General features: G+C 40.7%; 1 protein-coding gene and 1 long non-coding RNA gene across 2 annotated transcripts; both read left to right on the top strand.

Annotated features, from left to right (window-relative positions):
* Window positions 1-421: 421 nt before the first annotated feature.
* On the top strand, window positions 422-77,926 carry LOC147355045 (FRAS1-related extracellular matrix protein 3-like). Its single transcript, XM_086349360.1, is given in 7 exon segments — window positions 422-442; window positions 58,941-59,141; window positions 59,513-62,607; window positions 62,609-63,556; window positions 63,558-64,654; window positions 66,250-66,339; window positions 77,901-77,926. Coding segments are annotated over 7 exon segments (5,478 nt in total).
* A 2,795-nt stretch (window positions 77,927-80,721) lies between these two features.
* Window positions 80,722-109,404, top strand: LOC147355044 (uncharacterized). Its single transcript, XR_015144174.1, has 6 exons — window positions 80,722-81,360; window positions 85,247-85,312; window positions 101,890-101,928; window positions 102,931-103,016; window positions 104,487-104,541; window positions 109,209-109,404. It is a non-coding gene; the product is annotated as an uncharacterized LOC147355044 (long non-coding RNA).
* Window positions 109,405-121,896: the final 12,492 nt, after the last annotated feature.

Raw genomic sequence — 121,896 nt, 5'->3', positions numbered from 1 at the left:
TCATGATGCTCATGGCCTTGGAGGAGATGCCGATGTCGGGGTGCACCTGCTTCAGCACCTTATAGATGTACATGGAGTAGGTTTCTTTGCGCCGGCTGCGCCTTCTGGACTTCTTGTCCCCAGGACTCCGGCCGCGCCGGCCCCCAGACTGCTGCAGCTGTCCGTGCTCAGCGCTCATCCTCCTGGTCCTCCCGGCGGCCAAGCATGCACTTTTGAAGGGGAGGAAGAGAGCAGCTTTCAACCGTGACTTAAAACCCAGAAGTCATCCACAACAATAAGATCTCAAAAGGAAAGTTGATAAAGAAAGACTTTAGAAACCAAGATGATATTAGAAGGATCACGTGAGATTCTAAATTCCAAATAAGGTGATTGTTTCTCTTCATCTGGTCAATTTTGTCACATAGATATTACAGATACCAGAATGAATCGGAATGTTGATAAGGTTTGGGAAAACTGCATCCTAAATGTTATTTTGATGTGAAAGGATGTCAAACACTAAGTGCTCATAGTAACCTTAAATGTCTTTCAGAATCTCCATGTCTGCTTTTACATGCCCTTCAGATTGGATAGAGAAAGCTGCATTTCTCTAGGATTTTGTTTCTCTGACAGGAAAAAAGTATCAAACTGAGATACTTTATGATGTGAAACTCATCCAGGTGAGTAAGGGTGGCAATAGTCAACTAAATGCTTAGCTTTTTTGCTCTCTACTAAAATGGGTATCAGTGAGGTTATTGCAGGAAAGAAGCAAGTTCACTGCTGTGTGTTACAGGAATTCTTAAAAATGTATTGTGAACACATATATTTAACAGTATTCCTGGCAGGATAGTGATAAAACAGTGCAGTTCCTTTGACTTTGCTCTAATGAGGATCTACATCCAAGGATTATAGGAAATGATATACTTGGAATTTGGGTCATCTCCACAGTCAATTAATTATATTTTCATGATAGGAAGCCAGATATAAAATAGAGTGACTTTGAGTCTTTGCATACTTTATTTTTTCTGGTGATGGTGTTTGATTTTTATTTCTGTAGCACAGAGATTTAAATACTCTATGACATCAACCATTTGATCTTCCTTTATCATTACAATTTATTATTTTTTATGTCATAAGATAGTCAATGGACTTTTCAAAGGGATAAATGCAAACTTTCAGTATTTGGGGTTATTTTTAAATTTTAAGTCTATGTTCATTGTCAATTCAAAACCATGGTTTGACTAAAAAGACAGATGACTAGTCAAAGCTTTTTTTTTTTTTCTGATCTTGTTCATTCAGCTAATCAAGGTGTGCAATCTGTACCTACAGATCTTCCTTTTCCTTACAGGTGTCTGTGTCCTAATCCCTGGGATGCATGAATATGTTATGTGACATGGCAAAGGAAAACAGCATTATGGATGGAATTAAGGATGCTAGTGAGCTGACCCTGAGATGGGGAGACTATCCTGGACTAGCGGGTGAGCCTAATATAATCCCAAGGGTCCTTAAAGGTGAAAGAAGGAGGCAGATGAGGGAGAATAAGAGAGATGGCAGCATGGAAAGGACTTGGTCTGACATCGCTGGCTATTAAATGGGGCCACAAGCCAAGGAATGTGAGTGACCTCTAGAAGCTGGAAAAGACAAGGGAATTAATCACCCCTACAGCCTCCAAGAGGAGCCCAGTCCTGCCAGCACCTTGATCTCATCACCCATTTTGGGCCTCTGGCCTCCAGAAATGTAGGATAATAAATTCTTGTTGTTTTAAACCATGAAGTGTGTGTTACTTTGTTAGGAAATCAACAAATATTTATTATCTACTCTGGACCCAAGGAGGTAGAGGTGGTCCCTAGGGGTCTCAGCAAAAACAGTAGGGGCAGCTTTCAGAGTAGAATCTCTAAGAAAGGACTGTGAGGCTGAGAGGAAATGCGAGGAGTCTCTGGGAGACACCATTTAGGTCTGGGACCTCATGTCTTTGAAGATCTTTTCATTTCTTCATCTTCTTCATGCTTTGGGTATTTTGTTTCCTCTCCCAGGAAACTGGCGTTTTCTGCAGAAGAATTTTGTTTCATGGAAATACTTGTCTTTCCAAAAGTAAATGAAGCCAACAATATGAGATTCAGGCATCCAAGTAATTAGACATGGTCTTCTGTTGTTTAGCATCTTTTAAATTAATGGAAAATTAATTTTGTGCACTTCAATAGCATTTTTACTTTTAAGGATCAAAGAAAATATGTTCTACAGACTTGTATTCAGGATGCTTTCCTTCAGTTTGCTCCCTGGGAATATGAGCTGTACCCTGCTGAATGTCCACAGGTCCCCCAGCAAATAAGAAATGCTCTGATGCTTAGCCAAGGAAAATGTTGGCAGAAACTGCAGGAAAGACTAGACTTATAGGAAGCTCCCTGAAGCAGGATCTTAAGAAACATTAAATGGAGGACATGAGAAAGCTGAAACCACCCTCTACTCATTATCCAACATAGTCACATTTTCCCATAAGCCTTATTTTTATGTCCAACTATAAACCTGGCTTCATTATGATTATACTTGTCCGAAACTTGTCAAGTTTTTTGTTGACTTGTTTTTCTCTTTCTGTCCTTTTTTTGGTGGCTTCCCTGGTGGCTCCAAAGGTAAAGAATCTGCCTGCAAAGTAGGAGACCCGGATTTGATCCCCGGGATGGGACGATCCCCTGGAGGAGTGCATGGCTACCCTCTCCAGTATTCTTGCCTGGAGAATTCCACGGGCAGATGAGCCAGGCAGGCTACAGTCCATGGGGTCACAAAGAGTCAGATATGACTGAGCAACTAACACTTTCACTTTTAAAGGACAGAGTTCTTTTATGAAACGTGTTCAGGCAGAATGCTGAGATAGGAAGAGCAGCTACTTTGGCATCAGAAATCCTCCGTGACAATATGGCATTGCCACTTCCTAAAGACAAGCTCCCCATGTGACTTCTATCTTGATTTCCTCCTCTGTAAAGTGGGAATGGTGACGAAACCACACCTTGTGGGGCTGTTGTAATAATTACATGAAACACAACATACAAAGCCTCACAACATGGATGAAGTATTGAATTAATGTCAGGTGAATGAATGAATGCTAGCTCCCAGGATAGTGAGCGGTCATTGCATCCAGGTACCCCAGAACTGCCCTAGTAGTCTTGTGACCCTCAACCACTCAACTTCCTTGGAAGGAAACTCAGCTTCCTCTATCTCCAAAAGAGAAATAATCTTAATACCCACCTCATAAGCTTACTGTGGGACTTTCCAGGTGGCTCAGTGGGTAAAGAATCTGCAATGCAGGGAAGGCGCCAAGATGGCGGAGAAGTAGGACGGGGAAAACACTTTCTCCCCCACAAATTCATCAAAAGAGCATTTAAACGTCGAGTAAATTCCACAAAACAACTTCTGAATGCCGGCAGAGGACATCAGGCACCCAGAAAAGCAACCCAACTCCTCGAAAGGAGGTAGGAAAAAATATTAAAGACAATAAAAGAGACAAAAGAGGGAGGGACGGAGTTCCGTCCCGGGAAGGGAGTCTTAAAAAGAGAGAAGTTTCCAAACACCAGGAAACCTTCTCACTGCCGAATCCGTGCCGAGCTTTGGAAGCACAGAGGACAACATAACAGGGAGAAAAAATAAATAAACAATTAAAACTCGCAGATTGCGAGCCCTACGGTAACTCCTCCAGCGGAGAAGCAGCGCAGACGCCTGCATCCGCCATTAGCAAGCAGGGGCTGGGCAGGGAGGCACGGCGCGGGCTGCATCACTGAGAGTAAGAATCTGGCCTGAATACCCTGAGCACTATCTGAGCGAAATAATTTGGGCTAGCAAACCAGACTGTGGGATATCTACCATGCGAAAAGCCAGCCCTAACCTAAGACACCGCCAACCCGCGCACGGAACAAAGGACTAAACAGAGGTAGCCGGCGGCAGACCTTCCCCCTCCGGTGACAGGCAGCCAGAGCCGGAAGGGGGCAATCGCAGCCCCAGAGAGACATTATCTATAAAACTGGCTTCTTTGCTAACTAAAACTTATTGGGGGTCTGGACGGTCAACATCTGCCTGAGAAGGTGTGCCGGTTTTACACCCAGATAACCAAGTGGCGGGGAGGCGATAAGTCGCAGCATTGGCGCTCGCCAAACACCTCATCACCTGAGCTGCTTGGACCTGGGAGGAGCACAAAACGCAGCCCCAACTGAGTCTGCGCCTCTGAGGACTACCTGAGTGCCTGAACCTGAGCGGCTTGGACCTGGGAGGTGCATGCAACCCAGGCCCAGCCTCGGATTGTTCCCGGCAGAACAACCTAGAGCCTGAGCAGTGTGGGCAGGGAGGCTACAAGCGCCGTGAGCGGGGCAGACCCAGTGTGGCTGAAGCACTGCGAGCGCACGCCAGTGTTATTTGTTTGCAGCATCCCTCCCTCCCTCCCCATAGCGCGACTGAACAAAGAGAAGAAATACAGCTCCACCCACCAGAACACCGACACAAGCTTCCCTAACCAGGAAACCTTGACAAGCCACCTCTACATACCCACACACAGTGAGGAAACGCCACAATATAAGAGAACTCCACAAACTGCCAGAATACAGAAAGGACTCCCAAACTCAGCAATTTAAACAAGATGAAGAGACAGAGGAATACCCAGCAGATAAAGGAACAGGATAAATACCCACCAAACCAAACAAAAGAGGAAGAGATAGGGAATCTACCTGATAAAGAATTCCAAATAATGATAGTGAAATTGATCCAAAATCTTGAAATTAAAATGGAATCACAGATAAATAGCCTGGAGACAAGGATTGAGAAGATGCAAGAAAGGTTTAACAAGGACCTAGAAGAAATAAAAAAGAGTCAATATATAATGAATAATGCAATAAATGAAATTAAAAACACTCTGGAGCCAACAAATAGTAGAATAACAGAGGCAGAAGATAGGATTAGTGAATTAGAAGATAGAATGGTAGAAATAAATGAATCAGAGAGGATAAAAGAAAAACGAATTAAAAGAAATGAGGACAATCTCAGAGACCTCCAGGACAATATTAAACGCTACAACATTCGAATCATAGGGGTTCCAGAAGAAGAAGACAAAAAGAAAGACCATGAGAAAATACTTGAGGAGATAATAGTTGAAAACTTCCCTAAAATGGGGAAGGAAATAATCACCCAAGTCCAAGAAACCCAGAGAGTCCCAAACAGGATAAACCCAAGGAGAAACACCCCAAGACACATATTAATCAAATTAACAAAGATCAAACACAAAGAACAAATATTAAAAGCAGCAAGGGAAAAACAACAAATAACACACAAGAGAATTCCCATAAGGATAACAGCTGATCTTTCAATAGAAACTCTTCAAGCCAGGAGGGAATGGCAAGACATACTTAAAATGATGAAAGAAAATAACCTACAGCCCAGATTATTGTACCCAGCAAGGATCTCATTCAAGTACAAATAATAAAGAAATGGGGTGAAATGATAACAAGTGAAAAATCTGGGCAGAGGTTATATGGATATTATTTGTATTATTTTTGGAACTTTTCTTTAAGCTTGACATTAAAAATTAAAAATGTGCAAAAAAAAAAAAAAAAGAAAGCACAGCAGAGACAAAAAAAAAAAAATCAGCATACACAAAAGTAGAGAGATAGTATAATGAACCCCCATATATCATTACCAAGTTTCAGTGATTGTAAACATTTTGTCCATCTTATTTCATGCACCCTCCTTGCCTAAATCTGGAAAATCTTAAACCAAAATCCAAGACATCATATCATTCACCTGTAAATACTCCAGAATACATCTCTAATAGATAATGACTGTTAAAAATGCCAGTCACAACACACAAAAAAATAAAAATAAAAATAAAAGCTAACCAAAAATTCTGTATCCAGCAAAAATATTCAGAAATGATAATAAAGTAAAAATATATTCAGATAAAGGAAAACTAAAATATTTTTTTCAAGTCCTATTAACAAATGTTAAAGACAGATTTTCAGGCAAAAGAAAAATGATTTCAAAAGAAAACTTAAAAATGGGAAATAAGAGAAAATAAAAGAAATGGTAAATATATACATAAAAATCATAAGCCATTTTTCTCCTCTTAAGTTATTTAAAAAAAAAAAAAAAAAAGAATCTGCAATGCAGGAGACAAAAGAGACAGAGGTTCGATCCCTGGGTTGGGGAGATCCCCTGGAGGAGGAAATGACAACCCACTCCAGTATTCCAGCCCAAAGAATCCTGTGGATAGAGGAGCCTGGTGGGCTACAGTCCATGGGGTCATAGAGAGGCTTTCTGGGAGGCTTTTCAGGCCACGTATGTGAAAGCCTGGTGGTTTGTCTAATTTTAGCTGAATAAGAATCTGACTGTATGGTGAATGATTATAATTATTTGGCTGGCTCACAGACACACACATACACGTCCCTACACAGGCAGATAAATAGAGTCTTTTTATTCAAAGCTAAAATTTTCCAGAAGTTTTACATCTATTGTCAATATCACTTACCTGATTAGGGCCCAGAGTTCCAAGTCATAGCTTGGTAATGCCTTATAAATGCAGAGATATGCCTTATAAATGCAGAGATATGCCTTGATGTGCTCAAGAGTTTTTAATCTTTCATTAATGTTTATGGAACAATCTTATGTACAATGTGAAAAGACATCTATCTCTCCCTCCTCAGTAGGGTACTAGTTTTGCTTGTGCATGTATTTGTTTTTCCCCATTAATCTTCCTTTATCTTCTGTTGAATTCTGAAATAAATGTGTCTTCCAATTTGTGGTGAGAGCATAAACCCAGATTTGATCTCTGGGGGTTCAGAGGAGGAATTAGATTTTGCTTTTATGCTTAGTGCAAAAGTCAACCTCATGTATTGAGCAATAATTCTTTGTTTTTCTCATCTTTCTCCTGAGAAAATAGGAAATTAAGTGTATCCCAGTAGAGTGACTTGGTATTGATGAAGTGGCACTTTGTCTCATTAACAGGTAGTTTGGGGCTCCCTTGATTTTATTCGGGGACTGTGGCTGAGGACAAGAAGGTAAATGTTGCATTTCCACCGGCTACTGGTTGGTTCACGTGACCCAGACACCTCGCTGCTTCTCAGATGCCTCAAGGAGATGAACCACAGGACTGCAATGCACTTCATCATTTATAAAAATGTGTCAAGTACTGTCTGCAACTGCCAGCCTGTTTTCTGGTTTTCAGTCAAGCACTTAGCCTTGGGAAAAACATTCAGCCTTGAAATACCTGGCCTGAAGGATTGTCACTTCCATTTTATAGCCTGATCACTGTTCATTGAATGTATCTAGGAAGACTGAGTCTATGTGTATTCTCTACGTCGTCGGCTTTTTTTTTTTTTTTTTTTTGCATTTATTTATTTTTTATTTTTTAACTTTACAATATTGTATTGGTTAAGGGGGCCTCTTAGGGATAAATAAACATAGTGCAATCGGGTCACCATGTTGTTTTAGAAACAGCTGCCCTTGGCACACAATTCCGCAAAACTGCCCAAAACAATGCCATTTCTCCCCAGATAGGAAGCACTTCCTGCTTATCCACCACATGCAAACCTGTAGATCTAGAAATTCATCTCAGCTTCAGACTTGCACATAAAACCTGCCTGTGGTTTCTCTACATAGCTGCTTCAGCTATCAGCCTGAGAGCAGAGGTCAGCAATGGAACACAGTAATATTTTTAAAGGAAGTCTGCAATTTGAGAGAAACAATAGGAAACAGAAGCAGAAAGACAAAGTCAGGCGCTGGGAGAAAATCTGCGATGTTTACTGAACTGGACATGAGCCCTCTGTCCCCTTCAAGTTCCAGCCTCTTCCTGAAACCAATGCTTACAGTATAATTAAATATTTATTCAGTTGGTTTCAACTCCAATTGCACCACCCACAGAACCTGCCGTGTTAATCTGTGAACTTTGGCTTAACTAGAGCAAGGTTTCTGAGCTCTGCCCAGTTCCCACCTTTTTAACTCCTCCCCTTTGTCCATCTTTAATCCCCTTATTCCACAGAAGAGGTCCTGCCCATGAATTGCATGTAGGGCCAAGTGGGTGGACATGGAACAGTAGCTGACAGAAGCTCTAAACAAATGAGATTCCTAGGGAGGGGTCCTCAAGGTCTTTTGGAAGAAGATGACAGTATGCCCAGCAACCCTCTGAAATACTAAGGAAGGTGTTGGTTTATGTCTGGTAGCATAGGCGGAAGCCACATGATTTACTTTGACCACTAAAGGAAATAATGACTTCAACAGGGTGGGAGATGTGTGGAGCAACCTCCAGTCCACTGCTTCTCCATGAGGTATGGGCTTCTTGGGCAAGAATTCTATCCCTATCTTTATACTTCCATAGTGCTTATCATATAGAGTACATACATAGAATTTTATCCCCATCTCTATATTTCTGCTGCTGCTGCTGCTAAGTCGCTTCAGTCGTGTCCAACTCTGTGCAACCCCAGAGACGGCAGCCCACCAGGCTCCCCCGTCCCTGGGATTCTCCAGGCAAGAACACTGGAGAGGGTTGCCATTTCCTTCTCCTAACATCGTTTCAATGGCTTACTTCCTAAGCCATGTCTAGCTCTTTGTGAACCCATTAACTTTAGCCCTCCAGGCTTCTTTGTCCATGGGATTTTTCCAGGCAAGAGTCCCTATCTCTGTATTTCTGACACAGTGTTTATCAAATACAGTAAGTCCCCTATATGCAAACCTTTAAGCTGCAAACTTTCCAAAGTTTGCAAAGATGTGAGCACGTGTACCAGCCCCTGTATGCCAGCTGTTTGTCCTGCACTACTATACTTTTCAAGGTACTGTACTGTAAGATTTTAAATGTTCTCTTTATTTCTTGTGTTTGTTTTTTATCTATGTATTTTTTTGGTGGAAAGCATCAAATCCTATTACAGAATAGTACTATTTAGCTGATTGTGTTAGTTAGGTACCTAGGCTAACTTTTGGACTTACAAACAAATCAGACTTACAAACATGGTCTCCAAATGGAACTGATTCATATATATATAGGGGACTTACTGTAATAAGTGACTAGTAATGGTGGTTGTTTGAATAAATGATCAGTTTCTTCATTCTATTTCACCTCTGAGACCATATTTTTAAAAAAAAAATTAATAGGTGACCAGGGTCTTCTTACTATGATTACCAGGGGGATTGCCTAAGAACCAACACTGGCTTGAACAGTACTTCTCAAACTAGGCATCTTTTTAATACAAAGATTCTGGTTTAGGTGGTCTATGAAGAGATCTGAGATCTGCATTTTTCACATGATCCCAAATGATGCTGGTTTTGCTGGTTCACAGAACACAAAAGGTTAGAAGACACCTGATCATCCAACAATATCATAATGATTACTAGTCCAGAGTGATACTAGGCTGAAAATGACATGAGGATGAAGAGAGAGATTACAGAAAACTCACAGAGAATAGGTGAGCCATAGTACAGAATGCACTGATTTTTGTGAGCCAAATAAGCTTTTAGCCTACTATGGTTCGACTGTTGCAGAATATATAGTATTTGTTGATTCCTCTGTTCTTTTAAATGAGGTGTTCATTTGAAATGTAGCCAGCTGTCAGCAAGCTTGGAACAGGTTGAAAGTTTTGGGGTTGATGCCAATTTCCTGACCTTTCCACCCAGAAGAGAAATGTCTCCAGATTTTTTACAAAGCTTAGACTCTAGGACATAGCATTCTGTATAAACATGCCAGAGGAATCAATCTATTGAATATGAAGTTAAGGAAAATAATATCAGCTACTTAGAGTTAAAAATGAATTGTCAATAAACTTGTATAACTTTCTAGACACTACCCAATAATCTCTTACAGATACAAAATCTTGAGCCCAGAATTTCTACTAGCCATTCTGCATCATTCTACTTTAACATACTTCACATGTATTTCACACATACCTTGCTGTTTTCCTTCTCACATCCATGAAAGTTGATTCCTCTTAAACTTTTGGGAAATCAGGGCAAAACAGCTTCACACATTTATCCACAGCACAAAGAAACATGTTAAATCGCAGAGAACATCTTAAGAAATGTTCTATACACATGGATCCCTCTTTCTTAAGTCCAGTGATCTTTCTGATTCTATGATAATCAAGATTTTGATCCTTTAGAACACATTTCTGTTAAGGTATTCATTTTTAAATGTTTTTCCTCCAAAACTGCTCTGCTTCTCAAAAATCTCTCAATTTAACCTCATGAAATCTTATTCATTTCTCTTATTCATGTATTTTCTATTTTCTTGATTGTCACTGTGGCATAAACATCAAACAAATTTCATCTGGCCTGAAAGTTAAAGTCACTCAGTTGTGTCCGACTCTTTGTGACCCCATGGATTATACAGTCCACAGAATTCTCCAGGCCAGAATACTGGAGTGGGTAGCCTCTCCCTTTTCCAGGGGATCTTCCCAACCCAGGGCATGAACCCAGGTCTCCTGCATTGCAGGCGGCTTCTTTACCAGCTGAGCCACAAGGGAGGCCCAGGAATACTGGAGTGGGTTGCCTATCCCTTCTCCAGCAAGTCTTCCTGGCCCAGGAATCAAACCAGGGTCTCCTGCATTGCAGGTGGATATTTTACCAACTGAGCGATCAGGGAAGCCCAACCAGATGTCAGTATTTCCAGATTTTACTCAATTATATATCTCACCAAACTCCAGGAATCTCACCCCAAGGTATATCACATTGATTGTGAGAAATGATACCAACATGCAAATAACAAAATACAGTGTATGATAAATTATTTTGTTGCATATTCTCTGAGCCTACTTTTTAAAAAGATGGCAATAAATAAAAACAAGGTGATTCTACCAAGCTGACTTATTATTTAACGAACTATTGTGGAACTTCAGCTTAAATACTAAGTATAAAAGGACTGAAATAGTAGATTTTTCAAGCCAGAGCTTATGATTGTAAGATAAGCAAGCAATATAAGGAAATTTGCTAATGAAGTACCCAGGCCTCACTCAGAATAGCTATCATTGAAACTATGGGAGGAACCCAGCTCACCATGCAACCTGCTGATTCCTCTGTTCCAGGTTATGTATCTCCCTTCCAGAATGGACTGTTTTCATTATTCCTTGTATGGTTCCCAGATGCTTCACATCTGAGTGGGTACTATTCGCAAATAGCCAGCTCACAATACGATATTCTAATGGTGAAATTAAAAGTGTTAGTCGCTCAGTCGTGTCCGACTCTTTGAGACCCCATGGACTTAGCCCTCCAGGCTCCTCTGTCCATGGAATTCTCCAGGCAAGAATACTGGAGTGGGTCGCCATTCCCTTCTCCAGAGGATCTTCCTGATCCAGGGATCAAACCCAGGTCTCCTGCATTGTAGGCAGATTCTTTACCGCCTAAGCTACCAGGGAAGCCCAATCCTAATGGTACTAAGCCTTGTTTCTAAGTTTGTCTAAGGTACCATTTGTATTGTGGTAGCAGCCATGACACACAGTTGGCTTGAGTTGATATGTTTTAAGGGTTTATTAATATATGTTGCTTCTAAAATACATGTAAAGCAGCTCATCAGTCTTATTCAGTATCATCCTTCAGGTTTCTCTGATTATCTCATTTTTAAGTTTAAATATATCCTCTTAGATGTTATTTTTTACATATTTTATTCATAATTCTTTCTCAATGGTAATGCGAATACCTTGAGGACAGAGAGTGTCATATAAACCCATGTAATGTTTTCTATGGGTGGTTTAGCATGTAAGAAGTTCTCAAAAACAAACAAAAATGTTACTTAAATTGCTATTTTACTAAATTTAACTTCTTTTTCAAATAAATATCCTTTATATACATTTGTGTGTAAATGTATTTGAGACATAAAGACTTAACACATGAAACTAATGTGGTTAAAAGAAACTAAATTATCCTCAATATGATATGGATAAATAAATTGTGGCATAGCTGTATAATAGAGCATTATTCTTTCAATAACTCTATGCTTTGGAAAATATTTAACTTTAAATGTTCAGAATATAATGTTAGACTTTTAAAAATCAAGATAAAAAGTAAATCTTTCCACCAGTTGCTAATAATGATCTCTAGGAGTAGTAAATATATTTGTCAGAACTCTTGGATGATTCAGCAAAAAAAGAGGAATTTATTAATATAATACCAGTTTATATCATGTGACTTCTTAAGGATGGCAGTGCACTGAGCCTCAGGAAAAACTAAAATGAGGAGTTCGGATGCTGTCAGGACTCTCTCTTTGGAAAAAAAAGAAAAAATAACAATAATAACTCAATCATATCAATAATTATATTAAATGTCAACACTTTAAATAAATCTTAGGGTGTGTCAGACTTGGTTTGAAAACACAAATGATAACACAGAGCCATGTATATACTGGATAGGTAGATAAGTTAAAAAGACACACTTTAAAAATAAGGACACAGATTGAAAATAAAAGGATATAAAAAGATATTTTATGTAAACACTAATCATGGGAAGATTGGTATGATTATATTGATATCAGAGATGAAATTTAAGTATTAACCAGGGCTGGATGAAGCACAAGCTGGAATCAAGATTGCCAGGAGAAATATCAATAACCTCAGATACGCAGATGACACCAGCCTCACGACAGAAAGTGAAGAAATAAAAAGCCTCCTGATGAAAGTGAAAGAGGAGAGTGAAAAAGTTGGCTTAAAGCTCAACATTTAGAAAACTAAGATCATGGCATCCGGTCCCATCACTTCATGGCAGATAGATGGGGAAACAGTGGAAACAGTGGCTGACTTTATATTTTTGGGCTCCAAAATCACTGCAGATGGTGATTGCAGCCATGAAATTAAAAGACGCTTACTTCTTGGAGGGAAAGTTATGACCAACCTAGACAGCATATTGAAAAGCAGAGACATTACTTTGTCAACAAAGGTCCATCTAGTCAAGGCTATGGTTTTTCGAGTGGTCATATATGGATGTGAGAGTTGGACTATAAAGAAAGCTGAGTGCCAAAGAATTGATGCTTTTGAACTGTGGTGTTGGAGAAGACTCTTGAGAGTCCCTTGGACTGCAAGGAGATCAAATCAGTCAATTCTAAAGGAAATCAGTCCTGAATATTCATTGAAATGACTGATGCTGAAGCTGAAACTCCAATACTTTGGCCACCTGATGCGAAGAACTGACTCACTGGAGAAGACCCTGATGCTGGGAAAGATTGAAGGCGGGAGGAGAAGGGGACAACAGAGGATGGCATGGTTGGATGGCATCACTGACTCAATGAACATGGGTTTGGGTAGACTCCAGGAGTTGTTGATGGACAGGGAGGCCTGGTATGCTGCGGTCCATGGCATCACAAAGAGTCAGACATGACAGAGCAACTGAACTAAACTGAAAGGAAATTTTTTGAATGCAAAACATAGATGGAAAATATAGAACTCTTGTCTCAGGAATTAATAGAAAACTCATACAAAAACTAGTGAAGACAGAATATTTCAACAAAACTATTAATCTGCTCTGACTGATGTTTAGAAAATACTAGACAGTGGTTGGGCTTCCCAGGTGGCTCACTGGTAAAAGAATTTCCCGGCCAATGCAGGAGATGCAGGAGATGTGGGTTTTGTCCCTCAGTGGGGAAGATCCCCTGGAGAAGGAAATGGCAACCTACTCCAGTATTCTTGCCTGGGAAATCCTATGGACAGAGGAGCCTGGTGGACTACAGTCCACGGGGTCACAAGGAGTAGGACACCACTGAGCAAACACGCCCGAGACAGTGATTGCAGAAAATATTCAAGTGTGCATTGAAAATTTGCCAAAATGTAGTATATACTAAGCCATATTATAAATCTTAATAAATTATTGAAAAACTAATATCATTTAAAGAGAACTCTAAGAAAGTTAAAAGGCAAACCACAAAAATACGGAAATAAATACCATTTGGCATAGCTAAAGGAGTACAACAGAGAAGGCAATGGCACCCCACTCCAGTACTCTTGCCTGGAAAATCCCATGGATGGAGGAGCCTGGTAGGCTGCAGTCCATGGGGTGGCGAAGAGTCAGACACAACTGAACGACTTCACTTTCACTTTTCACTTTCATGCATTGGAGAAGGAAATGGCAACCCACTCCAGTGTTCTTGCCTGGAGAATCCCAGGGATGGGGGAGCCTGGTGGGCTGCCGTCTCTGGGGTCGCACAGAGTTGGACACGACTGAAGCGACTTAGCAGCAGCAGCAAAGGAGTACAAAGTGGATACCTCAAAGGAAGAGAACTCAGAGAGGGAAAGAGATGTGGTAGGAGACATATATATAAATACACTTATGTATAATATTGGGGCTTCCCTGGTGGCTCACACAGTAAAGAAATGACCTGCGATGCAGGAGACCTCAGTTTGATTTCTTGGTTGGGAAGATTCCCCTGGAGAAGGGAATAGCAACACACTCCTTTGCCTGGAGAATTCCATGGACAAAGGAGCCTTGGTAGGTCACAAAGAGTTGGAAACAACTGAGCGATTAACTCTTTTTTATATAAAATATGTTACTTTATGTGTATTATTTTGATAAAGTTAAATATAAATTATATCAACAATGTGTGTGTATTAGTCGCTCAGTCGTGTCCAGCTCTTTGTGACACCATGGGTTGTAGCCCGCCAGGTTCCTCTGTCCATGGAATTCTCCAGCAAGAGTAACTGGTGTGGGTTGCCATTCCCTTCTCCAAGGGATCTTCATTTAATAAAGCACAAAAAATATACTTAATCTTAATAAGTACTAATATCTTCTGCTTCAAAATTAATCTTAATAAATTAGAGAAGAAAAGACACCAACTTGTTAAAGAACCTTTATATTACTTCAAATATTGATATTGTGCTTAAAGGTAAAATGTGAGAAGCAATATTATTAAAGCAAGATACAGTATGCATTATCATCCTTAATATTTAACAATGTTCTACAAATTCTAACTGATGTACAATGGAAATAAAAAGATAAAAGAAACATACATAGTTCTCAGTATCTAATTGGTATAATCATCTGTGTGCCTGAGTGTATGATGTCACTTCAGTCATGTTCGGCTCTTTGCAATCCTATGGATTGGAGCCGGATAGGCTTCTCTGTCCATGGGATTCTCCAGAATACTAGAGTCGGTTGCCATGCCCTCCTCCAGGGGATCTTCCCAACCCAGAGACTGAACTGCATCTCTTATGTCTCTTGCATTGGCCAGGCAGTTTCTTTACCACTATGCCATCTGGGGAGCATGTAAAATTAAAAATCTTAAATAAAAATGCCAGTTTTAAGTTTTCTCTGAAGGTACAATTACAGATTTTTTTAAACTTTTGCTTATCTCTATTCTTAATATTTATAATTTCAAAATTATAAATATTAAATGTTCACTTGAAGTGCAAATGTGAGAACAATTCTGTTTATATTCACAATTCAAATTTTTCATATTTTACTCAAGTGTAAATTCTAAGAATCAAAAAAGTTAAAGAAGTATTTACTGGAAGCATGTGTTTCATCAGTTTTCTGAGACAAAACAAGTTTTATGTACAAACATATAAAATTCCACCCATATGTTGAAATTTATTGTAATTTTAGAAAATTTCCCCAAGATTGCAAAACAGTACAACATAAATTGTTCATAGATGAATGAGGTTAATCATCTTACATTTTAAAGATACAATCAATTTAAAAGGATTTTAGGGGCAAGATGCACCAAATATATCCTAAGTTCAGCAAGTTTTCCCTCTGTAGTTCAACAGGTTATTCTACATTCCTTCAGAATTCCTCCTCATTTAGATGTCTGAATTAATGTGAGTAAAAGAGACATTTGTTATTCTGATTCCTCCTCTTTCCTCCCTTTAGACTCAGGAAAATAATATAGCCATTTTTCATTTCCTCAGACAAAGCAGTTTAATAAGTTAATGATGTGTCCTCCGTGACATCAAATTTAAAGTAGCTGGCAGTACCTAAAGATGTAACTTCAACCCGCTGTGACAAGGCTAATGGGTGATGCCTTGCTGGAGTTCAATAACATCTATATCTGTGATGATTAGTTGGCCAGGGTATACCATGACTTTTATAATTCTGCCCTTTGAAAGCAAATTGTTCAACTTAGAAAGTCTACAAAAAATGTATCTTGCCACTGTAATAGTGATCTCTACAATAGTGATCAATTGCATCTTTGTAATAATTTTATTTATTTATTTCTGGCTGTGCTGGGTCTTCCTTGCTGCTAGGGCTTTCTCTCTCATCTCAGTGAACGGGGGCTTCTCTCCAGTAGCGATGCGCAGGCTTCTCATTGTGGTAGCTTCTCTTATTGCCCAGCTCAGGCACCAGGGCACTCAGGCTTCAGTAGCTGTGGCACGTGGACTCAATAGTTGCAGCTCCTGGGCGCTAGAGCACAGGCTCAATAGTTGTGGTGCATGGACTTAGATGCTCCGAGGCATCTGGGATTTTTCCAGATCAAGGATCAAACCCATGTCTCCTGCATTGACATGCAGATTCTTTACCACCGAGCCACCTGGGAAGCCATGATCAACTGTATTTTAAAAACAATATTCAACAAACAAATGAAATGACCAACTTAAGCATTATTACTCTAAAAACTGGAGATCAGGTTTCAAGGCATGGGTATGCATGTCTCTGCATCAATTTTTTTTTAATATTTAAAATCTTCCATGAAAAAGTCCTTAATGGAATTTTTTTTTCCTATTCATTCATTTCAAATCCTCTCTATAATTCACATGATTACCATTTAGATAATTGCTGCTGCTGCTAAGTCGCTTCAGTCGTGTCCGACTCTGTGCGAACCCATAGACGGCAGCCCACCAGGCTCTCCCGTCCCTGGGATTCTCCAGGCAAGTTAGATAATTGAGCTATATGCTAACTTCTAATGCAGGACTACCTTCTTTCAGAAACAAATACAGATTTATACAAGATTTGGATATATTTTAATTAAAGTCTTTTCATATGTTTATGATTTATTTAAAATTTTGAAACACTAATGATAGTAAAGCTAACCTTTAAGAAAGAAAAGCTTACATATGTATTTTATAGTATTTCCCTTCAAAATCTTATCTCGTCACTCTGTAAATATGGGCTCTTTTATTTATTTATTTTTTTATATGCAGATTATGATTTTATTTTTACTTTTAATATTTTTATTGAAAAATAATATATATTCCATGAGATGCACATTTCTTTCATGTACAAATTCATTTTGATGATTGCATATACCTGTAGAACCCTTATCCTTATCAAGATGTACGTTACCATCATCACAGAAAGACCCTTCTTTCCCCTTACCCGTAACCCCTCCTTCATAGGCAACCAGTCATATTTCTTTCACATAGACTCATTTCGCCTGTTCCATATCTAAATATGGGCTCTTTTAATGTGAATTCATAGCCAGATCTCAGAAGGTCATGATCACTCTGAATATTTGGAGCAGTAAGCACATTTTTCAATAAGAGTGCCTAATTTTCATCAGTTCAAAAAATATCAGTGAACTAGAAATGTGAAGGTAACAATTTTGGGGCCAAAGGAGAGGACTTTATTTTTATTTATTCCATAGTGACATTTCCCTGACTCCCTAGAATTATAAATTTGACCATTTTATAATTTTACTATAATTCTTATTCAAGGACAAATTGTGTACCCAGACTTCTGTGTACTTGGTAGCTTCCTATCATGTATGATAGTATTTCACATAAGATGATTTAGTGTTTTTACAATGCTTTCTTCATAAAATTGTTTACTTAGATTTATCTATATTTACATGAGAGTTTCTAATTAATCAAGATTTTTGGTTATTACCATGTTTAATACATATGAATTAGAATCACAGCATTTTATAAAGATAAGAAGTTTAATAGATATTGTTTCTTATCTTCCAGGCAAAGGATGAATATTGTTCATATCACCCTTAAAAGATGATCAGTTTTCAGCCTCTATCTAGATGTTTCTAGTGACAAGGAACTCTCTACATGATAAGCTTATCCAATTCATTTTTGATAACTCTAGTTATTAGGAAGTTATGAATCCACCTTAAGGAATCTAAATTTCATCCTAAGACTGAAAGGAAACCACTAAAAGGATTTATGCTTTAATGTATGCGTTGAAGTGCAAAGAATGAAGAAGAGCTTTTTAAAAGATCGGCTAAGAGGCTGTTACAGGTACTCAGGTAAAATTTTTTGATGGTGATCTAGACAAGGCTAGCATAGAAATAAAAAACTTTACAATTTTTTAGGAGATTAAAAAAAACAATTTAGTACTTGTTTGCATTTAGAGGGAAAGAGAGTTGAAAAGAATGACAGGTTTCTAAATGGAGAATGATAATTTTAAAGAAATAAAATCTCAAAAAGATGATCAGTTTTGAAAATAATGTTGACTTTGTGGTGGCTCTACGGCACGATGAAGCTCATATAAGAAATCCAGACTCAAAACATGCATTTCAGAATCTTAAGAGGGAAAATGTAAATGAAGCCATAAAAGTGGATGAGATTGCAATTCAACAATAAAAGAACAAACAACCTAGCTCCTAAAAGGGCCAAAAATATGAACAGACTTTTCTCCAAAGATGAAATTGGTTGTTTAGTCGCCAAGTCACGCACAACTCTTTTGTGACCCCATGGACTGCAGACCACCAGGCTCCTCTGTCGATCGGATTTCCCAGACAAGAATACTAGGGTGAGTTGCCATTTCCTTCTCCAGGGAATCTTCCCAACCTAGGGATCAAACCCACATGTTTTTTGCACTGACAGGTGAATTCTTAACCACTAAGTCACTAGGGCTTCCCTGGTGGCTCAGACGGTAAAGTGTCTGCCAGCAATGTGGGAGACCCGGGTTCGATTCCTGGGTAGGGAAGATCCCTTGGAGAAGGAAATGGCAACCCACCCTAGTATTCGTGCCTGGAAAATCCCATGGAAGGAGGAGCCTGATAGTCTACAGTCCATGGGGTCACAAAGAGTAAGACACAACTGAGCGACTTCATTCACTCACTCACTCAAGTCACTAGGAAAGCCCAAAGATGAAAGATGAAATACAAACGACCAACAAGTACGTGAAAAGATGTCCAATATCGTTTGCCATCAGAGAAAAACATATTAAAATGACAAATAGATACCATTTCACACTTATTAGCATGGTTAGAGTGCTTCCCAGGTGGCACAGTGGTAAAGAATACACAGGAGACTCTGAGATTTGGGTTCGATCCCTGGATCGAGAAGATCTCCTGGAGTAGGAAATGGCAACCCACTCCAGTATCTTTGCCTGGAAATTTCATGGACAAATGAGCCTGGGGACTACAGTCCCTGAGGTCACAAAGAGTCAGACACAACTGAGTAACTGAAGACATAGCACAGCATCAGATCAGATCAGTTGCTTAGTCGTGTCCGACTCTTTGCGACCCCATGAATTGCAGCACACCAGGCCTCCCTGTCCATCACCAACTCCCGGAGTTCACACAGACTCACGTCCATCAAGTCAGTGATGCCATCCAGCCATCTCATCCTCTGTCGTCCCCTTCTCCTCTTGCCCCCAATCCCTCCCAGCATCAGAGTGTTTTCTAATGAGTCAACTCTTCGCATGAGGTGGCCAAAGTACTGTAGTTTCAGCTTTAGCATCATTCCTTCCAAAGAAATCCCAGGGCTGATCTCCTTCAGAATGGACTGGTTGCATCTCCTTGCAGTCCAAGGGACTCTCAAGAGTCTTCTCCAACACCACAGTTCAAAAGCATCAATTCTTGGGCCCTCAGCCTTCTTCACAGTCCAACTCTCACATCCGTACATGACCACTGGAAAAACCATAGCCTTGACTAGACGAACCTTTGTTGGCAAAGTAATGTCTCTGCTTTTCAATATGCTATCTAGGTTGGTCATAACTTTCCTTCCAAGGAGCAAGCGTCTTTTAATTTCATGGCTGCAGTCACCATCTGCAGTGGTTTTGGAGCCCAGAAAAATAAAGTCTGACACTGTTTCCACTGTTGCCCCATCTATTTGCCATGAAGTGATGGGACCGGATGCCATGATCTTTGTTTTCTGAATGTTGAGCTTTAAGCCAACTTTTTCACTCTCCACTTTCACTTTCATCAAGATGCTTTTGAGTTCCTCTTCACTTTCTGCCATAAGGGTGGTGTCATCTGCATATCTGAGGTTATTAATATTTCTCCCAGCAATCTTGATTCCAGCTTGTGTTTCTTCCAGTCCAGCGTTTCTCATGATGTACTCTGCATATAAGTTAAATAAACAGGGTGACAATATACAGCCTTGACGAACTCCTTTTCCTATTTGGAACCAGTCTGTTGTTCCATGTCCAGTTCTAACTGTTGCTTCCTGACCTGCATACAAATTTCTCAAGAGGCAGATCAGGTGGTCTGGTATTCCCATCTCTTTCAGAATTTTCCACAGTTTATTGTGATCCACACAGTCAAAGGCTTTGGCATAGTCAATAAAGCAGAAATAGATGTTTTTCTGGAACTCTCTTGCTTTTTCCATGATCCAGCGGATGTTGGCAATTTGATCCCTAGTTCCTCTGCCTTTTCTAAAACCAGCTTGAACATCAGGAAGTTCACGGTTCACATATTGCTGAAGCCTGGCTTGGAGAATTTTGAGCATTACTTTACTAGCGTGTGAGGTGAGTGCAATTGTGCGATTGTGCAATTGAGTGCAATAGCACAGCATGGTTATAGTTTAAAAAAATAGATAACAAGTGTTGGCAAGAATATGGAGGTATGGAATCTCTTGTACACTGCAGGTGAAGTCATGTAGCCTCTTTGGAAAATTGTTTGGCAGTTTCTCAAAAAGTCAAACACAGATTTACTACATGGTCTAGTGATTCCACTCCTAGATATGTATCCAAGAGGAAAAAAATATATGTCCACACAAAAACTTACCAAGTTCATAGCAGTATTATTCGTAACAGCCAAAAAGTAAAAAAACCTAATATCCACCAGTTGATGAATAAATAAGAAGTGGCATGGCAACACAATGAAATAGTATTATTCAGTAATAAAAAAGGAATAAAGTACTGACACTGCCAGAATGTAGCTGAATGTTGACAACACTGTGCTGAGTGAAAGGAGACACAAAGGACCGTATATTATATGACTCTATTTACATGAAATGCCCAGAACTGGCAAATTTTTAGAAACAGAAAGTAGCTTAATAGTTGGATATGGGGAGGAGTGGAGGAAATGAGGAGTGACCAACTGTTTATGGGTACTGAGTTTCTTTGGAAAATGATAAAAATGTTTTGAAATTAAAGATGGTGATGGCTACACCATGCTATGAATATACTAAAAGCCACTGAGCTCTACACTTTCAGTGGATGAATTGTATAATCTGTGAATTATATATCAATTTTTTAAGTGGATGAGATTGATCCTAGAAAAATGTACGAAGTAAAACAATAGGAAAGCCTAGACAGACCACCGGAGAAGGTGATGGCACCCCACTCCAGTACTCTTGCCTGGAAAATCCCATGGACGGAGGAGCCTGGTGGGCTGCAGTCCATGGGGTCGCTAAGAGTCGGACACGACTGAGTGACTTCACTTTCACTTTTCACTTTCATGCATTGGAGAAGGAAACGGCAACCCAGTCCAGTGTTCTTGCCTGGAGAATCCCATGGACGGAGAAGCCTTGGTAGGCTGCTGTCCATGGGGTCGCACAGAGTCGGACACGACTGAAGCGACTTAGCAGCAGCAGCAGCATGAAAAAACTGGGGATTTCTGGATGGCTCAGACAGCAAAGAAGACAGTCAAGACAGTAAAGATCTCTCATGGGTTCGATCCCTGGGTTGGAAAGATCCCCTGGAGAAGGGAATGGCTACCCACACTAGTATTCTTGCCTAGAGAATTCCATGGACATAGGAGCCTGGCGGGTTGGGAAAGAGTTGGACATGACTGAACAGCTAAGAGTTATGAAGAAACTGAGTCCCAAAGATGCTGAGTGGCTTCCCAAGGTCATGCAGCTAATCAGTGTCAGAACTGAGACCAGACAGTATGTCTTCAGAGGCCTGAACACACAGCAACACAGTGTCTTCAATGCCAAGGGATTACACTGCTTCCAGAAAAGGATTATCATCAGTAGTGCCAAATGCTTCTGAAAGGTCAAATAATTAAAGAAAAACTCAAACGTATTCACTGGGTTTAGCAGAAAATGAGTCATCAGTGACCTTGCAAGAACACTTTCAGTGGCCTGAAAAGATGTCTATTTCTGTGAAATGAGAAACAACAAAGGATTTTAAAAAATCATGTGGCCTCTTCATTGACTTCCTTCAGTAGCCACTGGAGCTGTTCATATTCTCCAGTTGGAGTGAAGACGGTCAAGAAAGGCAAGGGGAGCAGGAAGCCCATGGCAATACCAGGGAAATCACCGCTACTGGAAAAAACCTGAAGTGAATAGACACAAAAACAGTCTACCAACTTAGTTTTCATGAGCAATGCACTTCTCATAAGGAACCAGCAAGTGTTAAAGACACAGATAAGCAATTTGAACACCCATTTAAAGCCATAGTCATGTCTTGAAAGTGACACAAATTACCATATGTCTATGAAAACATTTTATCCACTATCTTTAAAAAAAACAACTCTATTTGTACCAGTACATACATAGATAGATATGTTTAACTTACTCCTTCTTTAAAAGAAAAAAATTTACTAATGCTTGTTTCTAATGTGTCCCTGGCCCCTTGCATCATATAACAGCAGTCCCCAACCTTTTGGGCACCAGGAATGGATTTCACGGAAGACAATTTTTCCACGATGCAGGGAGTGAGGGGATGGTTTGGAAATGATCCAACTGCATCACATTTATTGTGCACTTTATTTCTATTATTATTACATCAGATCCACCTCAGATCATCAGGCATTAGATCTCAGAGGTTGGGGACCATTGTCGTATACAGTCTTGGTCCCAACTGAAATTAAAATTTCCATGTGCCAATAATATTAACCACTAATGAAAGAAAAACACGATGATATCTATGGAAATATATAAAATTAATTGTGTTGGAGTTATATATTTTGTGTATGTATATATATATGTGTGTGTGTGTGTGTATATATATATATATATATATAGTGGTGGTTTAGTTGCTAAGTCACGTCCAATTCTTAAGACCCCATGGACTGTAGCCCGCCAGGCCCCTCTGTCCGTGGGATTTTTCAAGGCAAGTATACTGGAATGAGTTGCCATCTCCTTCTCCATGGAATCTTCTTGACCCAGAAACAGAACCTGGGTCTCCTGCATTGCAGGTGGTCTCCTTCATTGCATACAGACTCTTTACTAAGTCCCCAGGGAAGCCATATATATATATGACTTATATATATGACATATATGACATATGACATATATATATATATATGTCAACAGTGATGGTGAAACAGAGAAATCATAGGCTTTTAGAACCATGATAGGCAAAACTTTAAATATTACTTATGTGGCATTTACAACTTCATCAGCAGTCTTCAAAATTTTCATTCTCTTTGGGCCAGTAATACCACTATTGGAAATATATCCAAGAGGAATTAATCTGAAATACCAAAAATAAATTTGGGGCCAAAAAAAAAAAAACCTGTAAAAATTTGCAGAAACACAAACATGCTAGATATTTTCATTTGACTCACAAGAGATTGCCCCTCTCTTCCAGCCTGCTTTATATAATGAGAGGCTGGGCTGTTTAGACTGCATCAAAAGATTCCTTTTGCTTTGGCTTTCAGATAGATCTGGCCAACGGCAGATGTAGGCAGGGGAATAATCAGGATCTGGGAAAAGAGTAAAAGTGGGAGATTTTCTACTGAGACTCTCCTTTTTGGACCCCCAGGGCTAGCGGGTTTTCTGTGCCTCTCTACCCACAGCCTTGCCAGCAGAGAAGCAGCTCACTCCACACACGTGCTCTCTCCAGTTCCCTTTCCCTCCGTCCATATTGTGGCTAGCTTCTGGGTATTGCACCACTTGCACCACGGCACAAAAAAGGAGGTGAGTGCTAGTAATTATTTTGTGCAGAGAAAACAAGAATTAAAAATATTTGGTAAAGCAGCTTTATCTTTATTTCCAAATAGATTTGTTCTGATTTTTCTTGTTTAGCTTATTAGATTTTAGAATATTCTTTGGCTAGAGACATAATAGAAGACAATATGTTTTGCTGTTTTTTTTTTAAGAAGACAATCATTACATTGAACCATTTTTTTTCTTTTCTGTTGCATACCACTTCTGTGATTGTAGTGTTGTTTCTTGGTTTTGATATCTTTGGACAGAGAAATAAACACACATTATTTTAAATTAATTTTTCCTTGTCTTTGAAGCTCAGTCTATAAATGTGTTATTAAAACAGAAATTACTTGTTTTTCATCACTTACTCGAAAACTGAAATTAATAACATATAAGATGAATTAGATTTTTCTGAACAAATTTTTTTTTTAATGTGAAAGCTTTTCATATAGAAAACCTGAAGTTAGTATCATACCTAACAGTGAAATACTGAGTAATTTCTCCCTACGATAGAAACATGCCAAGAATGTCGACTCTTTCTACCTCCACTCAGCATTATGCTGGTTGACATAACCCTTCCAGTAAGCGAGAAAAGGACATAAATTCAAGAAAATGAGAAAAGAGGAAATAAAACTGTCTTTACTTTCAGATTGTTTATTGCTTGCATAAAAAATTAAAGAATATAAAAAATAACTACTAGAATTAATGTCCTAACACAGCACAAGATTCAAGGTTAATTTACAAAAGTCAGCAAAAATGTCCTGTTTCTGCATAAAGTGGTATCAATTTTACATTGAAGAAACTGTTATCAAGCCCCAAGCCTTATTATTGGGTGGTTATTATATTCATATTCACATCATTTCACATATGAACAATTATTCACATATAAACAATAATCCATTACTAATTAGGCTTGAGTTTTAAAAGAAATGGAGAGGCAAGAAAAACTGATAGAGATAAGGTTACTGGGTCCAGACTGCAATTGTTTATTGCAGAGATGGAATCAGACACCACCTCTCAGAAATATTTACAATATTTTTTCTTCTTTAGAGTTTTTAAAGCATACTTTAAGAGGCCTATGATATCTATTCCCAATTCTCACTTCTATACAATTACAACAAAGCAGGAAATAGAATTCTATTCTCCAAGAGATAAGATATCCTACATTATAGATCTTAATAAATTGCTCTTCATAATTTACCTTAGTATTCTTAATAGCACCTTTACATCTGTCTTACCCACACACATCACATGGTTCTATTTTTCTGGTCATGGTGATGTATTTTGTACTCTGTATTTTGGTCCTATTTAGGTTAGGCACATTTCCAACTGATTTCTTATTGAGAGGAACCACAGCTATCCTTTGGAGTTTTCAGAACCATTTTTTCCCCATTTTCTCATCCTGCAAATGTTGTACTTTTATAGAGCTCATGGAAGTCTTAGGTCTTCTGGGAGCCCTGGACTTAAAGGTCAGAGATTTACCCCCCTGGCTAAATTGAACAGGAAGTGAGGAGATAGAATTGATCCAGATAGAATCTGACCTGAATTTGCTCCTCACAGGCTGGCAATTTATGTTTGTTCCCCCCGACTTTGCTTTCTCCTGAGTTTACCATTTATCTAAAAACAACTTCCTGGGGCCTACGCTATTAAACACTAAATGGGCTTAGGACTATGCTCGGAGGCATTTAGTAAATGTTCGTAGAATACAGCCTATTCAACAAATGATCTTGAAAGTTCCAACTTCTTATCCCAATGGAAATTCTAACACTTAACAAATAACTGCTTGAGAAATAAAACTTGAGATTCTAACCCTCGAAAAATAACTGTTTTAAAAGGAACCTCTTAAAAGCCAAGAAGAAATTAAATCTTGTATTAAATTTTAAATATTTAATATTTAATAATATTTCTTGTCCATTACAATGTCTATAATGTCCCCTCAACAAGAAATAGGTTGGGAACATAAGATGACCTGATGATCTCAGTTGTCTTTTTAGTCTCATAGTTTTATGAATATATAATATTCATCATTTTAATTGAGCCTACATTATTACCTCTTTCAATTCTAATCATGAATGAACATATTTCAAAGTGTACCATAGAATGTAGAACAAATTTTAATGTGCTATTTATAAGTATACATATGTATATATACCAATTGCATTTTATTTCTCTACTTTTATATTCTTTGACGTTAGCATTACTTCTTTTTCTGACTTAGGGACTGTTTGGTTACTGTCAACAAAACTCAGTGAATAAAGTTTAAGCAAAAGAAGAAAAGTAAGAATGTCTCTTGGGCTTCCCCAGTGGCTCAGTTATAAAGATTCTGCCTGCCAAAAAAATAAAAAATAAAAAAAGAACCTGCCTGCCAATGTAGGAGACACAGGTTCAATCCCTGGTCCAAGAAGATCCCACGCACCAAGCAGCAACTAAGCCCTGAACCACAACTACTGAGCCTGTGCTCTAGAGACTGTGAACCATGCCTACTGAGCCCAAGCACCGCAGCTACTGAAAGCTACACACCCTGGAGCCCTGCTCTGCAGCAAGAGAAGCCACCACAGTGAGAAGCCTGTGCACTGCACCTAGAGAGTAGCCCCACTCACCACAACCAAAGAAAAAGCCCTCATAGCAACAAAGACCCAACACAGCCAAAAAAATAAATAACAAAATAAATAAATAAAATTTTTAGAAAAAGAATGTCTTGTAAAATTCAATGGTAAATTTCAATAGTCAAATCTCAAAAAGAACTAGAACTAGGGACTGAAAGTCAATAAACAAAGTTATCTGCACCTTCTCTTCTGTGAGTGAAGAAAGTGACTGAAAGTCTCTCAGTCATGTTCCATTCTTTGTGACCCCATGGACTGTACAGTCCATGGAATTCTCCAGGCCAGAATGCTGGAGTGGGTAGCCTTTCCCTTCTCCAGGGTAGAAGAAATAAAAGGGAAAAGGGGGTGGCGGAAAGATTGTGAAAAATAAATAGAAAATTCCTTTTTATGTCCACTAAATGTTTATCCTCTAAACAAGGGTTTCTCAACCTCAGCAACACTGTCATTTTGACTGCAGTAACCCTTTGTTGTAGGGGCTGTTCTGTACATCATAAGATGTTTCATAACAACTTACATCCTGGGACTTCACAGTAGATGCCAGCACTATCCTAACTCACCCGTCCCTCCCCATCCATGTGATAACCAAAAATGTCTCGAGATGCTACCAAGTGTCCCATTGGGGGAAAAATGCCCCTGCTTGAGAACCACTGCTCTAAAGTTACCCTAGTAGCACTTTTAAGTAAATTATAAATAATTTAAATATAATCATATATATGTACATATGTAAGATCACATATGGGGCTGAAGTGTTAGTCACTCAGTCATGTCTGACTCTTTGTGACTGCATGGACTGTAGCCCACCAGGCTCCTCTGTCCATGGAATTCTCCAGGCACAAATACTAGAGTGAGTAGCCACTCCCTGCTCCAGGGGAACTTTCCAATTCAGGGATCGAACCCGGGTCTTCTGCCTGCAGTGCAGAAGAAAACAATGCCTTCATAAATATCGTGCATGTTCTCTGAGTTCTGTTCTCTTCCCCATGAATCGCAAAGTTTGTCTTCAGGAACCCAGATTGTGTGAACATAATCACACCCTTTAGACTAAGAGATGTATAAGAATATAGAAAAAATATTTCAGCAACTCTGGAGAAAAAAATCCAAAAATGTAGGGCCTGCCCTCTGCCCAGGAGGCTGGCAAACCTCCACACACACACACACAAAAAGAGGTAGCAAATTGAAAAAAGTAATTGCTTCTATAAAATTTGTGCTCGAGTTGACCCTGTTCCATACCTCTCCCACATCTCTGCCTACCTTGTGTCTAACTCCAATTTGTGATTGAATCCTGCTGTTTATTTCAGCTTGGAAATTTCCAGCATCAGTTTCTTGGTTGACCTGCTTCTCTAGTCTTCAGCCCATAACTTTGCCTCTGAGCTCTATTATCTCAAGCAATGAGAATACACTGAAATAGGGAAGATTGGCCTACCCTGGAAGGTGAACAGTGAATAATTACAATACAGGGTGATGAGTTTTGTTGAAAAAAAATTATAAGGGTCTTCTGAATTGAACTATGCCCCATAAAAAGATATATTGAAGTCCTAATCCCTAGTCTCGTGAATGCCACTGTATTGGAAATAGGGTCTTTGCAGAGGTAATCAAATTAAGCTGAAGTCATTCAGGTGGGCCCTAATCCAATATAACAGGTATCCTTGTAAGAAAAGGAAGACACTGTATGAACGCAGAGACAGAGGGGAAGCCACGTGATGCCAGAGGCAGAGGTTAGAGTGATGCGGCTATAAGCTAAGGAATGCCAACTATGCTGGCCACTTCCAGAGCCAGAAAGAAACAAGGAAGGATTCCATCTAGTCTAGAGAGAATGTAGCCCTGCTGACGTCTTGAGTTTGTACCTCTAGCCTCCAGAACTGAAAAGAAAACAAATTTTTGTTGTTTTAAATCACCCAATTTGTGGTGCATTTTTTTAATGGCAGCTCTAGGAAACGGATACAGGGAATTATAGGAGCATAGAGCAGTGGGAGTGAATCCAATCTGAAATTCAGGCAAAATTTGCAGAGAACTTGTATTTAAGGTAAAATCTGAAGGATGAGTAAGAATCTACTAGGAAGGAAGAGGAAGGGGGAACACTTCAGACAAAGGTAGCTGTAGGATGCAAATAAATGGACAAGTTTAGAGAATTAAGAAGCATTTAGAGAAATGAGTCAGTAGCAGTTGAGGATTAACCAGGCGTGTAAATGAAGAAAAGGGAAGAGCGCTTACTGACGAGTCCAAACTTTCTGCTAAGGCAGTGGGTGGTTTTGCATGTACGGAGAAAGAACACAAAAGGGGCGGCACGATGTCCTGCTGACTTTGAGGTGTCCATACGGCTGTTAGACAAACTGGGCTCAGGAAAGAGGGTTAGGTTGGACGTGCAGACTTGGGATTCATTAGTATATAGCTGAGAATTGATGCTATGGAATAGGATAAAGTAGACTAGAAAGAAGACGTTAAATGAATAGAAAAGATAGGAACATCCCTGGCAGTGCAGTGGTTAAGTCCTGGCCTTTCAATGCAGGGAGTGTGGGTTCAATGCCTGGTCAGGGATGCAAGATCCCATATATCTTGTGGCCAAAAAGAAAAAAGAAAAAAATACATAAAACAGAAACAATATTGTAACAAATTTAATAAAGGCTTTTTTAAAAAATGAGAAGAAAAGAAGACCAAGAATAGACACAGAAACACCAACTTTTAATGGCATGCAAATAAAGATGAAACTGTGAAAAAGAACTAATAGTGGATAGTCACGGGGTAAGGGGAGAAAAGGTTAGAAAGTGACATTCTAGAGAACAAAGGAGCATTTCCAGAATGATTCACAGCATCAAAAAGTAAGATCAAGATTGTCAGTCACTAAAACTGTCAAACTGCCAGAGAGAGGCAGAGTGGAGGCTAAGATCTCAGTGGATTAAGGAAAGAATCAGGGAGGAGAAATGAAAGGCACTAATTCTTTTTAAAAACTTGGGAGGGAAAAGAAAGTTACAGATGGAGCTGAGCTCAAGAGAGATGCAGGATTGATGTACATTTTTAATATAAAAGAGACTGCAGAATCCCTGCCGGGAGGAAGGAGGGAACATTGCTGATGGAGCTTCAGTGATGCAGGCAATAGAAGGGAAAAGTGATGGTTTGGGGAGGAAAGTTTCAGAGAAGAGAGAGTTTAGATGTTAGACCATATACAGGAGAATCATCACATCCTCTGAGCTAAGAGAAGAGGAGATGAGAGGTGTAAGGGAGTTTTAGGTGAGGGTTTCTGATTTATAATAGGGAGAAAAGTTGACTGGGAGAGTTCTAGCTTGATGGCCTTAGTTTTCTCTGTTGAGGGTAGAAGGAACAGGGATTGGAAAGCTGAAAAGAAAGGTTAAAGTTGGTAATGACAACTCTATAGAATCAAAGAGGTCACCAAAGTTGACCTCTATACCTTTATTGAATTTATTTTTCATAAAAAATATGAGAGAATTTGAGAGCAAGTAGTTTTAAAAGCCACCCAATAATAACCAATGAGAACCTACGGTATGGCTCAGGGAACCAAACTCAGGGCTCTGTGGTAAAATAAATAGGAAGGAAATCCAAAAAAGAGGGGATATGTGTATATGTACAGCTGTTTCACTTTGCTCTACAGTAGAAACTAACAGAGCAAGACAACTATGCTCCAATAAAAATTAATTTAAAAATATATTAATACACTACATAGTATTGTAATACGGTGGTTTAGTCACTAAGTCAAGTCTGATTCTTGCGACCCCATGGACTGTAGCCTGCCAGGCTCCTCTGTGCAGGAGGATCTGTGCAGAATCTGTGGGATTCTCCAGGCAAGAATACTGGAGTGGGTTGCCATTTCCTTCTCCAGGTGATCTTCCCGACCCAGGGATCGCATGAAGGTCTCCTTCGCTGCAGGCAGACTCTTTACTGACTGAGCCACCAGGGAACCTCATATACTGAGATTCTGTTTCCTTTTTTGTAAAATGGGAATAATAATTTAGTACCTGTCTCATTAGTGTTGTTATGAGAATTAAATGAGATAGTATAATATCTAAAAACCTCTAAGTGTATAGTAGGTACACAGTAGACATTAACTTGGTTTTTCCTCCTAGTAGGGTAATGTCTGGATATTTTATTATTGGTGGTGCTGGAGTAACTTTTATCTATCTATTTATTTATATTACTGTGTTTATTTTTTTAATTTTATTTTATTTTTAAACTTTACATAATTGTATTAGTTTTGCCAAATATCAAAATGAATCCGCCACAGGTATACATGTGCTCCCCATCCTGAACCCTCCTCCCTCCTCCCTCCCCATACCATCCCTCTGGGTCGTCCCAGTGCACCAGCCCCAAGCATCCAGTATCGTGCATCGAACCTGGACTGGCATCTCGTTTCATACATGATATTTTACATGTTTCAATGCCATTCTCCCAAATCTCCCCACCCTCTCCCTCTCCCACAGAGTCCAAAAGACTGTTCTATACATCAGTGTCTCTTTTGCTGTCTCGTACACGGGGTTATTGTTACCATCTTTCTAAATTCCATATATATGCGTTAGTATACTGTATTGGTGTTTTTCCTTCTGGCTTACTTCACTCTGTATAATAGGCTCCAGTTTCATCCACCTCATTAGAACTGATTCAAATGTATTCTTTTTAATGGCTGAGTAATACTCCATTGTGTATATGTACCATGGCTTTCTTATCCATTCATCTGCTGATGGACATCTAGGTTGCTCCCATGTCCTGGCTATTATAAACAGTGCTTCGATGAACATTGGGGTACACGTGTCTCTTTCCCTTCTGGTTTCCTCAGTGTGTATGCCCAGCAGTGGGATTGCTGGATCATAAGGCAGTTCTATTTCCAGTTTTTTAAGGAATCTCCACACTGTTCTCCATAGTGGCTGTACTAGTTTGCATTCCCACCAACAGTGTAAGAGGGTTCCCTTTTCTCCACACCCTCTCCAGCATTTATTATTTGTAGACTTTTGGATCACAGCCATTCTGACTGGTGTGAAATGGTACCTCATAGTGGTTTTGATTTGCATTTCTCTGATAATGAGTGATGTTGAGCATCTTTTCATATGTTTGTTAGCCATCTGTATGTCTTCTTTGGAGACATGTCTATTTAGTTCTTTGGCCCATTTTTTGATTGGGTCATTTATTTTTCTGGAGTTGAGCTGTAGGAGTTGCTTGTATATTTTTGAGATTAGTTGTTTGTCAGTTGCTTCATTTGCTATTATTTTCTCCCATTGTGAAGGCTGTCTTTTCACCTTGCTAATAGTTTCCTTTGATGTGCAGAAGCTTTTAAGGTTAAAGCAAAAATAAACAAATGGGACCTATATTACTGTATTTATATTTTAACTTTTATCTATTTATTTATATTGCTATATTTATATTTTAAAAGTTACTCCAACACCACCAATAATAAAATACCCAAACATTACCCTACTAAGAAGAAAAAACAAATCAATGTCTATGGTGTACCTACTACAAACTTAGAGATTTTTATATAGTGTATTAGCTCATTTAATTCTTATAAAAACACTAATGAGCTAGGTAGTAAGTTATTATCCCCATTTTACAAAAGAGGAAACAGAATTTCCGAGCCATTAATGTCAGACCACAACTGATCAGGTTAAAAAACATTGCAGGCTGCAAAGTTGGTGACACTTGTTATTTGCCGGGAGCCAGCGTGAGGAGCTCCGCCTGTGGCAAAGGTCATGAGGAAGGAGGTGCGACATACACAAAGGCGGGATCGAGCCTCAGGAGTCCCCCTGGAAATTCTCGAGCATCTACCCCCAAAACCAGAGTCTGCCTACTTTACTGCTTTGTGCTCTCACCTACACCTCTGACTTTACAGGGGGCTGTCCCCCACCACCTCTCTCTGAAAAAGAGTTAACTTACAGCTTCAGTTAACAATAATTTCTGGGCGTGACAAGAGTGTTTCAACCTACAAACTCCTCTGAAGGTTCTCTAGCCTGCCTGACAGGTTTGTCCAGTGACATGTGATTGTTCACAGCCTCCCAACCGTGAGAGGCACGAGATGCTTTAAACCTTCTAAAAACAGGTTCTTTAGAGAAGTTAGAAAACTATTATTATAGTATAATGGACTGATTAGAAATTGTATTGGTGAAGGGTGTTTCATTTGTTGAGCCAATGTTTGTTGCTAAGTCTCCACATCCCCTGCCCTTACACACATTAATGAATATATAGAAGAAATAAGTATTAACCTTTGATATTAATCACGTTAGACCTTAGGCTAAGTAAATTCTTTTCTTAATTAAAACCCACTACACCCTCACCCTATAGGAATGTAACTTTATCTGGTACCATCTGAAGGTGGCGTCTGTTTTAAGAATAATCACCCCTGGAGAAATACGTGTTCTGGTTGACTGACCGCTGTCACAAGGAGAGGGTCATAAATTGTCAGCAGGCCCCCTGGCCAGAAGATGATGTAACACCCCTAAGACCTCTGTATACATTTGTATGAAGTACCTGATTTTAATAAAAGTCAGGACTGCTGACTCCGCGTGACTTTTGTATAACATCTCAGTGTATAAAAACAGACCCTGGAAAAATAAAAAAGGGGATCAGTTCCTTGAAAGACTGGTCTCCCCATGTCGTTCTTTCACCTTCTGGCTTAACCCCCACCTGGAACGTGGAGGCTCGTCAAGCCTACTAATTATGCCTGGGCTTCTAAGATCTGACCAGGGAGGCCTTAGTGTCTCCTCTCCTTCGGGAGAACGGGAGGACGCCTGCGGCCTACGTAGGTGACGTAAATTCCTTGCCTTGGAATTTTACTAGCTTTCCACATAAACCAAGTTACTCAGCCTCTTTTCTCCACTGAATTTTCCTACTGAGCTATCCTCATTCTATTACTCTTTATATCTCTAATTAATATTTAATTAAAGCTATCGTATCCTGACCGCTGAAGCCATCTCTCCTTCGAATTTCCCTGGATCCACCGGGGCTGGACCCCGGCAGTTATTCTGTGCAAGCAACTGGTGAAACTGTCACCTACAGTGTTTTAGACAGCATGCCACTCATACCCACGCAAACTGTGTGTTCTTTGAGAAGAGGTTAGGAAAAGGCAGCAGGCCAGTGTGTAGTTTATTCCTCTTAGAAAGACACTATGAAAGGGAGAAGAGCTCTGGCAAGAATTAACCAGTTTAGGAGCAGATGTAGAAGGAAACGCAGCTATTCTAAGGACTGCTCTTGACAGGTGGCCTGGTAGGATAGTCAGTTTAGTGTCTTGCAGGGTTGGGAAATCCATCTGTATCTGGTCCCCAAATAACAGGAGATAAGATCACCACATGATCAAGGGGAGCTGATCTTGCTATAAAGACCAGATTGTTGTAGGACTTCCTTGGTGGTCCAGTGGTTAAGAATTTGCCTTTCAATGCAAAGGATTCAGGTTCAATCCCTAGTCAGGGAAATAAGAACCTACATGCTGCTGGGCAGCTAAACCCACAGGGCACAACTAGAGAAGCCTGCACACCACAGCGACTGAGACTGGGCAATCTAGAGCCCAAGCTCTGAACAAGAGAGCCCAAGCACCACAGTGAAGATCCAGTGCAGCCAAAATATTTAGAAAAGAAAAAGAAAGACTGGATTATTGTCTTTGTGCCCAAGCTTATTGGCTCAGATGCCCTCAAGAGGTGTCTGTGTGTGTGTGTGTGTGTGTGTTAGTCGCTCAGTAGTTTGACTCTTTGGGACTTTAGCCCTCCAGGCTCCTCTGTCCATGGAATTCTCCAGACAAAAATACTGGAGTGGGTAGCCATTCCCTTCTCCAGGGCATCCCCCACTCCGACCCAGAGACTGAACCCGTGTCTTCTGCAATGCAGGAATATTCTTTAACCATCTAAGCCACCAGGAAAGCCGGCCCTCAAGGTAGTCTCCATTTATTTGGAGGAAACGGAAATGATCTGAACAGAAGCCAGTAAATTTTTTTAAAAAGATGAGATTTAGAATATGTAAAATCCATGAATAGAAGGGAATTTTAAATGCTGTTCCTTTGACATGGAAATGACTGGAAGCAAATAGCCCGTAAGATTATATCTTACTGCAATTGTATTGTCAAGAAAACAGCAAGCTTGGCTAAAGAAAAACCTGAAACTATTTGGCCTTCAAATAGGAAAGCTGCACACATCCCTAAATCTGCACCAGGAAAAGAAATGAACAGGCTACAGAAGTTCTGTACCCCTTTTATAGGGCGTATTCTCCAGCATCTTCATCAGATGTGTGTGCGGAGGACGATAGAAAACGAAGAAACACACAGAGTGGAGAGCTGGGGAATGGGGGAAATAGATACTGGTGTCCATCCAGAGAGAACCAGCCAGCCTAACCCGAGAATGTACTCCACAGCCAGGTCAAGCCCTCTTCATCATGATTCCCTGCTCCTGTGGGTTGTTAACTGCTATGTGTTTTCCCTTCTTGCTTTTCTAAATGGTTGTTTTTTACCATAGTTTTTCTCTAAATGGGGAAAGAAGGATGCTGGGGGGAAAACCCAAGGCGCCTGTTCTGTTCTGGCAGATATACCAGGAAAGCCTAGTCCTGACCCGTCCTTCCCAGACCATTTGCTGGGGTTGTATTTTCAGCAAGCAACCTGAAGGGATGAAGTAATCTCTCCCTCCAGAGGGGGAGCGGCTGGCTGTAAAAAGGGTGGATTCCCCAAACTCAGGGTTCCTCAACTGCAACAGAAACCCATGGCATTTGCCTTCTGGCACTCTGGGGCCCGCCTGGACCCTTCTGAGTCACTCTCTGGGACTTAGAGAGCCAGGGAACCAATGTAAACTTGCTGCTCCTGCTCCTGCTGTTCTGTGAGTTATAAAATTCTTTATTTCACACCCAGCATCCATGAAACAGCAACAGGATGACTGAAGAGTTTTCAGGAGGGTCAAACCAAACCCCAGAGCTCACAGCTATGTGGTGAGATCTTAATGGAATGTAGGAAAAAGTGAGTGTGGTTTGAATGTGGGCAGAATGTGTAATATATATGACCACGCAAAAATGTGAATGTACTTAATGTCACGGAATTGGACATTCAAAAATACTTAAAATGGCAAATTTTATGTTTTATTTTACTAAAATAAACACACACACACAAACACAGCCAAAGAGCAGACTATAGTGGTTTTAAAAATATGCTTATACATTTATTGACCATTTTCTCTTCCAAAGGGAAAGCCAAATTCCCCTTCCTTTGAGTGTGGGCTGGACTTAGTAACTTGTTTTAATGAACATAACGTGGTAGACATGATGGTGTGTGACGTTCAAGGCTAGGTCACTAAAGGTGTTGAACTTCCTCCTTATCTCTTGGATCACTCACGCAGGGGGAGCAGCTGCCAGGCCATAAAGACACTCAGACAGCCTTGCAGGGATGCCCATGTGGCAAAAAATAGTTAGACCTACCAAGAGCCAAATGAGTGAGTCATCTTGGAAGTGAATTCCTCAATCAAGCCTTCACATCAGCGCAACCCTGGCCAAGGTCTTGACAACTCACGAGAGACTCTGACCCAGAACCTTCCATCAAAGCCACTCCTGAGTTCTTGGACCACAAAAATAATATAATAGATTTTTGGTGCTTTAAGCTGCTACATTTTCAAGCAATTTGTATGTAGTAAGTAGATGATTGCTACAGATGGGAGGCTGGCTGGATATGAATAACTCATGTATTACTCCTTAGATCACCAGAGCACAAAGACCCACATTTGAAACTGATGGAAAGTACTATGTACCACTAAGTGTCCCTAGACTCTGAGCTGGAAGAGGAAACTTGATGGAAACTTGGATTATTGCCCTGAGCGGGAGGGTGTTGGTATTCTAGAGTGAGAATAGTTGTGTGGATTAATACTTAGGTAGTCGGAAGAGCTACTTGTATCTATTTTCTTCTTCTTCCTTTTAGTAATATAAGGTGGTCATAGGTCTGCCATATTAAGATACTTCTCACTGTTCTTTTTCCACATAACCAGGTTCAAGTTGATGAGATAGGGGAGGAAGTGCTGTGTGCAACCTTAATTAAAAAGCTTCTTGCTTTGAACCCTCTTTTTCCCCTTCCTGAGGTCAGAAGGATATACAGAGAGGTAAATCAGCCTAAAATACTCCGACAAGGATAAGATGGTTGGATGGCATCACTGACTCAATGGACATGAGTTTGAGCAAACTCTGGGATATAGTGAATGACAGGGAAGGCTGGCGTGCTGCAGTTCATGGGTTAGCAAAGATTCGGATGCAACTTAGCAACTGAACAACAAAGGATAGCAGCAGCTGCTGCTGCTGCTAAGTTGCTTCAGTCTTGTCCAACTCTGTGCAACCCCATAGACGGCAGCCCACCAGGCTCCTCCGTCCCTGGGATTCTCCAGGCAAGAACACTGGAGTGGGTTGCCATTTCCTTCTCCAATGCATGAAAGTGAAAAGTGAAAGTGAAGTCGCTCAGTCGTGTCCGACTCTTCGAGACCCCATGAACTGCAGCCTACCACGACCCTCCACCCATGGGATTTTCCAGGCAGGAGTACTGGATTAGGGTGTCATTGCCTTCTCCCACAGTGAGTTTGCTGCTGCTGCTAAGTCACGTCAGTCGTGTCCAACTCTGTGCGACCCCACAGACGGGCACCCACCAGGCTCCCCCATCCCTGGGATTCTCCAGGCAACAACACTAGAGTGGGTTGCCATTTCCTTCTCCAATGCATGAAAGTGAAAAGGGAAAGTGAAGTTGCTCAGCCATGTCTGACTCATGATCCCATGAACTGCAGCTTACCAGGCTCCTCCGTCCTGAGAGAATGTATCTAAAGAGCTTGACTGTGAATGAATCCCTTCTGTTTTTCTTACTAAGATGGATACAGGTGGAAGATATGGGTCAGTTCTACTTGGACATTTTTTAAAACTCAAAGGAAAAGATCTCATGGACAAAGAGCTGAGAAAGAAGATATTTTTGTGTAGGTTAGGGTTAGACTTACTGCCATAACAAACAGATTCCCAATATTCAGCATTTTACACAATAAGAGTTTATTTCCTGTTCACCTCACAGTCTTATCTCTGGGATTTCTGGTCAGGTAGGTTTCCTCCCTGCAGTGTCAGAGACAATGAGTACTTTCCATCTTATGTTCTCTTCTTCAACACTAGGTTCCCAAGGTCACCGTGGGGGTCATTTCCATTCCTGCCACCTGGAGGTGGAAAGAGCTTCCAAGGTGTGTTTCAGAAATTTCAGGGTCTCAGCACAGCTAGCTTCTGTTCACATTCCATTGACAGAACTGAGTCATCAGGCCACACAACTGCAAGGAAAGCTGGGGAAATGGCCATTCAAAATGCCCAGGTGGGAGAGGACAAGCTTGGCAGCCTCTTCTACAAATTGAGCATAAAATAAAGAAACTTTATTAAAACCCAATAGAATCGTATCTGTCTCCTGGAATCTAGATCTTTTATTCTCTAGTACAAAGCATTTGCGCTACAATCCTAAATGCACAATCATTTGTGCGTTATTTTTCTAGGATATGTAACTAGGAGAGGAATTGAAGTATTGTAGGATATACGAATTTCAGCAGATTAGGCAGTATGATTTTCTAAACTGGTTTTACCAATTTATGCTCCCAGGTGCAATGTTTAAGAATTCCTGTAGCTCCAAACCTTCCTCAATACCTATGGTTGTCAGACTTTTTCACTGTTAACCTGGTAGATCCTTAATATATCAAAATACACACGAGTTTTCGATTTTGTTATTACTAGTGAGAAAGTTGGAACGTCTTTCTATATGTTACTGCTTATTTGGAGTTAGGTTCCCATAAAGTGGCTACTCAAGTCTTTTGCCAACTTCTCTACCAGGATATCTTTTAATCTTGTCAATTATGAGTACTTTTTATATACTCTGGATACTAGTTCTTTGTTGGCTATATGTGTTGTATGTATTTTAATCCATAATACAGCTTGGCTTTTCTTTTTATACAGATTTCTTATATGTATAGAAGTTCTTAATATTGCTTACTAGAATATATCAACCATTTCCTTTGTGGGTAATGATTTTTATGTCATGTCTGAGAAAATCTTACCTACACAAAGGTCACAAAGATATATTCTTATAATTTTGTCAAAAAGCTTTATGGTTTTTCCATTTACATTTAGGACTTTAAAAGTAGCCCCCATGGTCCTCTTCCCTGGGCGGGGCGGGGGGTGGTGGTGGTTGCTGGTGACCATGATGTTATTGGGAAGTGGTTGCATAATTGTCCATTCACAGTTAAATTTAGGCATAGGAGTACCAAGAGATGCCACTATGGATCCCATAAATCCAAGCACAATCAATCCTTTCTGCCCTTATCATGTAATAGCAATTATACCTTCTCATGATGGACTGAATCTCAATTGCCTGTTGATCTAACAGCATGAGGGGCCCCAAGTGACCAGGCCACCACTGGGGTTTTAGCCTTAGTCGGATTCTTACTGAGTTCCCCTCTGGGAAGCAGACCTCTCCACCCACAGAACCTAAAGCAAACCAGAAGCAGAAGCCAACCCCCCCCACCCCAGGGGAGTCACAGAGAATGACAGCTAGTGGGGCCACCCAAACTGCATACCAACCACCATTTGGTGATTTTGTCTCTTATCTTGTCAATTTCAGGGCCGTGGGGGGAAGGGTTCATTTTAAGAGCTTCCACTCAGCCTTCTCCTATAATGATAGTTTTTATTTCATGGGCTGATAAATCAAAAATGAGAATTCTTCCAACTACTAAGTACATCTGTCCCACGGCTAATCACCAGGGCCAGGGATGTGTCTATCAGCTGACCTCTACACACCTCTGCTCTAACACAGAGGTCATGATGATGGTTTGGGTCCCTAGGTGTCAATGTTAGCTCAGACTCTGTATCCAACCACCCTCAAAACAGCTAGTGTACTGTTAGTACCCTGATATGAAGTGGCCATAGATCCGTTTGGGGAGTCATCAGGGGAATGGCTACTGTACACATTCGCTGGGCTATTATAAAGTCCTTTCCCAAGAGGATGCACCATGAGCTTTGTGTCCAAGAACTGGCTCACTTATGAAAACCCCCTGGGGTGGCCAACATCTGACTTGACTCTCATCTGTTCTGATACCTTCTGATTATATATAGTAAGTCATACTCTCTTCAGATGTCCTTATGAATGTAATGATCTATTAGTCATCAACATGCATCTCTATGTCCTTGGCTGCCATTCTGACCCTGCTCCCATTACTTATTTCCATTTTGCCTCTGATGATTCAGTGCTATCATCTGACCTCTTCTGTTCTGAAATCCTGTCATTTCCGTTACTCTAGCAAGTCACATTCCATCACAGAAAATCTTGCAAAAAACCTTTAGTATAGCAACAGCCATTAGTGAGGTTCTAAATGACACCAGTCATCTAATGATACCACTTTAGTGAAGGCAGTGTCCTCTGGACCCTCCTAAAGAACATCATCTGGAGATTCTCAGATGTATCTTATTGAATAGATCCATTCAAAAATTCATATTTCTCTGAGCCATTCCTCAACATTTAATGTGGGCTATTTTGTATTCCAAAGTTAGGAGTCATCCTAGCAGTACAAGGATGGCTCCAGGAGCCCCTGCCTGAGCATTATAATCTAAGCCATTGGGGAATGACGTGTATCAATAAATTCATCCTTAACCAGCCTTACCTTCTGTCTCCACACCCTCGTCCAGCCCCCTCAACATCCATTTCCACACATTTGGGGATTGCTGTTCTCCAGCACATCTACCCTGACATTTCTCTCCCAATTCTGAGTCCCATTACTTCCCCATTAGGGTCTTGCTTTGGCTTAGAAGACTTGTCAAGGCTATAAATTCCACTCTTCCTCTCTGATATTCAGGTCCTAGACCAACGTTTATAAGAGACATAGGAACCAAATGCAATGAGTAGTTCTTGAATGGATTCTGAAGAAAACAGTTGTAAAAAACATTTTGGAATGAATTTAAAAATATAAACAAGGACCATATGTTAAACAGTGTATAATATGGGGTTTTTGCCAGGGAGAGGGTTTATTTGGTATGGTGGTCTGATTTTGTAAAAAGAAGTCTTTGTTTTTAAAGATTCACACTGTGGTAATTAGAGATAGAGTGTGGTGGTATATGCAGTCTTCTTTGGGGAAAAAAAAGAAGTATTGCAGAACACTAATAATTGTTATATCCGAGGGTTGTAGATGTGAGTGCTTGTTATGATATTCTTTCTACTTTGCACGTTTGGCATTTTTCACAACAATAAGTAATTAAAAAATATCGATAGATGAAGGAAAAGTTTAGACAGGTATGGTGGGTCAAGATGAGGAAACAACCAGGATTCTCACAAAAGAAATCTTTAGAATAGTATGGTCCCAGAAGTACTCCAGAGAGGATAAATGATGCTAAAACTATCTGTTGGGTTCTTGGAGATTGAAATACTGGGCAGTTTGTAAAGGGATGACATCACTTATCTGCAGAGGGAGGAAAGATCCCCTACTCTATGTGAGTCAATGCTCTGGAAATATGTTTCAAAAGGAAATTAAGAAAAATTTTAAAATAATATATCTGCTCCTATTAGAACACTTGGTCTCTCCCCTCCTCCCAAAATAGTTCATTTTAAATGAGGCATTAACGCTACAGACTATAAAAATGCCACATAAATTGTTTCTATGCTTTTCCCTCAGATCTTAGAATACCTTTAGGCCTTGGAAGGAAGTCCAAAACAGGATCACCTTATACTAAACTCAATTTTAGTACTAAGATTCTGATGTACAGAGGAAAAAGTATTGCTCACACTGCTCCTAAGAAACACAATTTGTTCCAGCAATATACCCAGATATATACATCTTCATATATACCCAAAGGAAACAAAGTCATTATTTTGAAGAGATGTCTGTACTCCTGTGTTCACTGCAGCATTATTCATAATATATGGAAATAGTCTAAGTATCCATTGGCAGATGAATGAGTGAAAAAAATTCTATGTATATATTCAAATATATACAGTGTTTTATATACATTAAAAAATATTTTTCAGTTAAAAAAAAAAAAGGAAATCCTGCCATCTGTGATGGCATGGAAGAACCTGGTGGGGATTACACAAGGTGAAATAAGCCAGATGAAGAGAGATAAACACTGTGCATTATTATTTATGAAAGGGGAAAGGGTTAGTTGCTCAGTCATGTCCAGTGCTTTGTGACCTGATGAACTGTAGCCCACAAGGCTTCTCTGTCCTTGAAATTCTCCAGGCAAGAATATTGGAGTGGGTAGCCGTTCCCTTTTCCTGGGGATCTTCCCGACCCAGGGATCAAACCCATGTCTCCTGCATTGCAGGCAGACTCTTTACCATCACCCTGGAGAAGGAAATGGCAATCCACTCCAGTATTCTTGCCTGGAGAATCCCATGGAGGGAGGAGCCTGGCGGGCTATAGTCCATGGGGTTGCAAGAGTCATGGGGAGTCAGCAAACCACTCTTTACTATCAAAGCCACCACTATCACTAAACCAAGAGTCATGCAAGAGTCACTAAACCACTCTTTACTATCAAAGCCACCAGTGAAGCCCATCACTTATGTGTGGAATCTAAAAAAGGAAAAGAGAAAAGAAAAAAATTCAAATTCATAGAATCAGAGAGTAAAGGGTGGTTTTCAGGGGCTTGGGGGTGGGGGAAAAATAGGGAAAACTTGATAAAAGGGTACAAACTTTCAGGTTAAACATGAATAAGGTTTGAAGATCTAATATGCAACATGGTGGATATAGTTGATAACACTGTATTGTGTAATTGAAATTTACTAAGAGAGTAAAATTTAGATGTTCCTCACACACACACACACACACAAAGGTAAACACGTGAGGTGATGGATGTGTTTATTAACTTGGTGAAAAACCTTTCACGGTGTATACTTACATCAAATCATCAGATTGCATACTTTAAATATATTACCATTTAATTTGTCAATTATATGTTAATAGAGCTGAAGGGGGGCGAGGAAAAGGAACACAATTTCTTAGTCAGATTAAATCAATCAGGTAAATTATCTGTCCTTCCCCAAATTACCTCTTTCTTTCAACTTGAGAATTTTTGAGACTCAGACTCTACTTCTAACTGCACCTTAATTACCATAAATGAATATCTAGGGGCTTAGATCAGAAAGCCACAGAATTCCTAAAATACTGAGTGGTAGTCTTCTGGCGTACTGTATTGCTTAGTATCTTCATCTTATAACAATTTAAGCCAACTCACTGGAAAAGCCCCTGGTGCTGGGAAAAACTGAAGGCAAAAGGAGAAGAGGGCATCAGAGGATGAGATGGTTGGATGGCATCACTGATTCAATAGACATGACTTTGAGCAAACTCTGGGAGATAATGAAGGACAGGGAAGTCTGGCAGGCAGCAGTCCATGAGTTCCCAAAAAGTTGGACGTGACTTAGCAACTGAACAACAACAACAATTTAAGCATCCCTGTGAATATTCTCGGAGAAGGAAATGGCACCCCACTCCAGTACTCTTGCCTGGAAAATCCCATGGACAGAAGAGCCTGGTGGGCTGCAGTCCATGGGGTTGCTAAGAGTTGGACATGACTGAGCAACTTCACTTTCACTTTTCACTTTCATGCATTGGAGAAGGAAATGGCAACCCACTCCAGTGTTCTTGCCTGGAGAATCCCAGGTATGGGGAGCCTGTTGGGCTGCCGTCTATGGGGTCGCACTGAGTCGGACACGACTGAAGCGACTTAGCAGCAGTGGCAGTGAATATTCTATATTCTCAACCATTTTTCATCTCATAGAGAATAATCTCATTTAAGCACACTTGCCAGTTCTTGAGGGAGTGGGATTTATTCATTCACTAAACTCACTGAAGTGTCAGAGCCTGAGTTTTCTCCACCACTTAAGTGAGTGAATAAAATTCTGTGGTGCACACACGGTGTGCAGTATCCAGCCAGACCCTGTACCAGACATCAGAATGACTTGCAAACTAGGCACGGCAGGTCCCTGCCCTCAGGAAGCTTACTGTTCTGCAGAGAAGATAAAGATTAACCAGACTCGCAAATAATTAATTAAATTATTACAAAGTGTTGCAACGTGCTTTAAAAGAGAAGAACAAGAAAAAAGGAACTTCTTGGATTGTAAAATATGGAGGTAACAGGATCTTTGTTGCATCTTCAAGGTGAAGGACCAGGGAGTCAAACATGGTTGGGAAGAAAAGAAAATTTCATATTTTTAGCAAAATGTAGTGTTAAAGAAAGTGAAAGTGTTAGTTGCTCAGTCGTGTCTGACTGGTTAAGACGGCATGAACTATCACATGCCAGGCTCCTCTGTCCTTGGGATTTCTCAGGCAAGAATACTGGAGTGGGTAGCCATTTCCTACTCCAGGAAATCTTCCTGATCCAGGAATCAAAATCGGTGTCTCCTGCATTGCAAGCGGATTCTTGACTATCTGAGCCACCAGGGAAGTTATAGAATATTAAAGCCGATTCATGTGAATGTATGGCAACAACCACCACAATATTGTAAAGTAACTAGCCTCCAATTAAAATTTTTAAAAAAAGAGAGAAAGAGAGAAAATTTTTAAAAATAATTAAAAAAAAAAAGCCAAGGGGAAATGCTTTAAAAGATAAAGAAACTGTAAAACCATTCCTGCTGCTGCTGCTGCTGCTAAGTCACTCAGTCGTGTCCGACTCTGTGCGACCCCATAGACAGCAGCCCACCAGGCTCCCCCGTCCCTGGGATTCTCCAGGCAAGACCACTGGAGTGGGTTGCCATTTTCTTCTCCAATGCATGAAAGTGAAAAGTAAAAGTGAAGTCATTCCTACTAGTAGCCAAATGGAAGTTTAGCTAACATGACATGCAACAGAGTGTAAAAGGTAGATATTTTGCTTTGTTTTGATTTTCGTTTTTTATTTTTAATTGGAGTATAATTGTTTTACAATGCTGTGTTGGTTTCTGCCATACATCAACATGAATCAGTCATAGGTTTACATATGTCCCATCCCTCTGGAACCTCCCTCCCACTCCCCATCCCATCCCTCTAGATTGTCACACAGCACCAGGTTCAGCTTCCTGCATCATATAGCAAATTCCTGCTGCTGTTTATTTCACATGTGAAAATGTGTATATTTTAATGCTCCTCTCTCAATTCATCCCACCCTCCACCTCCACCTCTCTCTTCTCCCAGTAGAGAGTAGCCTCTCTACTGCTGCCCTACAAATAGGTTCATCAGTACCGTCTTTCTAGATTCCATACACATGTTAATATTCAGTATTTGTTTTTCTCCCTTACTTCACTCTGTACAACAGGCTCTAGGTTCATCCACCTCACTAGAACTGACTCAAATTCTTTCCTTTTGATAGCTGAGTAATATCCCATTGTATGTATGTACCACAGCTTCTTTATCTGTTCATCTGTTGATGGACATCCAGAGTGCTTCCATGCCCTGGCTATTGTCAATATACTGCAATGAACATTGAGGTGTATGTGTCTTTTAGAATTGTGGTTTGGTTTTCTCAGGTACATGCCCAGTAGTGGGATTGCTAGGTCATATGGTAACTTTATTCCTAGTTTTTAAAGAAATCTCCATACTGCTCTTCATAGCAGCTGTATCAATTTACATTCCCACCAACACTGCAAGAGGGTTCCTTTTCTCCACATCCTCTCCAGCATTTACTGTTTATAGATTTTAAAAATATTTTCTCCAGCACATTTTATTTGTGATGTTTGCCAAATTAATTGGTGCTATCCCAGTGAAATTATTCTGTTTTTATCAATAAACTGACATTACATGAAATAATGCTTCACAAATTCATTGAAGATAACATTACTCACAAATGTAACACAAATTATCAAATACTTCATGAAAGGTCTACTCCCAACTACAAATACTTCATTTCATTCTGTAGTTCCTACTCTTCTTGCAGAAAGATTAAACATGCTCTGTCTATCTGTTTCCAAAGATTTAAATTATTTTTCCATAGCACACTGAGGATATAATTATGAAATAATTTCTCCTTTAGCACACACTTGATATATAATCTCTCTTACTTGTTCTAGATTCTAGAAAGCTTCGTTTTCGTTCTTTCTCCCAACATACAATAAAAATTCTAACTCATTTCTACCTTTTCAAATATAGAAACTGAGACAAAGATCCCATTACCTTCTTAACTATTGCTGTTATTGTTATTATTCAGTCACTAAGTCGTGTCCGATTCTTTGTAATTCCATTACTGCAGCACGCCAGGCTTCCCTGTCCTTCACTGTCCTGGAGTTTGCTCAAATTCATGTCTATTGAGTCAGTGATGTTATCTAACCATCTCTTCTCCATTTGCCAACCTCTTCTCCATTTGCCTTCAATCCTTCCCAGCATCAGGGTCTTTTCCAAGGAGTTGGCTCTTCCCATCAGGTGGACAAAGTATTGGAGCTTTGGTTTCAGCATCAGTCCTTCAAATGAATACTCAGAGTTGATTGATTTCCTTTAGGATTGACTGGTTAGATCTCCCTGCAGTCTGAGGGACTCTCAAGAGTCTTCTCCAGCACCTCATCTTGAAGGCATCAATTCTTAACTATTAGCATTATCATTATAATAGTTCCTCCTTTGGAGGAACTGAAATTTTTATCTCCATGGAAGACTCAGAAATTTTTAATCACTCTTAAAACATGTATTTCTGAATTTAAAAATCATAAAGGTTGGACTATCACCAGCAGCCTTTCTAAATCTGGGTAAAATTTCAGTGCCTGACATGAGTGACCTAGAGACAAATTCTCCCTATAATTCATCATCTAATGGTAATGTGAAAGCTGTATCTTTTGTTATCACTGAAAGGTTAAAGATGAAATGTGGTAAGGGCAGCATTTCATAGCCCTTTACCAAATGTCTCATCTCAGGAATACAACATATCTCATGCCTCAAATCCACAGTTCAACATCAACATTAAAAAACCCACCCACCACAGATATTGTCTATCTGTCAGGAAAGGGGAGACTTAGGGAGGAGTCAGTTTGTTGAGGGAAGCCGAGAGCACCAAGGGGAACAGGGCAATTCCCAACAGCCAGGTCAGGTCAGAGGTCAGGGAACAGTCCCAGAGGACAGAGGTCATTGTGCAATGGAGAACATGAGAAAGAATACAGAAAACAGGGTTCTGGACCTGGTTGTCATTTACATCACAGAAGAGCTTTTGCATAGATGACTTTATCCAGACTTCACTGTCAAGGCAGGCATTATTAAGGGCTTCCCTGGTGGCTCAGATGGTAAACAATCCACCTACAATGTAGGACACCCAGGTTCAATCCCTGGGTCAGAAGATCCCCTAGAGGAGGAAACGGCAACCCACACCAGTATTCTTGCCTGGAGAATCCTGTGGACAGAGGAGCCTGGTGGGCTACAGTCAGTAGGGCTACAAAGAGTCAGACACAACTGAACGACTAACACTTTCACTTTCAGGCATTATTAACTACAAATCGCCATCAGTAGGACAGAGACCCAGAAGGGGGACAGTGATCTGTGCACTTGCCTGCAGGAACATCACTAATAAGCAAGGTCCAGTTCTTCCCACCACAAGTCCAGGGCTCTTTCCATTAACTCAGATTTGGACCTGTCATAACCTGAGTCACCTCACTTTACTGTTGGTAACTACCACATCTTCTCCTACTCACCATGAAAATTCCAGATGGTTCATGGGCTTGGGATCCTGTTTGTTTCTTTTTATGTGTGGAAGGAAATCTGTTTCAAACAGATACACAGTTGTAAATAACAGGTTTTGCAGAGCTCCCATTGCAATTTCAGGAAAACTCCAATAAAGAAAGATTGCCGGAAAAGCATTTTTCCAACAACTTCACAAAATTGAGATAAGCTAACCCCACATATTGCATCCTTGATTATCTCCAGTTAAGGTACCTGTTGCTTTTGTAACACAGTTTAAATAGTGTCTGTATGTACATACCTACATATATATATATATGCATATATTGAGATGCATATAGAGATATGTATGTGTGTGTGAGTGCTCAGTCCTTTAGTCATATCCGACTCTTTGCGACCTTATGGCCTGTGGCCAGCCAGTCTCCTCTACCCATGGGATTCTCCAGGCAAGAATACTGGAGTGGGTTGCCATTTTCCTATCCAGGGAATCTTCCAGACCCAGGGATCGAACCCATGTCTCCTGCATCTTCCGCATTGGCAGGTGGATCCTTTACCACTGTGTCACCTGGAAAGCCCAAGCTACACATACACACAATGACAAAATTAGAATCAAGTATTTGGAAAACAAGGTATTATGCTAAGTCTATACCACTTTATGGCAAATAAGAGAGAAGCATGATCAGAGCAGTAGTCGTGCAAGATAATTAGAGACTTGGAAAATAATATCATACTCCAGGCATAAAGTGACAATATCTGAAAGAGGGTAGTTACAAGGGAAAGGGAAAGGCAGGCAACGATATGAGAAATGAAGTAATAACTAGCCAAACATCTGAGTAGACTCTATGCCCCCTACAGGACAGATGCATGCGTGCATGCTTAGTTGTTTCAATCGTGTCCAACTCTTTGACACCATGGACTGTAGCCCGCCAGGCTCCTCTGTCCTTGGAATTCTCCAGTAAGTACAGAAGGCAAGACAAGGGAAAGATTTTACTCACTTTTGAATGTGAGCCACTTAGAAGAACAATGTCACTATTCGTTAAAATGGGAAAAATCAGTGGTGGGAGGATTCTGATTTAAACAACTATAATGAAATTCCATAATGATGTAAACTTGGAATACTTCTGCTGTCCTATTCCCTTTAATGGGCTTCCCAGGTGGCGCTAGTGGCAGAGAACCTGCCTGCCAAGGCAGGTGACATAAGAGATGTGTGTTATCCCCTGGAGAAGGAAATGGCAGCCCACTCCAGTATTCTTGCCTGGAAAATGCCATGGACAGAGGAGCCTGGCAGGCTGCAGTGCAGGGGATCGCAAAGAGTCTGACATGACTGTAGTGACTTAGCACACGCTCCTCTTAAACACACATGATCTGTAATTGAACTACCAAAGTATTCTTGGGTCCTGCTATCATTTCTGCAATAATATGAGTCAGTACTTTCTTCGTGATTACTGTCTTCTTTCCTAATTTCCTAGCACCCTTTAAAAACTTCTGTGACTCTATGAAGAAATTAAGGAGAGAAAGGGAAAAATGTATTGATCATGCTTTGCCTAAACTACAGCACCCAAAAAGGCCCAATAGGTGGGAGTGCCGTCTGGCTATGCTAAACATTGGAAATAAAAGATAACCCTGGCAACAGCTTTACAGACCTCGGATTTCAGGGACCTGTAATTATGCCAAACATGAAATGTATCTAGCATGTCTTGAACTGCATCACTGGTACAGAGAAATAGTTAAACTGTTACTCTGAGTCCTACCCATGAATTTAGCTATTTTAAAACCAAAACAAGATTTTTTATTCCAGAAAGCAGACTGTTTAGTTGGAAGCATTCTCTCAATTGTTCATCATTTTCTATTAATGCTCTTGTGGGCCTTTTTATATAAAAGGAAATTCTCTATTTCTACCAAGTCTGAAAATGTTATCCAACTCTTTCTCATAAAGTCCACAGTTTGTAAACTTAGCTCACAAATTCAAATAGCTATGTAATTACCAACCACATCTTTAATTTAGCGCATCTGACATTATAAGGCACATAAGTGAAAGTAATGGTATCAAACACCATAAATGTTTTGAGAGCAACTAAACCAATAACATTATTCAAGATAATGTGTTCAATAAGAAAACTCATAGAGAATTTATGCATGTGCTTAGAGCATCTATTCAACATTTGCTTTTACAATCACTTTAAAAGAATAATCAACATGTCACATTACTAAAAATAAACCCATTCATCAACAATAACAAAAGAAAGCAGCTGGCACGATGTGCTCCTCTTCCACTGCAGCTGCTTTATCTTATTAAAATTTTACATTTGCAACTGACACCAGAGCAATCTAGACTTTTCAAAATGTGATATTCATTTGCACTACTTTAACAATTTTCCCTTACAACTCAAAAACGTAACTTTTTAAACTTGAAAACATAAATTTTAATTGTTCTGTTGCAGTGTTCATATTGCAGTGTCTACATGTTCAAATATATTAAATGGATGTGGTTGAAACTTAATGCAATTCATATACTACATATTTCATCTGTTTATAAGATTTCTGCTTCAAAAAGTTCTGAGGAGGAAAATAGAAAAATAGAAACACTCTTCAAAACATAAACCGTATTTATTCTTCTGTGTATTACACAGAGAATAAGGCCAAGCCTGGAAAAATCCACTTATAAAATATTGTATAATTGTGTGACCCATGACAGCTGAACATAAATTTTGGAATAATTCAACTTCTAAAACTCATATTGAAATCAGTATGTTGTACACCTATAACTTATATAACATTGTCCTATACTTCAACAATACTTCAAAGCCAATCCACTAATACCAGAGTTTAGTGATAGAAAGTACCGTGTTTATTGGAAGGAACCAAACATGGAGAATGGGCAGCTCAGGGTCAAAAGACCCAAGTTCTTCAATGGCTTTCAGGGAAGTGTTTTAAAGACAGTATGAGAGAGAGGGTCACAGGGTGCAAGATCAGCTGGTGCTCAACTCTCTGGTTGATGGTGAGGCAACAGGCTATGTTTGAAGAATCTTATTCATCAGCTTTCTAGTTCCAACCAGTCAATGTGCTGATGCTCAACCCACAGTTGACTTCCTCCACCTGTCAGAGATTTTAGTATCTGCAAAACTACTCGAGCAGATAGCTCAGGATATTATCTACAGACACTGAGAAAGAACTAAAGGTCCTTGACTTTGTTTTCTGGCTAAACTATTATCTTGTCTTTCTTTGTTTTTTCCCCTTTGTTTCTACAGTTTCTCACTTCTTTGATTAAATTTGCTCTTTGGAAATTGGGGGAAATTTAGGAGGCCAGAGTTTTTCTACAAACAAGAGATGTCTGTTCCCTGGAAAGTCAGGGGTCTGCTCAGTTTCAGTTTTACAAGTTCACAGAGGGAGAGGAATTTTGCCCAGGATAAATCAGACCCCAAGCCTCACACATAACTGATTTAGATGATATTTGGATATTTTGGACTTAGAGCTGATGATGGATTGGGTTAAAGACTTTCACAGATGGTGAAATGGGGTGACTGTATTTTGCATATGAAAAGGGCATGAATTTAGAGGGACCAGACCATGAGTGTTCTGGGTTAAATTGTGCCCGAATTCATATGTTGAAGTTCTAACCCTAGTGCCTCAGAATGCGATCTTCTTTAGAGATAAGATTTTTACCCAGGTAATCAAGTTAAAGTGAGGTCATTAGAGTGGCCCTTAATCCAATATGACTGGTGTTCCAAGAAAAGTGGAATCTGGGCACAGAGACATGCACAGAGGGAAGATGATACGAAGATACACAGGAAAGGGACTTCCCTGGTGGTCCAGTGGTTGAGATTCCGTGTTCCCAATGCAGGGGTTGTGGGTTTGATCCCTGGTCAGGAAACTAGATCTGCATGAACTGAAGCTCCTGCATGCCTCAACTAACACCTGGCACAGCCAAATAAATTAAAAAAAAAAAAAGATACACAGGGATGGGATGGCCATCTACAAGTCACAGAGAGAGGCCTGCAACAGAGCCTTCCCTCACAGCCCTTGGAAGGAATCAAGCTTGATTTCCAACCATGCGCCTCCAGAGTTGGGAGACTATAAGCTCTGTTGTTTAAATCACCCAGTCTGTGGCACTGTATTACAGCAGCCCAAAAAACACACACAACACCATTTAATTATAACAATTTAACATAGAAAACATATTGATCTTAAAATCATAGAATTTATGTGACATTTGAATGTGTTTAACAACAATTGATAATTTCTTGCAGTAAGTTAGTGCTAGTTTTAATCTCCTTATAAAATATATTTAATAAAGGTAGAATCATACCTTACTAGTTCTGTATTTCGTATGCATATTGCATACTTATCTTATTGATTGAAAGGAAAAAAGTAAAAATATAATACTCTGAAAGTATAAACAAAAGAAAAGAAGCTGAGAGGCAATGTGGCTTAGCAACTGAACCACAGCAACAATAGTAACTATATGTAATTGATAAGTACAGTAATGAATCATTTTTACAATTTGAGCTGTAAATTTTGGAATGGAAGCCATGATTATAATACAAAACAGATCAATTCTTAAGAGAGAGAAATGCTGACACTAAAAATAAATAATTCCCCATCACATAAAACTTGAAGACAAATAGACAGAACTGCTTAAAAGCCAGACTTCCTATTAAATCATTCAAATTCTATTAATGGAAAGCCAGGATAAAGAACAAAATATTGCCCTCTTTAGATTATTCTGACATCAGATTCAACTAAGATTTCCACCCCCACCCCCAAAAAAGAAACACTGCTAATTAAATAGTATCACTCTTCCTCATCATGTGAGCTTTGGCTCCTAAATCTTTGAAACTACTTTAAAGGAAATCACTGCTAAATGGACATGATATCAAAATACACAATGAAGGAGCAAAGAATATCAGTTAGATTAGAAAATCACTCAATCTTTTAGCTCTGATTCTTCTTTTAACATATGTTCTTAATGCCTTCCTTTGAAATGAAATATAGTTACTTCCTTAAGTGTTGTATGATTGAAAGTAAGATAATCAATTATCATGTGGCAGGTTAGAAGAATCCCTTCTGGTCTTCCAGGGTCTTATTTTCAATCAGGAATGAAAGCGTTTGAATCAGTTCTTTGTCCTGATGCAAAATAGAAGAGTCCTTTCCTCACTCAACTCCATAAGCTCCCCTGCCCTTAACCCCTAGCCTTGAAGCATTTTCCCTGAGCAGCTGCAATCTGCATAGGAGCCCTTTCTTTGGGGGATCATGAACACAACAGCCTGAAGGGCAGCTCTGTCTGTCATCTGCTCTCTTCCAGACATAAGGTGGAATCTCAGAAGAGCAGGAAAATATATTCTGAATCCCCTCTTCTCTCTCCTTCCCCATACCACCCAGTTCCCAAATGTGCTGACTTCACATTAATAGCATAACTAGCAGTCTATGGGGTCGCACAGAGTCGGACACGACTGACGCGACTTAGCAGCAGCAGTATCAATATCAATAACTGGGAGAAATATCAATAACCTCAGATATGCAGATGACACCAGCCTTATGGCAGAAAGCAAAGAGGAACTAAAGAGTCTCTTGATGATGGTGAAAGAAGAGAGTGAAAACGCTGGCTTAAAACTCAGCATTCTAAAAACAAAGATCACAGCATCTGGTCCCATCATTTCATGGCATGTAGATGAGGAAACAATGGAAACAGTGACAGACTTTATTTTCTTGGGCTCCAAAATCATGGCAGATGGTGAGTACAGCTGCAAAATTAGAAGATTGCTCCTTGGAAGAAAAGCTGTGGCAAACACTAGACAGCATATTGAAAAGCAGCGACATGACTTGGCCAACAAAGCTCCATTTAGTCAAGGCTATGGTTTTTCCAGTGGTCATGTATGGATGTGAGAGTTGGAAACATAAAGAAGGCTGAGCACCAAAGAATTGATGGTTGGATGGCATCACTGACTCAATGGACATGAGTTTGAACAAGCTCCAGGGAGGTGGTGGTAGACAGGGAAGTCTGGCACGCTGCAGTCCATGGGGCCACAAAGAGTGGGACATGACTGAGTGACTGAACAACAACAGCGGCAGTATTCACTGGGTGAGTTTAAGTCAATGAGTCCCGCATCATATCTCTGATACAGGCTCTGTGGCTACTCCCGTTGGGTAGCCAGCTGGGTGGGGCCTGCCTTTAACAACACCCTCTAGTATGTGGAGGCACAGAAAACAGTGGTGCCCAGCCTGTAGGGTAGGGAGACCGTTGTCAATTATGCAAAGGAAGATGTGGTCCTGGGATACAGCCGTTGAGGGGGAGCTGTGGCCACTGCATTCTTCAGGCTGGGAGGGACCAATAGGAACATAGATGCCAATTAACTCCATGTGTAATGGGGGCAAAGTTGGCTTGGCCAATGCCAGAGTGTGTGCTTAACCCCTCTTGAAGCTGCTGTCTTGGCAGATGACATAGGACCCACACAGCCAATGGAGGTCATTTTAAAGTTTTGGGGAGTAGGGGTTTTGTTTTTTTTTTGACCTGTTGCCTTACTGGAACATGTTCTTTAATGTTCAAGAATCCATTGTTGGCCTCAAGGTCGACTAGAGGAAAGCCTCTGGGTAGGTTTTACTGTGGTGAGGCATTCATCTTGCAAAATTTAGGGTTTAGGCCCTTTTATTTCTCCAGTTAGTAGAGAAAAAGCAGCTTCAGCAAAGATCAGATTGAATAACTGGGCTCCATTAGCCTTGGATGGGGAACAGAGATAGTGGTGTGGAACTTCCTAGTTCTTGAGGCACCACCTTCCACCTGTTCTCAGTCATTTTTCCTGAAGTTGAATGTGACTTCACTGAAAATGGACTGTCTCCCTGCCAAAGCACAAGCACAATATTTGCACATATAGTCTCTTTTCGGTGACCTATTAAATACCATTTACGAACTTCAGGCAGAGCCAAGTATTTATGGAGTGGGCATGACAGAGAGTCTCCTGGGGTGACAGGGGCATGTGAGGACTCCTCTCTGCAGGACACACTTTTAGTGATAGTTGAATTAGTTTACAAGGTAAAAATTTTTTACTTAACTCCTGTAAATCTCCATTTCTCATCTGTAATTGTAATAGTAACTTCATTATTGAACACTGTGTGCCGGCTACTACTCAAAGCTTTTTGTGTGCAGTAATCTATTTAATGTTTATAATAGCTGTATGAGATGGGGTCTATCATTATATATAACTTCAAAATAAGACACACAGCCACCTTGCAGGGTTCCAAAAGAATCCAGGGACATAGGGCATATGAAAACCACCAGCATAGCACACAGTCTCTGGTTCTTTCTTCTTTTTCCTTATAATTGCTTTACAGTGTTGTGTTGTGCTAGTTTCTGCAGGGCAACAAAATGAATCAGCTATATGAATAAATATATCCCCTCCCTTTCGAGCCTCCATGCCACTCCCCCATCCCGGTCTTCTCAGGTCATCCCTGAGCACTGAGCTGAGATCCCTGTGCTATACAGCAGCTCCCCACTAGCTATGGCACATACGGCAGGGTATATATGTCAGTGCTGCTCTCTCAGTTTGTCCCAATCTCTCCTTACCCCCCAACCCTGCCCCATGTCTACAAGTCCATTCTCTATGTCAGCGTCTGTATTCCTTCCCTGCAAATAGGTTCTTCAGTACCACTTTTCTAGATTATATATATATATACACATATATATGCTGTAGTTCTTTTCTTTCCCACTTAATATAGACTTGAAATGCAGCTCAGGTATAAAAGAGAAATTTGGGAAGGCAAGAGATAAAAGAAATACAATATGGATAACTTAAATTGCTCTGTGCAAAGAAAACTCTAATAAATAGTTGTTGGAAATCAAATTTGTGTCCTCTGAACAGAACCATCACCAGCTTCTAATAAACTGCCATAGTATGAAGCAGAAAGAAAGAAGTGATCCTACATTTGCACTGGTTTTTTTCTACCTAACACCTTGGCTTTATAGAATGTAGTTACTAATTCTGAGACTTTCATTCTTTTGTCCATTCATTCAGTCAACAAACAGTTATCATGTACCTTCTACGGGGTGGGGGGCATAAGCATTAGGTATCAGGTGTGAACAGAGTACACTCTTCACTCTCGTGGAGCTTAAAGTCTAGTGGAGAAGACAGATCTTAATCAAATGGTCTGTAAATATATAATTGCAGAGATTTAATGTGGCTTGGGGAGCATAGAAAAAAGACTTTTTGAAAAATTAGGATTTGAGTGAGGAAAGAAAAGAAGAAAACCAGAAGGGTATGGCAAATGGATAATACCAAGGATGGCTATTGGATTTTTCCATCTAGATTACTAATGACCTTAGCAGGAGTTTTGTTGAAATGGAAGCATGCTAAGAGGGAGTTGGTAGGAGGTTATGAAATGGAGATAGTAAGCAAAAACAAACAAAACACAAGAAGAAAAAGTACCACCTTCTACAAGCTTCATAGTGAAGAAGAAGAGAAGGAATGTTAGCTGGAAGGGGCGGATCCCAGGACAAAAACATCAACATAGTTTGACTGTCAGCTCAACTGCCCTCCTCATCTCTGTCTATAATGATAATAGAATATGAGCAAGATAGTTGCCCAGATCGAGTGATGCTTGAAAGGGAACCAAAATTACACTCACACAAGAACATGCACTTGGTAAAATTTAATATATGGGACAAATGAGAGTTTTATTATTTTAAAAAAATTTGGACAAGGTAGGAGTCTTATAAAATATAATGCCTCTTCCATTTACAGTGAAATTTGACCCATGTTTCAATTTAAAATATTCTTAATAAATACTTTCCAAACACACCAGAGTAACTCCGCATAATTAGGCTAACATATATTGTTTCAAATTTACCATCTCTTAATGTTCTGTGTGTTAAGTAGTGTTCTACTTTGGTGGGTTATATAGACCCATAGCATGTCACTGGTTGGTTAAATGAAATATTTAGGGAGGAAATTAACTATTTCAATCCACTAGCAGTTTATTCCTGCTCTGGGAGTCAGTCAGTTGTTGCTGCTGCTGCTCAAGTGAATAAAACAGGCTGTAAAAAAAAATTGTAAAAAAAAAAATCAAAAGAATACTTTAAGAATAACATTCTTCAGATTTATATTCCCCTTAAAGCCATTGTTATCAGTACAGTTTTAGATGCATCTATTTCTTCATCATCAATAGGTCTCTCTCACATTTACATTAATTGCTTTCTAAAAATCACAGTAACTACCATTTTATTTATAGGAAGAAACTACTCCACACTGTGGCTAAGTGGACACCTCTGATACATAAAACATGAGTATGAGGCTAAGAACCTAACCCCATACCAGGGAGGGCAGGCATCCCAGATCTGAAAGCCAAATTCCATTAGAGATGTTAAATAGGTTAATTCACAGAAATTGATCCAAGTAACTGTGGTAACTATTTTCTCTGTTACTGTTTCTCTTGACATCCTCCCCTCTGGCTACCGATATATTTTTCTACAAAGAAAGTAAGTAGGAAAAAGGATATCTAATAAACTCACAGGCAGTCACTGTTGATCAGAAATTACTAGAAATAATCAATGACTACAGTAAAGTTGCAGGATGTAAAATCAACACACAGAAATCCCTGGCATTTCTATACACTAATAATGAGAAAACAGAAAGAGAAATTAAGGAAACAATTCCATTCACCATTGCAACGGAAAGAATAAAATACTTAGGAATATATCTACCTAAAGAAACTAAAGACCTATATATAGAAAACTATAAAACACTGGTGAAAGAAATCAAAGAGGACACTAATAGATGGAGAAATATACCATGTTCATGGATTGGAAGAATCAATATAGTGAAAATGAGTATACTACCCAAAGCAATTTATAGATTCAACGCAATCCCTATCAAGCTACCAACAGTATTCTTCACAGAGCTAGAACAAATAATTTCACAATTTGTATGGAAATACAAAAAACCTCGAATAGCCAAAGCGATCTTGAGAAAGAAGAATGGAACTGGAGGAATCAACCTACCTGACTTCAGGCTCTACTACAAAGCCACAGTTATCAAGACAGTATGGTACTGGCACAAAGACAGAATTATTGATCAATGGAATAAAATAGAAAGCCCAGAGATAAATCCACGCACATATGGACACCTTATCTTTGACAAAGGAGGCAAGAATATACAATGGATTAAAGACAATCTCTTTAACAAGTGGTGCTGGGAAATCTGGTCAACCACTTGTAAAAGAATGAAACTGGACCACTTTCTAACACCATACACAAAAATAAACTCAAAATGGATTAAAGATCTAAACGTAAGACCAGAAACTATAAAACTCCTAGAGGAGAACATAGGCAAAACACTCTCCGACATACATCACAGCAGGATCCTCTATGACCCACCTCCCAGAATATTGGAAATAAAAGCAAAAATAAACAAATGGGACCTAATTAACCTTAAAAGCTTCTGCACATCAAAGGAAACTATTAGCAAGGTGAAAAGACAGCCTTCAGAATGGCAGAAAATAATAGCAAATGAAGCAACCGACAAACAACTAATCTCAAAAATATACAAGCAACTCCTACAGCTCAACTCCAGAAAAATAAACGACCCAATCAAAAAATGGGCCAAAGAACTAAATAGACATTTCTCCAAAAAAGACATACAGATGGCTAACAAACACATGAAAAGATGCTCAACATCACTCATTATCAGAGAAATGCAAATCAAAACCACTATGAGGTACCATTTCACACCAGTCAGAATGGCTGCGATCCAAAAGTCTACAAATAATAAATGCTGGAGAGGGTGTGGAGAAAAGGGAACTCTCTTACACTGTTGGTGGGAATGCAAACTAGTACAGCCACTATGGAGAACAGTGTGGAGATTCCTTAAAAAACTGGAAATAGAACTGCCTTATGATCCAGCAACCCCACTGCTGGGCATACACACTGAGGAAACCAGAAGGGAAAGAGACACGTGTACCCCAATGTTCATCGCAGCATTGTTTATAATAGCCAAGACATGGAAGCAACCTAGATGTCCATCAGCAGATGAATGGATAAGAAAGCAGTGGTACATATACACAATGGAGTATTACTCAGCCATTAAAAAGAATACATTTGAATCAGTTCTAATGAGGTGGATGAAACTGGAGCCTATTATACAGAGTGAAGTAAGCCAGAAGGAAAAACATAAATACAGTATACTAACGCACATATATGGAATTTAGAAAGATGGCAACAATAACCCCGTGTACGAGACAGCAAAAGAGACACTGATGTATAGAACAGTCTTATGGACTCTGTGGGAGAGGGAGAGGGTGGGAAGATTTGGGAGAATGGCAATGAAACATGTAAAATATCATGTAGGAAACGAGTTGCCAGTCCAGGTTCGATGCATGATGCTGGATGCTTGGGGCTGGTGCACTGGGACGGCCCAGAGGGATGGTATGGGGAGGGAGGAGGGAGGAGGGTTCGGGATGGGGAACACATGTATACCTGTGGCGGATTCATTTTGATATTTGGCAAAACTAATACAATTATGTAAAGTTTAAAAATAAAATAAAATTGGAAGAATGAAAAAAATAAATAAATAAATAAAAGCCATCCGGTCCATCCAGTTCTGTGGTATGTGAGACCCACTGACTAGAAACAAAAGCTGTTCAAGTTCACCAGTCTGGATGCTAGTGCTCTTCCCCCCAAAACTGAGAAGGAGAAATGTCTGGGTTATTTTGTAAGCAAGGAATCACAGGATCTGGAATAAGCTGCTTTATCAGGCAGACAGCTAGAAAATCCTATTTGCAAAATAGCTTCCTCTAGCACCTTTCATGTCCGAAGTGAGACTCAATTTTGGCTGGAAAATGCACTCTTGTCAGCGGTAAGGAAGAGAAATGAGATTTCTCCCCACTCTCAGAAAGACCGTTGCCTGGACGAATGGACCGCTGGAGCGCAGTGTCTCACACGAGCAGAACTGACCCGGCAATGGTCACCGTCTCGGGCCCTGGAGGACAATCCCGTTGAGCCGCCCGGGAAGGAGAGTATCCAGACCGACTGGTCCGAGGCAGGCAGCCCAGGGTTGCACGGTGCCCGGCCACCCCTTCCAGCTCGAAGGTCGGTAAGATACCCTGGGTAAAGGTACCAAGGGGCAGAGGGGAGTGCTCCCGCACGCTCCTAGGTATCCGCGCGCTGGGGCAATCTGGACAACGCCTGGTGCCTGCAGTGGACAGCCTGGAGAGGGGGAGGGGCAGAGGTGGCTGCGCCCCTTCCCCCCACCTTCCCACCAGCACTCCCCTATCCACCCCCCGCTGCTTTTACCTGCCGCAGCTGAAGCGCAGCCTCTGGCTCTTGTTGAGTCCGCTCACCCGCTCCAGAGTGGACAGCAGCCACCGTCTCCACCGCCTGCACCTGCTGCTGAACGGGCCACTCTGAAGACAGGATACCCTCCAGGCAGCCAAGGTCCCATGGCATTTCCCCGCGTCCTGCTAGGACGCCCGGCAGCTTGCCGCCGCGCTCGCCTATGTGCTCCTGAGCTACCCTGCCCTACAGGGATAGACACCCTCGCCTGAGGCTGAGCCCCCTCGGGCGCCCTACCTGCCCACCTGGGGCGCCCTCAGCCGCAGCAGCCCCGACGGCCCCAGCATCCTCCTTGCCAACCCCGGGCTCCGGGTACCCGTGGGCCGCTCGCTTTGGCTCGACCCGCTCCGAGACCTGGTGATTCGAGTGCAGCCCGGGGACCGGTGCGAAGTGATGGTGTTGGACGCCCTGCCGTCGCGCCACGGCGCGCTCTCCCCGCGCCGCTTCCCTGCGCCTTCGGGCCCCGACAGGTCCGGTACGCTCACGGGCGCCCGCAGCCGCGGACGCGCGCTGGTGAGGCTGCAGCTGCGCTACGACGCTGCGACTTACACGCTCGCGCTGCCCTTCATGCTCGCGGTGGACGTGGTCTTCCACCAGCTGAAGCTGGTGACGCGCAGCAGGCCTTTGGCGGTGGAGGAGCTGCGCGGCTGGAGCCATGCCATTGACAGGAGAGTGCTGGCCTTTGCTTCCCCGGAGCCCGGGACCGCGGCCACCCGCAGGTGCCGGCTCACCCCTGTTCCCCCCGAGGGTGGCCCACTGCCCAAGTATGGGCGTTTGGCGGATGCCGCGGGGACCCCTCTCCCCAGGGCCAAGGCCATAGACTGTGAGGCTTTTATCCGGGCTGGGGTGCGCTACCAGCCCACCTCCACTACCCCCTCGCCCAACCGGGACTGTGTGCCCATGGTGGCGGAGCTGCTAGAGCCAGGGGACCCAGGAGCTGAGTCAGAGGAGTTGCTGCTCCGAGAACATTTCCAGCTGCTGGTGAGGATCCTTGAGGGATCCGAGAACACGGCGCCCAGGCCCAGCCTCGCAGCTCCGATGATGCTGGAGGTCCATCAGTTCCTGCTGATAGCCCTGACGCCCGACGCCCTGGCTGTGGAGGACAAGGAGTCTAATGCTGATGAATTGGTCTTCAGCATTCTCAATGCTTCCATCACCACGCCGGGGCACCAGGGCTACATGGTCAGCACTGACGACCCCCTGGGCCTTCCAGTGTCCTTCTTCAGCCAGCGGGAGCTTCGGAAACTGAAAATTGCTTATCAGCTCCCTATGGAGAAATCGGATGCGGAGCACCTCTTCCAACTGGAGATGGGGGTGGTGGACGCAGATGGTGCCACCTCAGACCCCTTTGCCTTTATGGTGGTCGTGAAACCCCTGAACACCCTGGCCCCGGTGGCTAGCTATGACCAGGGACTACCACTTTTTGAAGGTCAGTCAAGGCCCCTCTCCAGCGCCAACAGCCTTCAGATCAGTGATAGTGCTCACCTGGGAGAGGTGAAAGTGGCTGCGATCAGGGGCTTGAGACATGGGCAGCTGGTCGTGCTTGGGGCGCCAGCAGGGTGCAAGCATTTCACGCCAACGGACCTGGCAGCAGGGCGAGTGGCGTACCAACATGATGGCAGCAACACCTACAGCGACAACATCGTCTTCCAGATGGAGGATGGGCACCACCAGGTGGAATTCCTCTTCCCTCTCGCCATCATCCCTGTTGATGATGAACCACCAATGGTCACTGCCAATACCGGGCTCTTGGTGACAGGAGGTCAGGCAGTCCAGATCTCCCCCTTTGTCCTGAGTGCAATGGATATTGACTCTGAGGACTCACCCATCCACTTTGTGCTGGAGGACCAGCCTCTGGAAGGAGAAGAGGAAGAAAGAGCAGGGGATCTGGCTCCCGGTTCCTCCAGCTCAAGGCAGCATCTGAGGGAGATGCTACTGCGGCAGTCAGAACCACCTTGGGGTCCTGAAGATGAAGGCTGGTATTACGTGGGAAAGGAAGGACTTTATGAGAAGGTGGTGACTGAGTGGCTTCGACAAGACATAGTGGAAGGGAGACTCTTCTACCGCCATCTTGGACCCCTTGGCCCTCAATCCATAATGGCCCAGATAACTTTCCATGTGCAGGATGACCATGACCCACCCAATCTATCCAAGCAACATTTCTTCACCATCAGAGTCCAACCAGTGGATCCCCAGAGTCCAGAGCTGTTTGCAGGAACTACCCTAGAAATGACCATGCAGCAATACCAACTCACTCACTTCCAGAAGAAATTCCTCCAATATATTGACCAGGACTCAGATGACCAGCACCTGTGGTACACCCTGCTGATGCCTCCAACTGACACAGATGACAACCACCAAGTCCGGGCTGGAGACATTGTGCTCACTGATTCACCAGACACACCCACTGTGCACTTCACCCAGGCCCAGGTAAGTCACCATGACGTTGCCTACCAGCCCCCCCGGAAGAAGCTGGGAATTGTACTGCGGATTGTGCAGTTCACCTACCAGGTGGAGGATGCTGCAGGCAATAGTGTACCTGGCACATTCACATTATTCCTGAGGCCTGTGGACAACCAGCCTCCCCAAGTCACCAACAGAGGCTTTACTGTCTTAGAAGGAGAGAGTTTCAGCCTCAGCAGTAATGAGCTGCATGTTTCAGACCCTGACACAGACATCAACCAGATTGTCTTCATATTAGTTTGGGGTCCCCAACATGGACATTTGCAGTACTTAAAAAAATGTACGGTCCCAGGGGAATATTTCACGCAAGCTGATATTGTTAATGGGAGTATCTCTTATCGGAACCACAGAAACCAGGCGACCAGTGATACCTTCCATCTGGAGGTAAGTGACAAGGTGCATCACAAACCCATCACTGTCTAGATTTCTGTGCATCCTGTAGCAGCTGACAAAAGTCCCAGGACCTCTATTATAGGTAGTGCATTATTAGATGTGTCTATAGATGTACTAGAAAATACAGCCACTGAGATCACCATGGACATCATCCATGGTCTAAAGGACACAGGCAACTTGATGCTCTCTTTCACTGTGGAAGACAGCCCCAAATTGGGCACTATTCTGGTGAATGGTTTACCCACAGAACGGTTCACCCAAGAGGACCTCATCAGTGGGACAGAAGTCTATGTCCACGTGGGAGGTGAAGTTGGATTCCAGAAGCAGCCTGATGCCTTCAGGCTTGCCCTCTCCAAGAATCTCATCAGCGGATGATGGAGACAGCACAGTGGAAGAAGTACAGGTTCAAGTGGTGGTGCTGCCCATCAACAACGTGGCCCCCAAGATCTTGGTCAGGGAGCCTTACGTTTTCCATGAAGGTGGGAAGGGTGCCTTGATCTTACAACATCTCAGCATTGAAGATGTAGACACTCCCCAAGATGAAATTCTCTGCACAGTAACTGGTCAGCCAGTCTCTGGCTACCTGGAAAATATGACACCAGCTCCTGGATCAGAAGAGACCCGAGCTGGTTATCCCATCAGTGCTTTCTCCATCAGAGATGTCCAGCTAAGACATATCAACTATGTACAGAGTATCCACAAGGGGGTAGAACCACAAAAAGATCAATTCACATTTTATTGCTCTGATGGCATCAACTTCTCCACAAATGTCCTCTTTCCTATAATGATCTTACCCACCAATGATGAGCAGCCTGAACTTTTTGCCCGTGAGTTTGTGGTACTAGAGGGAATGAGCATCGTCATAGACACCCCACTGCTCAATGGAGCCGATGCTGACCTGCCACCAAACGAGCTTCACTTTCAGCTCACAGCCCTCCCTCGGCGTGGGCAAATCATACAGCGGCCGGCCACAGAGAGCCAGCCCATCCGTAGCTTCACCTTACAGGAGATTCAGGAAGCCTCCACCATTGTGTATGAGCATGATGACTCTGAGACCACAGAGGACAGTTTTGAGGTCTGGCTGAGTGACGGCAAGCACGCCACCCACAGGACGGTACCCATTGTGGTGATCCTGGTGGACGACGAAACCCCTCAGCTGACCATCAACAATGGGCTGGAAGTAGAGACTGGACACACTGAGGTCATCACCAATCGGGTCCTCAAAGCCACAGATCTTGACTCAGATGGTAAGAGCCTCAGTTTTATCCTCAGCTCTGGGCCTCAACAAGGGCTTCTACAGCGACTGAGAAAACCCAGAGGGGAGGAACAACCTCACCCTGGGAATGAACTTCATCAAGGGTGAGATTGATCGAGGCCTCATCTGTTACACCCACACAAGCCAAGGACTTCATGACCTTATCAAGTTTGATGTGACTGATGGGATTAACCCTTTGCTAGACCGCTATTTCAACATCACCATTGGCAACTTAGACAGGGTCTTCTTACCTGAGGTGGTTAGCAAAGGCGTCACCTTGACAGAAGGTGGCAGAGTGACCCTCACCACGGATCTGCTTAGCACCAATGACATCAACAGCTTTGATGAACAGCTGCACTTCAGCATCACAAGGGCTCCTAGCCTGAGGCACTTGGAAATCTCTGACCACCCTGGGGAGCCCATTACCTCTTTCACTCAGCGGCAGTTGGCTGGCCACAAGATAGTCTATGTTCGCACTTCAAATGATGAGATAAAGATGGACAGCTTTGAGTTTCAAGAGACTGATGAACATAATCCCGTGTTTCAAACCTTCAGGATCTTCATCACGGATGTGAATAATAAGAAACCTATCATGGCCATCCATTAACTGATACTGCAAGAAGGGGAAAGAAAATGCATCACTCCCTTTGAGTTGACAGCAGAAGACAAGGATACCCCGGATGATCTCCTCCTCTTTACCATCACCCAGGTCCCCATCCATGGCAGGATTTTGTATAATGGCAGTCGTCCTGTGACCACCTTCACCCAACGGGACCTGAACGAGAACTTGGTTTGCTACTGGCACGATGTCAGTGAGACAACTGAAGACAGTTTCTCCTTGACTGTGACAGATGGCACTCATGCTGATTTCTATGTCTTCCCAAACACTGCTGTGGAGACACACAGACCTCAGGTAATGTGGATTCACATAAGAAACTCCCTAGACAACAGGTTCTCCCAGACTACCTTTAACAGAGATGCCCTGGCCTTGAAACACCTTCACCCTGGACATATGGGCTTCCTGATTACCAGCAGGTCTCTGAAGACAGAGGATTGGGACAGTTCCCACAGGCTCCAGAAGTATAAAGTAACCAGAGGACTGGTGCATGGCTTCATTATCAACACTGGCCTTGGAAATGAGAGCACGGGAGTTTTTACACAAGGTTAGTACACAGTGTCCCCTGATGCCTTTGTCCTGCTCCTTAAGTAGATAAGATCTCCCAGCTCTGCATGAAATTGTCCTGACCTCAGTCCTTTAGCAGAAAGATTCTAATTCTAATGAAATACAATGGAGTGAGATTTTAACAAACAAAGGCAACAAATCCATTATCAGCTGTTTCATCAGCATGAACTCTCAGATGGAACTCTCAGACATTCAGTCAGGTTTGTAGTTACACATTAAAACTGCCAAATATAGGTGGACAGCTTCTGCTTCTGAAATATTATAAGATTACAATGATTTTGAAAAGATCAGTTTAAGTTTGAATTTTAAGTAAGAATGACATACCTAGGAATCACTTGCATAGTTTACCAGTAAGTCTGGATTTCTGAAGATAGTGGTTTGGTGTCTTGATTTCAGATATAAAAATTACACCGCACATTTTATTGTACTATTCAAATTCAATTTCTGTATCTAGAAAATGCATAGAACTAAGTTTGCCTAGGAGACACAAAAAACATGGGTTTGATCCCTGGGTAACGAAAATCCCCTGGAGAAGGAAATGGCAACCCAGTATTCTGCCTGGGAAATCCCATGGGCAGAGAGGCTTGGCAGGCTATAGTCCATAGCAAAGAGGCTGACAGGACTGAGCAACTTAACACACACGCAGGCACAGAAGTTTGCCTAACTATGGGAGTATATGTTTTAATGATCATTTTTCTTTTATATTTGTTTTTACTACTAATGGTGAGCTAAAGGCAGGTCCCGCTGGCTTCCCAGGTGATGATACTGGTACCTTTGACTGCTCTTCACATAGTCATAAAACTTTTTCATGTAGCTCTATGCATGAGATGTGAAGAGATACATGGAATTGTACACATCCGATACGCATAAAGCTGGATGCAATTTTAGAGTAAAACTAAAGAAGGTTGTTTAAAAAACAGTTTCTTTACATTTTCAGAATTGCTTCTAAACCAAGTGGAATCATATCAGGTTCTATAAAAATTGTTCTTGCAAATGAATACCCCAAAATGCAAATTGTCTTGAAAATAGTAGTATTAGCAATACAAAAACACAATTATAGACCCAACTGACACATTCTCAAATATCCAGGAGAATGGGCAATAGAAAAAAATCATGATTTTATTCTTATTTCCTTTTTACTGAGGATGCAACAGTTATTCTTGTTTAAATTCCTTTCAACAAATAGTTCGTGAGTATCCAAGTGTTTCAACCTTGGATAGAAGACCTAACACCAGCTGGATTAACCTGTCTGTAGAGGACCATGGTACTGTGAAGGTAGAACCTGGGCATCCTTCTTGGATGCCCACCTCGTCATCCCAGAGATCATACACATAGTAGCACAGTTACAGAATTTTAAATTATAAGGTTCCATTTTTTTGCTATTGCAACTTTAAGAAAAAGTTAAATTCTTATTAACCTCATTATTTTTTAAAAAGTTAGATTTGTGTTCATTTAATCATTTTTAAATTTACTAATTGTAATATTTTCATGCCCTATAAAAAACACTGAAGTTCTTATCATACTCATTTTCTCTGTGCCATCACAGTGTGTGTATGATGCTTGCTCTTTTGCTAGATGACATTGATGAGATGAGGATCTACTATATCTTGAACGAAGGCAGCAAGGCAACTAAAGACATCTTCTACTTCTCTGCTGAAGACAATGGTAAGTCAGTATTGAGACCATACCTGGCAGTCTTGGTTAACTAAAGTCAGTATGAGATGGAAAAGAATTAAATCATGGACATAGTAATCACAATCAGTAATGTCATACTATCACCAAATGAATTCCTTTGGTTTTATTTGTAGTCTCCTGCCAAAACATCCTTGACAAATCACTTTTTAGGAAGGGAAAGCAATGAAAATTTTCAATAATTAATATGAAGTATTTTACCTGACCAAGGTTATGTGTGACATCGTGTAGGCAAGTAGATTTCCTCTTCAAGAGGATCTGAGAATGTAGCTGGTAGTTTGTCTTACTCTAAAACTAAAACAAATCTACAGAAGTGGAGGTTGGGATGAATTGAAAGACTAGCATTGACATATATGCACTACCATGTGTAAAATAGAGAGCTGGTAGGAAGCTGCTGTAGGAGAAGGCAATGGCACCCCACTCCAGTACTCTTGCCTGGAAAATCCCATGGATGGAGGAGCCTGGTAGGCTGCAGTCCATGGGGTCGCTAAGGGTTGGACATGACTGAAGGACTGAACTGAACTGAACTGAATGAATTTTATAACTATGATGGTAACCTTTGCTCATTTTAATCTGGGCTAAGTGATCTTTTTCTCTAGGGCTCTCCCTTTGATATTGCTACTTATTTCTCAGTCATGACGATATTTAAAAGTCAAAAGGAAAGAAAATAAATCCAGAGCACAAAAGGTGTACATACTGCACCTGTTGAAGGCAACTGGGAAGGTGGGCCATGGCAATGGCATTGTGTCTGACCAGGAGACACAGTCTCAGTCGCTAAGTCGCTAAGTCGCTCAGTCACTAAGTCATATCCAACTCTTCTCAAGCAAATCAGACTAATATCCAATTGCTTTATAAATCTATTCAACACAAGATAAGGGTGATGTAAGACAGGGGTCCCCAACCCTTGTTAGGAACCAGGTCACATAGCAGGAGTGAGCAAAGCATCATCTGTATGTACAGCCACCCCCATCCCTCACATCGCCACCTGAGCTCCACCTCCTGTCAGATCAGCAGCAGCTTTAGATTCTCACAGGAGCATGGACCCTGCTGTGAACTGCACATGGAAGGTACCAGGTGTGTGCTCCTTATGAGAACCTAACGCCTGACGATCTGCGGTGCAAATGGAGACTATCATTAGTAGAGAGGTTAATCTCAATGTAGTCATAACAGAAACAACATGCACAATAAGTGTAACGTGGGTGATTCATCCCAAAACCATCTTCTCCTGACCCTTGTCCACGGGAAAATTGTCTTCCATGAAACTGGTCCCTGGTGCCCAAAAGATTGGGGACTACTGATATTAGAACCTTTGAAAATGTAAGAAAAGATCCTAACGATTAGGAAACTGAAGTTTCTACATGTTTATCTAGTCTGGAGCAATATTCTTGCTGCAGGCAGTGCATTAGACTCCAATGTCTGAGTACACAGATGGTTCTAATACACAGCATCAAGAGTGAGCATACTGATCTAGTTTCTGTTTTCCCATTCATTATTGTCCAGCCAGGCATGAGAAGTATCAGTGCTGTGAGAACTTTAATTTTTTAATTAGAATTTTTCTCATCCAGTCTAACTTCCTTAATCCCACATCTAATGTGTATAGGGAGTTTAGCTACTCAAATGCCAATATCTTAAAATAAAGCTGGCACATCTAAAGTATGTTAAATCTTCTTTAGTTCTGAAGATTCATGGTAAGCAAGAGTAACAGGACGGAAAGATGCTTAGCAGGAAAAAAAATGAGATTTCAGGTTATAAATTGTTACCAACCAGAAATACCTGTCCTTCCATAAGCTGGATCTGACACTGGAGGTCATTCTACTCCTGTATATTAAGGGAATAACCCTCCCATCCTCTGCTTCTGCACAACAGAAATTATTGGTTTTGCATCTTTTTCAGTTAGCCCTGATTTGCTAGAAGGGAAGGCTTACTTGAGAGTTAGTTGCATCATTTGGTGAGAATTTCATCTTTCAATGACATTTGATGCTCTCAACCTTTTTATTTTACATAGATTATGACAGAGCTTGGCAGACAGTTCTGCAGTCAAATAGGTGGGAATTCAAACTTCACCTCCACCATTTATCAGCTTCATGATCTTAGGCAAGTTGGGCAATGTTTCTGATCATTGTTTTATTCCTCTACACATAATAATATGTGATAGTATACTCTCAGGTAATTGTTTTGAAGAGAAAATGTCTAGAATATAGTTAATACACAATGTGTTTGTTATGAATATTACTGTCTCAGAAATGCTAATGTCTATGATATCAGAATAATGAAGTACCTTAGGCAGAAGTCAAGTGGTCAGAAAGTCAGAAGATTACTTTTAATTAAAGAAAGCCAGGCATCTCAAGTTAATAAATTTAGTGCTTTTCCCTCTATGGGAAGATACAAGAGTCCGGGCTTAACTACAGTCATTCCTTTGATATACACCTTAACCATCTAGAGCCAGTAGCCTGCTTCTCTGCATCCTGAATCCCCTCAGGGTGGCAGCAATGGCTGAAAGCGTGGTGTCTGCAACATCTTTTGTTCACTGATACGGCAGGCAATTTTTTTCCTCCACACCATCAAGGCCTATGAAACACATCTGGATTCTAAACAGTCAATCATAAGATTTCATTTAGCTTTAACACACTATGCCAAGCACTGGGATCTTGTGGAGTTTTTAGCCTAAACCGAAGTAGAGGTCAGAGGAGGTCAGAGAAGACCTCCTAATAAAAATGGCCTTGAACTGGGACCTGAGAAGTGGATAGCCAGCCAAGAAGGGGACCACGGGAGGATATTTCAGGCAAAGAGAAGACGAGGTACAAAGTGTGGGCTTGGAGAAGAGTATGCTGCATCTGAGGAACCAAGAGCTGTTCAGATGCCTGGACCCCAAAGGAGAGTGAAGCTGCAAGCACTGATGGGGAGGCAGGCAGGGGCTGGGGCAGGCAGGGTCTTGTAGGTGTTCATAAAGAGGAGGGGCACCGTCCCATAGACTGAGCACACCTCCCTAACCAACCACTGAAACTCCGGACTCAGACAGACAGAAAGCCTGGGGTAGCACAATCTTTGCACTCAGTCAAAACTCTAGATGGCTTCAGGTACACTTTTAGCTACCCAGGTGGCACTAGTGGCAAAGAACTCGCCTGCCAATGCAAGAGACAAGACATGCAGGTTCGATTCCTGGGTCAGGAAGATCCCCTGGAGGAGGAAATGGCAGGCCATTCCAGTATTCTTGCCTGAAGAATTCCACGGACGGAGGAGCCTGGTGGGCTACAGTCCATAGGGTCGCAAACAGTCAGACACAACTGAAGTGACTTAGCACGCATGCACTTCTTAAAAACTTTAAATTTGGTGTGGTTTTATTTTTTTGTTTTTCACTTTGGGATTTTCTTTTATTCTAGTTGTAAAACTGTGTGCTTGTTATTGAAACATCAAAACTATTGTGTCAGTCTGCTGTGGAGGCAGGTTTCCACTATTCTTACACTCATTCCGTGCATGCCCCTTTGCATGTGGCTTGTTTCATTCATCAGTACATTCATTTTAGGTGTGATCCAGACACTTACCTCCCTGTCTCTCCATAAGAACCTGGTCAAACAATTCGTTGCTGTATGTCAACTATATCTCAAGAAAATGAGAAGATCTTTTTAAAAAAGAAAGGAAATTGGCCAAACATTTACAACAGTTAGTATTTCACTGAATATCCGCTATGTACGGAGCCCTGTTCTAGCGTGGAAGAGATCCAAAATGTGCCAGGCTTGGGCTAGGAGCCCAGGGAAGCTTGTTTCAGAAAAGCTCACTGGTATCCACAGGGGTTAAATATGTGTGCCCTAATGTGAGTGAATTGCACTGAACTAGAGAGACAGATCATTTTTGTTCATTGGCTATTCTTTATTTTTACATACTTTCATTGATTCTTAATGAAAATCTTTCTTTCCATAATTTTAATCTCAATAGTTGCTGAACCTCAACATTCCTATGATCTAGTTATTGTTTAAAAAAACTTGGTCATAACAGATACAATACTATATGTAAAATACATAAACAACAAGGACCTGTTGTATAGCACAGGAGACTATATGCAATATTTAATAATAACTTTAATGGAAAAGAACCTGAAAATTACATATATATGTGTGTGTGTGTATAACTGAATTATTTTTGAATTATAATAAATCAACTATATTTCAATTGAGAAAAGCACTTGTCCTTAAATTAGATTTTACAGCTTTGCATCTGAATGATGAAGGATAACTTAGAGATACTAGTCATTTGTCACACCATATACCTAATTTGTGTGACAATTGTTTATATACATGTAATGAATTAGGCGGGGCTTCCCAGGTGGCTCAGTGGTCAAGAATCTGCCTGCAATCAGGAGATGCAATTTCAGACCCTAGGTTGAGAAGATTCCCTGGAGAAGGAAATGGCAACCCACTCCAGTATTCTTACTTGGGAAATTCCATGGGCAGAGGAGCCTGGCAGGCTAGAGTCCATGGGGCTGCAGAAGATTTGAACGCAACTGAGCAACACAACAACCACAACAATGAATCAGGTAGTAGGACAAGTCAAGGAACAAGGTGGAAATAGGGTTTATAAGAGGGGAGAAGGTATTTTAGTTTAGGGGCAATGAATCTTGTCTGAAATATTTGAGGGTGAACTGAGTAGCTGGCAGCTGGTAGAAAGAGGAAAGCCTTGGAAATCTGTCCTTAGATAGACTGAGCAGAAGTGCCAACGACACTTTCAGTTCTTTATGGATTCTCCAGGAATCCATGCACATTTAGCTGAGGAGCCAAGGTGATGCTGTCCTGAGAAGTGAGGGCGTTCCACCCCTACAGCATCACACTTGGGTACTAGTTCCTTTACTACAATGTCCTAAAAGAATGAGCAGAGATACATCACAAAGTTTAGTGCACTAATGTTTATCAGAGAATGGTGTCAAATGTCATAAGAGTAAAAACACCATAAATGCTCAGAGACTGATAAAGTACAATATTCATACAATGGCACAGTATGCAGCAATTAAAAATCTTTTAATAGAGGCAGATTCTAAATATTGGGCATATGCTCCGGTAATATATATTTTTAAAATGCTCTTTACATATTTATATATATTTAAACACAATTATTCCATATTTAGACACAATAGCTAAAAGTTCAGATAGCTATATACCAAGATGTTTAAATGTCTATTAAACATTTAAATGTGGGATGATGGAAGATTTTTGTATTGACTCACCCACTCTCTAGCTAGAAGAAAACTAAATTTAATGGTGTCTTTGTTTTCATTTTTACTGGGGAAGTAGGATTGTAGGGAGGGAGGCATGGAGCAGAACATCAGTCTTTGTATAACTGTCATGAGTCTTCATCTTTCTTTACATGGACAATTTATAAAGTTATGTAAAATGCTATGCAAAAGGAGCTTCAAGTTCCCATTTACAAGGACAATAATAATAGCCGGTTTGAATGTAATGTTCATTACATGCCTGTACTATACTACTTGGGGACTTCCCTGGTGACTCAGTGGTCAAGAATCTGCCTGCAATGCAGGAGATGCAAATTCAGACCCTGGGTTGAGAAGATTCCCTGGAGAAGGAAATGGCAACTCACTCCAGTAATCTTGCCTGGAAAATCCCATGGACAGAAGAGCCTCATGCACTAGATTCCATGAGTCACAAAGAGTCGGACACAACTGAGTGACTAACTACACACTATACTAACTGATGTGTGTGTGTGAAGGCACACAAATTATATATTAAACTAACTTCGTCCTCTCAACGACATTTTGAAGTAAGTATTATCATTTTACAGATGGGGAAATCAAGGCTCACCTTCTTCCCTGTAAGGCCGTGCCACATGAAAATTCTGGAGCTCCCACTGGGAGAGATGTGGGATGAATTTGTCTTTTGTGATGTGCTCTGTGGTCCATTCATTCCCTCAACCTTAATCCCTTTCTCAACTTCTCTTTTGTACAGCTGAGCCTTCTTCAACCAGGGCCATTCAAAGTACAAAGTCACGCAATACTGGGCCTGCTGTTTCTACACCACCACGAGGTTTGTTGATGTTTTAAAACAGTTTTTCTCTGGAGTCACTGTTATGATGCAGCTCTACTTAATGGGACTGACTACTGCAGGGAAACTGACAAAGACCAAGAAATGGAACCAAAATAGACAAAGTCTCTCTCCTCTACAGGAACTCTCACTTCTGGAATGTTGCACAAGAATAACACGGTAGATTAAAGAAATTAAAGCATTCTAGAAAAACACATAAATGATGAATGTGAGCATGAAATGGTAGGCCAGGTATAAGGAACCCAGTAGTGCAGTGGTGAAAGGGGCTTATGGTCAAACATGGCTGGACTCAGCCCTGAGCTTGGCCCTGTCCCAGGTGCTGACCCTGAGTGGATTGAACCCTGAGTTCTCCAAAAGGTCATTGTCATCTTAATTTTAAAATGGGGCTCATTACACCTATCTCACAGTGTTTCTCTAAGGATTAAATAAGAAAATATGTGTAAAATTGCTTGACTGAGAGCCCAATACATCATACGTGCCCAGTTAAGTATAATCCATCTGGGTCCTGAGATAAGGATGATGAGGTAGCATTCACTGTCTCTCTCTGATTACTCTTCTATGGGGAAGAAGATAACTTAGAAAGAGCAGGTTGAAAGCAGAAAAGAAGAAGGTCTTTTGTAGGTGGGATTTCAGCAGGGTCCTCTGGATTTAAAGTAAAGCCTCACAGAAGACTTAGCATAGCTCCTGGATCATTAGCTAGTGGAAACACTGAGAAAAAGGGAAGCAATGGGTTTTCAGAAGGACAGAGACCAAGAGAGGAAAATTAGGCTAAGTGCTTAGAACCAATTACTAACTTCTGGGTCCAGTTAAATAATCTACTTTTCAAAGTGATTTCAGTGTGAAGCCCACATGATAGTGTCAAACCAGAGAACATTCATGGGTCCACTGCAGAAACACACAGCACACATTCCATGAATCCTGTAAACAGTGAGCGGTGAAAGAATGACCCACTGTAATCACGTCTTTGATGAGGTCATGTAATGCAGTGAAGTATGTTATTAGTAGTAAATTCAAGAAATGACATAAAATGGCATCAGGAGACAGCAGAAAAAGAAATACTCTTGTGGACTGGTAAGCGGGGATTAACTCTAGCAGAGCATTCAGTTTCAGTTCAGTTCAGTTGCTCAGTCATGTCCAGTCATGCTCAGTTGACTCTTTGTGAAACCACACATCGCTACATGCAAGGCCTCCCTGTCCATCACCGTCTCCTGGAGTTTACTCACTCATGTCCATTGAGTCGGTGATGCCATCCAATCACCTCATCCTCTGTCATCCCCACTCCTCCAACCCTCATCTTTCCCAACATCAGGTTCTTTTCAAATGCATCAGTTCTTAGCATCAGGTGGCTAAACTACTGGAGTTTCAGCTTCAACATCAGTCCTTCCAATGAATACCCAGGACTGATCTCCTTTAGGATGGACTGGTTGGATCTCCTTGCAGTCCAAGGCACTCTCAAGAGACTTCTCCAACACCACAGTTCAAAAGCATCAATTCTTTGGTGCTAGGCTTTCATTAGTCCAACTCTCACATCCATACGTGACTACTGGAAAAACCATAGCCTTGACTAGGCAGACCTTTGTTGGCAAAGTAATGTCTCTGCTTTTGAATATGCTATCTAGTTTGGTCATACATTTCCAAAGAGTAAGCCTCTTTTAATTTCATGGCTGCAGTCACCATCTGCAGTGATTTTGGAACCCCGCAAAATAAAGTCTGCCACTATTTCCCCGTCTATTTGCCATGAAGTGATGGGACCAGATGCCATGATCTTCGTTTTCTGAATGTTGAGCTTTAAGCCAACATTTTCACTCTCCTCTTTCACTTTCATCAAGAGACTCTTTAGTTCTTCACTCTCTGCCATAAGGGTGGTGTCATCTGTATATCTGAGGTTCTTGATATCTCTCCTGGCAATCTATTCCAGCTTGTGCTTCTGCCAGCCCAGCATTTGTCATGATGTACTCTGCATAGAAGTTAAATAAGCAGGATGGCAATATACAGCCTTGACATACTCCTTTTCCTATTTGGAACCAGTCTGTTGTTCCATGTCTAGTTCTAACTGTTGCTTCCTGACCTGCATACAGATTTCTCAAGAGGCAGGCCAGGTGGTCTGGTATTCCCATCTCCTAAAGAATTTTCCAGAGTTTATTGTGATCCACACAGTCAAAGGCTTTGGCATAGTCAATAAACCAGAAATAGATGTATTTCTGAAGCTCTCTTGCTTTTTTGATGATCAAGCGGACATTGGCTATTTGATCTCTGTTTCCTCTGCCTTTTCTAAAACCAGCTTGAACATCTAAAAGTTCACGGTATTGTTGAAGCCTGGCTTGGAGAATTTTAAGCATTAATTTGCTAGCATGTGAGATGAGTGCACTTGTGCTATAGTTTGAGCATTCTTTGGCATTGCCTTTCTTTGGGATTGGAAGGAAAACTGACTTTTTCCAGTCCTGTGGCCACTGCTGAGTGTTCCAAATTTGCTGGCATGTTGAGTGCAGCACTTTCACAGCATCCTCTTTTAGGATTTGAAATAGCTCACCTGGAATTCCATCACCTCCACGCTTCCTAAGGCCCACTTGACTTCACATTCCAGGACGTCTGGCTGTAGGTGAGTGATCACACCATCGTGATTATCTGGGTCATGAAGATCTTTTTTGTATAGTTCTTCTGTGTATTCTTGCCACCTCTTCTTAATATCTTCTGCTTCTGTTAGGTCCATACCATTTAAGGCAACTATATTAGGAATGTTTGCAGAAAGGAATCCAGTGAGACTGCTGGCAAAAACTCAGCTGAGGCAAAGTAAGGGTTTGGATTCTGATGGTGGAAAATGGATAGCAACATGACTGAGCTTACATTCAGTCATGTCCAGCTCTTTTTGAGGATTGGACTGATGTTCACGTGGGATAACAGCTCGATATCTCTTTCTGATCACCATTTTTACATTTTTTTTACAATGCACTGCTTCTTATGGAAGTCCACAGATGGCTCTTCCAATAGTTTCTCATATCCTTCCCTTTAGTGCATTAGGTGGTCTGCTAGCTCCTGATGATTGGAATTGTTAGGTAGCTGAAAGTAGATATTGGGATTGTTAATGTTGAGACTGACACATTACCTCATATATTTTACTTACTCACTGTTGAAAGTTGAACTGTGTAGTTCTTTAAACACCGTTAAGGAATAACAAACACCCACCAGACAGTCTAGTTCCAAAGTGGTGTTTCTTAAACATGCTGCATGTTTTTGAACTTATTTTGAAATATTATCTTTTTGGGACTATACACAAAACATCAACATGGTTTGTCACTATCAGGTATATTAATATTTGACAAAGAATGATATCATTCCATTTAAAATTTTGTTTTGTGAGTTTTAAATGCCTTGGAACTAGAACCATCAATTTTATTTTATTTTCTTTCTGATTTTGATTTTCTTTCTGATAAAAAAAATTTAATTGAAGTATAGTTACTGTGCATTATTATTTGTTCTAGGTGTACAATATAATGATTCACAACTTTTAAAAGTTATACTCCGCTTATAGTTGTTATAAAATATGGCTACATTCCCTGTGTGCTGTACAATATATGTGCTGTACTTAGTTGTTCAGTCGTGTCCGACTCTCTATGACACCATGGACTGTAGCCCGCCAGGTTCCTCTGTCCATGGGATTCTCCAGGCCGAATACTGCAGTGGGTTGCCATTCCCTTCTACAGGGGATCTTCCCAACTCACAAGTCAAACCCAGGTCTCCTGCACTATAGGCAGATTCTTTACTGTCTGAGCCAGCAGGGAAGCCCTGTAGAATAATATATCCTTGCAGCTCATTTTATACATGACAGCTTGTACCTCTTATTCTCCTATCCCCATATTGCCGTTCCCTCTTCCCTCTCCCCACTGGTAACCACTAGCTAATATACTCCTTTCAGAATCAAAATAGGCATTTCAATTACCTTAAACATTTTAGAAACAGCAGTATATAATCTGATCATCATTTTTATTTTAAGTTATATATCTTTAGCTGGACTCTGTGTTACCAGTTGGGAGCTACCTTCCCAACACTGTATTGGAGGACTATCACCTTCCCCTGTTCATAGGGTTCTCTCGGCAAGAATACTAAGTGATTTGCCACTCCCTTCTCCAGTGGACCACACTCTGTCAGACCTCTCCACCATGACCCGTCCGTCTTGGGTGGTCCCACATGGCATGGCTTAGTTTCATTAAGTTAGACAAGGCTGTGGTCCATTCGATCAGATTGGTTAGTTGTCCGTATATTGTCACACTGCTGATTTAACTTATATGCAGAGTACATCATGAGAAACACTGGGCTGGAGGAAGCACAAGCTGGAATTAAGACTGCCGGTAGAAATATCAATAACCTCAGATATGCAGATGATACCACCCTTATGGCAGAAAGTAAAGAACTAAAGAGCCTCTTGATGAAAGTGAAAGAGGAGAGTGAAAAAGTTGGCCTAAAGCTGAACATTCAGAAAACTAAGATCACGGCATCTGGTCCCATCACTTCATGGCAGATAGATGGGGAAACAGTGGAAACAGTGGCTGACTTTATTTTTCTGGGCTCCAAAATCACTGCAGATGGTGATTGCAGCAATGAAATTAAAAGATCCTTACTCCTTGGAAGCAAAGTTATGACCAACCTAGACAGCACATTAAAAACCAGAGACATTACTTTGCCAACAAAGATCCGTTTGGACAAGGCTATGGTTTTCCAGTAGTCATGTATGGATGTGAGAGTTGGACTGTGAAGAAAGCTGAGCGCCAAAGAATTGATGCTTTTGAACTATGATGTTGGAGAAGACTCTTGAGAGTCCCCTGGACTGCAAGGACACCCAACCAGTCCATCCTAAAGGAGATCAGTCGTGAATATTCATTGGAAGGACTGACGTTGAAGCTGAAACTCCAATACTTTGGCCACCTAATGAGAAGAACTGACTCATGTGAAAAGACCCTGATGCTGGGAAAGATTGAGGGCAGGAGGAGAAGGGGACAACAGAGGATGAGATGGGATGGACATGGGTTTGGGTGGACTCTGGGAGTTGGTGATATACAGGGAGGCCTTGCCAGCTGCAGTTCATGGGATCGCAAAGAGTTGGACACAACTGAGCGACTGAACTGAACTCTACTTTCCCCTGTAAAATGACAACGTGATATTACCCTGATTTTGCCTGCTTTATGTTACAAATGCTGTGTGGTCATATACTTCACACACAGCATCAAGCAGAAAAGAATCAAGCAGGATTTTATTTCTGTGTATTCAGTTTTTGAGGTGGCTGTTTTCCACTTCTCTATTTTATCCTGAGTCTCCATATCAACTATTTTGAAAACATTTTAATAGCTGCTTACTAGTCTCCTGTGGGATAGCTGCTCATTTATATACCCATTTTCAAAAGGAAATAAGCATTTTAAGGCTCATGTTAATTGCTTTCCTCTTGTAAATGTCTATCTGAAATAATCTTTATTGCTCATATTAATTCCCCCTCAGGTCTCTTTGACTTGGTTATCTGTTGAGAAAAAGTTCTGCAGCCCAACCTGGTATTACCCTGGCAGCAAACAGTGAATTTAAGCAGGTTACTGTTTTGCTGAAGGTTGGTTATGCTGGTTTATCGTAAACCTTGCTGCAGTTGTCTCACGTGCATCGGTGGGGCCTTCAGAGGGGCTCCAGGATTCTGGGGCTTTCGGACTTCGCACTGGTCCTCAGGGGCCCCTTTGTGCCCCTGAGCCTCCTCCATGTCTGCATCTCAACACTTCCTCTATCCCCCACTTTCAGGGATCTTGGGATGTCAACGGATATCTATCTCCATCTTTTCCCCAGTAAATAAATTGTGTGCAGTGGCTCCATTTCCTGAAGCTGCAAATATCAGTTTCATCAATAGTTTTCTTTAAAACCACATGTGGTGATAACCCTGTATGCGAGACAGCAAAAGAGACACAGATGTATAGAACAGTCTTTTGGACTCTGTGGGAGAGGGCAAGGGTGGGATGATTTGGGAGAATGGCATTGAACCATGTATATTATCATATGTGAAATGAATCGCCAGTCCAGGTTCGATGCATGATACAGGGTGCTCGGGGCTGGTGCACTGGGATGACCCAGAGGGATGGTATGGGGAGGGAGGTGAGAGGGGGGTTCACTATAGGGAACACGTGTACACCCGTGGCAGGTTCATGTTGATGTATGGCAAAACCAATACAATATTGTGAAGTAATTAGCTTCCAATTAAAATAAATAATGTATATTAAAAAAAAACAAAAAACAAAAAAAACATCAGTGGGACTTCCCTGGTGGCTCAGTGGGATAAAATCCTCCTGCAAGTGCAGAAGGCACAGGTTTGATCCCTGATCTGGGAAGATCCCACATGCCATGGAACAACTAAGCCTGCTTGCCACAGCTATTGAGCCTGTGCTGTAGAGCCCAGGAGCCACAACTACTGAAGCCTGTGTGCCCTAGAGCCCACGCTTCACAACAAGGGAAGTCTCTGCAACGGGAAGTCCAAGCACCACAGCTAGAGAGTAGCCCCCACTCTCCACAACCAGAGAAAAGCCCACACAGCAACAAAGACCCAGCACAGCTAAAAATAAAAATATGCGGGTAAAAATAGACATAGACTCTATTTAACAAGTTGTTGACTTAGCAAATTTATTTTCTGAGTCAAGCAGGAAGGACTTCCACAGTGCTTAGAGGAATTAGCCATTTGTGATAGAGTATCCAAACACCTTCTTTGGGGCTGTTTCAGATCTAGTTCATGTTGTTGCTGTTCCACCTCCTTGTAAAACTGATCTTCTTTGAATGACCATATGTCTCATTTTAATCTGCTTTAAAACGAGTTTTTTGGGTCATCCTTTTTGATTTTGAGTGTTCACATTTATTGTCTCATCATTCATTTGTTTATGCTTCCTTTTTTTTTTTGCTAGTACAAAGTCTTTTGTATTTGAAATCGACACATGTCTAAAATGGCTTAGGTTTTTTAAATTAATTTTTACTGGAGTGTAATTTTTTTCATAATATTGTGTTCAGTTCAGTTCAGTTCATTTGCTTAGTCGTGCCCGACTCTTTGAGACCCCATGAATCACCAGGCCTCCCTGTCCATCACCAACTCCCGGAATTTACTCAAACTCACGTCAATCAAGTCTGTGATGCCATCCAGCCATCTCATCCTCTGTCGTCCCCTTCTCCTCCTGCCTTCAATCCCTCCCAGCATCAGGGTCTTTTCCAATGAGTCAACTCTTCGCATGAGGTGTCCAAAGTATTGGAGTTTCAGCTTTAGCATCAGTCCTTCCAATGAATACCCAGGACAGATTTCCTTTAGGATGGACTGGTTGGATCTCCTTGCAGTCCAAGGGACTCTCAAGAGTCTTCTCCAACACCACGGTTCAAAAGCATCAATTCTTCGGTGCTCAGCTTCCTTCACAGTCCAACTCTCACATTGATATATGACCATTGGAAAAACCATAGCCTTGACTAGACAGACCTTTGTTGGCAAAGTAATGTCTCTGCTTTTGAATATGCTATCTAGGTTGGTCATAACTTTCCTTCCAAGGAGTAAGCATCTTTTAATTTCATGGCTGCTAGTCTCCACTAAAATGAGTCAACTATAGGAGGAGGAAATGGCAACCCATTCCAGTCTTCTTGCTGGGATAATCCCATGAACAGAGGAGCCTGGTGGGCTACGTCCATACGGTCACAAAATATCGACCACAACTAAGTGACTTGACCATCATCACGTAATTGTTTCATAGCATTGTGTCAGTCTCCACTATACAGTAACGTGAATCTGCTAAACATATACATATATCCCCTTTTTTGTATTTTCCTTCCCATTTAGAGCATTGACTAGAGTTCTCTGAGCTATCCTGTAGGTTCCCATTCGTTATGTATTTTATATATGTCAATTCCAATCTCCTAATTATCCACCCTATGCCTCCGTAATGAGGTGTGTTTGGAGAGAAATCACCACACTGGTTCGGTGTGGGCCCTAGCTAATCCATTCAAATTCTATTGTGAATTAAAGATTTCTTGCATCTCATATTATTATGTTGCTGTATGACTTGCCATGATCTAGAGAGTTTTTCAAACCTCAGAGTACTCTAATAGTAATTCCAGTTCTCAAACACTTATTTCATGTAAGAAGCCATTTTCTCTGTGACCCATAAGAATCGCCACATTAAAACAATTTTCCTGGCTACCTCAGCCTGATTCAGGCCTTAGTCTCAGGCCTGCATGTGTGTATTTAGTCACTCAATCGTGTCCAACTCTTTGTGACCTCATGGACTGTAGCCCACCAGGCTCCTCTGCCCATGGGATTCTCCAGGCAAGAATACTGGAGTGGGTTGCCATGCCCTCCTCCAGGGGATCTTCCCAACCCAGGGATCGAACCCAAGTCTCTGGCATTGTGGGAGGATTCTTTACCATCTGAGCCCCCAGGGAAGCCCAAGAATACTGGAGTGGGTAGCCTATCCCTTCTCCAGGAGATCTTCCCAACCCAGGAATCCAACTGGGGTCTCCTGCATTGCAGGCAGATTCTTTACCAGCTGAGCCATCGGGAAGTCCAATTTCAGGCCTTCACAGTCTCATTCTCATTTGTCTAATCGGGTGGCTCCTGACTGCTATTACCTTGAACTGCCCACTGAGTTTATGCAAAGTAATTGTAACATGTATGCACTTCCCTGAAGTGGAGACTTGACTGAAGGCTTTAATAATCCTGGTTAAGCAGATACCCACATATCTTCATGGACAGATGGTGTGCAGCTTTGCATCATTTAAAAATGCCACCCAGCCTATCAACTGATGCCTAGAGAATGTGAGCCTGAAAGATAACAATGTGTAGGCTGAGGCCACAGATGTCACATCAGTCATTCTTGGCAGTTTTCTTGCACTGACCTTGGGAAGCCAGCTTACGATCTCAGGATGGACCGAAAAATGATCTTTGTATTACTATTGTCAGGTAGGTGGATTTTTTTTTTTTTAGCAGGATGCTGTTTTATGGGACATAGGATTATAGATACAAGAAAAATGATTTCATTTTAGTCCTATTTGACTCACTGAATAACTGAATGATTAGTATTCAGATCCCAGTCTTGTTGTTTAGTCACTAAGTCGCATCTGACTCTTTTGTGACCCTATGGACTGTAGCCCATCAGGCTCCTCTGTCCATGGGATTTCCCAGGCATGAATACTGGAGTAGGTTGCCATTTCCTTCTCCAGGGGATCATCCCGCCCCAGGGATCTGCACTGGCAGATCCCACATCTCCTGCACTGGCAGGTAGATTCTTTGCCCCTGAGCCACCAGGACCCCAGCCCAGTCTGGTGGACGGATTTTTTTTATTGTGAGTGGGTTGGTAAGGTGGGAGAAGTTACCCATGGCTGGATGAGAGGTATGCTGTTCAATTATAAGCCTAGGCAGCCTTGAAACAATGTAATCAAATACTCTGAAAAACAAGTCTGTGTGAAAGAATGTGTTGCTTTATTGGCATTTTCATGAGTTTAACTTCTAAATTAGAGTCATTAATGAAGGTCATGGTGTGTCTATGTTCCTTATTTTTCAAAAAGTTTTCCCCAAAAATATAATTTCCTCCTTCACCTGCCACAAAATTACAAGCCACAAGTATGAACCCTGAATCCATGGCGCGGCCATTGGGGTGCCATTATTTTCCATTTTGTGGTCTGTTACTGAGATGTGATACAGGGGAAAAAAGGAAAGAAAGAAAGAACTCTTATTGGCTGAGGGATTGTGTGGTTTAGACAGAAATGGAAATCAATTCATTAAAATAAAAAGTAACATAGACATATTATGAAGTAGTATCAAATTAGCATTATTTTTGGCCTCTTCCTGAGAGTGTTAGGATTAAAAGTTCTCAAATACAGCGTTTATGTGTCAGAAATACTAGTGCCCAGCACCTAGATAAGGAGCAGGCAATTATTTGAAATGTGTTTAGCCCCATCAGACGTGGTTGTAATTTGAGTTACATAGAGTCTCAAGAATCAACTGAGCACTCTAGGAATTGGAGGAGGGATTCAGGAATTTCTTAGATATTAGGTTGGCTAAAAAATTCACTCGTTCATGTTATGAAAATATCTGAACAAACTTTTCGCCTGACCCTGCACTAGGGGATAAAGTGTGTAATGGTTAAAGCACAGATATGAAAGTTTCAAACCTGGCTTCACATCTGAAAGCCAGGGAGCATTAAGGCAAGTTACTTTCCCTCCCTCAGCCTCAGTGTTCTTATCTGAGAAATACAGGCAATATTGGTACCTGCCTACTGCTGTCAACGAGTAGTCGCCTAAGGACTAAACAAAGTCATTACCGTAATGTCCTTACTCCAGCGTCTGGCAGTAGTGAAGAGGTATTTAGCTATGCTAACAATTATAACCTAGGAAACAAACCTGGGTATAGGATGGTGACTTCTGAGAAGTGAAGGAGAAGGGGGCAATTCCAGGAAACAGAAGACTAGCAGAGTTATCTTCCTGGAGAAGGAAATGGGAGCCCACTCCAGTATTCTGGCCTGGAGAATCCCATGGACAGAGAAGCCTGGCTAGCTACAGTCCACAGTGTCGCAAAGAGTTGGACTCGACTGAAGCGACTTAGCACCCATGCTGGTGGTACTAGTGGTAAAGAATCCTCATGCCAAAGCAAGAGACGTGAGAGACACGGGTTTGATCCCTGCGTTGGGAAGATTCCCCTGGAGGAGGGCATGGCAACCCACTCCAGGATCCTTGCCTGGAGAATCCCATGGACAGAGGAGCCTAGTGGGCTTCAGTCCATACGGTTGCAGGGTTGAACACAACTGAAGGGATTTAGCATGCACGCACAGAGTTACTTGAATTTTTCTAAATAGCAAAGAATAAAAACAGTTAGCTTGAGGAAAAGGAAATACATGGCAGAAATATAACATAATATTTAAATATATTCAAATATATGTAAAGGTTTCACACAGAGGAGACCAGAGGTATTCACAGTGTGGTTCCAGAGGGCAGAGTGGGGTTACTGTCCTGAAGTAGACACGTTACCCATTTGGGGAAGTGGAGGGACACGATTTTGGAAAGGACTCCTGGAAAAGAAAGAAATTCATGCTACAAATGCTCAGGCAGAGTGAATTAAGGCCTTAATGAGACTTCATGAGGTCAGCAAGTTTAAGTGACTCCAAAGACTGCCTTGGTATCCAGTGCCACGGCTGTCATCAGCTTTGCATTTCAGGAATCCTCCAAAGAAACTCTCTTGATGTGACTACTTTAGAGAATAATACGAAGGTACTGGAAATGATTGCCACCACCCTTACTCATTAGATGAAGAGAACATGAGAAGTGTGAGGAAATGGGGCTAAAAAGAGTTTGTTTGCTTTCTCCAGTAATCTAGAGGATAAAGCCCGTATTTCTAAGTGTATCAGAGGTCATCCTCCTGTGGAGAGTAATTTTCTTTTCTATGATTTGATTCCCAATCCCTCAATTCCTTCACTCATTTGTGCATTCAGTAATTATGCATGAGGCACCCCAAGGCCACGACAGTGCCAGGAATGAGCTCCTGAGTTCATGTTCAGGGCAGGTGGGGGCAGGGAGAGGGAGGGAACAGAGGCATTCAGCAGAACAAGTATTGAAATAAAAAAGAGTGAAAATAACACCCAGAAATAAACCAGGGAAGGTGGTGGACATAATGCAGAAGGCCAACGTAGAGAAGGGTATCAGGACCTTTTTCTCTGAGTTGTGATGTTTCTGATGAAAGTTGAACAATAAGAGGCCACACTTGCAAAATCTCGGGAGGGTGGTGGAGGTAGAAAGGAGATGAAGGAAGAAAATTCTGAGGCAGAAGAAGGCAGAGTGTGTTCAAGGAAAAGCCGAAGCTCTGATTTGAGTATAGGGTCCTGATGCTAAACAGCACTTGGAGAGAGCTCTGGGTCCATAGGCCTTGGTGATCTGTGTGCATCTCACCACACACGCCTGCAGGCACACCGTTAGAATGACTCAGCAAAGAAGCAAGACTTCTCCTTTTCCTTCAGTAATCTAGGAAGAGAACGTTTCTCTCAATTTAACTGTTACAGGACTGAGTTCTGAACTGGGATTCAGGGACACAGCACTCTAAATTTCTTAAAAGCCAAATCTGTGTCTTCATTTTTGTCTCCCCCACTCTGCTAGGCTTACATATGTGCTTAGTCTCTCAGTTTCATCCATGTGATCCCATGGACTGTAGCATACCAGACTCCTCTGTCCATGGAATATTCCAGCCAAGAATACTGGAGTAGGTTGCCATCCCTTCTCCATGACATCTTCCTGACCCAGGGATCGAACCTGCGTCTCCTGTATTGCAGGCAGATTCTTTACCATCTGAGCCACCAGGGAAGCCTGCCAGGCATGTACTAGGCTCTCAGTTAATAGTAGTTGCAGAAACAACAAATGATCAGAATTTTGTTGCAGACCAGTTTAAGTGTGGAGAAGTGAATGACTCGCATGGGTCTCATTTTTGTCCTGCCTATCAAATAAAACACAGACTAGATGGCATCAAAATCCTTTTCATCTCTAATCTTCAGTGATGCCTCAAAGGTCAGCTTGAGATGATCCATAGGCTAGTTTCCAAATCTCTAAATCTCTAGCTTGGTGTGAAGTTGGATTTTTAGAAAGAAATGAACACTCTCACTCTGAAACCCTGGAGAAGGATTTCTAAGATGGGGAAGGAGGCACAGTATCTCAAAATCAACTTGCACTGGTTTCAAATTGGGAAGTTGGATTTAACATCATTGTGATGAATTTCTCTCTACTTTGGTCTCTAGAGGATGACTGAAAACGTCTATGATCCTACTGGGGAAGCACATTTTAGATAATTTTCCCAAATGTCTTTATAGGTTATATTTTCACAAAACCGGTTGCAACACAGGCTCCAGGGACAAGTAACACTACTCGTTTGCCAGGTAAGTTACCAACCAAAGCAGACAGGTAATAGATTTCCAGCCCTAGTATCATATCTGTGTATTTAATAAGCACCTATCTGTGTGGTTTTTTATGACACACAAGTCAAATTAAAGCAACAACACTAAAAAGAAACATTTCAGGGTTAACTCTGGCTATTGGAATTGGGGTAATTTTTTTTCTGCTTTTTAATGCTTTCTAAATTCTCTGTGAAATGAATCATAAAATATAATTAGAAAAAGGTTTAAATTTTTTCAAATTAAGCCAAACACATACAACCTGTGCTTTCTAAGCTGTGTCTGTCATTAAGCAACAGTGACAAACACTAACAGAGACAAACCTGGACATCAGCACGCTCACTTCATGTCCTTATTTACTGCTCAAAGAAACTTGGTTGTGATGGATACGGAAACTGATTTCCGGGATCTGATAGAGAGAAGCGCAAGAACTGACAGTAGACATATGAGGTAACCCAGGGTTAATATTTTCCCATTTTCTGTTTCTTTTAATTGAAATATAGTTGATTTACAGTGTTATATAGTAGTCAAGTGTACAAGATAGTGATTCAAAATTTGTATTGATTCTGCTGCATTTAGAGTTTTATGCAACATTGACTATATTCCTTGTTCTCTACAATATATCCTTTTAGCTAAATTATATTATACATAATAGTTCATACCTCTTAATCCCTTATCCCTATTTTGCCCTTCCTGCCCCCCACTCCCTATTGGTAACCACTAGTTTCTTCTCTGTACCTGGGAATCTATTTCTGTTTTGTTATAGTCATTTATGTTATTTTTTTGATTCCACATATAAGTGATATAAAATATTTGTCTTCCTCTGACTTATTTCACTAAGTATAATACCTTTTAGGCCCATCCATGTTGTTGCAAATGGCAGAGTTTCATTCTTTTTTGCAGCTGAATAATATTCCTATGTGTATCAGTGTGTGTGTGTCTGAGTGTGTGTCTGTGTGTGTCTCTGTGTGTGTGTCTATTTGTGTCTGTGTGTGTCTGTGTGTCTGTGAGTGTGTGTGTCTCTGCGTGTGTGTGTGTGTGTGTCTGTGTGTGTGTCTGTGTGTGTGTGTCTATGTGTCTGTGTGTGTGTGTGGGGGGTGGGTATGTGTGTGTGGGTGTGTGTTATACATCTTCTCTATCCTCTCATCTGTTGATGGACTCTTCGCTTGCTTTCATACCTTGGCTATTGTAAACAATGCTGCTAAGAACATTGCAGTTCATGCATTTTTTGGAGTTAGTGTTTTCATTTTCTTTGCGTATATACTGAGGAATGGAATTGCTGGATCCTATGGTAGCTCTATTTTTAATTTTTGGAGCAATTTCCATAGTAGTTTCCATTATGGCTTCACCAATTACCATTCTCACCAGCAGTATACAAGGGTTGTTTTCTCTACATCCTCGCCAACTTTTGTAGATTTTTTTGATAGTCATTCTGACAGATGTGAGGTAATATCTCACTGTGTCTATGATTTACATTTCTCTGATGATTAGCCATGTTGAACATCTTTTCATGTGTCTGTTGGCCATATATACATTTTCTTTGGAAAAGGCCCATTTTCTGTTTTCTTGTAGGACTTGTTTCTTCTATGATACAGTAACTCACCCACAAGTCCCCAGCTGCCACACTCTACTTGCTAAGAGTCGTGGGACAGTGGCAGCGTATAGAATCTTAGGAAGGAATTCATGGAGAGACTTCTACCACACCTTGGGAGTCGGGCAATGTTCTGACCATGTCAGTCTCAGAAAAGCAAATGACTCCAAATATACTAAAAGCCCCAAGCCACAAAACACTGTACATTCTTTTCTTGGTTCCCAAGCACCATACCAACCTCCAGTACATAGTGAAGGAGGAGAGTTCCGACCTCAGCGTGTCTAGAGCCTTGTCTTCCTTGATATTTTGATCAGACTATTCTTTCCTCATTTAGTGGTCTTAATACCCTTGATGAAAGCCAGTTACACAGATATAGGAGTTAATTTCTAGACTCTCAATTCTATTCCATTGATCCTTAGGGCAGCACCATGCTGTTCTGACTACCATTGCTTTGTAGTAAGTTTTGAAATGATGCAATGTAAGTCATCCAGCTCTGTACTTTTTCAAGATGATTTTGGCTATTTGGGGTCCCTACAAATTCCATATGAATTTTAAGACCAATTTTTCTATTTGTGTAAACCTTTATCTGTGTATACTTAATTCATTTAACTAGCCAGTAACTCTGCCTGATTGACAATTATTATCCTCATTCTGTAAATTATGAACCAAAAGTATAGAGTATAAGTCTGCTGCCCAAGGTCTCAGCTAATAACTAGTGAAATTAGTTTGAAACCAGGCATTCAGGCTCTAGAGTCTGTGCATTTCATCCACACATGAAACTGCTTATTCGTCATCCACGTTGATGTTCCGAGCTTGGCCCTATCTTATTCTTTTTTCCTTTTTAACTGTTTTTTTCTTTTTGGTTGCACCATTTGGCATGTGGGATCCTAATTCTTAGACCAAGGGTCAAACTCACACCTCCTGCATTGAAAGTGAAGAGTCTTAACCACTGAACTGTCAGGGAAGTCCTGGATCTTCCATACTCTTGCAACATTGTCACTTAATGTTCTACTCATGCTTTCGCTAAAGTGAAGCCTGTATAAAGGCTCCTAGTTTGTCTTCTCCTTTTGGTACAGCTGCTGCTGCTAAGTCACTTCAGTTGTGTCCAACTCTGTGCGACCCCATAGACAGCACCCCACCAGGCTCTGCTGTCCCTGGGATTCTCCAGGCAAGATCACTGGAGTGGGTTGCCATTTCCTTCTCCAATGTATGAAAGTGAAACGTAAAAGTAAGTTGCTCAGTCATGTCCGACTCTTAGCGACCCCATGGACTGCAGCCTACAAGACTCCTCTGTCCATGGGATTTTCCAGGCAAGAGTACTGGAGTGGGGTGCCATTGGTACAGCTAATGAACCCTAATTTTATGACTATGATGGTAACCTTTTGCTCATTTTAATCTGGGCTAAGTGATCTTTTTCTCGAGGGCTCTCGCTTTGATATTGCTACTTATTTCTCAGTCATGATGATATTTAAAAGTCAAAAGGAAAGAAAATAAATCCAGAGCACAGAAGGTGAACATAGTGCATTTGATCAAGGCAACTGGGAAGGTGGACCATGGCAATGGCATTGTGTCTGACCAGGAGACACAGTCTCAGTCGCTAAGTCGCTAAGTCGCTCAGTCACTAAGTCACATCCAACTCTTCTCAAGTGAATCAGGCTAATATCCAATTGCTTTATAAATCTACTCAACACAAGATAAGGGTGATGTAAGACAGGGGTCCCCAACCCTTGTCAGGAACCGGGCCACATAGCAGGAGTGAGCACAGCATCATCTGTATGTATAGCGTCCCCATCGCTCACATCTCCACCTGAGCTCCGCCTCCTGTCAGATCAGCAGCAGCTTTAGATTCTTACAGGAGCATGGACCCTGCTGTGATCTGCACATGGAAGGTACCAGGTGTGTGCTCCTTATGAGAACCTAACGCCTGACGATCTGCGGTGCAAATGGAGACTGTCATTAGTAGAGGTTAATCTCAGTGTAGTCATAACAGAAACAACGTGCACAATGAGTGTAATGTGGGTGATTCATCCCAAAACCCTCTTCTCCCAGCGTTCGTCCACGGGAAAATTGTCTTCCATGAAACCGGTCCCTGGTGCCTGAAAGATTGGGGACTACTGATTATAGACGGAGAAGGCAATGGCACCCCACTCCAGTACTCTTGCCTGGAAAATTCCATGGATGGAGGAGCCTGGTGGGCTGCAGTCCGTGGGGTCGCTGAGGGTCAGACACGACTGAGCGACTTCACTTTCACTTTTCACTTTCATGCATTAGAGAAGGAAATGGCACCCCACTCCAGTGTTTTTGCCTGGAGAATCCCAGGGACGGGGAAGCCTGGTGGGCTGCCGTCTATGGGGTCACACAGAGTCGGACACGACTGAAACGACTTTGCAGCAGCAGCAGCAACTGGTATTAGAACCTTTGAAAATGTAAGACATAGTCCTAATGATTAGGAAAATGAAGTTTCTACATATTTATCTAGTCTGGAGCAATATTCTTGCTGCAGGCAGTGCATTAGACTCCAATGTCTGAGTACACAGATGATTCTAATACACAGCATCAAGAGTGAGCATACTGATCTAGTTTCTATTTTCCCATTCATTATTGTCCAGCCAGGCATGAGAAGTATCAGTGCTGTGAGAACTTTAATTTTTTAATTAGAATTTTTCTCATCCAGTCTAACTTCCTTAATCCCATATCTAATATGTTTAGGGAGTTTAGCTACACAAATGCCCATATCTTAAAGTAAAGCTGGCATATCTAAAATACATGAAATCTTCTTTAATTCCGAGGATTAATGGTAAAGCAAGAGTAACTGGACTGGAAGATATTTAGCAGGAAAAAAATGAAATTTCAGGTTATAAATTGTTACCAACCAGAAATACCTGTCCTTCCATAAGCTGGATATGACACTGGATATCATTCTACCTCTATGTTAAGGGACTAACCCTCCCACCCTCAGCTTCTGCACAACAGAAATTATTGGTTTTGCATCTTTTCAGTTAGCCCTGATTTACTAGAAGGGATGGCTTACTTGAGAGTTAGTTACATAACTTGGTGAGAGTTTCATCTTCTTTTAATGACACTTATTTGGTGCTCTCAACCTTTTTATTTTGCATAGATCATGGCAGAACTTGGCAGACAGTTCTGCAGTCAAATAGGTGGGAAATGAAACGCCACCTCCACCATTTATCAGCTTTATGATCTTAGACAAGTTAAGCGATGTGTCTGATCTTTGGTTTTTTTTTCCTCTACACATAATAAATTAATACATAATAATATATTCTCAGGTAATTGTTTTGAAGAGAAAATGCCTAGAATGTAGTTAATACACAATTTGTTTGTTATGAATATTACTGTCTCAGTCATGCAAATGTCTATGATTTTGGAATAATGGAGTACCTTAGGCAGCAGTCCCCAACCTTTTTGGCACTGGGAACCAGTTTCATGGACAACCAATTCCATAGACCAGGAGTGGGAGGGGTGGTTTTGGGATGATTCAATTGCATGACATTTATTGTGCACTTAATTTCTATTATTATTATTACATTAGCCCCACCTCAGATCATTAGACATTAGATCCCAGAGTTTGGGGACCCCTGCCATTTACTCGCATTTTATAAGTGAGACATGGAGGCTTAGAAAATTCAGTGACTTACTCAAGTCTTCCACCCCTTGATGGCAAACCCGGGACCTGAATCCTGATCTCCTTTCTCCCTGGGGCAATGAACAGAAACATCCCTTGCTTTCTATCCGTTCAGGCTAAAGAACGCACAGTGGCTGAGATTATAGGCTGGTTTTTCTCTCTCACTGGCTGGTTCAGTAATAGTTCGGAACAGTGAGAGTGACTAGAATCTGGGCAGGACATAGACTGACAGAGCCAGGCTATGAAGTTCCGTCAGGGAAACCACTGTCCTCCGAGGCAATAACAGCTTCAAGGCAGACTTAGTGAGGAGCTGTTCTCTACCAAGCTGGGGAAGACAGAGTTGTGACCCATTGGCTGCTGGGAACTGTCCAAGCAGGCCACTCTGTAGGTGAGCAGACACTGGGTCATTGCATTTGACATCCAGTCCACTGATTGCACCAGTGGACATGCTCTCTAAGAGTCATTAACCAGAGACTTCACACAAAATTTCAAGGGCTATTCAAAACACTTAAGTGCAAATGTTATCCCATCAACTTTTTTTTTTTTAACTTTACATAATTGTATTAGTTTTGCCAAATATCAAAATGAATCCACCACAGGTATACATGTGTTCCCCATCCTGAAGCCTCCTCCCTCCTCCCTCCCCATACCATTCCTCTGGGTCGTCCCAGTGCACTAGCCCCAAGCATCCAGTATCGTGCATCGAACCTGGACTGGCATCTCGTTTTATCCTTTAGAAAGTTCAATTTTTCTAAATTGTAACTAGCTACTTTGACTTACTAAATCTCTCCAAAAAAATAAAAGTGAACAACAGCAGACAAAAGGGACATCTAACTATATTATCACAACTTGATCAGATTGATGTTGTCAACCCTTTGGTTCAAGGGCAAAACTGAGTATTTCTTTTAAAATATTGCTTCATGGCAATAGCTTTCTGCAAATATCTTTTGGAATAAGGAAGAGTCCTGTCCATTCTGTAAAAAAATAATAAGGTCTGGAAGAAAAGGCATTGAGTTGGAAGCCAGCAAATGTGAGTTTTTCCCAGTTTTACCACAAATAAGCTGTTTAGAACTTTCACAAATACATTACCGATCAGTTTTCCTGGTCATCCCAGTGCCAGAAAACTCTAACACTTAGAAAATGTCACTTTCTGACTTGGAAACTATTGAAGGCCTTTCATAGGTGGGGTGTATCCTTGTAAGAGTTTGCTTTGCTGAGATAAGACTTTTATCAGTTGCAAGGCAGGAGGGAACCAAGCTAAAACCAACGACTGCGTGAGATGACTTTATCACTTCATGACAGGAGCTCAGCAGCTAGAAATTTGGGCAGAGAGCAAAACTACAGGGTGTTGGTCCAACATTGCATTTTATATTCTTTCTAATGACATTCCATGTTAGAAAGTCAGTTGTTTGGGAGAGCTGTGTGCCTAGCAGTTAGAGCATAGTGCAGAGAGCTGGGAGACTAGATCTCCATGCCCGACTGTGTCTCTAACCCACGAGTCAACCCACCTCTCCCGCACTGTCGTGCTCCCTCCTGCAATACCCAGACATCTCAGGCTGGTAGAGTTTTTCTGAACAACTGTGAGGTCAGAGCCATGACAATACAAGACAAAAGAGATGAATGTTCTGGAACAATTCAGATATTATGCAAGTATGAGATGATACCACCACACAAATTTGGAATATTTAAGATTCATTGATGGCATATTCATTCATTCATTCCTGCCTCTGAAACCTAAAATTAAGTGATTCAGTCCAAGTAACAAATACATACTTTGTGCAAAGTGCCAGAGCAAATGTCATTGTAGTATTTGGGCACTATAAAAATTTTTTTAAGCTAGGAGTTTGAGGCCTTGCTAAACCTACCCTTTTATTCCCGTTTGCACTAATTTGCCACTTGAACATGAAACTCGTGTCAGTCTGAGAGGTTTGCCATCTTTGCCTACTGGCTGCCCTCTAACGCCCACGTAAATGCACACTGTATTCTCTTTCTTCATATTTTAGCCCATTTTAAGGTCACTTCTTCACCTTAATTCGACCTCGTCCACATTTCCACCTAAAACTCTATCCATCCTTCAAGTTTCAGCCAGTGACTCAGTGCAAGCAGGCGGAGGGTGAGGCTTCAGAGTAAGTCTTCGGAGCCCAGTGAAGCTCAGGAACTGTGCCCTGTTGGTCCAAGACCCATGTGTTCCTTAGGTAGTGTGACACTGGACACATCTTCCATTACGCCTCGAGGTAAAAGTGCTTCTCTTGGAGACAGAGTGGAATTTTTCAGGTATAGTCTGGATATGTTCCTGAAAAAGAGGTAAAATGATGAAGGAAAAGACCCTCAGGTCAATATTGCTAGAGCAGAAAACAGTTTTTCTTAGAGGCTCTAACAAGAGGACATGGAAGTCTAAGAGGTATAAAGGAAGTAATACAATAAATTGGTGTGAACAAATCATCAAAATGAAGACTACGTGATTATTCTATCAATTCTAGCCCTTAGGGTATCTGGGAATTTCAAGGAACTTAGTTGTCATTTTTGTGTGTACAATGCATCCCAATGTTCACCAGCTAATATGCTAAAACATCGAAGAAATCCTGCTGACAAGATCTCAACCAGGTGGAGATCTGTGAAGTAGGAACATTATTGGAAAACAGCAGAATTCGGTCTCGGTTTTGTTCCTTACCTACTTTGTTAAACTGAGCCAATCATTTAATTTTCAAATTTATTATCTGTAAAATAAGCAAGTTAGATTAACTGTTCCAAGGGACTTGAAGGTAAAATGTAAAAGTATATTCTGAATTAATTAGGACAAAATTGAGATTGACTTTTAATCAATGAACAAGGCAAACAGGAAAAGACCCTGATGCTGGGAAAGATAGAAGGCAGAAGAAGGGGGCAGCAGAGGATGAGATGGTCGGGTGGCATCACTGACTCAATGAACATGAGTTTGAGCAAACTCCGGGAGACAGTGAAGGACAGGGAAGCCTGGAGTGCCGCAATCCATGGGGTCGCACAGAGTCTGAGCACAGAGGACAGAGACGCAACTGAGCGACTGAACAACAAGTAACAGAAAGGGAAGGGCCTAGAGCAAAACAGGGGAAAAAAAGGCAGGAAAGAAATGCCTCCTGGAATCCAGCCCATAAGAGGTTCAGGCTAGACTGTTAAAATTGCTTTGCTAAAGTTCAAATTAATTTTAATGAGCTGTCTCTCCCTAAGCATTTTCTTATTTAGATAGCAAAAAGTTACACCGAACTGATTATCCCTGGCGAACACCATGTTCCTCTTCTCTGACTTTGCTTAAAATGAGAGGCTTGAAAGTGCCAGTTTTTAGAGGTGTGAGATCTTACCGTCGGCTCTGTGGCATATTCTTTTTACAACTTGCTGCAATTTCCTGTCCTTGAAGGTCTTAGTCCACAGGCCTTCCCTACCAAAGGCTGTGCTGACAAGTGATAAGGACCCTCTGTAAGGAGGAGCGGCCTATTTGCAAAACGACTTATCTTGACCAGTACTGAACACAAGATGGGATCGTCTTATGAAGAGCTCAGGCCATGGTTTTTTGGCTTGTTCTTTTTTTTTTCCCTACATCCTCCTTCGTGCCATAGACAATGATCTTCTCCAAATGAAAGTCTGGTTCAAACACTTCAGAAGAGGTGGCAAGAATACACAGAAGAACTATACAAAAAAATCTTCACGACCCAGATAATCACGATGATGTGATCACTGACCTAGAGCCAGACATCCTGGAATGTGAAGTCAAGTGGGCCTTAGAAAGCATCACTATGAACAAAGCTAGTGGAGGTGATAGAATTCCAGTTGAGCTATTTCAAATCCTGAAAGATGATGCTGTGAAAGTGCTGCACTCAATATGCCAGCAAACTTGGAAAACTCAGCCGTGGCCTCAGGACTGGAAAAGGTCAGTTTTCATTCCAATCCCAAAGAAAGGCAATGCCAAAGAATGCTCAAACTATCGCACAATTGCACACATCTCACATGCTAGTAAAGTAATGCTCAAAATTCTCCAAGCCAGGCTTCAGCAATACGTGAACCGTGAACTTCCTGATGTTCAAGCTGGTTTTAGAAAAGGCAGAGGAACCAGAGATCAAATTGCCAACATCCGCTGGATCATGGAAAAAGCAAGAGAGTTCCAGAAAAACATCTATTTCTGCTTTATTGACTATGCCAAAGCCTTTGACTGTGTGGATCACAATAAACTGTGGGAAATTCTTCAAGAGATGGGAATACCAGACCACCTGACCTGCCTCTTGAGAAATCTGTATGCAGGTCAGGAAGCAACAGTTAGAACTGGACATGGAACAACAGACTGGTTCCAAATAGGAAAAGGAGTACGTGAAGGCTGTATATTGTCACCCTGCTTATTTAACTTATATGCAGAGTACATCATGAGAAACGCTGGACTGGAAGAAGCACAAGCTGGAATCAAGATTGCCGGGAGAAATCTCAATAACCTCATATATGTAGATGACACCACCCTTATTGCAGAAAGTGAAGAGGAACTCAAAAGCCTCTTGATGAAAGTGAAAGAGGAGAGTGAAAAAGTTGGCTTAAAGCTCAACATTCAGAAAACGAAGATCATGGCATCCAGTCCCATCACTTCATGGGAAATAGATGGGGCAACAGTGGAAACAGTGTCAGACTTTATTTTTCTGGGCTCCAAAATCACTGCAGATGGTGACTGCAGCCATGAAATTAAAAGAGGCTTACTCCTTGGAAGGAAAGTTTTGACCAACCTAGATAGCATATTCAAAAGCAGAGACATTACTTTGCCAACAAAGGTCCATCTAGTCAAGGCTATAGTTTTTCCTGTGGTCATGTATGGATGTGAGAGTTGGACTGTGAAGAAGGCTGAGCACCAAAGAATTGATGCTTTTCAACTGTTGTGTTGGAGAAGACTCTTGAGAGTCCCTTGGCCTGCAAGGAGATCCAAGCAGTCCATTCTGAAGGAGATCAGCCCTGGGATTTCTTTGGAAGGAATGATGCTAAAGCTGAAACTCCAGTTCTTTGGCCACCTGATGCGAAGAGTTGACTCATTGGAAAATACTCTGATGCTGGGAGGGATTGGGGGCAGGAGGAGAAGGGGATGACAGAGGATGAGATGGCTGGATGGCATCACTGACTCTATGGACATGAGTCTGAGTGAACTCTGGAAGTTGGTGATGGACAGGGAGGTCTGGCATGCTGGGATTCATGGGGTCACAAGACTGAGCAACAGAACTGAACTGAGCCTGCTTCTCTGCATCCTGAATCCCCTCAGGGTCTACAGTCTGCGGGGGCAGCAATGGCTGAAAGCATGGTGTCTGCAACATCCTTTGTTCACTGATAGGGCAGGCAATTTTTTTTTATCCACACCATCAAGGCCTATGAAAAACATCTGGATTCTAAACAATCATAGGATTTCATTTAGTTTTAACACACTATGCTAAGCACTGGGATCTTGTGGAGTTTTTAGCCTAAACCAAAATAGGGGACGGAGAAGGCAATGGCACCCCACTCCAGTACTCTTGCCTGGAAAATCCCAAGGACAGAGGAGCTTGGTAGGCTGCAGTCCATGGGGTCGCTAAGAGTCAGACATGACTGAGCAACTTCACTTTCACTTTTCACTTTCATGCACTGGAAAAGGAAAGGCAACCCACTCCAGTGTTCTTGCCTGGAGAATCCCAGGGACGGGGCAACCTGATGGGCTGCCATCTATGGGGTCGCACAGAGTCGGACACGACTGCAGCAACTTAGCAGCAGTAGCAAAAAGTAGGGGAGGTCAGAGAAGACCTCCCAATAAAAATGTCCTTGAACTGGGACCTGAAAAGTGGATAGCCAGCCAAGAAGGGGACCACGGGAGGATATATCAGGCAAAGAGAAGACTAGGTACAAAGGTGTGGGCTTGGAGAAGAGTGTGCTGCATTTGAGGAACCAAGAGCTGTCCAGATGCCTGGACCCCAAAGAAGAGTGAAGCTGCAAGCACTGATGGGGAGGCAGGCAGGGGCTGGGGCAGGCAGAGTCTTGTAGGTGTTCATAAAGAGGAGGGGGCACCATCCCATAGACTGAGCACACCTCCCTAACTAACCACTGAAACTCTGGACTCAGACAGGCAGAAAGCCCGGGGTAGTGCAATCTTGGCACTCAGTGAAAACTCTAGATGGCTTCAGGTAAACTTTTAGCTACCCAGTTGGCACTAGTGGCAAAGAACTCGCCTGCCAATGCAAGAGACAAGAGATGCAGGTTCGATTCCTGGGTCAGGAAGATCCCCTGGAGGAGGAAATGGCAAGCCATTCCAGTATTCTTGCCTGAAGAATCCCATGGACAGAGAAGCTTGGTGGGCTACAGTCCGTAGGGTCGCAAACAGTCGGACACAACTGAAGTGACTTAGCATGCATGCACTTCTTAAAAATTTTAACTTTGGTGGGGTTTTATTTTTTTGTTTTTCACTTTGGGATTTTTTTTTCTCGTAGTTGTAAAATTGTGTGCTTGTTATTGAAACATCCAAAATATTGTGTCAGTCTGCTGTGGAGGCAGGTTTCCACTATTCTTACACTCATTCCGTGCATGCCCCTTTGCATGTGGCTTGTTTCATTCATCAGTACATTTATTTTAGGCGCGATCCAGACACTCACCTCCCTGTCTCTCCATAAGAACCTAGTCAAACAATTCGTTGCTGTATGTGGATTATATCTCAAGAAAATGAGAAGATCTTTTTTAAAAAGAAAGGAAATTGGCCAAACATTTACAACAGCTAGTATTTCACTGAATACCCGCCATGTACGGAGCCCTGTTCTAGTGTGGAAGAGATTCAAAATGTGCCAGACCTGGGATCTAGGAGCCCAGGGAAGCTTGTTTCAGAAAAGCTCACTGGTATCCACAGGGGTTATAAATGTGTGCCCTAAATGTGAGTGAATTGCACTGAACTGAAAGGTATAAAGTAAGATGTAACATTAACTAAGAAAGAAAGATCATTTTTGTTTATTAGCTATTCTATTTTGTTTTTACATGCTTTCATTGATTCCTAATGAAAATCTTTCTTTCCATGATTTTAAACTCAATAGTTGCTGAACCTCAACATTCCTATGATCTAGTTATTGTTTAAAAACACTTGGTCTTAACAGATGCACACTACTATGTGTAAAATACATAAACAACAAGGACCTGTTGTATAGCACAGGAGACTATATACAATATTTAGTAATAATTTAATGGGAAAGAACCTGAAAATATACATATATGTCTGTGTGTATGTGTGTATGTGTATAACTGAATTCTTTTTGAATTATAGTAAATCAACTATATTTCAATTGAGAAAAGCACTTGTTCTTACATTATACTTTACACCTTTGCATCAAAATGATGAAGGATAACTTAGAGATACTAGTTATTTGTCACACCATATACCTAATTGAAACAGGAGAGTGAAAAAGTTGGCTTAAAGCTCAACATTCAGAAAACGAAGATCATGGCATCTGGTCCCATCACTTCATGGGAAATAGATGGGGAAAAATGGAAACAGTGTCAGACTTTATTTTTTGGGCTTCAAAATCACTGAAGATGGTGATTGCAGCCATGAAATTAACAGATGCTCACTCCTTGGAAGGAAAGTTATGACCAACCTAGATGGCATATTCAAAAGCAGAGACATTACTTTGCCAACAAAGGTCCATCTAGTCAAGGGTATGGTTGAGAGTTGGACTGTGAAGAAAGCTGAGTGCTGAAGAATTGATGCTTTTGAACTGTTGTGTTGGAGAAGACTCTTGAGAGTCCCTTGGACTGCAAGGAGATCCAACCAGTCCATTCTAAAGGAGATTGGTCCTGGGTGTTCTCTGGAAGGAATGATGCTAAAGCTGAAACTCCAATACTTTGGCCACCTCATGTGAAGAGTTGACTCATTGGAAAAGACTCTGATGCTGGGAGGGATTGGAGGCAGGAGGAGAAGGGGATGACAGAGGATGAGATGGCTGGATGCCATCACCAGCTCGATGCCTGTGAGTCTGAGTGAAGTCCAGGAGATGGTGATGGACAGGGAGGCCTGGCGTGCTGCGATTCATGGGGTTGCAAAGAGTCAGACATGACTGAGCGACTGAACTAAACTGAATTGATACCTAATTTGTGTAATAATTTTTTATATACATGGATGGCATCACTGACTCGATGGACATGAGTCTGAGTGAACTCCGGGAGTTGGTGATGGACAGGGAGGGCTGGCTTGCTGCGATTCATGGGGTCGCAAAGAGTCGGACACGACTGAGTGACTGATCTGATCTGATCTGAATGAGTCAGGTGGAGCTTCCCAGGTGGCTCAGTGGTCAAGAATCCGCCTGCAACATAGGAGATGCAAATTCAGACGCTGTGTTGAGAAGATTCCCTGGAGAAGGAAATGGCATCTCACTCCAGTATTCTTGCCTGGAAAATCCCATGGACAGAAGAGCCTCGGGGGCTACAGTCCACGAGTCACAAAGAATCGGACATGACCGAGCGACTAACCACACACTATACTAACTGATATGTGTGTGTGTGAAGGCACACAAATTATATATTAAACTAACTTAGTCCTCTCAATGACATTTTGAAGTATTATCATTTTACAGATGGGGAAATCAAGGCTCGCCTTCTTCACCTGTAAGGCCCTGCCACATAAAAATTCTGGAGCTGCCACTGGGAGAGATGTGGGATGAATTTGTCTTGTGTGATGTGCTCTGTGGTCCACTCATTCCCTCAACCTTAATCCCTTTCTCAACTTCTCTTTCGTACAGCTGTGCCTTCTTCGACCAGTGCCATTCCTAGTACAGCACCACTCACTCCTGAGCATATAATTGTTGAAACAGAAACAAGGGGTTTCTTGATGTTTTAAAACAGTTTTTCTCTGGAGTCACTGTTATGATGCAGCTCGACTTAATGGGACTGACTACTGCAGGGAAACTGACAAAGACCGAGAAATGAAAGCAAAATAGTCAAAGTCTCTCTCCTCTAGAGGAACTCTCGATTCTGGAATGTTGGACAAGAATACTACTGTAGATTAAAGACATTAAAACATTCTAGAAAAACACATAAATGATGAATGTGAGCATGAAATGGTAGGCCAGGTATAAGAGACCCAGTAGTGCAGTGGTGAGAGGGGCTTACGGTCAAACCTGGCTGGACTCAGCCCTGAGCTTGGCCCTGTCCCAGGTGCTGACCTGAGTAGATTGAGCCCTGAGTTCTCCAACGGGTCTCCATCTCTTAATTTTAAAATGGGGCTCATTATACCTATCTCACAGTGTTTCTCTAAGAATTAAATAAGAAAATGTGTGTAAAATTGCTTGACTGAGAGCCCAAGACATCATACGTGCCCAGTAAAGTATAAGCCATCTGGGTCCTGAGATAAGGATGATCAGGTGGCATTCACTGTCTCTCTGATTATTCTTCTATGGAGAAGAAGATGACTTTGAAGAGCAGGTTGAAAGTAGAAAAGAAGAAGGTCTTTTGTAGGTGGGGTTTCAGCAGGGTCCTCTGAATTTAAAGTAAAGTCTCAAGGAAGACAGCATAGCTCTTGGATCATTAGCTAGTGGAAACACAGAAAAAGGGAAGCAATGGGTTTTCAGAAGGATGGAGACCAAGAGAAGAAAATTAGGCTAAGTGCTTAGAACCCATTACTGGACTTCTGGATCCAGTTAAATAATCTACTTTTCAAAGTGATTTCAGTGTGAAGCCCACATGATAGTGTCAAACCAGAAACATTCATGGGTCCACTGCAGACACACACAGCACACATGCCATGAATCCTGTAAACAGTGAGCGGCGAAAGAATGACCCACTGTAATCACGTCTTTGATGAGGTCATGGAATGTAGTGCAGTATGTTATTAGTAGTAAATTTAACAAATGACATAAAATGGAATTGGGAGACAGCAGAAAAAGAAATATTATTGTGGACTGGTAAGGGGGTATTAACTCTAGCAAAGCATTCAGCTCAGTTCAGTTCAGTTGCTCAGTCATGTCCGACTCTTTGTGAAACCACACATTGCTACACGCAAGGCCTCCCTGTCCATCACTGTCTCCTGGAGTTTACTCACTCATGTCCATTGAGTCGGTGATGCCATCCAGCCATCTCATCCTCTGTCATCCCCTTCTCCTCCAACCCTCAATCTTTCCCAGCATCAGGATCTTTCAAATGAGTCAGCTCTTCTCATCAGGTGGCCAAAATACTGGAGTTTCACCTTCAGCATCAGTCCTTCCAATGAATATTCAGGACTGATCTCCTTTAGAATGGACTGGTTGGATCTCCTTGCTGTCCAGGGGACTCTCAAGAGTCTTCTCCAACACCATCAATTCATCAGTTCAAAAGCATCAATTCTCTGGCACTCAGCTTTCTTTATAGTCCAACTTTCACATCCATACATAACTACTAAAAAACCATAACCTTGACTAGACGGATCTTTGTTGACAAAGTAATGTCTCTGCTTTTTAATATGCTGTCTAGGTTGATCATAACTTTTCTTCCAAAGAATAAATGTCTTTTAATTTCATAGCTGCAGTCACCATCTGTAGTGATTTTGGAGCCCAAAAAATAATGTCTGCCATTGTTTCCACTATTTCCCCATCTATTTGCCATGAAGTGATGGGACCAGATGCCATGATCTTCATTTTCTGAGTGTTGAGTTTTAAGCCAACTTTGTCACTCTCCTCTTTCACTTTAATCAAGAGGCTCTTGAGTTCTTCTCCACTGTCTGCCATAAGGATGGTGTCATATGCATATCTGAGGTTATTGATATCTATCCTGGCAATCTTGACTTAAGCTTGTGCTTCATCCAGTCCAGCGTTTCTCATGATGTACTCTGCATATAAGTTAAATAAGCAGGATGACAGAATACAGCCTTGACATACTCCTTTTCCGATTTGGAACCAGTCTGTTGTTCCATGTCCAGTTCTAACTGAATGGATGTTCTGTCATGTCCAGCTCTTTTTGAGGATTGGACTGATGTTCATGTGGGATTACAGCTCAATATATCTCTTTCTGATCACTATTTTTACATTTTTTAAAAATGCACTGCTTCTTGTGGAAGTCCATAGATAGTTCTTCAAATAGTTTCTCATATCCTTCCCTTTAGTACATGAGGGAGTTTACTAATTCTTGATGAATGGAAACTTGTTGGGTAGCTGAAAGTAGATATTGGGATTATTAATGTTAAGACTGACACATCACCTCATATATTTTACTTACTCACTGTTGAAAGATGAACTATGTAGTTCTTTAAACACAGTTAAGGAATAACAAAAATCCACTAGACAGTCTAATTCCAAAGGGGTATTTTTTAAATATGACATATGTTTTCTGACCTTATTTTCAATATTGTCTTTTTAGGACAAATGATAGTAGTTCAACCTGATTCGACACAGCCAGGTATGTTAATATTTGACAAAGAATGATGATCATTCCATTTAACATTTTGTTTTGAGAGTTTTAAATGCCTTGGAACAGAAGCATCAATTTTATTTTTTTAAGTTTATTTTCTTTCTGATTTTGCTTAAAAAAATTTAATTGAAGTATAGTTACTATACATTATTATTTGTTCTAGGTGTAGAATATAATGATTCACACTTTTAGAAGTGACACTCCATGTATAGTTGTTATAAAATACGGCTGCATTCCCTGTGTGCTCTACAATATACGTGCTGTGCTTAGTTGTACAGTCGTGTCCGACTCTCTATGACACCATGGACTGTAGCCCACCAGGGTCCTCTGTCCATGGGATTCTCCAGGCCAGAATACTGCAGTGGGTTACCATTCCCTTCTACAGAGGGTCTTCCCAACTCAGAGATCAAACCCAGGTCTCCTGCACTATAGGCAGATTCTTTACTGTCTGAGGCAGCAGGGAAGCCCTGTACAATAATATATCCTTGCAGCTCATTTTACACATGACAGCTTGTACCTCTTATTCTCCTATCCCCATATTGCCTTTCCCTCTTCCCTCTCCCCACTGGTAACCACTAGCTAATTTTAAAAACAAGAGTGTTACTTATTTCAATGACACAAATTGTAAAAACAAATAAAATATGCTCTTTTCAGAACCAAAATAGGCATTTCCAATTTCCTTAAACATTTTAGAAACAGCAGTATATAATCTGATCATCATTTTTATTTTAAGTTATATATCTTCAGCTTTCTAGCCAACCGTGGGTACATCCAGAATAAATACAGATCCTTCCTGTCTTAGTCCAGATTCGTTTTAGACTCTGTGCTACCACTTTGGAGCTACCTTCCCAACACTGTTTGCGGACTATCACTTTCCCCTATAAAAAGACAAAGCGATATTACCCTGATTTTACCTGCTTTATTTTACATATGCTGTGTGGTCATTTACTTTACACTTTTATAATTTGCTCCTCTGTTTTTCTCCTATAGTAATGGTAATCGCTATTCTTGCGCTGATTGCTGGTATCATTGGAATTATCATCGGAAGTGTCAGCCTTTTTTTCATACTGCGAAGGGTGAGGACTCAGTTTTAATTTTAAGTTCTGGTATAAATAGCTCCAGGAGGGTTTAACTCTACGGCTTCAACTAAACTCAAAAGGAAAACAAACTGCATGAAACTCCATCTTTTTCAACTGGACACAGAGAAGTCACTGAGTTACTCTAGCAGAATTTTTTATTTGGCATTTGCCTATGAAGAATCCCCAAATACCAATCTACCTGTTTTCCAATGAAACATCCTCCAAGGCTTCTAACTTGGTTTAATATATTTTGATGGATGTGTATGAAATAGTCAAATGTCTAATTATAGTCTCTAGTTTAATTTGCATATGAAAAATCTTTAAAATAACATGATATATTTACTAATGCTGAAAACATTTGCTTTTTTATTCTATTTCCTGGGACAGATTTTTCAAATTCCACCTATGAATTTTCAGCCATGAATAATGTTTTTCATCGCTAAAGATACTTTTGAGTCTGTATGACAGCATTCTAAAGCACGTCACCTTTGCTATAACCTCCTGTTTAAGGTAGTTCAGACACAACATTTGTGTGTGTGATTATAATGCTAGTAATTTGGAATTATAATCATAGGTCATTAAGTACCTAGTCACAAAAGAGTGGTGCAATTGAGTTCTCATTCACCCTCTATTTTTGTCTTTCTTTGTGATCTCCATACCACAGCCATTCTATATACGTATATATTCTTTATAAAATGCTTGTTTTCGAGAGCTCACAAAACTGCAATGTCAGGGCTATAACAACAAGATTGATAGTAAATCTACATAGAGTTCCCTTGCCCTTTTCTTTTTTAACTATTTTTGTTAGGTGACTTTGATAATCATTCAAATCTATGATTGATTAGCTTTACTCCATGTAAATTTATCTTCTCTAAATAATAATTTCTTATTAAAAGTAAAGTAATTGAGAGTGTCTGCTCTAATATGAGAGATTTTGTAAGGACTTGAGTGGAAGATGACTCCTCTGTTTGCAGTTTAAATGTTGGGGACAAAGTCATCCCCTTGTTTTTGGGCACAGATGAGAAATTTAGTTGTCTTCTCTCTTGGCTGATGACCTAAATCTGAAAAAGACAATGACATACTTGGTTGGCAAAATTCAGAGAACATCTTGCATACGAATATAGTAGAATTGGGTCATGGTTATTATGACTAAAAGAACTATCGCTTTTTAAAAAAAATTTCAATTCAGCTTTTCATTACAGCAGGGAACTATGACACAGTCAGTGTTTGGAGTAATAGTTCACCTATGGAAATAACAAATACTATTTACAAATACAAGTTTAAACCAAAGTTTATAGGTATCTATAAAATAACTGCTTTCTCCACAAAAGAACTCTACAACGTGAATTTAATTGAAAGAAAACAAACTTTAGCCAAAAAAATGTGCTTTTAATCTGAGGTATTTTTCTTACTGTGTCTAAGTGTATAAAATTGTGGCACTAACATTCTTCTCCCTTTTATTCATAGAGAAATCAAGTATCACCACGTGTTTCTGAAACTCCTGGACAAACAGAACAAAAAGGTTGGTGCTAATATTTTTATTGCCTTTTGCCATTTTGGAAGGAAAATAAATTAATAACTTACTTTTATACTCTTCAATATAATAAAATTCTCTCTTAGGTGTAAAGTATCTTTTAAAAAAAAGTAAAAAAAAATGCTACACATAAAGCAAAAAACAAGTTCTTTTCTGTACTTTTTATTTTTCAAGCCACAAAGTTGAGTATAGGAGAACCTGTAGGCGGCTAGTTCAATAGCCCCAAATCTGGAGCCAGACCTTGGTTTGAATCCGTACTCCACCACTTAGCAGCTGTGTAACCCTAAGCCAGCTATTCTTATAGAGATAATAATAGTGAGTGGGCTGATAATTCAACATGGGCATAATGATGGTGTTCACCTCACAGAGTTTCATGAGGATCGAATGAACTACCATAAGTACTAGAGTGCCTAGAGCAGTTCTTGGACTGAGTAAGCACCCAACGCCTGCTACTACTGCTGCTAAGTCACTTCAGTCGTGTCCGACTCTGTGCGACCCCAGAGACGGCAGCCTACCAGGCTCCCCCGTCCCTGGGATTCTCCAGGCAAGAACACTGGAGTGGGTTGCCATTTCCTTCTCCAATGCATGAAAGGAAAAAGTGAAAGTGAAGTCGCTCAGTCGTGTCCAACTCCCAGCGACCCCATGGACTGCAGCCTACCAGGCTCCTCCGTCCATGGGATTCTCCAGGCAAGAGTACTGGAGTGGGGTGCCATTGACTTCTCCAATGCCTAGTAGCTGTTAAAAATTTTGCAGGTTCCACACCCAATGATCTCTGCCAGTCACTTGGCTCCTTTATCATTTCCACTCTCAGGTGGAAAGGGGATACATAAACATGGTGAAAACAGCAGGTGTATCTTATTCACCCAGAACACTATTGACTTAAGTAGTGTTTTCCAAAAAGAGACAACCTTAAAAAGTGTGAAATTTTTACATTTACAAACACCCAGGTATTAGTACTTTCCTGCAGGAAAAAAAAAATGTAAACTCTAACAAGACTGAAGTATCCATTATCAACATGAGAGCAAATTCATAAGAGCTGAGTAGTAGTTGCTGCCTCTGCTATGTGTTTTTAATACCTAACTAATTTTATTAATTATGACCTGTTATATAATATCACTAATTGAGTATATAGTTCTATTACTATTAAATTTTGCCTGAGGTGTGAACCCAAATGACATGTGTTTCGGGAGATAATAACCAAACACAAGTCGCTGTAGAATGGGCTTTAAATGCTCAAGCAAAAGGGAACTGATCCTGCTTTCTACAAAATTGAAGTTTTTCCCATAATTAACAAAAATCGTGACAGATCTTAGGGGCTGTAAATTCCCAGATTCAAATATTTAACCCTAGACCTAGCACTTATCTTTAAAGGACTTGCTAGGTTTTTTAGACTCTGGGGTCATAAAAAACAGAATTTTAAACTCTCCAACCCAGCCACATAACCTATATGCAGAACTAGGTTCATCACACTACCTTGTAGGTTCTTAAAGCTTGAAGATGATTAGTATGTAATTGTTTAGTCATAGAAGGTTCATGCTTGGTAGGGTGAATGGCGTACATGTCATTCTCAGCTAGCAGGATTAATAAAACCCCAAAGTGCAGATACCTTAAACAACATACATTTTGAGTCCTGAACCAGATTCACTTGTTTTAACTAGGGTTACTTCATTATAGGATTTGAAGCTAGGACAAATATGTGTTATTTCTTTTACCTACATTCTGCACTGTTTCCAAAAAAAAAAATGCTTTGAAGCTGTTTTTAAAATGGAGCAATTACTAGGCAAGACCTAATGTTTGGTTACCTAAATTTCTATATGCTTTTAACTACTGATTTATTTTGGTGATGATTTTAGTGTTTAATGTTTTGTCCGATTTTTTTCCCATATAATCTTGAATCTTTCTGTGCGATAGCCCACAAAATTTGGGACAATTTAATCCATCAAAGTTCATTAAAATATCCTTGTAAGTTTAAGTGCAACAGATATTTTCCAAATGCTTACTGTGGTTTGGGCACCTACATGCTTATTAGATATACCAATAGGAGTCTCTGTCCTCTAGAAGTTGAGCATCTTTGGGGGAAACAGACTGTGGTCATTGTAGGGAACAGGTTTTAAGGTAGCAGAGGCATTAGTATCTAAAAAGATAGGGGCAGGCATTAATAGCAAAGGCTTCTGCAGATGAAATCAGCTGAGGTCAGTCTTAAGGATGGATAGATGTTTCTAGAGAAGAGTCCGTTCTAGGCAAAAGTCCAGCTTGAACAAAATAATAAAAGAAGACAGAATATGGTGTAGTCAAGGAACTGTGTGCATTTCCACATTCAGTTCAGTCAGTTCAGTTCAGTCGCTCAGTTGTGTCCGACTCTTTGTGACCCCATGGACTGCAGCACACCAAGCCTCCCTGTCCCTCACCAACTCCTGGAGTTTACCCAAACTCATGTCCTTTGAGTCGGTGATTCCATCCAGCCATCTCATCCTCTGTCGTCCCCTTCTCCTCCTGCCCTGAATCTTTCCCAGCATCAGGGTCTTTTCCAGTGAGTCAGCTCTTCTCATCAGGTAGCCAAAGTATTGGAGTTTCAGCTTCAGCATCAGTCCTTCCAATGAATATTCAGGACTGATCTGCTTTAGGATGGATTGGTTGGATCTCCTTGCAGTCCAAGGGACTCTCAAGAGTCTTCTCTGACACCATGGTCCAAAAGCATCAATTCTTCGGTACTCAGCTTTCTTTATAGTCCAACTCTCACATCCATACATGACTACTGGAAAAACCATAGCCTTGACTAGACAGACCTTTGTTGGCAAAGTAATGTCTCTGCTTTTTAATATGCTAAGTTGGTCATAACTTTTCTTCCAAGGAGTAAGCGTCTTTTAATTTCATGGCTGCAGTCACCATCTGCAGTGATTTTGGATTTCCACATTAGCAAGATTAATGCCTCAGTTCTTCATTTATGTCTCAAATATACATAAAGGCAGTGGAAAGTGAGATGAATCAGATTTTAGGTTCAATTCATTTCTCCATATTTGTGCAAATGAAGTTATTAAATGTGTCCTAGTAAGTTAGTGAAATTGTTACCAGAGAGTAAATTCTTGGCAGAAAGAAATAGGAGATGAGACACGTAACTCAAGAAAATAGAGTTTATTAAGTGATAGGATGTTCTCGGGTGAGGATGAGTATATTCAGGTTGGGTAGCTGCCCTGAATTCCTTTAACAAACTGGTTATATGGGGTGTAAAAATGAGTGGGCAGAATGTTCATTTGGGAGGGGAGAGGTTTAGAGTGATACTTCCTGATTTTTACCCCAGCTCCACCTTTCTAAGAAAAGGAGGGATCTTTGTCCTTATTCAGTCTTGATCAGAAGTGTCACAGCATCAGTACATGATGGAAACTTCTTATCTGCACAGCTGATTGTATTGCAACAAGAACATAATGAGCAAAAGGTACATTTGGACACTGGAGATTCCACCTTTCGCTACCTTTCTTTGTCTGCCTCCAGGACACTTGTTACCCCCAAATGTATGGGTTCTTGTCAGTCCAAAGGTTTCCTGTTTTCTGTCTGCCCAAGGACCTGCTTTGTTTACAAGATGTGGGGTTTCCTGCCATTTGGTCTGTGCCTCCCTTTGTCTGCTCATTTCTAGCTATCTGCCTGTTCTAACAAAATGGGTTATCAAATCAGACCCCACTTCACAGGAAATGTGGGAAAACACACAAGATTTCAAGAAGTGGGTTAGCCCTATTTTTGTAGAATACTGCTCTAAAGTAACTCACAAGTCAAAGGCAATAAGAGATGGGAGTGATCATGCCATCTCAACAAGAACAAGAGATGTTGGGGTATAAAGAATGAATTGCTTTTACCTCCTTGAACTTGCACAGGATTAATGGTTGGTGGGAAATGAGAATAAGTGAATCTGAGTTAGCTGCCCACAGTGATGGCCACATGTGACTTCTACCAGTCCATTTGCTATGGCAGAATTTGGGGGTGCACCATTCCTGTAATTCCCCAATCAAAGGAGACTGTGGGAAATGCTCTGCTTCCATAACAGCAAAGTTTTAGCCCATCTGTTTCACACAGTTTCTGGAAGTAACATAAATCCAACCTACTAGCTAAGGAAAGGGGGATATCACACTTGGTGTGGGAGGCCGGCCCTTCTTTCACATGGTAGAATCAGAGAGGAATTTAGCAGTGAGTTTCTGTACAGCCTTGCCCGTGCTTATGTCTAAGAAAAACCAGTTACTTCTGAAAGAGATTACAAACTAGGAACCTTGTCTTAAATTCAAACACGTATGTGTAATTCCACCCACTTATCATTTACTGCTTTCACGATACATACATGATACTGTATGTATCATTTACATACACTCTATTCCACCCCTTCACAAGTTCTCTATTAGTTTCTCGTCTCTGCAGAAGTTAGGACAAGAGCAGTTATGTTTGTTCCTTAAGTTCTAAAGGCTTTTAGAATAGATTTTCTAAGAAATTCTGTTTCACTACACAGAACTCTAATAGAGATAATCTGAAAAGAAATTCCTTTCATTTCCTAACAGTTGTATTCAAGGACAACTCTGTAAGAATATAGAATCCTGAAATTTATTTTATGAATTGATTTCCCACTGTATTTAAATATAATTGTGTTTAATACCACCGTTTTGTTTTTTCTCTAGAAGATCTGCCACAGTAATCGATGAGAGTCGGTTCACCAAATCAAGTTTTGGAAGAACTCAAAGACAAGACTTCAATCATGTAAAAAATAAACATGTACATTTTGGTCAAGTGAAAAATGAGCATGTCAAAAAAACCAATATGTTGTATACCTTCCCAAGTTGTACAATTTCAGGATAAAAATTTCATCATAATGAGTCCAGTGACAAATGTTTTCTTTCATGCTTGGTTTTGTATGTTAACATAATTTTTATAATTAAATGACTTAGAATTCTTATTCAAAACTTTAGTTGGCTTCATGCACAGTTCTTTAAGACTGACATTCTATTCTTTGGCATTTTAATGATTATGCTTTCAAATGAACAGGTTTGTAACATCTAGATAAAATCTAAGTTTTCTTCTCATTCTAAACCTCTGAGTCTATTTTCATTATTTTGAATAAATTAAAAGGAGAGCAAAATGCTATTATTTCCTTCATTGCTGAACAGGCAAGGTATGTGTTACATTAAAGATGATGTTTTAATCACACTAATAAATCTTCTGCTTGGAAATGCCTTTCATACATACCTACATACATACATACACATAGGTACATATACATAGATAAAGACGTGGAATAGATTTAAATATATAAAATGACATACACATTCATCCTTTGATGCATAAATCAACACAAAAGTTTTTTCCTATTAAAAGAAGTGGGATAGTACACATGTATAAAGCACTCATTTACGATAACTTGTCTGAAAGTCTAAAGTGTTAAGTCATTCGGGGCACAGACATGAACTGAGTTCCACTGGAATATTTAATTATGTCAGTGGGCAGAGTATCCTGAGGAAAAGACTTAATGACTTTGCTTACAAAAAGAAACTTCTGAATAACTCTGTAAATGCAATAAGATATGCAAATTTGACATGTATTTGAATATATAAAAAGATTACCCTGTATTCTCAATTAAATGCTTTAATCTGTCCAGTCCTACTTTCTATTTTTAATAAAGTTTTGGAAATTGGTTTAAATAACTTAAAAGAAATTTCTGAATCCTGGAGACTAAGGTTTTGTGACTGTACACTTATCACTCATTTGTAGTAAAACTTGAAAAGCAATGTAAAAACATTGTGTATTCTTGTGATATTCCATTTAAACATTCATATGGCTTTTCATTATTGCATGATAATTAAGGAAATAGTATTATGTACATATTTGAGCTTGGCAACTTAGATTTACTTTCTTATATGTTAAAAAATCTAATTCTTAACCTACTTGCATGTTCAGAGAGTGTTGGTTGTACTAAATCAATTATAGAAAAATAAAGAATAAGAACAATGTATTTCTGTTGGTATATATATTATGAAAGTAGTTATAACAATATTATCGTGTTAAATTAATCAAGTGAATGGCCCAAGCATCAATACAACTTTCAGTTCAGTTCAGTCGCTCAGTCGTGTTTAACTCTTTGCGACCCCATGAATAGCAGCACGCCAGGCCTCCCTGTCCATCACCAACTCCCAGAGTTCTATTCTTTTCAATAAAAACAAAATGTTAACCAAGAGAGAACACACAACTAAACTTGTCTCTAAAGCAATTTACAAGTCAGAGACAATAAGACATCAGATGGCCCTGCCATCTATACCAGAGCAAGAGTCCAGAGAAAAAATAGGAATTACTTTAACCTTGAACTTTTCCTCAATTTCTCTGTACTTCTATTGATGAATTTTTCATACTTAAATTTAATGTTTGTGGGAAGAAATGACCTTGACTCTTCATATTTTTATAATTAAGTCATCAAAGAAATCTTACCTACAAAGCTAACATGACCCTATAAATGGCAAACTTGAAATTTCTTAAATTTTGGGACTAGAGCCATGGCGTGTGAGTGAAGCTGATTAGAAAATGTTATCCTTCAGGCCTAGGTGCTTGCTTGTATAGATGTGAGCAAAGGGTCTACAATGGACAGAAAATGAATGGAGAACGGGCGAGATGCTGGAAGGCAGAACATGGAGAGGCAGGGAATGATGTGGCAAAAGGGGTATTGTAGTGTTCCGATAATAGTAACTGAGGAAGAGTCTTCTGATTTATTCTAAGCATTTGTCTTGTCAAATGCTGCAAATTTCACACAAGCAAATCCTAAGAGCACTTAGGCAAAAATTAGTACAAAATTCTACCCAGTATTATGTATAGACTTCTTGTTATGTTCAGTTCAGTTCAGTCGCTCAGTCGTGTCCGACTATTTGCGACCCCATGAATCACAGCACGCCAGGCCTCCCTGTCCATCACCAACTCCCAGAGTTCACTCAGACTCACATCCATCAAGTCAGTGATGCCATCCAACCATCTCATCCTCTGTCGTCCCCTTCTCCTCCTTCCAAAGTACTGGAGTTTCAGCTTTAGCATCATTCCTTCCAAAGAAATCCCAGGGCTGATCTCCTTCAGAATGGACTGCTTGGATCTCCTTGCAGTCCAAGGGACTCTCAAGAGTCTTCTCCAACACCACAGTTCAAAAGCATCAGTTCTTCGGTGCTCAGCCTTCTTCACAGTCCAACTCTCACATCCATACATGACCACAGGAAAAACCATGGCCTTGACTAGACGGGCCTTTGTTGGCAAAGTAACGTCTCTGGTTTTGAATATGCTATCTAGGTTGGACATAACTTTCTTTCCAAGGAGTAAGAATCTTTTAATTTCATGGCTGCAGTCACCAACTGCAGTGATTTTGGAACTCAGAAAAATAAAGTCTGACACTGTTTCCACTGTTTCCCCATCTATTTCCCATGAAGTGATGGGACTGGATGCCATGATCTTCATTTTCTGAATGTTGAGCTTTAAGCCAACTTTTTCACTCTCCACTTTCACTTCCCAGTGCTAATGTGTTTGTGCACTTAGCTCTATTTAGCTTGAATGTCCACTGGAAACTGAAAAAGGACTTTACACCACTAGCTTTAAAAAAGGCATCTAAATTCTCATGTGTTGCTTGTCTTATGATTTGAATTCCATCCCCTCATTAATGGACTTCCTTCAGGGCTCAGCAAGTAAAGAGTCTGCCTGCAATGCAGGAAACCTGGGTTCAATTCCTGAGTTGGGAAAATTCCCTGGAGAAGGAAATGGCAACCCGTTCCAGTATTCTTGCCTGGGAAATCCCATGGACAGAGGAGCCTGGCAGGCTACAGTTCATGGGGTCGCAAAGAGTCGGACACGACCGAGCAACTTCACTTCTCTCCCTCCTTAACTGGGTGTCATTGAAAGATGGGACTTCCACTCATTTCGTAATTCCTCCATGGCTTCCCAAAACTTGTTTCTTATTTCATGACACTTTTCTTAATATTTAAAATGACATTATGCATAGTAATATCATAAAGATTTCACACAGCATGATGTGGAAAGAGAATCAATCTTGATGCCAGAATTTAAAGCTTTGCTTATTTATTCACATATTTTCTGTTTCCTGGTCTGCAATGTGAGGATGAGAATAGTTACCTTGCAAATGTCTTGAGATTTATTCAAAATGAAGTCTATAGGGTGGCCAGCACCAACGGGGTGCTTGTGTCCTCTGAACATTATAGAAGTCTGATTCTCACTTGAGAAATCTAAACAGCAGATGCTCTAGTGCTGCCTGATGGTGCAGCCAGGAATGGTAGTGATGCGGGTGTGACAGCATTTCTGAAGCTGGTGGGGGAGGGGCAATGAGAAAAAGGCTTTCCTGTGGGCTTTATATGGGATAGGTTGGGGGAGGGGTGCTGTTGGGTATAGCAGAGATGGCTTCCTAGAGGAAGGAACAGGTTTTAATAGAAAATAGAAGTGCAGCCAGACAACTAAGGACTGAACAAGATGGAAGCAGTCAATTGGTAGAGATGGATTTAGAAATGCCTAGAGAATGGGAAGTGAGAGGTCCCCAGTGATGGGAAAGTTGCATAACCTGCAAAAGCACCTGCAAGAGAAAGATTCCAATGAAAAATCTCTGCTGAGAGTAGAACGCTGGGCCACTGTGAAGATATTGGTGTAGTCAAAACTTTCCCATTCTCTTACTTGTTTTTCCCTTACTCGGCTCCAATGCAAGGGGGAGGGATCAGAAGTTTCACATATCAAGATGCAGAAAGAGGAGTGAAAGCTCCAGGTAGGATGGGAGGAGGAAGATGACCATCTCTTTCCTAATCCTAGGGAGGTGGAAGGAGTACAAACATCAACTCAAAATCAGAATGGAAAGTTTGGTTACTGCATTGGTAATCAAAATCAACTAAAATTCAAAACTTTTTAGTTTTTGTACAGTCCATTTACAGTTATTATAAAATATTGGCTATATTCCGCATGTTGTACAATATGTCCCTGTAGCTTAGCTTCGGAGAAGGCAATGGCACCCCACTCCAGTACTCTTGCCTGGAAAATCCCATGGATGGAGGAGCCTGGTAGGCGGCAGTCCATGGGGTTGCAGAGAGTTGGACACGACTGAGAGACTTCACTTTCACTTTTCACTTTCATGCATTGGAGAAGGAAATGGCAACCCACTCCAGCGTTCTTGCCTGGAGAATCCCAGGGCTGGGGGAGCCTGGTGGGCTGCTGTCTATGGGGTCACACAGAGGTGGACACGACTGAAGTGACTTAGCAGCTTAGCTTATACCCAATAGTATCTCCCACTCCCTCACCACTATATTGCCCTTTCCCCCAGTGATAACCATTAGTTTGTTAGTGTGTTCTCTGTATCTGTGAATCCGCTTCTTTTTTGCTGTATTCACTAGTTTGCTGTATTTTTTGCATCCCATATATAACTGATTTCATACAATATTTGTCTTTCTCTGTCTGACTTATTTCACTTAGCACAGTGCCCTCCAAGTCTATTCATGTTGCTGCAAATGGCAAAATTGCATTATTTTTTATGGCTGAATAGTGTTCATTGTGTGTATGTATGTATATACATGTATATGTGTGTGCATATATGAACATATGCATGTATGTTCCTAACATATTGAAACACACGTGTTATTTACACATGCATGTGCTATATGTTGTATAACATATTTTATATGTCAATAACATATATATGTTATTAACACATACATATGTGTTATGTATATATGTTAATATATACATATATTGTATACTATATGTTAATAACATGTGTATGCTGCTAACATATGATGCATGCTACACATATCATGTATGTTATAGTGCATACATGTTATATGTGTGTACATACATATGTGTTGTATTGCTCTGTGTTGGTATAGAATATTTATGTATGATTTATATAGGTTAACAACATATACATGAACACCTATATAACTGAACATATGTATATACATATATATATATCACATCTTCCTTATCCATTGATGAACACTTAGGTTACTTCTGTATCTCGGTGATTATAAATCATGTTGCTATGAACACTGAGCTCAAAGTATCTTTTCAAATTGGCTTTTTTGTGTTTTTTAGATCTATATCTGGAATTGCTGAGCAATATAGTATAGATGTTGTAATAACTAACTGGAGCATGATTGGTATTAATTAGCAGTGATCAGGATAGTCCTGGAGTCCACCCAGGTTTTAACAGAGGAGCAATGGGAGACCAGTTCCATAGATTAAATTTTAAATGACACAGGAGATATAACTAAAGTTATTTTTAATTTTATTTTGTGGATCTTATTCATTCAATATAATCATTATGTGTGTGTGTGTTAGTCTCTCAGTCATGTCCAACTCTTTGCAACCCCATAGACTATACCCCTCAGGCTCCTCTGTCCACGAATTCTCCAGGCAAGAATACTGGAGGGGGTTGCCATTCCCTTCTCCAGGGGATCTTCCTGACCCAGGTATCGAACTCAGGTCTCCTACACTGCAGACAGATTCTTTACCATCTGTACCATCAGGGAAGCCCCAACCATTATACTGATAGAATTATTAATGGAGCAAAATGATTTTTTGGTGAAAAATAGATAAGGCATAATGAAAAGAACACTTACACATGGTCAGATTTACTCTCTAAATTGACTCAGAAACAGTAGAAAAATGTATCCCCAAATTTAAAAATTTGTTCATATATTTTGGTTCGTATTTTCATTTTGAAGAATGTGCACTAATAAAAACACAAAAGAGCAATTTAGAATTCATTATTTTGTAATTTATTTTGTGCATTCATGGCAGAAGCTAACAATGAAATAGTTCAAATGTCCAACAACTTGGTACTGTCTATATGTCAGTCATAGTTTTCTTGTTAGTACATTAACAAAATAGACTGCTCCACAGCCATGAAAAGTAACAAGTATGTTTACTCCGTTTCCACGCAAAAATGTGCACACAAATTACTTTCAAGCAGAAAGGTAGAAAACATAGCATGTTTACTCTGAACTAAGCAGAAGTACAGGTGCATAAATAAACAAGTTCAGAAGAAAACGGGTACCGATATTCAATAGTTTCTTTCTTCCTGTTGTTGCTGAAGAATTATGGCTGCTGGTTTAAAAGTGGAATGCTACCAAAGTTTGTATGTTCCTGCTAAATATCTCTAAGTTAGAGCTAGAGCTCTATTTCAAAACTGAACATCAGAGACATTTTGGGATACCATTATCTGTATCTCATGAAACATTTTTTGGGGTGTGATTGAAATGCATGGTAACACGGCAAAAATAGTCCATGAAAAATAAATGCTTTGAAAAAGGGCGAAATAGAAAGATTTCTGTTTCCTAATTCATCAATAAGATAATCTAGTCTATACACCTTAGGAAGAATATGATCCTACATGTTTAATGTGTTGTAGTCTTTAAAACTGGGCTTTCCAGATGACTCAGTGGAAAAGAATCCACCTGCCAATGTAGGATACTTGGGTTCAATCCCTAAGTCAGGAAGATCCACTGGAATAGGAAAAGGCAACCCGCTCCAGCATTCTTGCCTGGGAAATCCATGGATTTAGGAGCCTGGCAGGCTACAGCCCATGGGGTCACAAGAGTTGGACACAACTGAGCAGGAATGTAGTCTTAAAAATTATTTTTTCATATTAAGACGTATATCTATTTGCTGTAATGTTAGCAGAAGGTATGTATATGATCTTCCATCAACTCACCAAATTTTACATCATTCAAATCCAGTTTAAAAGAGTTGAATGAAATAATGCCATCTGTAGAACATAGATGGACCTAGAGATTATCATACTAAGTGAAATAAGTCAGAAAGAGAAAAACAAATCCTGTAAGATATCACTTATATGTGAACTCTAAGATATGAGGCAAATGATTCTATGTACAAAACAGAAATGACTCAAGGACATAGAGAACAAATTTGTGGTTTCCAAGGGGAAAGGGGTTGGAAGAGAAATGGACTGGGAGGTTGAGTTAGCAGATATAAGCTATTATATATGGAATATATAAACAACAAGGTCTTTCTGTATAGATGAGAGAACTGTATTCAGTATCCTGTGATAAATCATAATGAAAATAAGATATTTTACAAAGTATATATATGCTATTTTAAATATTCTGAATATATATATATATATATGAATCAATTTACTATACAGCAAAAATTTTCATTAAAAAATGTTGAGAAATGTCTCTAAAAAAATGTTCATGTATAGATGTAGAGAATAGTGAACTCTCGTGCACTGTAGGTGGGAATGTAAATTGGTGCAGCCACTTAAAAATAGTATGAAGGTTTCTCAAAAAACTAAAAATAGAACTACCATATGACTCAGAAACTCCACTCCTGGGTGTGTATCTGAAATAAAAAAAAAATTAATACAAAAAGACACAGGCACTGCAAAGTTCATAGTAGCATTATTTACAATTGCCAAGGTACAAAAGCAACCTAAGGGTCCACCAACAGGTGAATGGATAGAGAACATGTGGTGTATATATATATGATGGAATACTACTCAGCCATAAAAGAGAATGAAATTTTTGCCACTTGCAGCAATATGTTTGGATCCAGAGATTATCATAATAAGGTGAAATAAGCAAAACAGAGAAAGATGAATACTGCTTGATATCACTTACAAGTGAAATCTAAAAAATACAACAAACTAAATAAAACAAAGAAGAAACAGACACAGGTATAGAGAACAAACCAGTGGTTAACAGTGAGGGAGCAATATAAGGGTAGGTGGGAAAAGGGGTTAGTTATGGGTTTATATGAAATTACGTGTGTGAAAGTTTTGAAAATTGTAAAGCACTATAGAATTTTTTTAATCTTTCATTTATTAAAAATTATATACTTGAAAAAAATGATGATTTGCTATTTTCATCCAGTTTTTAAAATATGAAACCCTTTGCAGTAGGATAGGTGAGATGGAATGAAGTTCTCATCAAAGACAAGAGCAGAGAACATGCATAAAGGGAATGAAGGCTTCAGACTGAATTCTCACTGGGCGGCTGTCTCAGAGCAAATGGAATCACATGGGTGGGATGCAACAGGAATGATACAGAAAAATTAAGATTCATTCAAGTACCGCAGGAGCCTGACTGCTGAAACTGCACTGGTCAAGTATTTCATACTGTGAGTTCCTTGAGGGCAGGGGCTAAGTTTTATTCAAATCTTTGTCTGTAAGCCAGGGTTTCTGACTTTCTTCCATAGGTATGGATTGATCTCAAATATAATTCATGTGGCTGAAGTCTAGAGTCTTACAGCCATAAACAGTAGAACAAGGAGAGGGATGCGAGCACCCAGAGAAGGCGCTCTGGGGAGGACGGCAGATCCTGCTGAGAACGCTGAGTCAGAAGCCTTCTAGGGACTCCATGAGGCCCACGTGTCCACGAAGGAAAGTTAGAACCGCAGGATCTAGAGTCACCCTGTGTGGCACACCCTTCCCCACACACACCAGGCACATCATGACTGCCCTACTAGGGGCTGAGGGGTGTCTGAGACAGCTCTTCTCCTGTCCTGAAAGGCAGGAGGCCCTAGCCACAAGCCACATGCTCCCCTTGATAGACACCAAGAGGACCGTCACATATCTGTGCTGCACGAGACCAGCATTTGAATAAATGTATACTATGACCACCTGAAGCATCACTTTGAATGTATAAAATCTAGAGTAATTTAGAAACCTCAGGACACTACCTAACAGTCACATTATGCTGTAATTTGTTAAATTTAGTAATAAAGAATGATGTTTGTGGTATGTTTAAAGTGTGTGTTAGTTACTCAGTCATCTGACTCTTGGTGACCCCAGGGACTCTAGTCCACCAGGCTCTTCTGTCCATGGCAGAATTCTCCAGGCAAGAATACTGGAGTGGGTTGCCATTTCCTTCTCTGGGAGATCTTCCTGACCCAGGGATCAAACCTTCATCTCCTGCATTGCAGGCAGATTCTTTACCATCTGAGCAACCAGGGAAGCCCTATGTTTATAGATGGATCCTAAAGAACTCGTGTATGTGTGTGTGTGTGTGTTCATCTAGGTGATGGTATCACAACTATTTTTAGTTTCCTTCTTTGCATATTTTTCTAGTTTCCAAATTTTCTATTAGTAAGCCTGTATTACATTTTTCAAGAAGTACAATAAAAGTCATTAACTTTTTTCAAAGTTAAAAAGTAAAATCATGACAAGATAGTTGCTAAGCACATATCCCTAATGGACAGACTGCATTAACCTGCATGGGATTTTATTTATAATTGGTAAAAATGATCATCCAAATTTATGTTCTTTGATTCTGTTGCATGTCTGAAATGTTTCAGAGACTGGTTAGTTGTGTCTTACTGAGAATTCAAAATGGCAGTTCATATTAAACACCAGAGTTTTATTTCCACAGTGGGGATCCAAAAAGTTGTTCAGTAAATATGGGTTTGGGAATAGAACTGGAGATGATGAACATCTGTTGAGTGGTTCTTATTTTTTTTTTAACTTATCTGACCCCCTTAGAGTCATTCTTAGAATTAATCTCATGCTCAGATCAATCATTTTGCAATAAACAATATACAATTTCTCAGACTTCCCTTTTCCCAAATGCTATGACTAGAGTTCAAGCTGAGTTCACATTATCAGTTGATGAACATCACTCAATGGAGCTTATTAACTAGGGTTGTTGCCTCAGTTTGGGTCTCTTCCAATTGACTTTGCCAAATTTGATCGGGGCATCATATATAGGAGAATATGTTATTCCAATCTCTACTTAAGTTACTCATAGAATGTCCTTGACCCATCTCATGGCTCCTCTCTCTCATGGTGGTATTATTTGTAATAACATGTCCTCTGAGGAAACCTAATAAAGTAATTTTTAGACATTTTTTTTTTTCCAACTGAAGTTGAGTAATATTTCAAATATTTCCAACCATATGAGAATTATTTCCATTCTCAGCTGAAGGGTATTATCTTTAAATCGAATGCAATCAGTTTGATGTAAGTCTTACTTAACCTAAATCAATGAGATCCTTTCTAGGCCCATTCAAACATAAAAGTGCTGGATATTTTAATTTCCTCAGGTCAAAGTACTCCCTTCCTTAGGTATTTTGAAATTAAGAAAAGGAGGGCATTGAAAAATGACCAACATCATTTATTCTTACTGAAACATATAGGTGAGGTTATCTGTATGAGTGCCACATTTTGTCTTTCAGTTTCTACTCATATTTCCTACATTTTATCCATCACAATGCAATGAGAATAATTTTTCTAGAACATAAATTATGTCATGTACTTCCCATACTTAAAATCTCCAATGGGCTCCCATTACTCCAGAGTAAACCCCACTCTTCAAAGGTTTGCCCAACCTTTTCCGCCAGCCCCATCCCTCTCTAGTTCTCTCGTTGCTCACTAGTCTCCAGTCAAACCCTTTCCCTGAAACTCCAATACACTTGCTCCTTTATCAAGAATTTTATTCTTTTTTTTTTCTTCTCTTTTTTGTCTCATACCTTTGCTAGGCTGCCTCCTTCAGATCATTCTTGTCTCACACATTCAATCAAGAGTCTGTTGAGTCTGCTTGTCTGTTTGTCTGCTTTATTTACTACTGTATGTCCAAAGCTGGGACTAGAGAGTGGAATACCGAAAAACTCAATAAAATGTTGATGAATGAATTAAGTCTCCCCAGCCAAGCGGAGGCAAAGCAGCTTCTTTTCTATTCAATTCTTCCCCTCCCTATTCAATTCTACCTCTTTTTTTCCCCTTTATTTTCTTCATAACACTCAGTCCCTATGATTATCCTCGTACAGTTTTTTTGCAAACTGGTTATTGAGAAGTCTCCTTCTGGTAAGGTAAAAAAACATTCAATCTTTTATTTATTTACCCAATAGGGAATATATTTTTCTTATTCCTTAGAGACCTCTTGGAGAGATAATAAATTCTCTGGTCCCTTTTATTGTTAAAATAATTTCAATTTCAAAATGCTAATCTTGTTGTTCAGTCACTAAGTCATGTCAAACTCTTTGCGACCCCATGGACTATAGCACATCAGGCTACCCCTGTCCTTCACCATCTCCTGGAATTCACCCAAACTCATGTCCATCGAGTCAGTGATGTCATCCAACCATCTCATCGTCTGTCTTCCCTTTCTCCTCTTGCCTTCAATCTTGCCCAGCATCAAGGTCCTTTCCAATGAGTAGGCTCTTTGCATCAGGTGGTCAAAGTATCAGAGCTTAAGTTTCAGCATCAGTCTTTTCAATGAATATTCAAGACTGATTTCCCTTAGGATTGACTGGTTTGATCAGAAGAGAGTGTTTGCTATGACAAGTGTGTTCGCTATGACAAGTGTGTTCTCTTGGCAAAACTCTGTTAGCCTTTTTGTACTCCAAGGCCGAACTTGCCTGTTACTCCAGGTATCTCTTGACTTCCTAGTTTTTCATTCCATTCCCTTATGATGAAAAGGACATCTTTCTGGTGTTAGCTCTAGAAGCTCTGCTCTTCCCCAGTAGTATATTGGACACCTACTGATCTGGGGGGGTTCATCCTCCAATGTCATATCTTTTAACCTTCTCATACTGTTCATAGGGTTCTCAAGGCAATAATACTGAAATGATTTGCCATTACCTTCTCCAGAGGACCACATTTTGTCAGAACTGTCCACCATGACCCATCCATCCTGGGTGGCCCTACACAGCATGGGTCATATCTTCACTGAGTTACACAAGGCTGTGATCCATGTGATTATTTTGTAAACAAAAACATTTTCTTGATTGAATGTAAATATATATTTATTACAACTTTGGGAAAAGTCACATACTATTTAAAAGAAAAATCTTTCAAAGATAACACAGAGGGGTTGAATGTAAAGAGGTAGAAAAAGATGTACACAGAAATTACCAAGTTAAATAAAAGGCTGATGACCAGCTGGGATACTGGAAAAGTTCTCTGTCTTCATCCAAGTGGCGGGTACAAGAAAAATTTCATCAAGCTCAACCCTGAAGATTAGCACCCTCCATGTTCTTTGCTGTATGTATATTAAATCTCAATAAAAAGGTAAAGAGTCTATAAAAAGTATATAAAGCTGATACACCCATATCAATATCAGACAAAATAGACTTACAAATAAGACATTTTCAGAGATAAAGAGGACCACCACGTGATGTTAAAAATAAAAATTATCTAGGAAGTAAAAATAATCATTAAATAGCTTACCAAAAAATGAAGCAACAAACAGGAAAACAGTAAACATTTTAAACAATTCAGTACATCATTTGGAAAAAGCTAAAAGTTAACTAAATATGAACTTTAAAAGTTAGAAGAAAAAAAAAAAAAACAGAATAACCAAAAGCAAGGATAAGAAAGGAGACAATAAAGAGAAGTTA

This window comes from Bos grunniens, chromosome 17 (genome assembly GCF_055505025.1).
Source record: "Bos grunniens cultivar Pamir isolate PY7600 chromosome 17, Bosgru_T2T1.0, whole genome shotgun sequence".
In the NCBI taxonomy this organism is placed as follows: domain Eukaryota; kingdom Metazoa; phylum Chordata; class Mammalia; order Artiodactyla; family Bovidae; genus Bos; species Bos grunniens.
Note: the sequence above shows the minus strand (reverse complement) of the source record. Positions and strands in the feature narration are given on the sequence as shown.